This window comes from Macaca nemestrina, chromosome 10 (genome assembly GCF_043159975.1).
Source record: "Macaca nemestrina isolate mMacNem1 chromosome 10, mMacNem.hap1, whole genome shotgun sequence".
NCBI classification, from domain to species: Eukaryota; Metazoa; Chordata; class Mammalia; order Primates; family Cercopithecidae; genus Macaca; species Macaca nemestrina.
The window spans coordinates 85,711,657-85,831,290 of NC_092134.1; the positions used below are offsets into that span (position 1 = coordinate 85,711,657).

At 53.3% G+C, this 119,634-nt stretch overlaps 4 protein-coding genes across 19 annotated transcripts; 3 read left to right on the forward strand and 1 right to left on the reverse strand.

Annotated features, from left to right (window-relative positions):
• Nucleotides 1-5,179: 5,179 nt before the first annotated feature.
• On the forward strand, nt 5,180-44,099 carry LOC105470063 (histone deacetylase 7). 7 transcript variants are annotated; one of them, XM_011721795.3, is made up of 27 exons: nt 5,180-5,330; nt 23,130-23,180; nt 24,025-24,099; nt 26,439-26,626; nt 26,759-26,849; nt 27,187-27,298; nt 27,875-27,990; nt 28,239-28,364; nt 29,098-29,189; nt 29,380-29,490; nt 29,629-29,809; nt 30,016-30,212; nt 30,463-30,636; nt 31,820-32,039; nt 33,408-33,541; nt 33,706-33,826; nt 34,104-34,153; nt 35,480-35,587; nt 35,822-35,877; nt 36,052-36,139; nt 37,236-37,355; nt 37,592-37,689; nt 38,860-38,978; nt 39,739-39,872; nt 40,153-40,237; nt 41,373-41,511; nt 41,699-44,099. In XM_011721795.3, exons 1-27 carry the CDS (start codon nt 5,312-5,314, stop codon nt 41,742-41,744), a joined length of 3,051 nt encoding a protein of 1,016 aa, XP_011720097.1. In that variant the 5' UTR covers nt 5,180-5,311; the 3' UTR covers nt 41,745-44,099. The 7 variants fall into 7 exon arrangements, with proteins under 7 accessions (XP_011720097.1, XP_070927914.1, XP_070927915.1 ...); XM_071071813.1 differs by having other exon boundaries at nt 30,088-30,212; XM_071071814.1 differs by lacking the exon at nt 29,380-29,490 and having other exon boundaries at nt 5,181-5,330.
• LOC105470061 (solute carrier family 48 member 1) lies at nt 43,904-66,824 on the reverse strand. 4 transcript variants are annotated; one of them, XM_071071822.1, is made up of 4 exons: nt 66,716-66,824; nt 65,873-66,048; nt 46,352-46,519; nt 45,016-45,422 (listed from the first exon to the last, which is right to left on the reverse strand). In XM_071071822.1, exons 2-4 carry the CDS (start codon nt 65,961-65,963, stop codon nt 45,286-45,288), a joined length of 396 nt encoding a protein of 131 aa, XP_070927923.1. In that variant the 5' UTR covers nt 65,964-66,048; nt 66,716-66,824; the 3' UTR covers nt 45,016-45,285. The 4 variants fall into 4 exon arrangements, with proteins under 4 accessions (XP_024644982.1, XP_070927923.1, XP_011720094.1 ...); XM_011721792.3 differs by lacking the exon at nt 66,716-66,824 and adding an exon at nt 66,365-66,475; XM_024789214.2 differs by lacking the exons at nt 65,873-66,048; nt 66,716-66,824 and adding an exon at nt 52,029-52,551 and having other exon boundaries at nt 43,904-45,422.
• LOC105470060 (Rap guanine nucleotide exchange factor 3) lies at nt 58,926-89,419 on the forward strand. Of its 5 annotated transcripts, none has more exons than XM_071071818.1 (28): nt 58,926-58,968; nt 67,390-67,602; nt 73,504-73,557; nt 73,644-73,750; nt 73,953-74,074; nt 74,257-74,425; nt 75,044-75,128; nt 75,478-75,538; nt 75,651-75,727; nt 75,924-76,070; nt 76,530-76,642; nt 76,919-77,007; nt 77,309-77,387; nt 77,597-77,747; nt 77,833-77,915; nt 78,560-78,599; nt 81,398-81,479; nt 81,789-81,935; nt 83,869-83,966; nt 84,435-84,560; nt 84,652-84,833; nt 85,079-85,169; nt 85,284-85,334; nt 86,222-86,309; nt 87,932-87,996; nt 88,413-88,467; nt 88,568-88,639; nt 88,977-89,419. In XM_071071818.1, the coding sequence occupies exons 2-28, from the start codon at nt 67,510-67,512 to the stop codon at nt 89,093-89,095; spliced, it is 2,646 nt and encodes an 881-aa protein (XP_070927919.1). In that variant the 5' UTR covers nt 58,926-58,968; nt 67,390-67,509; the 3' UTR covers nt 89,096-89,419. The 5 variants fall into 5 exon arrangements, with proteins under 5 accessions (XP_070927919.1, XP_011720091.3, XP_070927920.1 ...); XM_011721789.3 differs by lacking the exon at nt 58,926-58,968 and adding an exon at nt 66,783-66,917; XM_071071819.1 differs by lacking the exons at nt 58,926-58,968; nt 67,390-67,602 and adding an exon at nt 69,689-69,890.
• A 1,856-nt stretch (nt 89,420-91,275) lies between these two features.
• On the forward strand, nt 91,276-116,445 carry LOC105470065 (endonuclease, poly(U) specific). 3 transcript variants are annotated; one of them, XM_011721806.3, is made up of 10 exons: nt 91,276-98,485; nt 106,299-106,421; nt 107,978-108,043; nt 108,518-108,655; nt 109,112-109,283; nt 109,670-109,869; nt 112,797-112,910; nt 113,561-113,667; nt 114,402-114,544; nt 115,259-116,445. In XM_011721806.3, exons 2-10 carry the CDS (start codon nt 106,304-106,306, stop codon nt 115,374-115,376), a joined length of 1,176 nt encoding a protein of 391 aa, XP_011720108.1. In that variant the 5' UTR covers nt 91,276-98,485; nt 106,299-106,303; the 3' UTR covers nt 115,377-116,445. The 3 variants fall into 3 exon arrangements, with proteins under 3 accessions (XP_011720108.1, XP_011720107.1, XP_011720110.1); XM_011721805.3 differs by lacking the exon at nt 91,276-98,485 and adding an exon at nt 100,400-101,823; XM_011721808.2 differs by lacking the exons at nt 91,276-98,485; nt 106,299-106,421 and adding an exon at nt 107,051-107,157.
• Nucleotides 116,446-119,634: the final 3,189 nt, after the last annotated feature.

Below are 119,634 nucleotides of genomic sequence, written 5' to 3' on the forward strand. Positions count from 1 at the left end.
TGTTTTTAATGTTCTTATCTCCACACTCTGGGTGTGTTGTGTATCCAGGAACTAAAGTAAGCAATTGTAATATTTGTTATGCCATCAGGACAATAATTCTAAAACTCACAGTGGTACAAATCTTTTTATGTATTATTCATCTGATTTCAGGCCAGCCCTGTGAGGTAAGTAGCCAAGATATTGCTATTTACAAAGCAGGAAACTGAGACTTAGAAAGGTGTGACCCAGGAAGTTAATGGCAGAACTGGGCCTAAAACTCAAGTTCCCTGACTACCAGCCCAGGCTCCTGATCTGCACAATGTCTCCTTTCTAGCTCTCTACTGATGCTCCTGGCTGGGGACCTGGCATAGTCAAAGGGGTGACCGTTGCCATCTTTTCATTCATGGTACCTTCTCTGTCTTGGGCTTGAGGAGACTGTCTGGCTTCCTGCCCCTCCCCATCCTGTCCCAGTGCTTTCTCCTTGTGTCCCCTGCCACATAGTTGGCACATAGACATATACGTGTATATTCAGAACTGCAGGTGTCTAGGGCAACAGACCACAGGGGAAACCACATCACCTCTGTTGACTCTGTAGGGAGATGGGGGTAAGGGGAAGGGACCAGCTTAGTTCTCTCCACCTGCCCCAGTCCCCGCAGTCATCTACCCTCCCAACCTGAGGCCCCGGTACTTATAGCCACACTGCAGCCTCTTCTTGATCTAGCCATCCAATTCTGGCCCAGAAGGATTTGGCACCTCTTCCCTCAGATCGTGAAATCCTGGATAGGGGACTGCCTGCCTGTACCCCAAAGCGACACCCCCAACCCTACCCAGAATACTTATACGGTTCCTCTGATTCTGCCTGTGCTGTGCAACAGGTAAAGGTGGGAAACAGGGATGAGACCACATGGTTGGGGTCAGAAACTTGGCATCTGGAATGAGATGTATAGGGACCTCAAGGAAGCAGGCTGAACTGGAACAGGAGACCCTGGCAATGGCTTCTTCATTGTTTTGACCTGCTATGAAATTGTACAGGCTCTGAATCAGACATACTTGGGATTAAGTAACTTACTGGCTCTGTGGCCTTGGGCAGATCATTTTGTCTTTCTGAGTTTTACTTTGCTCATGGAAACAATGGGGATAATAATGAGATTTAAGTGAAAGGGCTTTGAACAGCATGTGATATGTAGAACATGCTCAATAAATCCTAAATTATCTTTCTTTCCGTCTTTTTCTTCCAGGCCTTCCTTCCCTCTTTCCTTTCCTTTGCTATCCCTTCCTTCCTTTCTTTTTCCATTTCTTCTTTCCTTTCTTTTTTCCTTCCTCTACTTCTTATATCTCTTATGTCTGGTCCCATTAAACCCTTTATTTGGAGTTGGGGACCTAATCTCCCCTACTAATCTGCAAGTCCCAAACCCTATGAACTGGCATTTGATTCCAGATCCAGAAACTGAAATGCAAGATCCAAACTAACCCAACACAATGGGTGTCCACTGAGATCTCACTGAGGCCTTGGTGAAGGAGCACTTTCTGGTTGGCTTTGTGGAAAGTGTGTGAGGAGAAGTGCAGGCTAGGGGAGGAATTGTGGCTGTGGCCTGCACATCTAGAAGGTTGGGAACAGAGGGTATCAGAAAGTTTGGATAATTTTCTGGGGCTTTAAATCCTGGCACAAAGTAGGCACCCAATAATATTTGTTGAATGAATGAATGGCCCCGTCACTTACTAGTTGTGCAACTTTGCTCAGGTTTCTTAAACATAAAGGCCATGCTTACTCATGAGCATAACAAGAATTATTGTTCAGAATAAATGATCTAATGTTTGTCCAGGGGATAGCAAGGACTACTACGCAGTGAATGGTAAACAGTAGCTAACTAAGGAAAGAAGGAGAGGAAAAGGAGAAAGAGAAGGTCAAGTAGGCCCAGAGTCCCAGAGGGAAGCAGATAGGGGTGACTTCAGGCTTTGTGCTGGCCAAAGACTCTAGGGAAGGCTCAGGAAGCCAAGGCAGGTCCTCTGGGGCCAGTCTCTTCTGCTAGGTGTTCAGCTGAGCAAGCTATGAGAGGCCTGGACTCAAGAGCTTTTTAAAGAAAAGGCTCCCCATAGTAACCAGGCTACAGGAGACAGAGGTAGCTTGCATTTCTCTGTCTCATGTCTCTAAGGTTCTTGGAGGCTTTCTAATTTATCCTGGTAAGGGACATGTGACTTAGAAACTGGCTTAGGATTCTGCCATGAGGCGGGGTCTGGTAGGTAAATCTGGCAGGGGAAGGAGAGACACAGTCCAGCTTTCCCAGATGCAGGTTGCACATGCTGTCTTTTTCTCTGACTGTATGTTGGAGGCAGTGAGTCCTGGTATGTGTAGAAAGCCACATGTTGGGCAGTGTGTGGACAGACAGGCAGGGAGATAGCCTTTTTATTCAGATCACTCAAAACCCAGTGATGAGGTTAAAAAGAGAAAGAAGACTCACAAATAAATGCATGCACAATGCACATGGAAGAAATGAGCATAAAAGGGCCTGGCTTTAGTACAGAAATAGCTACATAAGAGCTACGGATATGTGTGTGTTGAGGGTTGGGAGCAATTGTGGAGCTAGACAAGGGAGATAGCAGGCATGTGGCTGGGGGTCTGCAGTAACCAAGTAGTTTTTCAGGAGTCTATGGACACCAAAGAGGCATTTGGAAGGAGGATGATCTGGCTTGGAATTGAGGGCTGGGGATGACATACCTAAGGTGGAACAGCATGTGTCTTGGAGAGTCAGCATGGGTAGTTATGGGGTGAAAGAGTGTACTGTAGCTGTCTCGCTCTGTCGCCCAGGCTGGAGTGCAGTAGCTGGATCTCAGCTCACTGCAAGCTCCGCCTCCTGGGTTTACGCCATTCTCCTGCCTCAGCCTCCCGAGTAGCTGGGACTACAGGCGCCTGCCACCTTGCCGGGCTAGTTTTTTGTATTTTTTAGTAGAGACGGGGTTTCACCGTGTTAGCCAGGATGGTCTCGATCTCCTGACCTCGTGATCTGCCCGTCTTGGCCTCCCAAAGTGCTGGGATTACAGGCTTGAGCCACCGCGCCCAGCCTGGAGAAGGTTCTTAAAAGTCATGAACATCTGTCCCAATTGGACAAATAACTCACATCAAGTTTGAATTCTGTGCAATTCTGAACACTGCAAGAAATGCACCCATGACTAAGGCAGTAGCTGGACTCATGGATATCCACTCTTGAATGCTCTTGGAAGGAAGGCAGTTGATACAAGTAGACTAGGTGGGTGAAGGTCAATGTATAAAGACCACACAGTTCAGGGAAGAATCCCTCTTGGCTATGGGAATCTGGGAAAGCCTCCTGGAGAAAGTGGTACAGTCACTTTCTTTTTCTTCCAGTCCTTCCTTCCTTCCCTCCCTTCCTCGCTCCCTCCCTCCCTCCCACTAGATAGGGAGTGGGTCTTGAGGATTGGAAAGATTTCAACAGAAGGAGAAAGGGGCTGGGGAGGACATTTATTTTGGAGGGAGCATGATGAGCGAAGGCAAGGGAGTGCGGAAGCTTGAGGACATGATGGGAAGCAGCTAGCAGCCCAGTCTGGTGGAAATAATGATAGTAATAATAGCGACTAACACTACTGAGCCCGAAGTACCAGGAGGCACTGGGCAGGGATGTGTATGGAGTCTGGTGCCATGTTGTAGTAGGGCTTGAATGCCAGGAAAGGCATTTGGGAGGATAAGTTAACAAGCGCAGAAGGGTTGGATCTGCCTGCCCACGGACAACTGGGACAAGGAAAGGGGATGAAGTAAGAAGTCCCATGCTGAATATGCTGGTAGCAACAGATAGTGAGTCCTGAGCTGTGCCTGAGGGAACAGAATAGAATCTACGGTTTGAAGTTCACGACCAGCATGGCCAAGCCCTCCTAGGCCACTGTGGGCTCCTGCTTCCGATCAGACCTGACTCCACCTCTGGGGCTGCCTCAATTTCTCCTTCTCTGGCTTCTTGGGGTTTCTTAGGATTGTGGGAGATAGGATGGGGTCAGGGGAAGCTGCTCCTTGGTTTGCAGTGGTGGCGCCTCATGCTGCAGAGAGCCCAGTGTTCCTGCGTGGTGGACCTCTCCTCTTCCTAGGAGCAGCTCCAGATTGCTGGAGGCAGACATGGTTGACCAGCTACCCCAGGAAGCACAATGGCGAGGTCCTTAACCCCGACCCCTGACCCCTGAATCTGACCTTCTCTCCAGCTAAAAGAGGAGGGAGAGGCAGGGAGGGCCACTGCCTAAAGCCGGCCCTGAGCTGAGTTTATTAGCTGAGGGAGGGCTGGAGGCGGCTGCATTCCGACTCACAGACTGGAACATTTCTGTGATCCGCTGTAATGCACTGGGGGACACTGGGCACATTGCTGAAGTTTGACTCATAGGGACTGGGAGGGGGAAAGAGGGGGGTTGTGGAGGGAGAGGAATGGGAGGAAGAGAGGAAGAGGAGAGGAGGGAAGGAAATCCCTTGAGAAATTTCTTTAAAAAAAGAAAACTTTCAAAATCTGCACCACCCCCACACCCTTTTTCTTTTAATAGGAACAGGCTGGACCCTTCCGTTCCCCTCAGCAGGCATGGTGTGTGTGTGGGGGGGTGCCAGTGGGGGAGGGCTGGGCAGTGATTCAAATCAGATCCTGGAACTTTCCTGAGGCAAGTCGTGCTTATGTGTGTGTGTGTGTGTGTGGTGGGGGGTGTTCGTCTGGGATTCCTTGTATGGGACGTGGGACTCCACGCGTGTCCCACTGTGCCCGCGTGCTTGTGGGCTGTACCGGTATGTAATGTGTGCACGGGGGTCCACCCCGAAGCCCCAGTGTGTGCTGTGTAAATGATTCTGCCCCTTGTAAACATGGATGCGTGCTCGTGTACGCTGTGTATGCGAGGGTGCGTGCGCCCAGGTAGCTGGGTTTCCGGGAATTGTGCACTGCACGGAGCGCCTCGCGGCGGCTCGGGCTCGGGGCCGCGGCCGGCGTTCCGGGTTCAGCGCTGCCTCTCTGGCCGTGCGCCGCACCCCGCCGCGATCCGGCCGCGCGTGGTGTCTGCGGCCCGCCTGTGCGCCGCCCGGTGCAGCGTCTGCCGGGGTGGTGTGTCCCAGGGCCGCGAGCGCCTGCCCCCTCCCTCCCCTCCCCCTTGGCCCGCTCTCAGACTCAGATAAAGCATTTCCTTCCATTGTCATCCTACCCGGCCGGCCGGGCTGCCAGGGCCCTCCCCCTCTCGGCCCCCTCCCTTCCTCTCGCCGTCTCACAGTCGCTCTGCAGCCTCCGGCGACTGGGGGGATGTGAGGCCGGTGCCCCAGCCCCCCGCCCCGCCATGAGCCCCCCGCTCTGAGGGCCCCGGCCCCTGGATGCACAGCCCCGGCGCTGGTGAGTACTGGGCGGCCGCCCCCCGCCCCGCCCTGCGCGCGGCACCCAGCGCCGCCCGCCCAGGCTCGGCCTCCGGCCCCGGCTCCGGCTCCGGCTCCGGCTCGGGCTCCGGCTGGCCCCGCGGGCCCAGCCCGGCGTGCACCCCCCGACCGCGCCCGTCCCGCCCGGCTCCGCGGGGCTCTGGCAGGCTCCGGGTCGCGGCTGGTTCCGGGGGCCAGAGGGCTCGGGCCTCCCGCGGGGCGCCCACATCCGCCCGCCCCGGGGCAGCAACAGGCCCGAGGGAGGGAGTTGGAGGCCCCGGCCGCCGGTGCGCGGGCCCCACGTCCCATCACCCCTGTTCCCGGGGAGGACGAACCGAGGAACCGGGGAGGGAGGGACGGCAGCGGTGGCCCAGCGAGGGGGCGGTGCTCCGGGGCGGAAGGTTTGGAAGCGCGAGGGCAAAGGGCAGGACCCACTGAGTTGGGGCTGGGCTTTGTGGGGCTGGACATCAGCGCCCCCATCCCGTGGAGCCGGGCAGGGCCCTACTCAGATCCTTCGGCGGGGAAAGAGGTCCCTTGGAGGAGTCTCTGAGTGGGAGGTTTCTCTGAGCATCGCCCCCCATCCTTGCTTACCCATCAGGGTGAAGAGACACCTGTGCCCTAGTGAGCTGTGGAGGTCAATACCGGCAGCGGCGCGGGAAGCGGGGTGCCACAGGCTGTGTGAGGGGTGGGGGACAGGATGTGCACCCCCCAGGCCTGGGGTCTGTTGGTGTTGGGGAGTGTGAGAGCAGGCGGCAAATCTGGCGGATGAGCTGGGTTCCCACCACCAGAGTTTCTAGGCCTGTGGGCTAGGAGAGAGCCCTTTGGGGCGCTCAGGCCACCTAGTGCCCCCACCCCCATTGCTTCCCGCTGTGGCTGCCTGTTTGGGTCTGACCTCCCCAGCCACGGCTGCTCCTCACTCCTCATCCCCTCTGGCTGAGGAGGCCACCCAAAGTCCTCCTGCACACCCAAAGGCCTCCCCCTGCATCTGGACAGTGGCTGTCTGGCTGCCAACACTCCCTGCCCACTCTCCTAGGCAACATCTGCCTGAGGCCCAGCTCTGCCTGCCGATTTCTAGGGTGAGAATGGGGCATCGGCCCTCAGCGGCCCTGCTGGGAGCTCAAGATCGACTTCTCAGCCTGTTCCCTGGACTTGCATCTGGACCTGTGGGACCTTCCTTAGGACCCCTATTCAGCCATAGGGCTGGAAGGAGACTGTGACTCAGGTCCCTGCCTTCTAATGAGGTGCTTTGGTGGCCTTTTCCTCCTCCATAGGCTGCTGCTACCTATGAGTTATTAAGTCATTTTCTTCTTCTCTGCAGCCATTTCTGAGGGAAACTAAGGCACAGAGTAGTCTCGCTGAGTGGTACCCAGCCCAGGGAGCCTAGACTGTAACCAGGTCTTGGACCTATTGGGACTAGTCCTCTGCCTTTAGTCCCCTGATGTCCTTCCTTGCCCAGCAGGGCCAGGCTCAGAGGCAAGCTCAGAGCTGCCTCCTGGTGTTGCACCTGGAATGGTCCTGGTGCAGTGTTCTCCTGAGGCCTCTGTGTCCCTTATTTGGTGGGTGTCTCTGTGGCCACCAGGTCTTACAGTGGGTTTTGGGGCAGGGAAGTTTGCATGTCTAAGCAGTTCACTCCACTTTGACACTGAAGTTCAGTTTCCCCTTCAGTAAAATGGGGAGAAAATTCCAAGCACACTTCTCAGAGCAGAGCAGGAGACGTTGACTATGGAGAGGAGAATCAAGGTTCAGTGCCATTATCCACCCCCTCCAGTTTGCTTAGGGATAATGGACCTCTGCTTTAGTCCTTGTTGGCCTCTGGGCATGGAAGCTGGAACTTTCTCAATTCTGATATAAAACCCTTGGGCAAGAGAGAAACTCATGTGTGATGGGGTAGGGAGTGGGGACCCTCTGGTAGCTGTGGGCATGCTTGCCCAAGGACTTGGAAGACAGAAGCCTGTGAAACCCCATCTCTCTTTGCCTTCTTTCTCCTGGCCTTTCGTTAAGGGCTGGTAATTTTGAAGTTGGCAGGGGCCTGAGACAAGGTGAGCTAATAATGCAAGACCCAGGGTCACTCAGTCAGGGAATGGCAGGCAGGGGGCGGCCAGAACCAGGCCTTCTCACTCTGCCAGTGCCCATTCTGCTGGCCCACCCTCCACAGCTTGACTCTTCCTGGCCTGCCCTCAGACTTGGGACTGGGGCCTCCAGTGTGGTGTGGGGTATTGCTGGAAGCAGGGCCTGAATAAGGCCTGGGGCCAGGGGGAGGGCATCTGTCCTCCCGGAGGCTCCCAGGACCGTGCGTTTGTGTGTGTTGGATTTGTTCACTAGATGGGGCACTTCCTCTGGGGCAGGAAGCTTTGATTTCCTGTGGTGATGGTGAGGAGGGGTTGGTAAGGATTAGGAGTTGGGGGCTCAGCTCTGGGCCATCCTCGATGCTGTTGTTTGGAACCACGGAGGGGCAGAGTTTCTGCTTAAGACTGCTTCTTCCAGCTCTTGGGAGGCAGGAAGGAGAGCCTTGGTAAGAAGGCCAAGGCAAGGCTGGAGAAGGAGGCTGTGAGAGCAGTGAGCTGGGGGTGGGCAACACAGCAGGAAGCCCGGTCAGCAGGTGACCCTGCCGGGTATTGTGTTTCCTTGTAATATTTTCCCCCTGTTTCTGTGGTAACCTTCCCTGGAGGCCCCAGGCCTTAGGGCTATAGGAAGGTGCCCCCAGACAGCCCTTTCCTTAGAGGCCTGAGTATTAGGAGGAGTCCCTAGATCTAGCCACCTCCCTAACCCTTTTGGCGCCCTAGGACCAGGGGCCTGGGAATCTAGGCAAGTGGCCTGAGTGAGCATGGACTCGGGGGCTGGGTGAAGGCCCTTTGGCATCTTCTGGGGGGAAGGGAGAGGGAAAGAGGGGAGCTGGACACCTGGAAGGGCTCTGAGCAGCTTGAGTCGCTGGCCTAGCCTCTGCCTCCTCCCAACCCATCCCCACTGCCCTCCTCGGTGGGTAGCATGCTGCCTGGGGCAAGGGGCAGGGTTGGGGGTGGCAGAGGCGGGAGGGATGTTTTCATCAGCAGAGCATAGCTCCTTTGGTCCTGGACCAGTTCCCAGAGGCAAAATAAATTCAGGACAGCGTCTGTTTAGTGTGGGTCTGCATGAGGTGTGTGAGAGCACACACTGGGTGTGTGGTGGGTATCTGTGTGTGTACCCCCCCCCCCCCAGCCGTGTATGCTGATGTGGTGGCTCCGGGCTATTTGTGATCTATGTGGTGGTTCTGTGTTGGGTGTTTTGGGAGTATGCACACATAAAAGACAGATGTGTATCATCTGTATGGTGCACACCTTTGCAGGTTATGGCCCTGTGTGGGGTATATGGAATACATGGACATGTTTTTTGGGGGTATATACCTGGGCAGGAGTGGCTTTTTAATACAAGTCCAGGTGTTGGCTTGTAAAACACCATCTCATTCGGGATTCTCAAATGTGAGTTCCTTGACCATTTGCTTCAGAGTCACCTGGGGAATGTGTTAAAGGTAAAGATCCTGGGCCGGGCGGGCGCATTGGCTTACACCTGTAATCCCAGCACTTTGGGAGGCCGAGGCAGGTGGATCACCTGAGGTCAGGAGTTCGAGACCAGCCTGGCCAACGTGGTGAAACCCCGTCTCTACTAAAAATACAAAAAATTAGCCAGGTGTGGTGTATGCGCCTGTAATCCCAGCTACTTGGGAGGCTGAGGCAGGAGAATTGCTTAAACCCGGGAGGCGGAGGTTGCAGTGAGCCAAGATCAAGCCATTGCACTCCAGCCTGGGCGACAGCAAGACTCTATTAAAAAAAAAAAAAAAATTCCTGGCTGGAAGCGGTGGCTTTGGGAGGCTGAAACAGGCAGATCGCTTGAAGGCAGGAGTTTGAGATGAGCCCGGCTAACAAGGCAAAACCCCATCTCTACTAAAAATACAAATTTAGCTGGGCACAGTGGCGCAGGCCTGTCGTCCCAGCTATTTGGGAGGCTGAGGCAGGAGAATCGCTTGAGCCCAGCAGGTGGAGGCTGCAGTGGGCCGAGATCGCGCCACCACACTCCAGCCTGGGCAATAGAGTGAGACTGTGTCTCAAAATTAAAAACATTAAGATCCTCAGGCCCATTCCAGATTGACTAGTCAGAATCTGAGGGGTGGGGCCTGGGAATCTGGATTTTAACAGGTGCTTCAGGTGATCCTGGGGCAAGGCTGTGTTTGAGGACCAGTGCCCTGGGTCAACCTCTTCATTTTTTCTTTTGAAGAAACAGACCCATAGAAGGTATGTAGTTTCTCTAAGGTGCTGGGCCATTAAGAGGAAGAACCAAGAGAAAACTCAAGGCTTCTAAGACCTGTCCAGGACTTTGTGCTCACCCATCTACCCGCTGTGTGTGTGTGTGCATGTGTGCTCATAACTACACTTTGTGATGACGTGAACCTGATTGGGCTGGTGCTAACTGGGGCTGATCTTTCCTCTGGGGTCTTGGCTTTCCTGTTTTCTGATCTTGTTCTTCCTGCTACATTCTGCTGCCTCCTTTTTGGAGAACTCCTGGAACTGTTGAGTGTCATCCCTAAAGGTCAGTGTTGGCAACCAGGGAATCATGTTGCTGAGCCAGTCATTCAGCAATTCATCCATTCACTGGATCCTAGCTGAGCCTTGCAATGTTCCAGGCACTGGGTACAGATATTCAGTGAACACATAGGCACAACATCTGACCTCAGGGAACTTCCACTCTCGTGGAGAAGACAAACAGAACAAGTAGGCAAGTAAAGGAATGAGTATGTGTGACTAGTTACACACTGTGATAAGCCTTAAGAAGGAAATGAACGAGGCATGGCAATAGAGAATAACAAGGTGGGACTTCCTTTGATAGGGTGGCCAGGGGAGGACTGCCTAAGAAGGTGACATTGATGCCGTCTCTCGCCTCCCCAGGCTGGAAGTGAGCTGTCAGAGCCTCTGGAGCCGTGCTTGGGAACTCCCTGGATCCAGGTGGAGGCCCTGGGTTGAGCAATGGCTGAGGGTTGGAGCTGAATTGCCAGCCTCTCACTTGGCATGGAAGATAGCAGTCTCCTCACCTCAAGCAGCCCCAAAGGCTAGCAGAGGGGAGAGCAGAAGGGGGAGCTGTACAAGGCCAAGATCAAGGCCACTTCCTTGCTTGGGGAGCACCCTTTTTCTTCCATGGGTCTGAGTCCAGGGCCCTGTGGCCATACTGAATGTTGAGAAGGAGGCCGCATCTCCCCAGGAGCTCTCCTGTTTCACCTTCCTCCCACCTCCTTCCTTTCTCCGCCATCTCCCCAGTTGGGGAACTGCTGTGTCAAGTCCCTCCCCTCTGGTCTAGCCTGCTGCCTCTGTGGCCACTGGGATTTATTTACTTGGCTCAGGAATCACCAAAGAGAGAGGGTCAAGGCCTAGAGAGGACCTGGGCCCTGGAAGAGAGGACAGAACCAGAAAGGAGGGCTGGGGTCGGGACGAGAGAGGACAGGGCTCAAGGGAGGGCGGAGGCTGGGACAGGAGAGGCACACGGGGAAGATCTGAGCCCAGATGGCCCTTTGGCTGGGCTCTCCAGAGTCTCTCCTGGGCCCTTGGAATCTGCTGCCCAAACTGGGGGAGACTCTGAGACCAGATGGCCAGATGGGGCTGATTCAAGCCGCTGGCTCTACATCAGCTGGGAGGAAATGCCCCCGTCTGGTCCACCTGCAGCTCTAGGGCTTCACCCCTCTCAGGAGGTTAACTTTCACATCAGCAACTGGGGCGTCAGTTTTCGGCTCTAGGCCAGCAGGCCTCACCCCCTCTCACCTCCAACCTCTTCTCCCAGGAAGGTTTTTCTGGGAACCCAGAGCTTCAGGCTGCAGGAAGGTGTTGCCTGGCCCTTTCCTTAGATTCTTGAGTGTCAAAGGAGCCCTGACGCCAGGCCTGCTTTCCCCCCTGCACACTGCCGAGGCTGTCTTCCACCCTGAGCCTCTCTGGAGGCTGCTCAGTGCTCTTCCCCACTCCCAGGCCTTCCCCACCCAAGCTCCACAGCCCCCACAGCAGGATGGGGAGGGGACTTCTCCTCCTGAGGAGGGCCCTGGGCTAAGCACACCATCCCCACCCTGTCTCCACACCACTTCCTTTTTCCTCCATGTTGCCTGCAGGGATTGTAAACCCCGGTGGTCAGAAGCTTTGGGCCTATAGGGTCAGCCTCTCACCCTGGGGATCCGTAGGGGAACTCCATTCCCCTTCAGTTCAGCTTCCTCCCTGCAGGGCCCGTTCCAAGGAGCCTAGCTTAGGCTCCTGAGGTGACCCCAGCCCAGAAGTCCCGTTCTCCTCTACCCCAGCCCCCAGAATGGCAGGAGGAGCAGGGCAGTCGGGGAGTGACAGGTTCGGAAAGAGTCTGGGGTGGGGGAATTCGGCGATTGGGCTGTAACCGTCTTGTTTTGCTTGCCCCACAAACCTGCACGTCCGGGGCGTCCGCTGCGCCCTCCCGGGCGCGTTCAGGTTATAGAACTGCTCTCAGAATGACAGGCTGGTGGCACCCGGCTGGGGCGGGGGGTGGGGAGGTGAAGGGGGGAGCCCCAGGCAAGGGGGAGCTGGAGGGTTAAAAATAGCAGCAGCCTTGTTTCGGTTAGCAAATGTGGAGGCGGGGAGCTGGAGGCGGGGCGGGCGGCGGACGATGTTTGCCCGCAGCGCAGGGCTGTGCTTCCCCTGGGTCCCGGGAGTGAGTCACGGCGGAGACGCTGAGGAGGTGCTGGCGCAGCACCCCACCCCCACGGGGCGAGGGGCTGAGCGCAGTCTTCGCCCCCCGGATTCCAGCGCTAAAGGAGGTGTGACTCTCCCTTCCAGGCAACCGGGGCCGCCTTGAGTGTGAGCCAGGGGCATCGTGTGATAATAGGGAGGAAGAAATGTGCCATTCTGACGCCAGAGACCTGACTTTGAATCCAAGTCGAAAGGTGTGGGATCTTGAGTAAGGATGCAGATGGCTCTGAGACTTGATTTCCTAGTTTCAAGTGGGGCTTTTCTCTAAGCATGTGTAAACACTTGGTGCTTAAAGCACTCTGCAGATGTTAATTATCGCCTTAGACCCTACTGTATATATGGCAACGCCTGGCAGGAGAGCATCCTGTAAGGATGCAGAGGGAGGAATGGGATGGCCTTGGCTGAGTCTTGGTTTCTCCGGCAAGTGTGATTATGCGCACATTTTGCTCTGTGCCTCCACTTCTTCATCTGTAATGTGAAAATAATTACAGTTTCAACTTTATGGAGTTGCTATGAAGATTAAAGGAGATAATGTAAATAAAGTTAGCTCCGTGCTGGTATGAAGTCAGTACTCACTGAATATTCATCATCATTATTAATGTTATTGTTCATATTTTTTGAAGGTCAGGGATAGGGAATGTTGCAGACACGAAGAACAGAAACTGGGCCTAGCCCCAGTTCACAGGAAAAACCAGGCCAAATCCCTGTTCCAGATTCCTCCACCCATCAGGGCCTGGAACAGCCAGAGCTGTAGCCAGAAGTCATAGGGTGGACCCCTGCTTCTCTTGTTCACTCCTCCCCCAGCCTCACCCAGTGAGGCAGGGCGAGGAGGGACCCCAAGGCCTTGAAGCCAGCTGGCCCTGGAGAGGGGCTGCCGTGCCAGCCTGGGGAGGGTCTGGGACGGGGCTGCCCTGATGGCCCTGATGTGGAGTACCTTGCCAGCATCTGCTGGGGGTGACCTTTATTTTAGCCCTTCCCTTGTTGCTCTTATGAAGAACAGAGGAGGGGTGGGCAGGTCAGTGATGTCAGCAGTGAGTATTCCCAGCACAGCGGCTCTGGAAGAGGCATGAGGCATTTCTTTCAGGAAATGATCATTATTCAGCCAGAAGGCATTCATTAAGTAAGTCCTGACTTGTGCCCAGCCCTGTGCTAGGCCCTTGGCGAGATTCAGGAGAGGCAGAGGATGCTAGGTTGTAGATAACACGGAACCTCAGAGGATGTATGGTCCAAGAAGACACGGGGGCGATGAAAGCCCTGTGGACTAATTCTCACGGGAGCCCGAGGTCACACTTTGACTTTGCTACCATGGGCTGTGTCTATGTACATATATATGCTGCTTGATTATTACAGAGGCAGTCCATGTGCATTGTGGATACTCAGACAGGACGAACCAGCAAAAGCTAAAAAATAAAAAATATCACAGACCCGTCAGTCAGAGATCACTGCACATCTTTCCATTTCCTTGTGTGTCTTTGTGTGTTGTAATTTTTATGAAAATGAGATTACTCTGCATATACTGTTTTTTCAATCAGTGATTTCCACCTTCCATTATGGTAAATGTTCATCTTACTGAATTCCCAGTTGGCCAGAAATTGTCCTTACAGCTGATTTGTCCAAATCAGTACCCAGGACCATGCATCTGTCTGTTGAGTGACCTGAAGGCTGTGTGAGCACCCTAGTTGTATTTGTGATCTGGAAAAACCCCTTCAACCAAGTCTCAAGGGCAGCCTGACTTCAAAAGGGAATCAGGTCACCTGGAGAATCTGCCCACTAGACTTCTGCCATCTTCCAAAATAATAGGCAAAAGGAGGGGGATTCTAGAGCACCACTGGGATGGGACCTCTAGGGTATTTACTGTCATTAATGTTAATGTGACATCCCTGTGAGTGTCAGGATTCACAGCTTGTGGTTATTCACATCCGAGATGCCTCAGTTTGGTTTGCCTGGTTCTTACTGAGTGCAGACCAGGGTCTCCATTGTGGCTTCTGCCTTCCTCTGCCCCAGATCCAGGGATGCTGATAGCCATGTGGCTGTGTTCCTAGTCCCCAGGAAGCAGCCCTGAAGGTAGGTGCTCCCTTTTGCACTTGTGGGTGCTTCCAGCCCTTCCACCTGCCCAAGGCCTGCACGTGAGAGGGGGAGGAGAGAGACAGAGAGAGAGAGAGAGAGAGAGAGAGACCTTGAGACCTTTTCCTCCCAAGGGAATTTACCCCCAAGTACCCACTCAGGGTGACTTGCTCTGGTTATGCAACACACATTTTGTAGAGGGCTTGACAGTTTCCAGAGAGCTCACGCAGTGTTTGATCCTCTGTGGCAACCCTGGGAGGTTTGCTTGTTTAGTTATACCCCGCTGGAGGCAACTAACAGGAAACACTGTAAAGTGTTTAAATGGTACACTTTAAAATGGTAAAATGTACATTTAAAAAGTAAGGGAAATAGATGATGAAAAAGGAAGGGAGGATGGCAGGGGTGGAACACAGCACACTTTGTGGGAACAGGCTGGCACTGGGAGCATACCCTAGGACCTCACTGTGTCTCGCATCCCCTTGTCCCCTTGGTGGTCTCATTTCACCCGCTACTAGGAGGCAGGCTGAGTAAGAAGTCCACGCCAGTGTACCGATGCTAAGCTTAGGTTCTGGAGTCCCAGCAGCTCCACATACCATCTGTATGACCTCAGCAAGTTTCTGAACCTCTCTTAGCCTCAGTTTCCTCATTTGCAAAATGAGAATAATAACAGTATATAGGCTGGGCACGGTGGTTCATGCCTGTAATCCCAGAACTTTAGGAGGGTAAGGTGGGTGGACTGAGTGAGTTCAGGAGTTTGAGACCAGCCTGGCCAACATAACGAAATCCCATCTCTACCAAAATACAAAAATTAGCTGGGCATGGTGGCTTGCATCTGTAATCCCAGCTATTTGGGAGGCTGAGGCAGGAGAATCACGAACCCGGGAGGCAGAGGTTGCAGTCAGCCGAGATCGTGCCACTGCACTCCAGTCTGGGTGACAGAGTGAAACTCTGTCTCAAAAACAAAACAAAACAAAACAAAACAAAACAAAACAAAACAAACAAACAAACAAAGTGGTATCTGCCTTACAGAGTTGTGAGGACTACTTGCAATAGTAACAATTAAAATGCTTAGTGGGCTGGGCGCGGTGGCTCAAGCCTGTAATTCCAGCACTTTGGGAGGCCGAGACAGGCAGATCACGAGGTCAGGAGATCGAGACCATCCTGGCTAACACGGTGAAACCCCGTCTCTACTAAAAAATACAAAAAACTAGCCGGGCGATGTGGCGGGCGCCTGTAGTCCCAGCTACTCCGGAGGCTGAGGCAGGAGAATGGCATAAACCTGGGAGGCGGAGCTTCCAGTGAGCTGAGATCAGGCCACTGCACTGCAGCCTGGGCGACAGAGCGAGACTCCGTCTCAAAAAAAAAAAAAAAAAAAAAAAAACTTAGTGTAGGCCTGGCGTGGTGGCTTATGCCTGTAATGCCAGCACTTTGGGAGGCTGAGGCGGGCGTATCACTTGAGGTTGGGAGTTCGAGACCAGCCTGATCAACAGGGTGAAACCCTATCTCTACTAAATATACAAAAATTAGCCGGGCATGTTGGCCCATGCCTGTAATCCCAGCTACTCAGGAGGCTGAGGCAGGAGAATCGCTTGAACCCGGGAGGCAGAGGTTGAAGTGAGCCGAGATCGTGCCACTGTACTCCAGCCTGGGCGACAGAGTGAGACTCAATCTCAAAAAAAAAAAAAATTAAAAAAAAATAATAAATAATGCTTAATGGGAGGAGGTTGCCCTCCCCCCGCCAAAAATGCCTGGGATAATAGCCAGCACACAGTAAGCATTAACACATGATTGATCATTATTAATATTATTAATTAATTAAAATAATATAATTATTGTTGATATTGTAACTTAAACATTTCCCTGGCAGTCTTGGGAATGGGCTGCGTGGCCTTGTGGGTGGCACAGGTGAGAAGAGTGAGGAACGCACATCTCCTCTCTCAGCCTGCAGCTGGGAGAGGCAGAACCAGTGGGCAAAGCAGGAGTAGGGTACATAGAGGGGCAGGGTCAGCCCGAGGAAGGCCCAGGAACTGGGGTGACAAGGAGAGCAAGGGAATGAGTGTGACATCTCAGAGGGGAGAAGGAGCCGCCCCTAGAGGCAGCCTGGGCCAGTGACTGTGCTTCCTGTTGGGGCAAACACTGGCCCTTGAGAAAGACTGGCTCCCACTGGCTGCTAAGAGGGAGCAGCTGGTCTAAGTGGGACACCAGAGGGGTAGGGGAGAAGGGAGAGATGAAGGCAGAAACTGGCCCACTTATCCCCATGTTACAGATAGGGCCTCAAATCTTGCCTGCTCAGGATGTTTTGCTCATGATAGGACAGATTGTGGTTAGACATCATGGTGAACTTCCTATCTCAGGGACTGGAGATACTGGAGCAGAGGAGTGAGGATGAGTGTGGAACTTATGTCTTTGAGGGCTTTTCAGAACTAAGAAATCCTAGAGTAGTGTGGACTAGGGGAGCCCACTGGCTCAGGAATTCCCTAAGTGGGCAGAGCAGTGCAGGGGCAGGCCAGGCTATAAGCCGAAGGCCATGGGTAATAGGAAGTAGATGCAGGCCCTCCAGGCCTGCCACCCCAGGAAGTAGCTATGCCCTCCCCTTCACAATGGACTTGCAAGGAGGCTGAGTGGTGGCCCGAGAGGTCCCGGGAGGTGGACAGGGCTGGGAGGACCCCTATTTTTCTCTGTCAGAGGTCAGTAAGGGTCCCCAGAGAGTGCCAGGCCCAGAAACCGACAGCCATACGCAACTCAGAATGGCCCAGCTCCCTGGCCTCAGGTTCTGCCAGGTCTCCATCCTTGAGAGGCCACAGGGTGGAGCTGGGGATCTGGGGTGGGGGACAAAGAACCAGGGAGGATGCTTTCCCACCCCCAGGGAGCTCAAGCCGCTGCTGCCATGGTTACATCTGCTTCCTGTTTGATTCATCTCAAACAGCAGAAGTGGAGGTGGGGTGGGGGGCGACGCTGGCTCCTTGCTCAGGCGGCCGCTGCGTGGGGCTGTTTACAACAGCCGCGTGTGGGATTCCCAGAAAGAGACTCCAAACCGGACATCCTGCGGCTGCAAAATACCCAGGTGTCAAGAGCTAAAAATAGCTGCCTCAGGGCCCCAGCTGCCCCGAGGTGGCAAGAAAGAGGCATGCTCACTGTGGAGGCAGGAGGCTGGCCTTGCCGCCCTTATATCCAGCCTCCTGCTTGGTGTGCAGGAGCTTCTCTGTCCCCTTGCCTCGGACTGACGGAGGCCTTCGTCTGGGTAGGCAGACATTCTGGCTGGCTCACCTGGCAGCTAAGCCTCTGCCCTGATGGGCAGCTGGCTCCTCTGCCAATACAGAGAAATGGTGGAGCTTGCTTTGGGACGCTAATGAGAGTGTCCTAGTGGGACTTGGGAGCTTCTAGAGAAGGGATATGGCAGGGCACTGAGAGCAGGGGAGTTGGAGCTGAGGGTCCTCTAAGACCCCAACCCATTGCCAGCCCCCTGTTCCCAGCATACAGTCCCAAATCATTGCTTGGTTTCTACAAAGTCAACAGTTGCTCCAAATGATTCTTTGGGATTGTCTTCATGGGCACCCAAAGATGACATAGCTTCTGCCCTCTCACCCGCACAGGGCTGGGGATTGCTGCTGGCATGGGTCTCTGTGGGGCTGTGTGATTTTTTTCATCTTTCTGCATGCCCATCTAGGTCCTGCATGTGTCCTGTGCTGGCTGGCCTGTGGCGAGTGGGAATGCTGGGGAGGAGGGGTGGAGTGTATTGGTTGAGAGTGTGGATTCTGAAGCCCAATTTCCTGGGCTCAAGTCCCAGCTGAACCTCTACCACTTGTCTGTGGCCTCAGACAAGTTATCTAATACTGCTGGGCCTCAGTGTACTCATTTACCTAATGGGGATAAAACAAAAAATACCTCATAGGTTTGTCATGAGGACTAGATCAGTTAGCAAATGTAAGGCACTTAGAACAATTCCTAGCACATAATAAGGTGTTCGCTTACAAAAGTTCAGGTGGAAGAGAAAGGGAAGAGTTGGGAGAGGCTGGTGATTAGAGATAGGGCAGGGGGCTGGGCACGGTGGCTCATACCTGTAATCCTAACACTTTGGGAAGCCGAGGTGGGCAAATCACCTGAGGACGGGGGTTGAGACCAGCCTGGCCAACATGGCAAAACACCGTCTCTACTAAAAATACAAAAATTAGCTGGGCTTGGTGGCTAATGCCTGTAGTCCCAGCTACTTGGGAGGCTGAGGGAGGAGAATTGCTTGAACCCAGGAGGCAGAGGTTGCAGTGAGCTGAGATTGTGCCACTGCACTCCAGCCTGGGTGACAGAGCAAGACTCCATCTCAAAAAAAAAAAAAAAGAGAGAGAGCGAGAGAGCGAGTGAGCGAGATGGGGCAGGGGCATGCATCCAGGAGAAAATGGTCTGTGGTAGAGGAGGGAGGAGAGTTGGGAGCAGACACTGAAATGCTAATGCCGGGAAGGAGGCTGCAGACAAGTGCAGCAGGCAAACTACCACTAAGGAAACCCCCCCCCCCCCCCCCGCCCCCGGCCCGCATGTGCTGGGTGCATCACAGACAGCATTGCTAATCTCAGGTGACCTCTTTGAAGTAGGTATTCTTTTGTTTTGTTGTTGTTGTTGTTGTTTTTGAGACAGAGTCTTGCTCTGTCGCCCAGGCTGGAGTGCAGTGGTGTAATCTCAGCTCACTGCAGCCTCCACCTCCTGGGTTCAAGCGATTCTTGTGCCTCAGCCTCCCAAGTAGCGGGGACTACATGCTCCCGCCACCATGCCTAATTTTTGTATTTTTATTAGAGATGGGATTTCACCATGTTGGCCAAGCTGGTCTCGAACTCCTGACCTCAAGTAATCTGCCCGTCTTGGCCTCCCAAAGTTCTGGGATTATAGGCGTGAGCCCCCACGCCCAGCCTGAAGTAGGTATTCTTATCTCCTGGTTACAGATGGGGCAGCCTAAGCAGGTTAAATTGTGTTTCTGGCTTGCCTTGCCAGTCACCGAGGGAGTCGGGGCTTAAACCCAGTCCCATCTGACCGCAAAGCAAATGTCCTGTGTGCTTCAGACCTTCGATTCCCTCACATTTTGTGGCCTGCCAGACCTCATGTGGCAGGGGCTTCCAGCCCACTCTCAGCTCCCTGCTGGGTTCTGGATAAATCTAAGCAAGAAGCATTCAGTGCCAATCAATGAGCAGTATAGAGAATTTCTGGAAGGAGACACAAGAAGCTGTTAGAAAGGGTGACTTCCAGGGAAGTTCTAGGGAGTCTGGGATGAATGAGAAACTTATCCTAACAACTTTTGGGCTCTCTGAATTTTTTTAGTATCTGCAAGTATTGTACTTGTTCAAATATGTTTAAGGCTGCAGGCTGTATTCTAAACTCCTTGAAAGTGAGAACCAGGTTTCACTCATATTTCCGTCTTTTCAACCCCTAGATCAGTGACTTCCCATGGAAGTAGTACCTGCATTTGGGGTCGACCTTTGGGTTTCCCCTGTACTGGTCTGGCCTGGCCTGGCTGGACCAGTGGCTGGCTGGGTGGCTGTGACCTCGCCCCGTCTTTCTCTTTCCTCCTCTGTCAAATGAGAGTGTTGGTCTGAATGATCTCTAAAGCCTGGAAGAGGAGCTGATCCTCTGTGCTCAGCCCCGACTCTGTGTCAGGGAGGCCTGGCAACCACAGTGTTCCTTCTCCTGTTTATTTATTCTTGGATCTTCCTGAAGCTATTTCACTACCAGCCTTCATCTTCTCTGCCAGCCCCATGGAGACTCAAGCTTTTTCCAGCCTATGTCAGGGAAAGAGAACCAGAGACCGCAACCTCGGGTGTGAAGGGAGTCAGCTCTGAGCCCAGGACTATGGCCTCCTGCCACTGCCTGCTTTCCTCTTGCTGCTGGGGCCTAGGTCTTCTTGCTGCTGCTTCCTTTTCAGCTAATCAAGAGTCCAGGGAGGTGGGAACAGTCTCAACAAAGACATTGAAGGTGAGCGAGGAGGATCGCTTAAGCCCAGGAGTTACAGACCAGCCTGGGCAACAGGGGAAGACTTTGTCTCTACAAAAAAACAAACCAAAACAAAAAAATTTAGCCAGGCATGGTGGTGCATACTGTTGTCCCAGCTACTCGGGAGGCTGAGGCAGGAGAATCGCCTGAACCCGGGAGGTCAACTCTGCAGTGAGCCTTGTTCACACCACTGCACTCCAGCCTGGGCATCAGAACAAGACCGTACCTCAAAAAAAAAAAAGACACTGGAGGCATTGGGAGAGGGCATTCTAGGTGGCAGTGCTCCTTTCTGTCCCACTGAAGACATGAAGCTCCTGGGAGAGCAGGTGGTCGGCAAGGCTCAGGTTTTCATCCACCTTGTGCAGATCTAGGAGGCAAAGTCATACCTGCTGGGCAGGGAGGACCAAGCTTGGAGCCTGAGGCAATAAGGTAGGAGCAGTAGGGAGGTCAGTTTGTTCCAGGTGCTTAGACTTGTGTTTGTATCTACTCTGGAGGTTGCTGAGGGCTGGGGTGCACCCATTGGAACAGGGGCTCCATAGGTTTTTGGGTAAAATCAGGTGTTCTGGTTTAAGAAGGTGACTTGCTGGCCCACGTGCCCCAGTGCCAAGTAAACTGTTTCTTAAGTCTGACTGCAGTTGCCTCCAAAGAAGATAGAAAAGGGTAGAGTAGCCAGGATTCCAAAAAGGAGAGCTCTCCAACCTGGCAGAGAGCCATGTGGAGAAGGTTCCAGTGCGAGACAGTATTCCTGGTACCTTGGGTCCATTTACTTCCCTCTTTTTTTTTTTCAGGCTGACCCCAAATTAGTAGTAACAGCCCTTGGAGAGAGGCAGTGATGGGAAAAGAGGTCCCCACACTCAAGCCAGAACTGGGATGCAGGATGTTCATGTTCTGGCTTCAGTTCAGCTACTAACGGGGTGCCATTAGATACCTTTCCTCTCTCTAGGACACAAAGAGAGCTGTTCCCAGGTCTCATCTCTGTTGCTCTGGGCTCTTCTGAACTTGATGGCCCTCAGCACGGGGCCAGGGAGCGGGGGAAAAGCAGAACTTTTTCCAGGAGTTGCTATTGGAAGCAGCCCCCATTGCCAACACACACGCACACACACACACAGCTTTTCTGGACAGACTTTATATTATGGATTATCACCACAAAACATCCCTTTGGGTCCTGGTAGCCAACACCACAGAGTTCAGGGTCATTAATTTTTCTCCTATCCAGAGAGTGCATGGTGTCCAGAATCTGTGGTTACCAGGGGAGCAAGGCGCAGAGAACCTGGCTCTGCTCCCAAGCCTGAATGCTTCTGACCAGCCCCTGGGCAGGGACTGGGGAGGTGGGACAGAATTCCCAGGAGGCAGGGGACTCAGCCTGACACCGTCTCTGGGAGTGCACCCTGGAGCCCAGTCCAGAAACCTCTGGGAGGACTAGGTCCTGCAGAAGAAAGAAGAGGTACTAAGAAAGCCTGGGATTGGGGGTTACCATGTCGTGGGGAGGGGAGTTTGCCTCTGAGGCCCACCACCTTGAGAACTATGCATGCTGTGTCTCAGGCAGGTTGTCAGGAGAGAGTCATTGTATTTGATTTGCCAGTTACTAACAGATCCTGCCATGTGCCCAGTGAGGTGTTTGGTGCAGATGGCCATGGCTTCCACAGGGCACCACAGAGATCATGATAAATGAAGTGTCAAGGTAGTAGACACAGAGCGAGTGCTGCAGAAAAGGAGGAGGGGAGAGGTCACGGGGAGCTTCCCAAGGAGATGGACTTGGGCTGGACATCAGAGGATGGGCAGAATTTAAATAGGTAGAGCAGCATTTTCTGACCGAACTTTGTCACCCAAAGCGTGGGATGTTTTGAGGGCAGTCGGTGGGAGTCTCCCTGTGCCCAGGCTGCCCCTCCCCCAGCAGCGCCTGCCTGCAGGAAGTTCTCATTTCTCAGCTCTGAAGAGGAACTGTGGCTGCCTCTGTGACACAGAACCACAGGAGCACCCTGGCGGTGTCTCAAAAAATACCCCTTTTGCCCCAAGTCTGGCCAGCAGAGGGCTTCTGTGTCCACCCATACCCTCTCCAGGCAGCCTCTGGGTCTCCTGGCCTCCTGTCCCCTTGACCCTGAACTGGACAGCAAGAGGGAAAGGTGTCTGTCTTGGACAGGTGGCCTCAGGACTCATCTCTGTCTTCTCCAACCCCAGCCGGCCTCCACATCCCCTGGGGGCCTTCTGCTGCTGACCAGAAAATCTGACCAGCTATAGGTTTTCTTGCTGGGCTTAGGAGCCTGAGAGAGGCACCCATTTCCAAAAGAAAAGATTTCTGTCTCAGATAATCTGCGAAAGAGGCTGAGTAGGTCCCTCCTCTGAGGAAACAGAGGCAGCAGGACATAGGATGGGGCAGTGTGAGGAAAAGGGTCTGCACTACGGGGTCCTTAGGCTGTGCACTCCTGCCCTTACCACTTCACAGTTCCCACCAGATCTGACTTGACCTCCGGGCCATGACCCAGTCCCTCCCCCACTCTGGAAACCTCTGTGTCCCCTCTTGCTCCATTCACTCCCACTTGGGAGGCTCTGAGCAGGCCAGGTTCCCTCTATCCAGGCCTGTTCCCCACAGCCGTCCCCCCAGCCGGGCTCTCCCACCTCTGGCCCCACCTCACCTCTCAGCCCTCTTCTTTCCCTCCAGGGTGGGGGATGGGAGCCTGGTTTGGCTGCCCAGGGAAGATCGTATCTGACCACAGGAGGGAGGGCTAAGGGCATTGCTGGGTGACTTGAGGCCTCCTTAGGTTCTTGTTCTGTCTGAGCTCAAATCATTTAGAGTGAGTGACTTGAGGAAGAGGGAGCTGGGAGCCCTTTTCACCAGCAGGGGGATTGGAGAAGTCGAATGGGGTGGGGTCTTCTCATTTTGATTAACTTCTGGTGGAGGTCCCAGGCTTTGGCGTGCTCAAGCTTGGAGTGGCAGGGAGCAGGCCTGGCTTGACTCTCTTTCCTTCCTGCTCCCTCTCCTCACCCCTCCCTGCAGCTCTTTCACTCTGTCTCTCTTCTCTCTACAGATGGGACCCAGGTGAGCCCGGGTGCCCACTATCGCAGCCCCACTGGCACAGGTAAGAGTCAAGCCCGGGGGAGCCCATGGTAGGGAGTGGAAGATGAGGGGTGGAAAGGCTGTAAGAAGGCGAGAAGCTGAGGGGTTAGAGAAGCAGGATTGCTGCCTGATCTGCCAGAGAGCCACGAGGTGGGACTCCAGGGAGGGGCGAGGAGCCGGGGTAAGAGAGGCAGCTCTGGATGCTGGCTGGGCACAGTGCTAGGAAACACAACAGGAAAAGGAAACACAGGATGCCCTTCTTGTTCTTGCTGGGAGCAGTGAAACAGGAAGGAAAGTAAGAAGCTAATATTTATACTGACATCCCTGCCCCATGTCAGGCACCAGGCAAGGTGTGTTCTTGTGTGTGGACTCATTCAGTTCTCACGCCGGCTCTGCAAGGTGGGCATGGCAGCCCTTGCAGAGCCCTTGCTCTGCTGGAGGGGAAGTGTTCTCTCACCGTCTGCACCTCCTCCCTCTGCTGGCCCGAGCCTCCTCTGCTGCTAGTCTGCCCTGGGGAAGGACTGGACTTCCTGCTGCTGCTTTGGTTTAGGACATGCCCATGGGGCCAGGTCTGGACTAGACGCAGTCTGCCCTTCCTTCAGCGCAGCCAATAGCAACTGAGGGCCTACTGAGTGCAAGATACACAGCCTGATGCCTAATAATTCCATATAACAGGGAGAAATGGAGTCCAGGTATCCTCCTTGCTTTAGTCCTGGCTGTTGAAAAGCTAACAGGCAGGTTAGGGAGGAAGCAAACACAAATACAAAGAGAAAAAAAAAATAGAATGCAATAATAATGAGAGGACACTGATTCATGAGTTTATCCATTTGTTCAAGAATCATTAATGAGCTCTGTCTCTGTGCCAGGGTACTTTCCTCGACATTTTAGGAGAGACACCGATTTATTCATTGATTCTATGTTTGTGGAGTGCCTGTCATGTGGTAGGTACTATTCTAGGTGCTGGGAATAATAAGCAATGCATGAAACCAAGTCCCCGCCCTATGGAGCTTAACTCAGACATGGTGCCTGCCCACAGATCACTGATCCTGGTATGGAACGGCCACATGATTGGAGTCCAGAAGAGGGAGGGATGCTAGACGCTGGCTGGGTCCAGGGATGAGGGAGGACTCCAGCTGAGCTTTGAGCAGAGAGTAGGATTTGGAAAAGTAGAATGTTGGGATGAGGACAGCACAGGCAGGGGGACATTGTGAACAAAAGGTCAGAGAACAGAAGAGACGTGGATTTGTGACAGGTGGAAGCTGATGGCCAAGGTGGAAGGTTCATGTTCAGATGCAGACCAAGTTGAGAGAAGCCAAGTTAGGACTACACTGTGGAGCCTCAGGAATGCTACAGCACCCCAAAAAGTATTTCCAGGGCTCCAGGCAGAGCCCATCCTGTATTCCCTTCTGCTGTGGAGGCAATGGCCATGCAGAGTGTGAGGGGGAGGGCCGATGCTGGGGGCTGCTCACAATCCGTGTGTGGCTGAAGCCACTGGTCTTCAGTCCAGGTGGCTGGCCTTGGTTCCCCCAGGCCCCTCTTGCATAATCAGGGGAGTCACCCCAGGAAACCAGGACACAGAACATGGAAGGACTGAAACCCTTCCTGGGGCAGGAGTGTTTTCGTATTCAAAACCCAGACTCAACCCAAATGAGAATCTGGATTTCTTGAGAGGCACCGTGAACAAGGGGTGGGGCATCAAAGCTGTGCATTTTCTACTGAGGGCGGCATCTGGGTGCATAGCCATCACCGTCCCTCTGGGCCTCTTGATATTCGGGGGCATGGCGGGCACCTCCTTGCTGGGGTCCTGTCTTGTGTTCATGTCACAGTCAGGGAATGTTAGAGTGAATGCCCTTTAATGACAGCCTACTGCAAACCCCTCTTCTTTGCTTAGTGAGAAAGCCCCTTGAGGGGAGGTGAATTACTGAAAGTTGGTGGAAAACTGGAGTACCTGCCTTGGTAGGACCAGAACCCATGCTAGCTCTGCCCCTAGCTGGGTGACTTTGGATAGGGCCCTTCACCTCCGAGACTCAGTTTCCTTATTTAGAATAACGAGATAGTAATACCTACCCCCCAGGGCCAGTGGGTTGATGAGGTGAGAGGGTTTTGTAGATGTTCACTCGCAAGTGCTGTAGATGTAAAGATTGTGGTTAGGAGTGGCCGGCTTGGGCCTGGAGGCTATGATTTCTGACTCCTGGACTGGTACTTTGCCACAGGCCTTTCCAGCCCTCCTCAGCCCCAATCCCTGAGGACAGTCTGTGGCTGCCCCACCGGGAGATACCCAGCTTTGGAATTGCTGAAGGAGACCTCTCCAGGAAGGCTTCTCCACTTGTGTGCCCCACCATGGGGCCGGCCTGCTCCCACCCCACCCACTTCCCCTTCTCCAGGATAAGCCCGATGCAACAGCTCCATCTCCCAGTGTCTCAGCCTCTCTGGCTGCTCAGCCCAGCCTGGTCCAGCTGGCTAGGCTGGCATGGACCCTAGTCTGGTGGCTAGTTATAAATAGCCCCTGCACCCACAGCCTTGGCAGGGTGCTCCTAGCATGGGTGCAGAGGATTCTTGAGAAGAGGCAGCCGTGCCTGCCATCCTGACGATGCCAGGCCCAGAGCCGCCGTGGAGGCACCCAGGAGCAGGCCCAAGGGCACATGGGCCCTGTGAGCTGAGGAAGCTGCCCTGGGCACAGGGTTTTGCAGGCCCAACGTGGCTGGTCAGGGCTGGCTGTAGGCTTGAGGCATCACTTTATCTCATGACTGGGGATAGAGCATGGGAGGGTGGCGACCCAGAGGGCCTGTGAGGCTTGGGGCTGGAGGCGGAACAAAGTGGGCCTGTTTGCCTGCCTGATTGCTTCCTTTGAGCCCAACTCATTAAAGGGCAGCTGGGCAAATCCTCTGATTCCAGGGAGGGATGAAGGGAGGGAGAAGGCAGGGCCAAGAATGTCCCACCATAGGACAATGTCCCATCATAGATCACCGTAGCCCTCAGCCCCAGGCCCAGGGAGGAGCATGTTTAGTGGAAGAGCACGGTGGTGAAGTCCGAAGGCTCCATTCCAGCACCACCAGTGATACAGTGTAACTGCGTTCAGTTCTGTGACTTTTTCTCACGAGTAAAATGGAATTGATAACACCTACCTTGCAGGACCATGACAGGATTAAGTGAGGAAACCCCATGAGAGTGTTTTGCCATTGTCAAGTGAGCCTGAGGGAGGCTGATGGAGGACCAGGCTGTAGTCATGCCCCCGAGGACAAACTTTCCAGCTTACCCTGCTCCCTCTCTCTGTCCCCAGGCTGCCCCAGGCCCTGTGCAGACACACCAGGCCCTCAGCCCCAGCCCATGGACCTGCGGGTGGGCCAGCGGCCCCCAGTGGAGCCCCCACCAGAGCCCACATTGCTGGCCCTGCAGCGTCCCCAGCGCCTGCACCACCACCTCTTCCTAGCAGGCCTGCAGCAGCAGCGCTCGGTGGAGCCCATGAGGGTAAAGATGGAGCTCCCTGCACGTGGGGCCACCTTGAGCTTGGTCCCCAGCCTCCCCGCCTTCAGCCTCCCTAGACCCCAGTCTCAGTCCTCAACTTCTTGTTCCTTTCTGGGCTGCCGGCCCTGCCCACAGCTCTCCATGGACACACCGATGCCCGAGTTGCAGGTGGGACCCCAGGAACAAGAGTTGCGGCAGCTTCTCCACAAGGACAAGAGCAAGCGAAGTAAGGAGGACACCGCCCCAGCCCAGCCCAGCCCCACCAGCCTGGTGCCTGTGGCTGCCTGTGTAGCTTGTGAGGGGTGAGGTGGGAGGGGCACAGCCAGCTGAGCCGAGGCTTTCCCCCTGCTTGCCTGGGCTCCGCCTGTGAATGTGTGTGGGATGTGGGGTCAGGTGGGGAGTGTCTGGAGGCTTCAGGGAGGGGTAGGGCCTCGGTCTTGGCTCTTGCGCGGGGAGTCCCTGGGACGCCTCCTACTGAGGATGGGGACAGGGCAGTGGCCAGGGAGTGCCATGAGGCTGCCTGTCCACCCACCTCCAGCCCCTTCGTGACTCTGCCCCTACAGGTGCTGTAGCCAGCAGCGTGGTCAAGCAGAAGCTGGCAGAGGTGATTCTGAAAAAACAGCAGGCAGCCCTAGAGAGAACAGTCCATTCCAACAGCCCCGGCATTCCCTACAGGTAACACCCTCCTCACCTGCCCTCCTGTCCCCACATGCAGCCTCCACCCCCACCCCCGTGTTAGCCATGAGCACACACACACGCCTCCTTCCTCCCCAGCTGCCACAACCAGTCCTTAACCTTCCTCTAAACATAATGCCCCCAAGCCCCTCTCTCAACTGATACGTGCCCTCTTCTCTCTTTAAATTCTCTCCCCACCCCCACCCCACCCGAGGCCCTTCACACACACATACACACACCCTACTGGCTTTTTTCTTGCACAGGAGCCCCTTCTCTCTTTATATTTTCCCTGAGCACAAAAATGTCCTGGTTCCCAGAGCAGGTTCCTAGTGCAGGTGACAGAGCTCCCAGTGGGCTCTTCACCTACGCACCAAGCACCTGGCTTCTATGCCTAGGTCAGAGCTCTGCACTGTAGCTGCTGGAGAGGACAGGTGGCCCACTGCTGCCACCTGGAGATGGTCCCCATTCCTACCAGCCCCACCTTGCCCAGCCCCACAGGTCCCAGGGCTGGTGCTCAGGGCGGTGCCCGTGCAGTGTCCCCACCCCTCTGAAGCAGCCTTGGCACTCATTCTGTAGAACCCTGGAGCCCCTGGAGACGGAAGGAGCCGCCCGCTCCATGCTCAGCAGCTTTTTGCCTCCTGTTCCCAGCCTGCCCAGTGACCCCCCAGAGCACTTCCCTCTGCGCAAGACAGGTGAGCTGGACAAACAGGTGGGACCTTTCAGGCAAAGGAAGGGGGAAGGGCCTTGGACATAGGGGAGGAGTGTGCAGGGGTGGGCGGGCTGGACTGGGCCAGGCCAGGGGATCGTCGGTAGGCTAGGATCTTCGTTCTGGTTCTGCCTTCTCTTTCCTTGACTGATAGAGATGACTGGGACTGAGGGACTAAAGGATGGAAAAAAAGAAGGGTTGGGGGGGCCTGAGTGACGCTGGTGCTCCCTGCAGTCTCTGAGCCCAACCTGAAGCTGCGCTATAAGCCCAAGAAGTCCCTGGAGCGGAGGAAGAATCCACTGCTCCGAAAGGAAAGTGCGCCCCCCAGCCTCCGGCGGCGGCCTGCAGAGACCCTCGGAGGTGAGGGCCGGCTGAGCGGGTGCAGTTGCCATCCTCAAACCTGGCTGGTCTTGTCCCTTTGGGTCAGGCCCTACCTAGACAGGGGTCCCCTCCTTAGGACTGCCATGCATGGTTGTATGGGGGGTGTCCCACATACTTGCCGAAGCACGGGAGTTGGGGCTGAAACCCAGTCCCTGCTCTGTTAGCTAAGGTGACATCTCCCAGAAAAGAGGACACCCTTCAAAAAATTGTGCAGAGGTTCTGTAGGCCAAAGGTGGCCTGCCTTCTTCCTGCTCTTATGGGAAGAAAGCAGGAGGCGAGGCGTGGTGGCTCACACCTATAATCCCAGCACTTTGGGAGGCCGAGGCAGGTTGATTACCTGAGGTTAGGAGTTTGAGACCAACCTGGCCAACATGGTGAAACCCTGTGTCTACTAAAAATACAAAAATTAGCCGGGCATGGTGGTGCATGCCTGTAGTCTCAGCTACTTGGGAGGCTGAGCCAGGAGAATCGCTTGAACCCAGGAGGTGGAGGTTGCAGTGAGCCGGGATCGTGCCATTGCACTCCAGCCTGGGAAACAGAGCAAGACTCCGTCTCAAAAAAAAAAAAAGAAAAAGAAAAAAAGGGAAAGCAGGAAGCAAAGGTGCCCGTTAAGGAAGGGGCTGCTCTTGGGTCTCCTGCACCAGGTGGCCTGGCTGTGCCCTCCTGCCCACCCTGGCCTCTGACTGCACTTCCCTCTCTCCCCAACCCTCAGACTCCTCCCCAAGTAGTAGCAGCACGCCTGCGTCAGGGTGCAGCTCCCCCAATGACAGCGAGCACGGCCCCAATCCCATCCTGGGCTCGGAGGTAAGGCCTTGCTGAGACTGGGCTCTCCTGGGGCAGTTCTGAGGCTCAGTCTTCTTCCAGCAAGCGGCCCTACCCGGGCTGAGGCTGCAGGGTCTGGGCAGCCCCTGCCAGAGCCTCCTGGGTGTTCTGGGGAAGGTGCGCTGGGGTAGAGGTCTGGGACCGGTGACCCTCGCCCTGCTCCCTATGGCAGGCGCTCTTGGGCCAGCGGCTGCGGCTGCAGGAGACTTCTCTGGCCCCGTTCGCCTTGCCGACAGTGTCCTTGCTGCCCGCAATCACGCTGGGGCTGCCCGCCCCTGCCAGGGTGAGTGGCTGGGGTGCCCACCCCCACTCCAAGCCCCCCCAGCTTCTTTCACTCCCTTTTCCTGCTGCCTCACCCCAACACCTTCATTGTTCTCTGCTGGAATCTTCTCCCCCATGACTTCTCCCGCCTCTCCCCCAGGCTGACAGTGACCGCAGGACCCATCCGACTCTGGGCCCTCGGGGGCCGATCCTGGGGAGCCCCCACACTCCCCTCTTCCTGCCCCATGGCCTGGAGCCCGAGGCTGGGGGCACTTTGCCCTCTCGCCTGCAGCCCATTCTCCTCCTGGACCCCTCAGGCTCTCATGCCCCGCTGCTGACTGGTGAGTCTGCTACTTCTCTAGGGAAGGGGCTGGGTCCCTGCATCCTGCTAAGGGCCAAGCTTGGGATGGTCCCATCCTTCCTCCCCATCTCTGTCCCCCTGTCCTGCGCATCACCCTGCTGCACCCTGGCTCCCCACCCTATACCCTCACTTCCTTCCATTGCTCCCTGTGGTTCCCTCCTTATTCCACCCCCCGATTCTTTCCAGTGCCCGGGCTTGGGCCCTTGCCCTTCCACTTTGCCCAGTCCTTAATGACCACCGAGCGGCTCTCCGGGTCAGGTCTCCACTGGCCACTGAGCCGGACTCGCTCAGAGCCCCTGCCCCCCAGTGCCACCGCTCCCCCACCGCCGGGCCCCATGCAGCCCCGCCTGGAGCAACTCAAAACTCACGTCCAGGTGATCAAGGTGAGAGGAATTGGGTAGTGGAGGTATTGAGGGGCTGCTTAACTGGGACCTTAGGGGCCGAAAGAAGAAGGGTGCTTAGAAAGGGCAGGGACCTGGAGGACAAAAGAAGGGGATGTGACTTCTGGGAGCCCAGAGCTGTGTGGCAGCTGGAGTCCTAGCAAGATGATTGCTGCCTGGCCCAGTGCACTACCTCCCACCCCATGCCCCTCGCTCCACCATGGCTTCTCAGCCAGGGGTCTCCCCTCCCCAGAGGTCAGCCAAACCGAGTGAGAAGCCCCGGCTGCGGCAGATACCTTCGGCTGAAGACCTGGAGACAGATGGTGGGGGACCGGGCCAGGTGGTAGACGATGGCCTGGAACACAGGGAGCTGAGCCATGGGCAGCCTGAGGCCAGAGGCCCTGCTCCTCTCCAGCAGCACCCCCAGGTATGGCAGTCCCCACCTGCCCCTCAGAAAGTGTCCTCAGAAGACTCTGGCGCCTGGCATAAGGTGGGGAAGGGAGAGAGATACGACATTAGTGCAAGAGGCAGCTCTAGGACCCATGGTTGCCCTATAAGATCCTGGGTGCTGGATCCACACCAAGGTGTAGGCACACACACACACACATGCACACTCACACACCCATATACACACATACACGCAACAGTTTGCCAGTCTCAGGTGAAGCAGGTCCCTTTTCCAGCAGGGAGTCTGGCCTTTCCTGGAGCCACACACACTCCTGCCCTGGCGTGTCTCCCTCTTTCCAGAAAGGTGGCTAAGGCCAGAGGTGGAATGGAGCCAGGCTCCAGCATGTCCAGCAGAATGCTCTCACTGTGGGAATCAAGACCCAGTGCATTAGCTTGCCAGAGCTGTTGGGATATGTGCTATAGGCTGGGTGCCTTAAACAGCAGGCATTTACCGTCTCACCGTTCTGGAGGCTGGAAGTCGAAATCGAGGTGTTGTTAGAGTTGGTTCCTTCTGGTGGCTGTGAGTGTGAGCGCAGGGGCTGTTCCAGGTCTCTCTCCTTGGCTTGTGGATGGTCATCTTCTTCCTGTGGCTTCACGTGGTTTCCCTCTGTGTGTGTGTGTCCAGATTTCCTCTTCCTATAAGGACAACAGTCATACTAGGTTAAGGCCCACCCTAACGACCTCGTTTTAATTTGATTACTTCTGTTTGTAAAGACCCTATCTCTGAATAAGGTCATGTTTAGAGGTACTGGGGGTTGGGACTTCAGCATATAAATTTGAGGGTGGGGAACATAATTCAATCCGTAACACATGATGACAGGCCACATACACGTTCTTGAGCAGTTACACAGTCCAGGAGACGAGGACATCCTGGTCAGCGCAAGATCCAGCGCCCCTCCCCTGGTTCCTGGCTTTGGAGTCCCAAGGGCCCGGGGAGCTCTGATGGAATGAGTGGTCAGTCTGGGGTGCAAGCCTTTCAGGGGGCTGCAGGGGTCAGGGGGCTTAGAGAGTCAAAGGCCAGAGCCCCACTGGACAGCAGGTCTAGGTTTATCGTGGAATCTCTCTAGGAAAGGGGCCTGCTTGGCAGTTCCCAAGACCTCAGGCAGAAGTAGAGGGAGCAGGACCCTGAGGCACTGGAGACCAAGGCCTCATCTTTCTCCTAGGTGTTGCTCTGGGAACAGCAGCGACTGGCTGGGCGGCTCCCCCGGGGCAGCACCGGGGACACTGTGCTGCTTCCTCTGGCTCAGGGTGGGCACCGGCCTCTGTCCCGGGCTCAGTCTTCCCCAGCCGCACCTGCCTCACTGTCAGCCCCAGAACCTGCCAGCCAGGCCCGAGTCCTCTCCAGCTCAGAGACCCCTGCCAGGACCCTGCCCTTCACCACAGGTGAGACCAGGAGGAGGGTGGCAGGTGGAGGGAGGGGCTCGGCTGCATGAGTCCATGTGGGTGTCGTGGTGTCACTTGGGACGTTTTTAGAGGCCACAGAGCGCTTAGCCTTGTTAGGCCCACGCAGTACCCATGGAGCACATGGAACAGCTGGTTATTGCATTTGGCCTTTGAGGACCAAGGCTCAGGAAATCTAAGGTGACAAAGCCTATGGTCAAATAGCAAGTAGTAGTCAAGCCAGGATAAGAATTCCAGTCTCCTGCCAATGCTCTCAGACCTTTTGAAAATGATATTTATGGCTGTTTGCTCTGCTTGTAAAAAGAGCTCAGAAGTATTTTAGACATTTTGAAGAGTACAGAAAAACCTAAGAAGAAAAGAAAAATCATCAACCAGTATCCCACCACCCAGAAGTAACGCCTCTGAAATTCTGCTGTATTTCAGTCCAGGCTTTGTTCTGGCCATATGTACATGTACAGATGCCATGAACACATGAACTACGTTTTGTATCCTACTTAGTTAACATATTATGAATGCTTCTTGGCATAATTAGTCTTTAAAACCGAGAGTCTCATAGTATTTCATCATTGTATTTCATTTTTACTGAGGGATTCCTTATCAGTTAGACATTTAGATTACAGTTTATTTGAATTTCCTCATGCATAAATCTTTCCTCATGCTTGGGATTATTTCCCAAGGTTCACTGTAAAGGAGTAGCGTTCCTGGGTCACATGGTGTGAGCATTATGAGAGTCGTTGGTGTCCTAGACGCACAGAAATTGACCCTCCCACCCACAATGCACAGGACCCTCCTCTGAAGACCTCCCACGGGTCAGACTGAAATAGTCACTTCTCCGAAGCTGGATTTGTCTTATCACACGGTCCAGTGTCATTGTGGGCTTCTTAGCTCCCGGTTTTGGGGTTTCCTAGGAATTCTTTCCCCTCCCAACACCCCTTGGTAACCTCTCTGGGTTCATGACACCCATGTGAGACGCTGTACGTTAGACCTCGACTTCATGCTTTGCTCTGAGCACTTGAGTGCCTGATGCTGGGCCCTCGAGTGCTGGGCCACCCAGCAGTCGTGTCCGCATGTGGGAAGGCCATGGCTCTGTGGCAGCCGTGTTGGCTGGAGCTGTGTTGGTGTGTTGGCTGCCGCCACCTGGGCAGGTGTCTGGGCATGTGTGGACAGGTGTGAGGGGCTGGGGCTGGGGCAGGGGGCAGGATGAAATGCAGACCTGTGTGGGTGTGAGGGGTGTGTGCCTGCCCGGCTCCGTGTAGGCGCCTGCTGTGGCGGTGCTGGCATTTTCTCTGCAGCCAAGGCCATGGGGCGTGAGGACTCCCTGGGTCCCCGCTCTGACCCTTGCTCCCGTAGGGCTGATCTATGACTCGGTCATGCTGAAGCACCAGTGCTCCTGTGGTGACAACAGCAGGCACCCAGAGCACGCCGGCCGCATCCAGAGCATCTGGTCCCGGCTGCAGGAGCGGGGTCTCCGGAGCCAGTGTGAGGTGAGGAGGTGCCGGTGGGGCCCGAGGAATGGGTGGAGGGAGGAGTCATGGGAGGAGAGGGGTGGGAGGCCCTGGGGCCCATGAGAGATGAGGGGCACATGGGCTGGTGGTGATGGGAGGGAAGGGGCGAGCATGGGCTCAGAGCTCTGTGGTCCCCTGTTCAGTGTCTCCGAGGCCGGAAGGCCTCCCTGGAGGAGCTGCAGTCGGTCCACTCTGAGCGGCACGTGCTCCTCTACGGCACCAACCCGCTCAGCCGCCTCAAACTGGACAACGGGAAGCTGGCAGGTAAGGGCCTAGTGGCCCTGTCTCCCCGTGCCCACTCACCTCACCCAGCTCCCATGCACTCCTGTCCTGGCTCTGCCCGCCTGGCCGGCCTCCTCCCACGCCCTGGACGTCCCTACTCCAGCTTGCTGCCGAGCCCCTCCGCAACCCACCTCCACCTCTCCCTTCCATATTTCTCTCCCCCAATACTCACCCAGCCCTGCTATCTGGGTTCCCTGCTCCCTATTGGGCCAAAGGCTGAGAGTATTCACGCTGACGTGGGCTGGGCCTCTCCTCGCAGGGCTCCTGGCACAGCGGATGTTTGTGATGCTGCCCTGTGGTGGGGTTGGGGTAAGTGTGCCCAAGGGTCTCAGGGGGCATTGCCAGGGCTCTCAGCTCTCCTCCCTGTGGTTCTCCCAGGCCCAGCCCCTGCAGAACTTCTGCTTGTTGTGGTTCTGCCAGACAGGGTGGGCCAGGGACTTCCTGAGGTGCCCTCTGCAGCAGGAAGCTCCTTTTGGACAGGCGTGTCTCGGACCCACAGTGTCCCCCGAATGCGGAGCCCAGCCTAAGCCTCGCCCCTAGAAGGTGTCTGGTAGAGGTTGAGTGAGGTTTCAGGAGCAGGGCCAAGGCTGGGGCTTAGGATCATCTCTCCCTTCAGAGACCCCCATGATTGGGCACTGGCCGCCAGGCTGCTCTGTCTGCTCTGAAGTGGGGTACCTCAGCCTGGTCCCCAGACCTTGGGCTGCCTGGCGTGACGTCATGGTGGTGCTTCCAGTGTCCTTGGCGATCCCAGCACTTCCCTACTCCGGGACACAGCCCCAAACTCACGAGCTTTGCTTCCTCAGTCCTCACCCCTTTGTGAAGGGAGCTTCCCGCCCCCTCTGGCTCAGCTCTCCTCGCCTAACACTATCTCTGCAGTATTTTCTCAAGCAAGGTGTGTAGAGGCAGGGGACAGAGGCCTCATTCTGGAGGGAAAGTGGGAGCTGTAGCTGGTGGGGGACTTTGGGAGGCAGTCAGTGCCCTATTCACAACTTCCCATTTCTTGCCACTTTCTGGTTTTTCCAACTGTTGTTGCTTCTGTTTTCTCCTCCCTCCTCTCCCTCTCTGTCTTTCCCTCTCTCTCTCTTTCTCCAGCCTCTTGCGACTCTCTCTGCCTTCCTCGCCTCTCTTGGTCTGCCTCGCCCTTCCCATCTCCCCATCATGCCCCCCGGCCCCTCCCTAGCCTTGAGGCCCAGGGACTGGGTTTGGGGGGCCTCCCAGCCTGGGCTAGGGGCCCTGAGTGGAAGACAGTGGTGCAGACGGCCCCTCCAGCTCCGACCGTCCCGCAGGGCCTGAGCAGAGTCAGCTGGGGCTTAAAACCCCCTCCCGGCCCAAACCCCAAGTCCCGCCCAGGTAACGCCATGCCCCCTCCCCTGACCGGGGAGGCAGGCGTGATGCTGCCAGCAGAGTGCTGGCCAGATAATGGGCTGGTGCTGGGACTTAAGCTGGGAAAAAGTCATGCTGGGATTGGGGGACACAGGAGGCCTTGCCTTTGGGCGGTGGGGCACTGGGGAGGCAGCGCTGTCTGCCCAGCTCCCTGCCCCTGGGGTCCTGGCCGTGGGGTGGGGACCGCCCCCTTGGGCCCTGGCTCCTGTGTGAAGCCTTGGATGATGCGGGCCTTGACTCTGGCTCCCGCAGGTGGACACTGACACCATCTGGAATGAGCTGCATTCCTCCAATGCAGCCCGCTGGGCCGCTGGCAGTGTCACTGACCTCGCCTTCAAAGTGGCTTCTCGTGAGCTGAAGGTAGGAGGTTTGGGTTGAAGGTGAACACACCACAAAGGAGGCAGCAGAGTGGGGTAGTGCGGAATCTAGGCCCAGAACCCCAGGCATTGCGTTCATCTTAGAAATTGCCACAGGGTTTTCGAGGGGAAATTGAGGGCTCTGGGGACCAGGTTGAGATTTAAACTGTTGGGGTACGTTCATGCAGCTGTGGGAGAGAGCTGTCTGTTGATTGACAAGCATTCTTCCTTTTTCCAGAATGGTTTCGCTGTGGTGCGGCCCCCAGGACACCATGCAGATCATTCAACAGCCATGTAAGGCTAGGGGAAGACCTGGGTGGGATGAGGTGGGGGGCAAGCCCCCAGGAACTTCCTTTAGGGACATTCTTTCTTATTCCCTGAGCTTGCTCAGGCTGGGCCAACCCAGGGGCCTGGGGAGGTGAGGGCATGTGGGGAGAATGGGCTGGCAGGAACTGTCTCTCCTTCCAGGGGCTTCTGCTTCTTCAACTCAGTGGCCATCGCCTGCCGGCAGCTGCAACAGCAGAGCAAGGCTAGCAAGATCCTCATTGTAGACTGGGTAGGTGCCTGTTCGTAGCACCCTCTGATTCGAGAGCCCTGGGGGAAAGGCCCTGAGCCTGAAGTTAAGAGATGTGGCTTCATGTCTTCGTTCTGCAGTAGCCTCTCTGAGCCTCAGTTTCCCCTTGTGTAAAACTTGAGTGAAGATAACACCCACATCACAGTTGGGAGGCCTAGAGGGGATGGTGTGTGGGAACGCATTCAGCCATCGCAAACCCCCGCAATGGGTAGGAGCTGTCATTTGAGTGTTGTCTTTTGACCTCTATTGGCTTCTTTTGGCAGATCTAGTAACTTCTGCATTTCCTGTACAGGTAGTGATGATAAGAATAATAGCAGATAACATCAGTACACCACTAATCACATGCAGACACTGATGGTTTTACACATGATAGATTTAATCCCGACTATAACCCACTTTACAGATGAAGGTGAGCACGGAGAGATTAAGTAACACACACAGTCATTCGTAAGTTGTGAGATGGATTTGAACCTAGCCCGGTTAGCTCTAGAGTGCTTGCATTTAACTGCTAAGCTATGTCCCTTCTGCACTGACAGCTGTGAAAGAGACATTTCTAAGCAGATGTTGAGAACGGTGGAGGACCTTTGCACAGTTGAGTCCCCGCATGGTCCTGTGAGTCAAGTGTAGGGCCCAGCTTTCCCTAAGAGGGATGGGGCTGGGCCTTGTGTACCTGCCACTCTGTAACCGAGCTTGGTTTCTGATCGCCTCATAACTTCATGACTTTATGCAAGACAGAGTGGTTCCTGATGTGTGTAACCCTGAACCTTTCCCTCTCCTTGCCACTAACCCCATGTCCACACAGTTACTCTCTCAGGTGGGCTGGCCTGAGATTGGGACACCTCCTCTCCTTCAGGATCTTATATTACAGCCAGCCCTGTCCAGCACAGAGAGGCCGAGGTTCAGAGCTGGGCAGTGGATTACGTGGGGCCACTCAACCATGTGGCTCTAGGAACCCCAGGTTCCTGATCCCCAGTCTGGGGTCCTGACCTCAGAATGGCCACTGACCTTGAAACCCTTCTAACCTGTCCTGGTCTCTGTCTCTCTGCCTTCCCTAATCACTGCCCATCTCCCTACACAGGACGTGCACCATGGCAACGGCACCCAGCAAACCTTCTACCAAGACCCCAGTGTGCTCTACATCTCCCTGCATCGCCATGACGATGGCAACTTCTTCCCGGGGAGTGGGGCTGTGGATGAGGTAACCGCATGTCAGGGCCACATCCTCCAGCCTCATTGACTCTCCTCCTGGCACTTACTCTGCCTCTGTCGTGATGAGCTGTGTGATCCTGGGTAGACTGCTGAGCCTCTCTGAGCCTCAACTTCCCTATCTGGAAATGAGGAGGCTGGATGAGCTGGGGTGGCAGCTCTAACAAGCTGGTGGTCCCCTTCTGGGACTCTGCTGTCCTCATGTCTCTCTTGCCTCCTGCTTTCCAGGTAGGGGCTGGCAGCGGTGAGGGCTTCAATGTCAATGTGGCCTGGACTGGAGGTCTGGATCCCCCCATGGGGGATCCTGAGTACCTGGCTGCTTTCAGGTATGTCCTCTGGGGGCCCAGAGGGGCAAGGCCACTCTCTCCTGTCCGTTCTCCCAAGAGCACCAGGGTGGAGGTGATCAGTTGGATTGTCAGCCTGTCCCCACCAGTTCCTAGACATTGTAGGTGAACACTAGTGAGAATAGGACACACAGAGAGAAGAACGCAAAAGTCAAAGCGTGCTTTGCAAAGGCATACATTACCAAGAGCCAATGTCAAACTGATTGCTGGCAGATGGGCAGTGGAGTGAGCAGAGCTGGCACATTTAGTCAGAGAAGGCTGCCTGCAGGAGGTGGGCTTTCAGCAGAAGAGCAGAAATTTAAATTGTGGAGAAAGAGAGAAAGCAGATAATGTCCATATTGGGGGAGTAACTTTAAAAAAAGTCATTCTGGAAGAGGGCCTTTGGGATTTGTTCAGGAGCCCTTATATATTTCACAGTGGGGTCCCTGCACTCCATTTGGGAAAAGAGAATTCTGGAAATGGATCTTCCAACACTTTTCTGGAGTTATCTCCATGACAGCTAATTCTATGAGAGCCCTGGGCTGGAGTTCTTGGAGTCTTCTCAGAGCCCAGGGCTATGAAGAACACCCAAGCAGACCCCAGAGTTGGATCAGGGTAGAGGCAGGCAGTTGTGGGGGAGGGCTGGAAGAGGGAGAGGATGGAGAGAATGTAGCCAGGTGGCCCAGGACCTCAGAGGACCTAGTTGTCCCCACTCACCTCTCAAGTAGTGAGTAGCTAGGTGTGGTCAACTCAGTCCAAAGGACTGAGCATTTCTAGTCCCTGAAGCTTCATGACCAGAGTCCATCTCCGCAAGGCCATGAGATTACCCTTTCCCTGTGGCTCAGGCCACTGCACCCCACAGATGCTTCCATGCACACACACGTGCACACACACATGGTCACACACACTCCTCTTTCATTCCCTCTGGTGCCCCATCCTTGGCTCTTTTCTGCCTCTTGCTAGTTAAGTCCCCTAGGGGGCTGAGTCCAGGGTGTGTGTGCCAGGGACATGGGTGGCCAGCCAAGATCAAGGAGGTCAGAGAAATCTGCCAGTTGTGCTGGGGCATTGGGAGCCTTGGAGGCCTAAGAACAGGGTGCCCCACTGCAACATTGGCAGAACCGCCCCTGGCAACCCTGCACAGTATGATGATCACCACTTCTTGTGATCTCACAGGACAGTCGTGATGCCCATTGCCCGAGAGTTCTCTCCAGACCTAGTCCTGGTGTCTGCTGGATTTGATGCTGCTGAGGGTCACCCGGCCCCACTGGGTGGCTACCATGTTTCTGCCAAATGTAAGGGAGCCTCAGCTGAGGGGGAGATATAGGGACTGAGAGCCAGGCGGTGCGGGCAGTGGGGAGGCGGTGCGGGGAGTGGGGAGGCGGTGCGGGCAGTCGGGAGGCGGGGCGGGGAGTGGGGAGGCACTCCCAAGTCAGAAAGGGAAGGTGGCAGTGGCCAGCCCAGTACTTTCAGCCTGAGGACTGGAGTATGGCAGCTGGCCCCCAGGATCTGAGCACAGCCCAGGCCCTTTCTCAGGACCAGGCTGGTTCACCATAGAGGGCTTGACCAGGTCATACTCATGGGGACTTAATTCCAGCAGGCAGGAAGCTCACCCATGGGACTCCCCACCCCAGCTGGGTTGATTCCAGGGGGGCTGGCAGCTCCTCCAGAGGAAGGAGAGAGAGGAGCAGCACTCTCAGACTAGAGGGCGCCCACTCAGCCCACTGGGCCACAGGGCCCACAGGACAGGAGGAGGAGAGGGTGCAGCTCAGTGAAAAAGACACAGGCTAGAGTCAATGACCCGAGTTCAAGTCCTACCTTGCTGCCACTTACTAGCTGTGGGGCTTTTCCCAGGCCCTTAACCTCCCTGAGCCTTGAGTGAAGCATACTAGTAGGTTTTGCACGACATTCAATGTGAAAGCACTTTGGAAATAGTGATTGATATATGTGAGTCATTCTTTATTAGGGAGGAAGCAAGCAGGGAAGCCACAGGGGTAGGGAACGGGGTCACCTCTCCACTCCCGCCCCTCCCATTTCTCCCCATCCAACCTCTAGGTTTTGGGTACATGACGCAGCAACTGATGAACCTGGCAGGAGGTGCAGTGGTGCTGGCCTTGGAGGGTGGCCATGACCTCACAGCCATCTGTGACGCCTCTGAGGCCTGTGTGGCTGCTCTTCTGGGTAACAAGGTGAGCCATCTCCCTCCCCTATCCGTGTTTCTGTCAGGCAGGTTAGCCTGGCTCTCCCAGGACTACCCAAAGAGCAGGCAGATGGGATGGCACAGGGTGGGAGTGGCCAGGCCTGAAACGAGGTAGGCGAAGCGGAAGCCTCTGTTCCAAGTTAGGTCCGGGCAGCGTCTCCTGGCCTAGGTAGAGTGTGCTTGTGGCTAGCAGGCCGGGGCCCCTGGGGTGGGAGTGAGCTGGGCCTGTGGGTCCCTGAGACTGGTGGCTGATGGACTGTTTTCTATAGGTGGATCCCCTTTCAGAAGAAGGCTGGAAACAGAAACCCAACCTCAATGCCATCCGCTCTCTGGAGGCCGTGATCCGGGTGCACAGTAAGTGTGGAGATGGGACACTCGCTGAGCTCAGACTGAGGGATCTTGGTGGTACCCTGCCCCCCGTGGCCAGAGTCCTAGGGCTCTCCAGTGCCAGCCAGGTGACCTGCTGTTGGTCTGGAGTAAGATTCCTGTGAATGACCCAGGCAGCAATGGTGAGCACCCCCGAGAGAGGGGGTGTCCTCTGAGCCCTCCCGATGGACCTAGCAGGGCCCAGTGGACAGTGGCCCCTCAAGGTAGGGACTGGCCTCCATCTCTAGCTACAGCCCTAGACCACGGCCAGGTGACAAAAGGCCTGGTTCCCATCCCTCCCCTCAGTCCTGGCCACGGGGGTCTCAGGAGCTCTGCTGGCTTGGGGGCTGGGTCTTAGGATAACCCCCACATTTGTAAAGTACTTCAAATTTTCAACTTCAACTCAATATCTATTGAGCATCTTATGTCAAGACCCATAATCTATAGTAGGGATAAAAATGAATAAAATAGATTCCCATATCAAGGGCTGGGTACAGGAGCCATGATGGTAAAGACATGGCTGATTCCTCTTACGGTGGGTACCCCCACACTGAGCCAGGTTCCAGGACATGGTTCCTCACAGCAGCAGGCAGGAGGAGCATTCTTCTGGCCTGGGCACCTATGCAGAGCGGCCGTGGTGATGGTCAGCTTTCCCACGTCGTGTTCGTCCCACCTCCCAGGCCCTGCTTTCCTGAGTGCTGGGCTGGGCACTGGTGGGGGCTGCATTTAAGTGGGAGGCCCGAGCTTGGGGCTCTGGGAGGTCACTGTGACACAGACCCTGTCTGCAGGCAAGCAGGCCCTCCTGATGCTCTCAGGAGCCCCGCACCTGTGGGGAATGAGTCAGAGGAGGTGGCCTTGCAGCCACAGGGGATGAGAGAAAGGCTGGGCACCTGCTAGGACCCCGTCACAGCCATGTTGAACCCACTCTGCTTACCCCGTCAGGCTGTGGGGGAGGGGGAGCGAAGTGAGGAGAGGGGCAGGTGGGAGAGCCAACCCCAAGTGGAGGACAGGCCTGCTACTCTGGGGCCCTGGGCCTGAGACACCAACCTCAGTATCCAGTCTAGGACATGGTGTGGGGGGGCTTGCTTTCTCTAACCCTTTCTGACCTGGCATCTTACGCCAGGTAAATACTGGGGCTGCATGCAGCGCCTGGCCTCCTGTCCAGACTCCTGGGTGCCTAGAGTGCCAGGGGCTGACAAAGAAGAAGTGGAGGCAGTGACCGCACTGGCATCCCTCTCTGTGGGCATCCTGGCTGAAGACAGGTAATGCCAGACCCCCCGCCCTGGGCCCACGGCCTCTCCACCGCTTCATTCCTCCCTGCTTGAAGAGCCCGGGTCCCCTATGCAGCCACCCCAACCCTCCCAGGCTTCCTGACCAGGGTTGAGAGGAAGCTCAGGCCCTTCCTGCAGCCCTGGCGCTCCAGCATCCCATCCTTGTCCCTCCTCACAGGCCCTCGGAGCAGCTGGTGGAGGAGGAAGAACCTATGAATCTCTAAGGCTCTGGAACCATCTGCCCGCCCACCATGCCCTTGGGACCTGGTTCTCTTCTAACCCCTGGCAGTAGCCCCCATTCCTGGGTCTTTAGAGATCCTGTGGGCAGGTAGTTGGGATGAGAGAACAGCCTGCCTGCCTTGACAGTCATCCCAGGGAGCCTGAGAAAATCCCTGGGTCTAGAATGGGGACTGGAGAGGACCCTGAGAGGAGGCGGGCTGGGCAGCGACCCCCACAGGGCTCTCGAGAACACATTCTCCCCTCTGGTGTGGGCCCTGGCTGTGGCCCCCATTCCTCAGGACTGCACAGAGGAGGACTGGCTCCGGCTCCGTCGGGCTCACCCTTAACCACTATTCCTGGCTCTGCAAACCCCAGACTTTGCACACAGCCCCGGGCTCCATACAGAAATGTGAACTTGGCCTCAGACAGGCTGGCCCTTCCTAGGCTCTAGGGGCTGGCGGGTAGTGGGAGCCAATAGGTCCCATATTCCTGAGTGCAGGGGGAGTCCCTCTTACCTGCTTCCTCAGATGACTCTGGAAGCTTCCCCTTACCACCGGGCACTGAGACGAAGCTCCCTGACAGCTGAGACTGGCAGCCCTCATCTGGTCTGTGCCCTCTGCGCCAGAGGCCCCCTACATCAACCTCCTGGCGATGCCCTGGTGGAACGGATGGGTGCTCTGGGAGTCCTGTGCTTCCTGATCCAATGGTGCCAAACCCTTCATCTCCCCCAGAAGCACAGCATACCCCTGGGACCCCTCGACCACTGCCCCCTCGGGGAGCCTTCTGTTTCTGGGGTCTCCCCCACCACAGCTGACTCCCACCCCACATAGGACTAGCCTGGCTGAGGGGGAAGGGGTGGGAGAGAAGATACAGACATGGAGGAGGGGAGGCTGCTCTGGCAAAGTCTTCAAGGCTTTTGGGGGTCCAGGCCTGGGGTCAAGAAGGAAAATGTGTGTGAGCATGTGCGTGAGTGAGGAGTGTGTGTGAGCGTGTGTGAGGGGTGTGTGTGTCTTTCCTAGGACCCACCATACCCTGTGTATGTATGCATGTTTTTGTAAAAAGGAACAAAATGGAAAAAAATCTGAACAATAAATGTTTTATTTGCTTTAAAAGTGCCTCTGAAAGGCCCCCCCGGAAGTGAGCAGTGTGCCGTCAAGTGGCTGTGCAGGGCACACAGGTGCACGGCACAGTGTGGGTCTGAGTCAGTGCCGGAGGAGGGACTAGGGTGGTCTGGGCTGCAGCCCCTCTAACTCTTTGCCCTTCGTGCCCTGCAGGAAGAACCCATTCTGAACACACCCTGGCTATCCCTGGCTGCCCCACTTTGGGGTGACAAAGAGGAGGCAGCCCTGGGCTGAGTCCACAGAGACCAGCCCTGATATGGTGGAAGTGGGGGTCGGGTGGGGGAGTGGGAATACAAGAGCTCAGCCCCAGCTCACCACGGCATCCCCAAACAGTTGTGACTCAGACACACCTGGGTTTAAGTCCCAGCTGGGAGCTCAGGTAAGTCAAATAGTCTTCTGGGGCCTCTGTTTATCAGTAGAAGGCTCCAGAAGTATACACTGTTGATGGTTCCTTCCTGCTCTGATGCACCATGCCTGATTAAGCATACATTGAGCCTAGAAGAGAGAAGGGGTGAGGCACAGGCCTGGACAAGCTCGCCCAGCCTAAGCAGAGAGGAAGGCGCCAGGCTGGCAGCACCTGCCTTTGTGGTTCTGAGTTGGCCCGGTTTTTCCAGCAGGAAGAGGAGCACCTCATTACCTTAGACCTGGCCCAAGCTCCCAGCAGCCTGGCAGGGTGTGAGGGAAGAGGTGTTAATCCGTTTCCCATCTGGCCTGGCCTCTCAGGTGTGGACACCAAATCCCACAGGGGTTGCTGCAGCTATGCCCGTGGGCATCCTTGCCCTGGCTGAGGTGTGCTAGAGAGAGGAGAGCTGGAGGAGGAGAGCTGAGCTGGTGGTTACCCCATGCCAGGAGGGCCAAGGCAAGAGGGCCTCCAGCCCCAGGAGAGACTGACCCTGTCCCCTGCCCTCCAGGGCACAACTGAACTAGGGGAATGGCTTAATCAGACAGCCCGAGAACTGCCACTACCACTCCCTCCCTGCCCACTCCTCCCAAAGTCCACCTGTCCCCACAAGATTCCCACCTCACAAGCAACCACCAGAGGCTGATACAAATGGCCGCTGTATTTTTGCTAAAGTGACAGTGACACAGATAAGGCAAAGAGCTGAGGGGCAGGACACATCAGGTGGGAAGGGGGAGACCGTGCAAAATGGCAGTCTAACATAAAATCATCCTTGTAACAACAGCCCCTTCCCTCCCAAGTTAGGTGAGCCCTTGGGCCAGTGTATGGGCAGGAAAGCAGATTTGTGTCCTTCAGAAGGGAAATGTAAAAAGGTGAAAGCTCTAGTTGAAGGGCAGTGAGGGGCTGGAGTGGGAGAGAAGGTCTCTCCTGGCCGGTGGTCTGGGTGCAGTAAGGGCACTCTGAGAAGGCAGAGTGGAAACGCAGGGCTAGAAGGGCATGGGAACAGGTTTGGGGGCTCCTTCCAGCCTCTGCCATGTTGCCCCCTTCCCCAAAGCCCTTCCAGGGGCGAGAGTACATTCCCCATGACCCTGAGTCTGGCCTCATTTGGAAGTCCTCTGGGATATATGGATGCCTGTGTGTGTGGGTGAGCTGGGTGAGGGGCCATGGCTATCTGGCTGTAGCACACTCATGGGAGACCAGCTCTGGGAACAACAGGATGGGGTGCTGGGATGGGGGCTTAAGAGGTCTCTGCTAGATATTCCTGAACTGACCTCCCCAGGTGCCCATCCTGGCCTTGGGAAGAGAGTGCCTAGGGCAGCAGGGATGAAAGCCCTTGCCTGCAGCATAGGTCCAGGCCTCATGGCCCTACCCCTTAACCTCTTGACTTTGTTGCCCTGGCCTTACAGACAAAGATTCCTCACTGCGTGCTAAGAAAACAGATCCAGGCCGGGCACAGTGGCTCGCGCCTGTAATACCAGCACTTTGGAAGGCTGAGACGGGTGAAATCACCTGAGGTCAGGAGTTCAAGACCAGCCTGGCTAACATGGCAAAACCCCGTCTCTACTAAAAACACAAAAATTTGCCAGGCATAGTGGCAGATGCCTGTAATCCCAGCTACTTGGGAGGCCGAGGCAGGAGAATTGCTTGAACCCGGGAGGTGGAGGTTGCAGTGAGCTGAGATTGTGCCACTACACTCCAGCCTGGGTGATAAGAGTAAGACTCCATCTCAAAAAAAAAAAAAAAAGAAGAAGAAGAAAAGAAAACAGATCCATTTGAAGAGGTCTAAAGCTGCCCTCTGGACAGGCTGATGAGGAGCAACATGGCAGGATCCCCTGTCTACCACACCCAGGTCTCCCCTAAAGGGGACGGGCGGGACAGCTTCCTGGGAGACCACACTCGTCCTGCTGTGTATTTTCTGCCACAGTTCTGGGGTTCCCAGGGGGTGGGAGTAGCCTCTCCCAACGTCTCAGAGGCTGAGTCCAGGTCCTAAGGACCCCCCCGGGGTACAGAGACCTCACCCCCGGGTCAGAAATCGCTGAGGATGCTGATGTCGGCAAAATCAGCCCGGTAGCGGTGGGCATAGAGGCTGAGCAGGAAGGCCCACTTGAAGGAAATGAAGCTCCAGACACTGGAGAGGTAGTAGCTGGTGGGGTCTGTGAGGCCTGCAGGGAGAGAAGAACCGACAGTGACTTGAGCACGCCCTGCCCTCAGCCTCTGCACTGGCCACAAGGCCAGGGCCACCCTCCCCACTCAACATCCCTGCAACCTCCCGGCAGCCGAACCAACCCTTCAGAAAGAGATTGTGATGGAGGTTTTAGAGCCATGGTCCCCAACCTTTTTGGCACCAGGGACTGGTTTTGTGGAAGACAATTATTCCACAAAAAAAACTGGGGGAAACGGTTTTGGGATGAAACTGTTCCACCTCAGATCGTCAGGCATTAGATCATCAGGGGCACGCAACCTAGATCCCTCGCATGCGCCTCACAACAGGGTTTGTGCTCCTAATGCCCACCCCTGACCTGACAGGAGGCGGAGCTCAGGCGGTAAGGCTTCCTTGCCCTTCACCTGCTATGCGGCCTGGTTCCTAACAGGCCACGGGCCACTACTGTTCCACGGCCTAGGGGCTGGGGACCGTTTTAGAACATTCCAGGGTTTTCAGGCAGGAGGCCGTGGGGATTAGGGAAGGGCAGGGCTGGCCAATCACAGGTCTGTATCATCCACTCTGCTTCCGTGACAAACCTGCTTTAGTTAGCATCAGACTCCAGGAAGAAGGGCCTCTGGTTACTTCCAGCCACAGCCACCAGAGGGCGCGCCCAATTCGGAGCTGGGCAGAGACTAATGGGTCCCAATATCATGGGTGCTTGTATGGGCTATGCACTGCTCAAGACTTCACATCAGTTTCACTGACTCCACCCAACTTGGGAGGTGGGGACTTGTTTTCTCCACTTGAACATAACAAAACCCGTGCCCAGGGAGGTTAAGTGATCCACCCAGTCTCTTTGGAGGTAACCTGTGGAACCAGGATGGGAACGCTGCTAAAATCCCCCCTGCTGTCCCTCCCATGCCCTCTTTCCCTGGGACCCGCCCTCACTCTGATGCCGGGTGATGGCCAGCACGAGGAAGGTGCAGAAGGCAGCGATGGAGACAGCCGAGAAGAGGACACCCACGAAGAAGAAGCCGCGCAGCCCCTTGAGCCAGGTCCTCCAGTAATCTTGCATGTACATAATGTGAGTCACCAGGACCCACAATGCCAGCACCCCTGCAGGAGAGACACATCAGGGCCCATCCCCAGGGTGCTCCAGGGCCCTGTAGATCCACTAGGCCATGCCTATTTGCATAAGAATACCAAGAATATGGTCTTGTCACTCACTCCCTCATAGAATGGAGTTTTCCTTTTCAGGGGCTGTGATATCAGAAGCAGGTAAGAGACTGAGCTGCCTGCTAGTAAGCCCAACATTAGAGAAACCTGCAGAAATACAAAACCCTGCCATTCTCTCTCATTTTTTTTTTTTTTGTTTGTTTTGGAAAACATGACTCTCTCTCACAAAAATGTTAATTCATGTTATTTTTAGTATTACTTTAAAATGCTAAAAAATGTTCCGTTTTAACTTCTAATATAGTATATATCAATAGATAAAACTCACATACATAAAATTTGCATGGAGTTTCACTACTTTTCAAGAGTATAAAAGGATCCTGAAAACCAGAAAATCTGCGCCTCAGCAGCCCAGCCTGCTTTCTGGGAACTTGTCACTGTCTACCTTGAGGGCCACAGAGCAGGGAAGCCATGCTCCTGCTCCATGCTCCTTCTCCACCCAGCCCTCAGAGGCCACCGTCTCAAAGTCACAGGGCCTGCAGGGCTCTTCCCAAACTGCCTGAGTTGGTTTTGCAGGATGAGGAGGTCCAGCCATGAAGACTCCAGGGTCACGCAGCCCCTGAGTGGCCTTATTGTTCTTAGCCAGACCTCATGCCACTCCCTCCATTTTGCGGCAAAGGGCAGGCCATCACCACCTGTACCCCCCACCCCGTCCCAGCTTTTCCTGGGCCTGGTCTCTGCGCCTGGGTGCACACTTCCCCTAGGATGCCAGCTGCCACCCAGCCAATACAATGCAATTCAAAACAAGCCTCTGTGCCAGGCAGTGACTGCTGGTGCAGCCCAAAGAGTGGAACACACATCAACTCCATTGGCAAGGGTCCGGGCAGGGCGGTGGATCCCGGCAAGGGACAAATGAGGAAAGAGGCAGAGCCAGCTGCAGGCTCTCAGCTGGTTGGACTGCAAGGTGTGGGCCACTCAGGCCACTGCATCCTAGGAGTCAGGAGGCCTTTCCAAAAGGCAGCTGCATACATGCCACTCAGAGTAGTTACCAAATGTGCACAGGAAGGATAAGCATCTGGTTGGGGAAAGTGGTTATCTCTGGCAATGGAGACAAGGAAGGGAAGTTGATGGGGCGGTTCGGGTGGGGAAGTGCTTTGAGGGAATCTATGCTATTTTATCTATGCTATTTTCTTAGGCTGGGTGATGAATAAAAGGGTGTTTGTTAAATTGTCTATCCTTTTTTATGTGCCTAAAATATTTCATAGTTTTTTTAAGGGGGAAAAAGGCAGGGGGAAGCTAGTCACCATGGAGCTATGCTCTGGTTACCAGCTCAGAGGCTGTCCCAGTTCGGCTGTCCCCAGGCAGTCCAGTGAAGAACAAAAATCCATGAGACTCCAAGCCAAGAAATCGGGAGCCTGGCACTGCTGTGTCCCAAAGCCTTGGTGTTTCCACATCTAAAAATGAGTGGGCCCAGGGATCCTGGCAGTTTGGGTAACTGGGCCCAGGGTTCTACCCTAGTGAGGGCGAAGGCCTACCAAGCCTACAGCTTCCCTTAGTCCCTGCCACTGTTTGACCCCTCGAACACTCTCCCAGCCCTGCCCCTGCCCACCTCCACTCTTCCTCAGGGGGTGGGGGCCTAGAATGTGGGTCCCCCTCCCACTGAGATCAGGGTGGGCCAGGACAAGCATCTGTTCCTCCCTACCTATTCTGGATGTTGGAGCGGGCCAGAGGTGGACAGGACAATCATCTCACAGCTTCCTCTTACCTCCTACAAGATCTGGATTATATACCAGCCACCTTTCCCAGAAGTCCCCCCCACTCCTCACATGTGTCCCATGTTTTCATTGGAGGGAGCTGTTTGGTTTCTTAAAGGGCTCTAGGCACAAGGCTTGTTGTCACTGAGCACACTCAAGGAACAGTCTGATGGGCACCTGTCTGGAACAGGTCCCCTCGCCTTCTGTCTCCTCATACCACAAGGGGTTGGGGAAGTTGAGCTCTAAGATCCTTTCCCACTCAAAGATTCTAGAAGCCAGCTTGGGAGAAAAATAAGGTCAGAACAATTCCTCTGTGACTCAGCAGTTTCTGGGTTAGGAAATGCTGAAATAGGGGCCCGTGAAGATGCCATCTCTTAGTCCACTGATCACGATCCAGTGGTTCCCCAAAACTCCCACCCCCACGTGCACGCATGTACCAAAGAGGGCTGACAGCAGGAGGGAGAGGAAGACGGCCATTTGCGGTGTTTCAGGGCCTGTTCTTTGTTAATAAGCAGGCATGGTTTAACCACCTCTCACCTTCCCTCAACCCTGCTCCAGGCCCTACACAGAGGTCTCCCCTCCAGATAAACACACACCAAGTTTGGAGGCAGGCCTGCTGCCCACGCCCTGGCTCCTACCACCCTCCTGGGAAGGGGGCTCTCCACCAGCCCTACCCGAGCGGGTCACTGAAGGAGGTGGAGCCCCTCACTGGTCCCCTCCCACGCATCAGGCAGGAGGCAATGTATCTCCCTAATACCCTTCCTTAGCACACTTGGGGACTCTAGGAAGCCTGGTTTGTAAAACTCGGGGTGGAACGGACAGGTTACCAACCCCAACTAGCTGCAAGCCCACACCAGACCACACCATTGCTCCATCCTACCTGTTTCAAGGAGCAGAGCCCCTGCTTGGCCTCTGGGCGCACAGGCAATAAGCTAAGGGCAAGGAAGGCATAGGGTAGGGCGGTGAAAGCATCCCCAGTGGCTGGGCTGGAGGTGAGGAGACAGGAGACACCTGGGGGATCCCACAGGGTAAACGCAGACAAGAAGGACACTGGGCCTAGGTCAGGCCCCTCTACTCCTTCCTAGGAGGAAGACAGTCCTGGAGCTCCAGGGCTCTTGCTCACAGCTCACGTGGGAAAAACCTAGAGCTGTTTAGACTCCAGGAGCACCTTTTCTTTTTCCTCTTTCCTTGGTCTACTAAACCCAGAGCAAGAGTCTGTGTTTTCCCCTAGGGCTCCCACAGCAAAGCCAGACCAGGTAGATCCAACCCACACCTGCCCGCCTCCCCAGGAAAAACAGCCTTGCTTCTGCCACTGCCTTTCTCCAAAGCCACTTCTTCGAAGGTGCCCATCAGGATGGGAGAGGGTGTCCCCACCCGTGAACACTCTGCCCACCAGATCCAGGAGCTCCGTGACTCTGCTCCAGAAACCGGCACACCCAATCAGTCCTTGCCTGATCCAACAGGGGAGAAGGAGCACACTGGGGCTGCCCTTGGGTGACTCAGCAGATTCTGAGCTATAAAATGCTGAGTCAGAAGTAGGGTGCTCACAAGTTAGTAAATCTGCTGACACTTTAACCCCAAAAGAGGAAGAAGGCTGACTGGCCACAGACCCTCTGAGAACCCACTTATGGTGGGGAAGGTCGGAGGCCCAGGCTTGGCAATCCCTCTCGCTGCCACCATCCACCACCACCACTACCAAGCAGTTTTGGCTCTTCCACCGCCACTGTCAAAGATCAGACCATCAGGGAGATGCCAGGACCCTACTCCAGCTGGCTGCTGCCCTGGCACCTCTCTCTGAAGGCAGCTCCACAGCTGGCCTGCCACATAGGCCAAGGGAAGCCTGTGGGGAGGGAGAGAGGGCAGCGTTGGGTTGGAAGAAAATCCCAGGCAACTCCCTAGAGTATAAGAAAGAAGGCCTTTTCCACAGCCCTCTAGGAGGCAGTTGGAGACTCAGGGAGTGGGCAGCACTGCAAGATTTCAGATCTGGAGAGAAGTCAGATGTCTTTCGGGGACATCTCCTCCCACTCCTAATAGATGAGGAAACTGTGGCCCAGGATGGGGTCAAACGGCCAGGTAGGGCTCACCTCCACTTGCACCAGGCCAGACTCAACACAACCCGCTGAGATCCCAGGCCGGCCCTCCCTCCTCATCCTTCTCTCGCCTTAGGTCTTAGCAATGCAATCACAGGGCTCTGACGCCGCCTTCCAGAGGGGAAAGCAATAGGCCCAATAGGAAACAAAAAAGTGGCAGGGAGAAGTGAACCTTGAAAAACATGGAGGGTGGCGGGGTGCAGAGGGGAAAGGAACTAGGGCTTCTGTAGATAATGCGCAGAGATGGGCCAGGTGTCCTCAGGAGCCCACAGGTGGTGAGGCAGCTGGGCAGGCAGAGAACACCCTAGCCACGGTACCCACGCCCCCTTCTTGGTGACCCAGTGCTTTGTTGGCATTGTGCAGGGTGGGGCCATGTATGCCCCTCTTCTAAGGCATTAACCCCACCTCATGCTGCGACTCTACCCAGGGATGGCACTCAGCATGCCCCGTGGCAGTGAGTAAATTAGTTATTTTTAGTTATTCCATTTAGGGTTCTTTTGGCAGAGGATTTTAGTAACGGAATATGATCAGCATATGTAAAAGTATTATCCTTATCCGTATTTTCTACCCAAAGTCCTTTCCCACACATATTATCTCATATAGCTGTGTAATCCCGAGTAAGCAATTTATTTAACTTCAGGCCTCAGTTTCCTTATCTGTAAAATGGACATCATAATAATGCCTACTTCTTGAGACTAATGTAAGGATTACGTGAAATAACGGAAGCAGGTTGCCTACATAGTGCCTGACACGTAGAAAGCATTTTTTTAAATATTAGGAAGTAGAGATAACATTTTTCATCTTCATATCAATTCTATGGCACAGAGAGGTTAAACTGCGATCCCAAATGTGCACAGCAAGGAGCACTGGTCAGCCCAGAGCCTCCATCAGCGCACCGATGCTTCCCCTTCCCTCCCAGAAGCACAAAAAGGGCGGCTGGGCTGCAGGATTTGGCAGACCTTGGCTGAGGAGCCACAGCAGACGGGTGGCAAAAAGGCACCAACATGGGTGGAAAGAGAATGTCCAGTTTCTATGAGATCCCTAACACGGTCCTCCCGGTGGGTCTCAGCAGAGGGCTCTGCGGAGGATGGGGTACACACTGGAAGGAGGCAGATGGGCTTCCCCAGCCACCCCTAGCCCTCTTCCTTTCCCACTTCTCTCTCTGCCCTCACCCAACACCCAGGGAAGGGGCGCCCGGGGGGCAGGGGATCCCTCAGAACAAGCGCGCGTGTGTGTGTGTTTGGAGATAGGAGAGGACCAGCGCCGCGGGCGCGCGGAGGGGACACTGTCGTGGGGCAACTGGGCGGAGGGCGACAGGCAGTGTGCCGGGACAGATAACCCAGGCGGCGCGGCAGGTCTGTGCAGCCGGCAGTGGCGGGCCGTCGGCACCCCCACGTGGCGCCCGGCCGGGCATCGGGTCCCGGAGGCACCCAGGAATGCCCAGGAGCCCGGGCCCGCGTGGGGCCTGCCGCCGTCAACCGCCGTTTTCCAGTAAACACTCCACCCGCTCCGCGGGGAAGCGCCGCCCGGGAGGAGCGTCCTGGAGAAGCTGACAGCGCCCGCCCCGCAGCCGCGCACCCGCCCCGCGCCGCCCAGCGTCCGGGGTACCTGCGAGCCCTCCCATGGCCGCGGTCCCCGGCTGTCGGTAGACCACCGTCCAGACGAGGAAGATGGAGAAGCCGGCCACGGAGCTGATGCCGGAGTAGGCGGCGCGGAGGCCGAGCTGCAGCCGGGACGGGGCCATGGGGCTGCGGCGCCAGGCGGGCCGAGGGCTAGCGCTGCCGAGAGTCACAGGTGCAGGGCCCGAAGCCGCCAGCCGGAGCCGCGGGAGCTGCCAGAGCAGCCGGAGCCCCGCGCTCCGCCCCCGGCCCGCCCCCAGAGCCGCCGGCACAGCGCCCTCCCCGGCCGGAGGCCGCCCGCGCCCGGAACCGCAGACGCCACCGCCGCTTTGCTAAGCCCCGGTGTCGTTTGGGGGATTCCTGCTAAAAAGGCGGATTCCTGGGCCCATCCCCAGACCCGCCGTGTCAGGAGAGTTGGACCTTGGAAGGGACCGGAAATATGCCTTTATACAAGCCAGCCGCGGGGATTAAAAATATTTACCTCTGAATAAGAGGCGTATTTTCGTTTAAAATTAAAATTAAAATTTCTTGTTAAAAATTAATATGTAAAATGTACGAAATATTAGAGTACGCTGTGAATAGAATTCCTTCTGCCCGTCCCTCTATCAACCAGGTTCCCCCCTACCATATCGCAGAAGATTCCTCCACACACTAAAGTCTGAGAACCCCTGTGACCAACACCTTCTGACTGCAAACACTCTATCCTCACGTACAGCTCCCCACAAATCCCTACTTAAAAAAAAAAACAAACAAAAAAAAAAACAAAAAAAAACAGAGTCTCACTCTGTTGCCCAAGCTGGAGCACAGTGGCGCCATCATAGCTCTGCATCCTTCAACACCTGGATTCAAGCAATGCTCTCACCTCAGCCTTCCAAGCAGCCAGGACTACAGGTGTGTGTCACCACGCCTGGTAATATTTTTTGTTATTTATTTTTTCTAGAGATGGGGTCTCGTTATGTTGCCCAGGCTGGTCCCCAACTCCTGGCCTCAAGCTATTTTCTCACCTCGGCCTCCCAAAGCGCTGGAATTACAGGCTTGAGCCACTGCATCCGACCTCACCTTTCCTTTTATCAGCACAAGCCTCATCCTCCTAAACGCCTCACCCTGACCCTCGGGATCATACTATTGTAAGGAAGAGACAGATCTGTAGCAGGAGTGCACTGAGCTCCCACGTGAGCCCAGCTTCGGCCAGGAGCTGGAGAGAAAATCCCAGCACAATAACAAGGGCTTTGACAGAGCACTTAGGATCCACATGGGGAGGCCCATCATATACCTGCACAAAACACAACCAAGACCCCTTGTATTATTATTATTATTATTATTGCTGCTGTAACAAATTATCACAAATTTACTGACTTAAAATAACACAAACTTATTATTTTACGGTTCTGTAGGTCAGGAGTCCAAATAATGGTCTCACTGGGCTAAAATCAAAGGGACATCAGGGCTACCTTGCTTCTGGAGGCTCTAGGGGAAAATCAGTTTCGTTGCCTTTTCCAGGTTCTTTTTTTTTTTTTTTGATACAGAGTCTTGCTCTGTCACCCAGGCTAGAGTGCAGTGGTGTGATCTCAGCTCACTGTAATCTCCGCCTCCTGGGTTCAGGTGATTCTCCTGCTTTAGCCTCCTGAGAAGTTGGGATTGCAGGCTTCCACCATCACACCCAGCTAACTTTTGTATTTTTAGTAAAGATGGGGTTTCACCATGTTGGCCAGACTGCTCTCGAACTCCTGACCTCAGATGATCCGCCCACCTCAGCCTCCCAAAGTGCTGGGATTATAGGCGTGAGCCCACTGTGCCTGGCTGCCTTTTCCAGCTTCTAGAGTGAGGCTACCCACATGCCTTAACTCCCACTTCCTCCTTCTTTTCCCTTCTAACGACCCCTGTGATTAAGGGGATAGTCCAGGATAATCTCCCCATCACAAGATCCTTAACTTCATTACATCAGCAAAATAAATCCCTTTGCTGTGGAAGGTGACATGTCCACAGGTTCTGGGATGAGGACGTGAACATCTTTGAGGGCCATTATCCCACCCACCACATCCCCTCTGGACCATAAACTTCATGAGCAGGGACAGTGCCAGTTTTGTTCACATCAACACCTAAAAGTGTGTCTGGCATATAATGACCCCTTAATAAATGTTTGTTGAATAGGTGAGTGTGAGTGAATGAAGGTAAGAATAAAATAAGAACAAAAGCAATTATACACAAGGAATCTAGACAGGGTGTGCTTAATTGCCAAACAAGGGATGTAAACCAGTGTTAAGCACATTTGCCTCACTCTAGAATAATCTGGGAGCTTATTTAAAAATAAAAAAATAAACCCAGCCCTACCCCTGCCTATTAAATTTTGAATCTTGGAGTGTGTATTTTAATGAGAAGTGATGTCAAGGCTGTGAGCTGAGCACCAGCCCTCCTTTAGGAGCCGCTGGTGGAGAGTAAGTGCTCGTCCTGTGGAGGAGGGAGCAAGCCCCGTGGTCCGGAGTGCACTGCCATGGATGGCTTCAGAGCTGGCCAGGATGGATGGTACTCCAGGCAGTAGGAACCACATGTGTGACGGCCCGGAGGGAAGAAATAACGTGGCCGCTTTGGGAAACTGTAAGTCATTTGTGGCTGGAATGTCAAGTTTGAAGGTGGAGTAGTGGGTTTGGAGATTAGAAAGGTTCTGAACATAAAGGACCTTGCATGCTCTGTTAAGAAGGCTGTCCCTCTCCCCTTGGGGCTGGGGGAGAAAACTTACAATTCTGTGTTTTAGAACTATGGCCAGAGTAATAGAGTGAAGGCGAACTGCCTGTGAAACACTAGAAGCAGAGAGATGAGTTGGACAAGTTTCACCCCACAGTGCTTTAATTACCATGTCTTTAAAATGGAGACTGCAGTAATACCTACTTCAAAGTGTTATGAAGAGGAGTGCTTGGAAGAGTGCCTAGCACATGGTAGATACTCAATAAATGTCAGGAAGTGGAATTAGTAGCAGCAGAAGGCTGCCATGGCAAGAGATGATGAGGGGCTTCAGAGTCGGTTCAGGCAGAAGCAGTGAGAATGGAAGAGAAGAAACTGCTTCAAGAGCTATTTCAGCTATCTGAACCTAAAGGTCAGGGGAGAATTCATTAGCTGAGCAGACAGAAGGAGGAGAGCAAAAATATTATGAGTGGACATATTGGGAGCATGAAAGAGCAGTGAGCAAGCTTGCTGTGCTGGAAAGTGAGACTGTGCAAGAAAAGAAAGAGAAATAATTATACATAAGTAGTACCAGACCAGGTTGTACAAGGCTAAGGCCAGGCTTAAACGTTTTTTAAATTGTGGAGGCAATAAAGAGCTATTGCAGAGCGTTAGGCTCAGGTGGGGTCAGAGGCCCAGCTTCACCATTTGCTGTGACCCTGGGCAAGTGCCCCTAACTCACAGATGTCCAATCCAATCGACTTTCTGCCTGGAAGAAAATATTCCGTATCTGCACCCTCCACAATGGTGGCCACTAATGACATGTGGCTATGGAATACTTGATATGTGACTAGTGTGATTGAAGAACTGAGTTTTTAATTGTATTTAATTTAAATTAATTTAAATTTAACGTATTTAATTTAAATTAATTTAAATTTAACGTATTTAATTTAAATCAATTTAATTTAATTTAATTAATTTAAGTAGCTGCACATGACTAGTGGCTACTGTGTTAGCACAGCAAGAACCTCTCAGGACTCCTGTCGCTCCATCTGTACACAGGGAATGATGATGTACATCATGGGCTTATTACAAAGATCGAGATATATTGAGATACTACATTCAAAGTGCTTCACACAGTAATTCAACAAATTATTGCTGCTGCTATTGAAATTGTTATTGTTATTATTGAACAGCGATTGCATGACATAGGCCAAGTCATAGGAAGATTAATTAGACTATAATATCCAGTTAGATTTGATGTGGGAAAATTGTAGAGGATAAAGCAGTCACAAGGTTATTTCAGTGATAAGGTGTGAGAGAATTAAGATCTTATCCAGTGGAAGACCTTGAGAAAGGGAAAGAATGGAATGATTGTTGAGCCGCAAAGCACATGGCTGTGCACCACTCATACACATCCTCTCAAATCAGCTTCCTTCCAAGGTATTCTCAGAGAGCACACTCCCAGCCCAGCCCAGGACAGACACCACTGTGACCCCTACAAGATGCACAGCCATTCTCCCTGCCTGCGCCAGAAACTAGTAGCGCTCCACAACACACACCAACATTTGTGTATCTCTTTCTGGGCACAGGACCTCCCAAATTTGAACTACACTTCCCAGCTTCCTTGCAGTCAAACAGATGCCAGGGGATCAAGTTCTGAACAATGGAATGAAGGCAGAAGCAATGTGTGCCATTTCTAGGCTGGACTCATTTGAAAATCTCCCATACAACCTGCATTCCCTCTTCCCATTCTGTGATGATTTTAGAGGCCATATGTAGCAATACCACAGAATGGAAAGAACCTAGCCTTGAATGAATGGATGGAGGAGAGCTACCCCTGTCCCCTAGACCCTCACTGGACTACAGAACGTGAGTGAGAAGTGTCAGTGGCTTTGTTATAGCTCAGTTGTTTGTTACAGCTAACCTTATTATCCTAATACATCATCCCTCAATCTACTGAAGGTCATCTAAACAGGTCCTATGTAGATTACCCATCTAAACCATCAATCCCTCTGAAGTCTCTTTTGAACTGGGTCCCACCAATACTAAGACAGATTTCTAACTCCCCATCTGTAGACATCCTGCCTGGTGACATTCCTTTCTCACTCGTCCCAAAAACACACATTCCAGACATATCTTCTCCCACAATGCTAGGTCAAGGATACACCTACCGAGCTATCTTCCAGATGATTGAGTTTATTGGACATGCCAGGGCTTCCTCCTCTCTTCTTAATCCCAATGCAGAGAGACCTCTGATGTCCCTGGGGCATGTCCTTGTTTACTGTGGCTCAGACCCAAACCTGGGTGTTATCTCTGAGTCTTCTCTTTCCTTTGCTCCTACATCAAATTCATTACAAAATACAGTTGGATTTGCCCTGTCCTCCTTCTCCATTCCCTCTGCCACCCTAATCCAGCCACCATCATCACCACCTGCCTACCTGCAGCAGCCTCCTAACTGGTCCTTCTCTGTTCATTCTTCCCCCTCTGATCCTCTCTCCACTCAGCAGCTGGACCAATCTTTTAAAAATAATAACCATGGCCAGGTGCAGTGGCTCATGGCTGTAATCCCAGCACTTTGGGAGGCTGAGGTGGGTGGATCAACTTGAGGTCAGGAGTTTGAGGTCAGCCTGGTCAACATGGCAAAACCCATCTCTACTAAAAATACAAAAATTAACCAGGCGTGGTGGCACGTGCCTGTAATACCAGCTACTTGGGAGGCTGAAGCAGGAGAATCACTTGAACCTGGAAGGTGGAGATTGCAGTGAGCCAAGATCGCACCACTGAACTCCAGCCTGGGCCACAGAGAGACTCTATCTCAATCAATCAATCAATCAATCAATCAATCAAACAACCAGAACATGGTACTCCCCTGCTTCAATCACTCTGATAGCTTCCACAGCTCTTAGAGTAAATTGATCGGGGTCTTGCTGGCTCCAACCAGCCTTACTCACCCTTGCTCATTTTACTTCAGACACATTGGCCCTCTTTCTGTTTCTCAAACGTGCCACACTTGTTCCTGTCCCAGCTTTTTTGTGCTTTGTGCCCGGAAAGCTCTTCTCTGAGTGTTTATAAGATTGATCTCTCCTCTCATTCAAGTCTCAGCTCAGAGGATTCCTCGCTCTGTTTTATTTCCTCCACAGCACTTACCACGACAAAAAATTGTATTTATACTTTCCACCCCTACTCCTGCTGTCCCTATTGGAACATAATCTCCAGGAAGGCAGGGTAACTGACTCGTCCTGACTCACCGGGGACTTTTCCAGTTTTACCACAAAAAGTTCCATGTCCCAAAAGACCCCTCAACATAGGGTCAACTATGATAGTTATTCACTTTACGCCTGCCTTGATCACTTCTGTATTCCCAGTCGCTAGTATAACGCCAGGCGCCTAGGTAGGAACTCAATAAATATTCATTCAATACATATGAAAAGAAGGGCTCAATGTCCTAAAGAATTCTTTGATCCTGGCTCTAGGGGGCAGCCTTCCCCAACCTTGTGCCTGAACAGACAGCTTTGCAGGTTGGGCTGGTAGCTTGTGTACATAGGTAGTTGAGTTCCACAGGATTCTCCCTAGACCTTATGTGGTCCCCTTGCCGTCCCACAACCCACCCCCCCAGCCCTTGTGGAGTTCACAGCTGAGGACCCTGGCTGTGGCAACCCTAGGCTGTGCCTGACACAGAGGTAAATTCCTTTCCTCTCCCCATTTTACCCCACCCAGGCCCCTGCAGCTTCACCTTCCTCCTGAGGTCAGGCTTGTAGACCACAGAGCAGAAACGGCTGTCCTAGACAGCAGCAGCGGTGGCTGGCTGCAAGGAGGACCTGGCCCTATCACCATGCATTCTAGGAGGTTGCAGGGAGGACTCAAATCTAAGGGTCACCTTGGACCCAGAATGCTGCTCCCCAGGGCTAGGGCTGCCTTCTGACCCTTTAGAAGGGGTTCTCCTCATTTCTCAGGGCTAGAGTGAAACTGCTCAGAGTCTGGTTTCTCGCTGAGACCCCATTTCCTCTGCCTGCCCCCTGACAGCCTAGAGGTCTATGCGGAGGGCAGGATGGCAAGTGAGAAGATGTTGAGTGGAAACAGCAGGTCTTTGAACTCAGGAGCTAAGAAAGCATCAGAGGCAGGTGGCCTGGGGTGTCAGGGGGAGGGGAGGGGGATCACAGGTGCAGCTGCCTGGGGAGAGCAGCGTGAAGGAGCTGGGGCCCAGGCTTGCCTCCCTATCCTGTGTTCTCTAGCAATCTCCATCTCTTGACCTGAACCCCCAATCACAGGTACCTAATCTGATTCTCTTTCCCCTTTTACGGAGGGAGCTGTTGCTGGATGGGGAGGGTGGGGTGGATAAAGCCTGCAGTTCACTTCCACAGGGACTTGGGCCTGGGGGCAAATGGGGCTGACTGACTTCCTTGACTCCTTGGAAGCTGCCAGGGGTTGGAGAAGGGCAGGTTGCAGCACTGTGAGGAGTGAGAGAATAATAAGGCTTGAGGGCAGGAGGGGAGAGAATTAGCTCTTCCCTGAGGGAAAAGCCTGGCAGAGGGGTTCATCAATATTTGCCCCTTAGATTTGAGTTTGAGAATTGGCTTTACTGAATGAGAAAGTCACCATGGAGCTTTCATCAGGGCACGTGGGTCCCCCTCTAGTCCAGCTGCATGGGCACTGGGTGAAGTAAAAGACTAGAGATAAGGCTCTCACCTGTGCTTAGTCCAGAGCAGGGGCCCCAAAAATGGCACCCTAGAGAGACTTGAGTGGCCACATCTCATGATACTTCTTGGAAGAGGAAGCGTTGGACAAGAGATGGAGTAGGACAGTGGGAGGAATGACAATTGGTCAAGAACTGGGTGGACAGGCCCCAGGAAGGAAAGACAAATCTTGGAAAGCTAAGAGGGAGGTGAGAAAGAGCCATGGCAGGAGGGGGAGAAACTTGTTTACTATTAATGCAAGAAACCTCTCCTGAGGGCCTTCTATGTACAAGGCACTGACCACACAAGGCACGCATTTTTGAGCACAGCAGAGCGGCTCTCACCCTCTGGCAGCTAACATTCTCCTGGAGGAGGCAGCATGCAATACTTATGCAACACTTTGATTTCAGTGTGGTGAGTGCCAGGCATGTGGCAGAGAAATGATGCCCTCCAGGGGGAAGCCTGACACAGACCAGGCCCTGAGGTGGGTGCAAAGCCAGACTCAGGGGCAGTGACAGGTCAGAGGCTGCCACTTTGCCTGGTCCCCAGGGCCTAGCAGGTACCCTCAGCTGAGGTCCCAGGAGGCTGGGCTTGGGAAGAACTGAAGCAGTTGGGGATATTAAGTCAGGATTCGGTCCGGCCCTGCAGTGTGGTTAGGTGGAGCTCACGAACCAGGCTCCCCACTTCCACCAGAGGCAAAGCAGGCAAAGAAGCTAGAGCAGGAGGGGCTGAGGCTGAGGGGTGGGAAGGCAGAGCAGTGGGGCTGCCTCTCTATCCCCCGCAAGGCCTGAGGGGGACCTGTGCCCTCTCTCAGGCAGAACTGCAGACTTTCCCTTACTTCTGTTTCCTTCTCTGGACCCCACTTTTCTGTTCCTCTCTCTGGATCCCACTTTTCTGTTTCTCTCTCCAGACCCTCATCTTTGTATCCTCCCCTAATTTCTTTCTTTCTTTTTTTTCTTTTTTTTTTTTTTTCCCGAGACAGAGTCTCGCTCTGTTGCCCAGACTGGAGTGCAGTGGTGCGATCTTGACTCACTGCAACCTCCGCCTCCTGGGTTCAAGTGATTCTCCTGCCTTAGCCTCCCAAGTAGCTTGGACTACAGGCACACACCACCGTGCCCAGCTATTTTTTGTGTTTTTAGTAGAAACGGGGTTTCACCATGTTGGCCAGGATGGTCTCGACCTCGTGATCTGCCTGCCTCAGCCTCCCAAAGTGCTGGGATTACCAGCATGAGCCACCGCACCTGGTCTAATTTCTTACCAAGTTCTCTCTGAAGGGAGGAAACAGGCAGTGGATCTGATGCCAGGAAAACTTTGGCCTATTTGGTTTCCTCTCTGACCCCAGCACTTCCAGAGTGGCATTTGGGGGTGGGATGGCTCTGCTCTGATGCTGGGAAGGGGACCTTGGCCCTAGCCTGCTTTCCTTGTTACCCACATCCTCCCCCCACCCCCAGTCAGTGCTCTGGATCCAGCCTGACTGACCAGGCCTGAGAGACAGAACTGGGCATCTCCTGAGCAGGGGCCAGGGCCCTGCTAGGACCCCTCTTTCAGGCTCCTACAGTTGCCCCTACCAAGACTCTGAAACAAAGGGACAAAGTGGGCACAGGGTTTGAGTCCTGAACAGAGTCCGTGAGCCCAGGATGAGTTGGAAGATGGGATCACTTAAGACAAAGGTTTTGGGAAGGCTGGGAAAGTTGCAAAGAGGGGAGTGGTGGGAGGCAGTGGGTGGTGTCGGTGTTCAGCCTCAGAACAGAATACAGGGGTGAGGAGAAAAGTGACTCTTAGGGAAAGTGGCCACAACTGGAATGGGGCAGCCATTGCAGAACACTGGTCACTCAAGGTCAGATGCAGTGTCTCGTAGGACCCAAACAAGATACACACACACACACACACTCTCTCTCTCTCTCTCTCTCTCTTTCTCTTTCTCTCTCTCCTCGAGAAGCATAAGTTGGGGGGAGAAAGCAGTTACTCGTTTCTGTACATTCCTACAACAGTAAACTTGCCGGGAGTCAGGCTGCTTCCCTCCCTTCTAGGGGCATCTCCAGCCCTGCCCGTCTTCACCTGCTCTTCTGGCTTCTGCCACCCTGTCCCTACCCTCCAGCCCAGCATCACCACCACAGGTCTGTTCGACGACTATTTCCTCATCTCCGCCATGCACGGCTAGCTTGAGCACCAGCCAGAGGAATGTGCCTCCGGGAGAGTGTGGGGTTCCTGCTTTTGCCTCTGCAATTTCCCTGCAACTCCCAGCCCTGACTGTGAGCCCCAGCTTGCCCACATTGGCCTCCTAGAGGAGGCAGGAGCCCATCCCTCCTGTCCCTCCTATCACTGTCATAAGTGGCTCATGAGTGACTGGTGACCTGTTAGCCCTAGGAAGGTTTGGCTTGGCGCCCAGCAAGGCTCCAGCTCCCTGCCCCTGCCGCTGACCCCAGGAATGGGCAGGGGAGGAGATGGAGGAACTGAACTGGAACAGCCCTTGGGGGATGGAGTCTGGGCAAGAGTCAGAGTGCCTTAAACCATGCAGAGCCAGGAGGTAGAGTCCAGAGGAGGATACCTAGATCTCTGCTCAATCTCTTCCCACTGTTGACCAACCATAGGCAAGGTCGACTCCTAGGGGTGTTGTGGGAGGCTCAGCCACAGGCCAAGGTCCTGGCACAGCCCTTATATCCCCTATGGCTTTATCTCCCAGTTGGCCTCCAAGCTGGTCATTTCCCACAGTCCCATGGGAGGCCTATTAGTGAAATTTTCCTCCAGCCTCCCTCTCTCCATCCCACCAATCACTCTCAAATGTCACAGCTGAGCCTTGTGAACAAAGTTGATAGCACAGGATAGAGGAGAAATGAGTAGGAGACAAGAAGGCAGCAAGGAGGGAGGGAGATGGCATGAAAGGCCTTGAAATTGAACTGGGAAACTAGCTCCTCTCCCTTCCATCCTGCTGAGGCTACAGGCCCATAGCAGGCACCAGCTGACTGCTCACTGTTCCTGTTCATTTCATTTCCACCCATAATCATTAAGCATCAACTTCACGCCAGACACTGTGCTGGGGAGGGAGAGCCAATCAGATTAGTGTGTTAGGGAGATAAAAGATAATTCCAATAGGATCTGGGGCCCTGAAGATTTGGGACAGTGTCTGCTGCTCAGTTTGAGCTCTCCAGTTTACAGCAAAGTTCCCGGCACTTAGAGTAAATGTTGTTGAATGAATTCAAGATTCCTTGAAGATTCTTGTGGCATTGCATAGTAAGGACTGAGCAAGGCAAGTTTGAGAGTAGCGATCGGGGCAGGAGGTAGCAGTGTACAATGGTGTTTAGGAATATGGACTCTGCAGTTAGACTGCCGGAGTCTGGCTGTATTACTTATTAACTGTGTGACCTTGGGAAAGTTACTTCGTCTCCCTGTGACTCAGTTTCCTCACTCACAAATAGGAATTGTTCTGAGGATAAAAAGATGTATATAAAGTGACAAACAGTATTCTGCACATAGTAAATACTGGAAGAGACCATTATTGGGCTAGAACAGTTGCAGTGGGGATGGGGCATAACAGAGAGATGCAAGAGATGCTTCATTGGTTGAATCAACCTGACTTGGTGTGGGAGGAGGAATGTAGAGTATCAGGCTCCTTGCTTAGGCAGTGGTGGAGTTTGGGAACAGGGAGCTGAGAGAGACAGAGCAGGAGGAGAGGCCTCCTGGGGCAGGAAGGAAATATGAGGTTCCTGTGAAGATCCAGGAAACTATGGGCTCACCTTGTGTAGAGCTCAGCAAAGAGGCCAAAGTGGGGAAAATCAAGCCCAGAGTCAAAGGCTGGTCTGAGAAGCCCCCTTCAACCTCCACCCTCCTTAGCTATCCATGGGAGCCTCTGCCACCTGCTTGAAGGGAATGGGGGAGGGTTCAAGGACGTCCATGCTCTGGCAGGAGCTCATTGTCCGAGTAGAGTGTATTAAGGGGTCCTGCTGATCAGTTTCCATCATCTGTACTAAGGTGTGGGCAAATGGCTGTGGATATGAGTTTTTCCCCCTTTATAGGAGCTGTCAGTATATTTCAGAGGCAGGACTGCAGAGTGGTAAAGCACACAGGGTAGAAACCACCTGGGCAGAGTCACTCACGGCTCCACCACTTCCTAGTGTGGGACCTTGGGCAAGTCATTTAACCTCTTTGTGTCTCAGGTCCCTCATCTGTAAAATGGGATAACAATAATAACAACCTCATCTCATAGGGTGGTTGTGACAATTCAATCAGTGGATATATATAAAGTGTCAAGAACAAGGCCTGGTACATGTTGACTATTGTTATTATTATTTATCTGTCTTAACACACCTGCCAGGCATTTAATGACAGTCAGTGGAGGGTGGAGGCGGTACCAGGACATGGCATGATTGTCCCCAAGATGATTCACCATCTTGCTTGGATGCGTTTCTCAGACACATTCCCAGTCCTCTGCCCCTTCTAGGCCTTCACCATGATCAAATATCTGCTGAGCAGTAATTCTACTGGCCGGTCCCCATCCAGGGATTCTGAGAGGGCAAAAACCTGCCCCGTCATCTGCTTTGATGGCAGGCTGGGGGCCTTGCCTGTTAGAGATAGGACAAGCTAGAAATGGGACACATAAAAGATCCACTCCCTATGATCTCCCCAGGCTAGGAGCCAATAGGTAATCGCCCCAGGCCCTCTTCTCAGTCTATCTAGAGAGGGGGAATGAAAAAGAGATGGAAAAAAGAAAGGCAAGAATAGTGTTGAAGGGGAACATAGATGGGAAGTGGGTTTAGGACACTTTCATTTTCACTGATTTGAAAGACTTTCTTCCGATCCTTGGCTCCCTGAGGTTCCCCCACATCTCAACACAAACATATTCGATTTTCCCTTTTTTTTTTTCTTTTTTTTTTTTGCGATGGAGTCTCGCTCTGTCGCCCAGGCTGGAGTGCAGTGGCGTGATCTCGGCTCACTGCAACCTTCGCCTCCCGGGTTCAAGCAATTCTCCCGCCTCAGCCTCCTGAGTAGCTGGGATTACAGGCGTGCACCACCACGCCTGGCTAATTTTTGTATTTTTAGTAGAGACAGGGTTTCACCATGTTGGTCAGGCTGGTCTTGAACTCCTGACCTCGTGATCCAACTCCCCTCAGCCTCCCAAGGTGTTGGGATCACAGGCGTGAGCCACTGTGCCCGGCCTCAATTTCCCTTTTTTGAGTAGACTCTCCTAGGCAGTCTAGTCTACATTAGAAGAGAAAATAGAATACATACAGAGTATACACAGTACACATTGGGGAGTACGGGGAGACAGACAACCTGGATTCATGCCCGAGCTCCACCATTTACTAGCTGTGTGACTTTGGCAATTTACTTAATATCCCTGAGCCTCAGTTTCCCCATCTGTAATGTGAGGATAACAGCAGTACCTACTTCACAGGATTGTGGCAGGGATTAAACACACGGAAAGCACTGCCCGCACATGATTAGCTTTTGTGGCTCTACTGAAATGTCTACAGATATACAAGTGTCCTGCCTCACTCCCCAGCATCTTTTCCACCTGCTCAGAGTAAGGGCAGCAAGAATAGGAAATAGGGAACCCCTTTGTGACCCTACTGCCAGTCTCAGGAAGCCTTCCTGCAAGAACTTCTAGGCCAGGGCACTGGCCCCAACAACCCAAAACTCATGACTCCATCCCCCTAACTCTTCCCCATGCATACCTGTGACTCCCAACTTGTCATCCTTTCCTACCAGTTTCCAAGTTGTTCTTCCTTCTTCCAAATTACCAGAACTTGGTTGAATGAATTTGGGTCTGAGGTCAGATTCATTCTTAGGCTTCCCTCCTTCCCCAGAGAGGCATTTAAAACTCTACCAGCGTTTCTTAACGTGTGGACACAGCGGATGACCTGGGGTGTTTGTTCAAAATACAGATTTTCCATTTCATGCCAATAGGATTGAATATGAATTGCTGGGGACGGAGCCTGCATTTTAGTAAGCTTCTGGGAAACATTTTTTATACACATATACATTAAAAATGAAATTTTAATCACAATTAAAATTCCTATCCCCACTTTCAAGAAAATAATCATTGGTGGAGGATGGGGGTTTGGCATTCCAAAATTGGGGGTCTAGGCTTTTTAGAGCTACTTCTTCCCAGTCCTCCCCCAACTTCAAGAAGATACTCATGGTGGAAGATGATGGGAGAACATCCCAAAGTTGGGGGTATAGGCTTTTTAGAGATACTTCTTCCCAGTCTGGGCTGGCTCAACAGCAAAGGGAAAAGGGAAGAGAAGAGGCAAAAAAAAAGTCCTAAAAAGCTGGTGGCGGGGAGTTCGCCTCCTTCCAAACCCTCATGATCGTCCTGAGCAATTACCGCACGAGTCGCTGTCTCCGGCCACTGTCTCTCCACCCTCTCAGGAGTGGGGCGAAGAGGCCTGCGCTGGGTCACTTGCACAGTGGTGGAAACTGAGGCCCAGGGAGGCGTGGGGCCTAGGTAGTAAGCCTGCTTAGCAGGGCGCTGGAATTCCTGGTCTCTGCCTCAACCTACCCGGCCACCAGGGAGCGCGCGGTAGGGGGCGTGGTCCTCGAACGCCTTCTGCTCCCCTGGAAGCTCTGCCACAACCCCAATCTCCTTTCATGGCCGCGACTCCGGTCCTATCCGTCCTGGCGAGCGGTCCTTCCTCTCCAGTCTCAGTTTTCTCATCTGCTCCCGGTGTGTGTGTGCTGGGGCAGGGGGCAGTGGGGCGTGGGTCTGGGTACCGAACTGCGGGAGGCAAGGCGGCGGGATTCCCCGCGGGAAAGCCGCCTAGTCCCTCCCCCGGCGGGCTGGAGACCCTGAACTGAAACAGAAGGCAGACGCCCCCGGCCGGGAAGCGGCCCCAGCCCGGATTTCCCTCCCGGGTGGGGCCGCAATGACTCACCCCTCCCCCCTTTCCCCGGTTTCCTTGTTTGCATTTCTCCTCCCGGCCACGTGGCGGCCAGTGCAGCCACTCACCGCCCGATCCCCGACACCCCGGCCGTTGCGGCCTCCTGCACACACCTCGGGGCGGCTCCTGCCCCCTGGGGATGCTCGGCTCAGGCGGATGTCCACTCTACGTACCCCCGGGTGCGGACTCCAAAGCCTGCCGGTGCCCGCCCCCTTCCCCTACGTTCTCCTCTACCGTAAGGCAGGGCGCCTCCTCCCCGCCCCCTCCGCCAGTCAAGGGGAGGGGAAGGGGGCGGGCAGCGCAGGGGGTGTGACAGCTCCCGCCCGGACCGGAGCCAGCGCAGCCTTGCTTCAGCGCCCGGTGCCAGCTGGCTTCTTCGTCTGGGACGAAGGCGGAGGCTTGGGGCTCCTTGTCGCCGGTGGCTGGGTGGCGTCCCCCCACCAAGCCCCCACCCCTCTACTCACCCAAGAGGAGCCTCTCCACCGAGCTCTGCATCCTGCTGCCCTGGCAGCCGGTCCAGCTAGGCACTGGCCCCGTTCGCTGTACCTGGACTTACCCACCGGCTCCCTCCCGATTCCCTTATCAAAGCTGATGGGGGTCGCTGGGGACCGCCCAGCCTTTTGTTAGAGCCTGCACTGCTGTGCGAGCTTGAAAAGAAACATGAAGGTGGGTAAGGTGGGGTCAGGGTTGAAGAGGAGCAGGAGAGGGCGGGAGAGGAAGCTGACACGGTGGGGAGTTTGGGTGGGAGAGAGAGGGTTGGTCAGGGCTGAGGAGGAGGGGAGAAGGGTTTGAGCAGAAGCTGCATTTCTGGGAGACCCAGTGAATCTACAGCCTCATACTGGGAGGTGGTGGAGATCCCTGCAGGGGCATGGGCAGTGAGATGGGACAGAATTCCAAAGAGGACTAAAAAGGGCCTGATCTTTTCCAAGAGCCAGCTGGAGACCCCTAAGTGCGCCAGACCGGCAGGCCCCAGTAAAGGTCTTCCTGTTCCTCCCCCCAGCTCCTGGCAGGGCTGCAGCACCTCCGCCTGACCAGTCCAGAGGACTCTAAGGAAGTAGTTCTGCCTGGGGCAGTTGAACTGTGGTCCAGCTGCTCCAGTCCCGTCCCATGGCTGTCCACTTTCCTCCCTGTGTCACAGGTGGGCTGGCCAGGTGAGAGCTGCTGGCAGGTGGGCCTGGCTGTGGAGGATAGCCCAGCTCTGGGAGCACCGCGGGTGGGACCCCTCCCTGACGTGGTGCCGGAGGGGACACTACTCAACATGGTGTTGAGGAAGATGCACCGGCCCCGAAGCTGCTCCTACCAGCTGCTGCTGGAGCACCAGCGTCCGAGCTGCATCCAGGGGCTGCGCTGGGTGAGTCCCTTTCACCTGCCCAGGTGCCAGGGTCAGTACCAGGGCTAGAGGGGGGCCTGGATCGTGGCTCGGCGCGCTGCTGGTGGTCCAGCTTGCTCTGGGGGTGTAGAGTGGTACAGCTGCCGTAGACAGTGGGTCAGGAAGCTTGTCTGCAGTATGCGTGGGTGGCTCACACAGCTGCAAAGTGTGTGTCTGTGTGTGCGTTCTGCCCAAATGTCTCTGGGCATAGGGGGAAGGGGAACGGGATTTGTTCTCTGTCACCTCTGTGAGCCAGGCATTGAGTGAGGTGCTTGTGTGTTCTCTCCAGGTGAAGGTGGGAGGTATAGGGGCCAGGTCAAGGGGTTGGAGTGAGGTAAGCTTGGTTACGGTTCTTGGGTACGTCACTGTGGCAGCATTCTCCTTTCGTGAGTTACTGAACTGTGCTAATTCTGTGTTTTGGGCTTGGGGTGAGGTGGTCATGTGGATGTTGCTTGGTACCTGCCTTTGGGGTCTCAGGGAAGGATTCTGAGACATTTGGAGAATCTGAGATGACCGAAGTGCCCTTTGCTAGTGAGAAACATTTCTGGACCTGAAAGAATGAAGGAGAGAGCAGGAAGGGGAAAGAATGGTGGGATTTGGGAGGCAAGATAATGGGTGTACTATCCAAATCGGCAGAGACTAAATAGAGTAGCTTAGCTTGAGATTCAGTTACATCTTTACTGCATGTGTCCACCCGGGTTTCGCTATGTTGCTCAGGCTGGTCTTGAACTCCCAGGCCCAAGCAATCCACCTGCCTTGGCCTCCCAAAGTGCTAGTATTACAGGCGTGACCCACCGCGCTTGGCCAGGAGAGTTCATTTCTTTTTTCTTTTTCCTTTCTTTTTTTTTTTTTTTTTAACTGGAGTCTTCCTCTGTCACCAGGCTGGAGTGCAGTGACGCCATCTCGGCTCACTGCAACCTCCGCCTCCCAGGTTCAAGCGATTCTCCTGCCTCAGCCTCCTGAGTAGCTGGGGCTACAGCTGTGCACCACCATGTCCAGCTAATTTTTGTATTTTTAGTAGAGATGGGGTTTCACCATATTGGCCAGGATGGTCTCGATCTCTTGACCTTGTGATCCGCCTGCCTCAGCCTCCCAAAGTGCTGGGATTACAGGCATGAGCCATTGCACCTGGCCGAGAGTTCATTTCTTATTGGCAAGTGCTTTCTAGTAGAATAACCACTACCTTCTCCCTCCTTCCCCCTACCTTGCCCAACTGCCATTTACGCTGAGGCTGAGTTGAAAAAACTGAGACCCACCAAGATGAGGGGCTCCTCTTTGCACTCAGAATTGAGAGGAGAGTCCAGGTGTCAGTACTGGTAGAGCTGTTCTCTACTAGGGTCTTCCTTATCATGAACCTGGGTCCTCCCCCGCTACCCCTCCAGCTCTCTTCTCTGGGTCATTGGCTGTACCTATTGCCTGGAGCCAGTGGGCTGGAACCCTCCCTCCCTCTTTCCCTCTTAGGCTATAATTATTTGTGCATTTCCTGTCCCCTTCCCAGCTTGTAGAGGCAAGGTAGGGGGTAGGGAGAAGGTCAGGTGCCAGGACAATGAGGTCACTGGAGGATCCCCTGGGACCTGAAGTCTGGGAGGGAGTGGAGGAGGCCACCAGACTGTTTCCTGACTCCCCTCAGCCCCCAGAAATGAAAGGCTGGTGTGCGTGGGGAGGCTGGAGAGGTGGGGGTGAAGGTTGCTGGAGTGTAAATGGGGTCAAAGGCACAGAAACAAGGCCCTTCCCTGCCAGGTGGGCGTTGGTGACTAGAGGGAACTTAGATTTTTAGTGTTTAGAGGCACTAAACACTAGGCGGCTGCTCCCTCTTCTGATGACCATCTTTGGGGACTGGGGTGGGGAGGTTTCATTCCATCATTCCTGTGTTTGAGAGGCTCTGGGTACCTGTGAAGCTGTACCTCTTACCTCTTGATGATGCCTTTAGCCCAGGGAAGGCTTCCATGAGGGAATGAATGAGTGCCAGCTGTGAGCACGCACACCCACGGTAAAGGGGTGGAGCCCGAGTCCCAGGAAGACAGCACTGCCAGTTATTGATGCCAGACCTCCCTCTTCGAAAGCCAAGGGGAAAACCCATTAACCTCCCAGAGAAGAAGTCTGAAGACAGCTCTTTCCGTTCCTACCTAGACCAGGACAAGAGAAAATGCAGGCGGGTTACAGTAGGAGAGCTTGCAGTTAGATACAGACTAAGATAAGACTTAACAGCTATGGCAAAGGTGACACTGGAATGGAATGGAAGAACATCTTTGGAAAACATGAGCGGGGAGGTGAGACCTTGTCTGATGTCTGGGGGCAGGGGCAAGATCAGTGACCTCTGGTGGGTTCTATTAGCTCAGGGAAGTCTGAGATGATTCTCTTTGTGCGACTGTTTTTGGGGAAGTGACCCTATTTTGTAACTCAGAGAACACACTTTCATCCAATCTGTCCAAATAATAGCAGCAGCTAATAGTTATACAGTACTTATGTGCCAGACATTATTGTTAAGAGGTTTACCTTTATCATATCAAATAATTCTCACAACAGCCCTGTGAGATAGGTATTAATGTCATCATCTCCATTTTATAGATGTGAAAATGAAGTCACAGAGAGGTTAAGTGACAGGTTCAGAGTTACACAGCTGCTAAGTGACAAAGCTGGGCTTTGGTCCTAGGCAATCTGGCTGCAGAGTCCAAGCTCATAACCACATAACCACCACGCTGCACTTCTCTCTTGCTACAAATAGTAACACTGACACCTTAAGGCATCACCTCACCCCATGCACCCTTCCCCTGTCCCACCACAAGCAGCTTTAGCCTAACATGTTAGCTATGGCCCAAGGGAACTGGTCTGACAGGTCCCCAGGCTGTCTGGCTCTGTGCCTGTCTCTCCAGCCCGGCTCTGACATTCAGTGACAGGGAGTGAGGGTGGGGCAGGCCACAGTGCTGGTGCCAGGGGAGTTAGCGCCTCCTCTTCCACCCTGAAACCTTTCTGTTCAGGAATGAAAGGAGGGAGTGGGTGAGGACCTTCACCTTGACCCATATCAGCTACTTCTTCCCAACTGAGAACCCTGAAACTGACATGGTATAGCTTTTTTTTTTTTTTTTTTTTTTTTTTTGCACTGTGTCCTGATAATAGGGCCCATCATGAAATAATAACATCTGATCAAGTCAACTAACATTTACTAAGTAGTTACTATGATCCAGGCACCATTCCAAGTACTTTATATTATTAACTTTTTGATCCTCATAACCCTTTGTGATAGGTACTATTCTTATCATCAACCCCAGTTTACAGACAAGGAAACTGAAGCACTGAGAACTTCAGTAATCAGCACGAGCTCGCATAACCAGATGGTAATGCAGAAGCTAGGATTTGAACCCAAGCATCTGGCTGTGGAGCCCATACACTTGACCACTGACCTTGAATAGCAGCCCTCTCTCGCCCCCATCCTAGAAGGTTGCCATGCACACAAACATCCTGGGGGCACAGAAAGGGTAGAGTAGCAAACCTATCTACCTTTGTCTAACCCAGTGGTTTCCAAACTTACTTGCCCACGGAACTTGCCTGAAGGCAGAATACCTCTACTGTCTCTGTCCATAGCACAAAGCTGAGGAAACATGGGGATAGGCATCATGGGAGACGGACGGTAGGGCGTAATGCTAAGAGCATGGCCTTTGGAATCAGACAGACACAGGTATGAATCCTGGTGCCCTTACTGACCAACAGTTAGGGCAGGTTGTAGAACCTTGGAGCTTTCTTTCCTCTAGCTGTGAAATAGGAAACAAATACCTACCTCTGGGGTCAGCACCAGTAGCAGAGTTACTCAGTAGAATCTTACCTTTCTAAATAGTTGTGTGATCTCTCTGGGCTTTTGCTTTCCTTGTCAAAATGAGAGGGATTCCTTAAGGTCCCTTCCTCCGTGCTCATGGGCTAGGGCCTATTCTCTGACCTGCATGCTCATCCCCTGGGGGAGGACAGGAAATGACCAGCCTGGCCATGTGACCCGGCACCTCCCCTCCTAATGTGCCCTCTTCCAGGTCAGAATAATACCAGGAAGGGGCTGGTGCTGGAGCCTGGGTTGTGGGCTCCAGTGGGAGTTGGGGCAGGGACTGGGGCCACCTGGGCATTTTGACATGAACAACAACAAGTCATTAGCACTCAGGCACTGTTTGTTCCTACACAGGGGGCTGGCTGGGTAGCATTCCTGCCCTTCCTCCCTTCCCTGGCTCCTCCTCCTCCTCATTTCCTGTCGTTAAGTCTCCAGGGCTCTGTGTCTGGCACTGGGCTCGGCCCCATGACCCGGGCAGGGATACCCTTGGGACACCTAGTGACTTCCGCCCAGCCCTGGGCCAGGCGCCTGCGCATGCCAGACCTCAGGCCTCTGCCTGGGCACGCAGTGCCAAGATGCCTGTGCTCAGGGCCCTGCCAGCACCAGGCCTGGTTGTACTGCAACTCCGCGGCAGGTCCTTTTCAGGGACCCGAGGGCAGATGGGAAGCTAGGAGAGAGTTGGCTGGTGAGGGGAGAGGAAAGGGGTAGGTGGGGTGGGTGTGGGGAGACTGAGAATGGGAGCACTTCTGGGTGGGAACTTGAACTTCTCCACAGCTGTCTGGCTGTCCCAAGTGTGCACGACTGAGTTACACAAGGTACCTCACCTCCAGGCTTTTATTTCCTCGTAAGTCACAGAGGACAGACAATGCCTGCTCTGCCTATTTTACGTCTGATCCTATTTTACATGAGATCCAGTGAAATCAAGGGGGTGGTTGTGCTTTGTAAACTGTAAAGTGCTTTGTAAACTGTACAGTGAGCTCTTTGAGACGGCTCATAGACGGTAGAGCATCTTGTCCAGAGATGCCCACAAACCCCAGTTCTCAGGTGGCAGGAAGAGAAGGGTTGTGAGGGGCTTTCTTGGCCATTATTCCAGGGTATACAGGCCCGGGAATTCCAAATGGCTTGATTGTTACCAAGGGCAGGGAATCCTTACTAAGCAGTGTTTCCGTGACAAAGTGCGTCTTCCTGAGCCAGTCCTGTGTGCCACCAAGGACTTATTCACTCTTGCAGGGCATGGGCTAGCAACATCTCAGAGAAGAAAGACGCTTTCCAGCAAGCAGCCCCACCCTAATGCCTCACAGATGAGTACTAGCTAACATGTGCATACAGCTCTATGCCAGGCAATGCTTTAAACATTCGACGTGTAGCAGCTCATTTAATTCTCCCAAAGCCTCATGAGTTGGTATCATTAGTACTTTATAGATTTTATTGTTAAGGAAACTCAGGTCGGGAGGGAGAGGTTAAATCACTTGTTTCAGGTCACATCTTCAATCAGTAGGGGAGCAGATTTGAATCCAGGAGCCTGGCTCCAGCATTTGTGTTTTTAACTACCAGGCTGATCCGAGGCCCAGAGATGGCAAGAGACCTGCTCACCGGCCTGTGGAAGGGCACAGAAGCTGGCTGGGGACCAGGCCTATGACCCCAGCCCAGGAGCAGTCGTTCCTAGGCTTCCTGAGCTGCTCACATCCTGGCTTCCGTCTCACGGGCCTTCTTATCTCATGTTCTCATGCTTCTTTCAGCTCCTTCACTTCTTTCCCCCAACAGTGGCAGTTCACCTGGGGGTGTGGGCACCCCTGGGCCCTGAGTAAGCAGAATGGGTGCCTTGGGGCTCTCATCTGTAAGGAGGCAGTCTTTGGGTTGGGTCTGGTGATCAGGATGGCAGGGTGGGAAGAGGCGATGCCCGAGGCACAGGGTGCTGAGTGAATATTTGTTTATTTGCTGAATAAATGGCCACATGGATGCATTTGGGGTTGGGGCCTAGGCAAGGGTGGAAGTGATGGGGGAGGGGAGGTATCCAAGAGCTGGGCTTGAAGGCCTCACACTGATGTGCACACTTTCCCTGCTGCCTCCAGACACCACTCACCAACAGCGAGGAGTCCCTGGATTTCAGCGAGAGCCTGGAGCAGGTAGAAGCCTGGGTGGGGTGGAGCTGGGACAGGCAGCACCATGAGGGGTTCAGAGCCTGAATCACTGTGCTCTTCCTCCCTCCAAGGCCTCCACAGAGCGGGTGCTCAGGGCTGGGAGGCAGCTGCATCGGCAACTGCTGGCCACCTGCCCAAACCTCATCCGAGACCGGAAGTACCACCTTAGGCTCTATCGGTGAGTGGAGGCCCTGCTGCGTCCCTGCCCAGCCTCCCTGCTTTCTCTCCGTTCCACTCTATTTCAGGCACCTGGGCCTCACCCTGCTTCTAGCAGAGGGACGAACCAGGCTTGGGCCTCAGAGGGTGCCTTTCTAATGCAGAGTTCCTCCCTCTCCCTGCCACCCTCCTTCCACTGGCCTGTCCCCTTCTACCTTCCATAGGCAGTGCTGCTCTGGCCGGGAGCTGGTGGATGGGATCTTGGCCCTGGGACTTGGGGTCCATTCCCGGAGCCAAGTTGTGGGAATCTGCCAGGTGCTGCTGGATGAAGGTGCCCTCTGCCATGGTGAGCCCAAGCCCAGGGTGGGGTGCCCCGGGCTGGGCTGGGCAGTGATGGGGACAGGACAGGGCAGTCCTGGGAAGCAGGCATTACTTGGGGAGTGCTGACGGGTGGCATTGCTGTGGGGTTTCATATCCACATGGCCTCAATTTCCTCTCCTTCCCCATGCCTGGGCCTCTGCCCCCCAGTGAAACACGACTGGGCCTTCCAGGACCGAGATGCCCAATTCTACCGGTTCCCCGGGCCCGAGCCCGAGCCCGTGGGAGCTCATGAGATGGAGGAGGAGTTGGCTGAAGCTGTGGCCCTGCTCTCCCAGCGGGGGCCTGACGCCCTGCTCACTGTGGCACTTCGAAAGCCGTGAGTCAGAATCCCTGCACCCCGTGACCCCAGACCCCACACAGCACTCAGATTCCATGGTTTCTCACACTGATCTCTGGGGACATCCCTCACCTGTTGTGGAGGGAAGGGAACCTGGCTGGCCCAGAAGCCCCTGGCCCTGACTGCCATGGACTCACTGTGTGACCCGGATCCCTCCACACTCCCAAACCGACCCCAAGTCAGTTTCTTCCTCTGTAAATGAGGGTGTTGGGCCAGGGGGATCTCTGAGGACCCTTCCCACTCAGAGACACAGTTGTGGCTGAAAGCAAGGGAGTTTTGGAAACTGCAGTCCGGTGGGTCCAGGTTCAAATTCCAGCTGGACCGGCTACTGGCTGGGTGACCTTGAGCCTCCCCATGCTAGTTCCTGTTCTGTCAAGTGAGGATAATTGAACTGCTCCTTAGGCTTGTTGTGAAACAATGCATGCAAAATGCTCATCACAGGCGCTGCCACATGTGCGCACTCAGTAAAGGTTAGCCGCTGCTGATAACCATCGCTGCTGAGGCACTGTCTGGGCTTCGGCTGGGTGGGTAGAGTGGCTCCCTGCGCCTGGCGGGCCCACAGTTCACGGTGTGCTCCCATCCCTCCTGTCCCTGCAGCCCAGGTCAGCGCACGGATGAAGAGCTGGACCTCATCTTTGAGGAGCTGCTGCACATCAAGGCTGTAGCCCACCTCTCCAACTCGGTCAGTCCCGCCCCTCCCAGCCCTGCCCTGTCCCAGGCATCTCCTCTTCCTGTGACTTCCCTGAAACTCAACTGCTGGGCCAGAGGGCATTTCTCCACTTCCATCTGTGGCTGGAAATTTTCAGTCTGATTTCTTGCCCCCAGCGCTACTCTGTCTGAAAATCCTTCTGCCTCTCTCAGCCCATTTTCTCCACTTGCTTTGTCTCCTGCCAAATCCTGGAAACACCTGACCTGGCCACATTTCTGTCCCTCAGCACTTGTGTCTTTGGACCTAACCACACCCCTAGCAAAAGCCTGGCTGCTCTGCACATGAACTTGTCACCACTGACTGTCCTATCTCCACCACACAGGTGAAGCGAGAATTAGCGGCTGTTCTGCTCTTTGAACCACACAGCAAGGCAGGGACCGTGTGTAAGTCCAGCAGGGCACAAGAAGCCAGGCACAGGGCCTGAACATGGGCAGAAGGATGTGTGAAGGAGTGGTAGGTGCCAGGAGGGCCTGGTCTGAGGTATGCCTCTGTCAGTGTTCAGCCAGGGGGACAAGGGCACTTCATGGTACATTATCTGGAAGGGATCTGTCAACGTGGTGACCCATGGCAAGGTGAGCCCTCCCTCCTCCCCGCCCCAGTGCCCTGGGTCCTAACTGCTCCCTGGTCCGTTCCTCATGGGTAGTGCCTTTGTTAGTCTACTGCTGCTGACCCTCTGTGTCTCCTGTCTGGGTTGTTTTCCTGCTGTGGGTCTGTCCTGGCAAGGGCTGGGGCTGGCAGGGGTGGGCTGAGACTGAGGCCTGGCTGCAGGGGCTGGTGACCACCCTGCATGAGGGAGATGACTTTGGACAGCTGGCTCTGGTGAATGATGCACCCCGGGCAGCCACCATCATCCTGCGAGAAGACAACTGTCATTTCCTGCGTGTGGACAAGCAGGACTTCAACCGTATCATCAAGGTGCTGCTGCTGGGGTCGGGGAGGGCAGGGGCCGTTCATCCAGAGAAGTGATGTGGGGCGAGGAGTAGGGACCAGAGCAGAGGGCCTGTAAGAAGCAGGGCAGGTAGGAGACGCTGGGCTATGACGGCTGGCAGTGGGGACCATGGCCCTGGGTATGTGTGAGAAGGTGAAGCCCATAGGGCACAGCAGGGGTTTAGCGAGACCAGTGACCTCAGGCGCAGTGTGGGAGACCAGGGGAAGGATGGGTGTGCACGGGGCAGGGGACTAGGCTGTGGGGCAGGAAGGATGTATGGAAGGAAGGGAAGGCTGAGGAGGTGGAGCCAAAGTCAGAGGTGGGAGAAGGGCTGTGGGTCCCTGTGGGACCCTCATGGGGCTCAGGGGCTGGAATGAAGGAGGTAGATGAGAGGGTCTAAAGCTGGAACATCATGTGTTGAGCATGGGGTGTGGCCTTTTCTCCAGGATGTGGAGGCAAAGACCATGCGGCTGGAAGAACATGGCAAAGTGGTGCTGGTGCTGGAGAGAGCCTCTCAGGGCGCCGGCCCATCTCGACCCCCAACCCCAGGCAGGAACCGGTAACATACCTGCCATGCTCCCTCTCCACACTGTCTCTCCTTTCATTTCCCAGTCTTTGCTCCCTTCCCCTGTGTCATATCCCTGCCCTCTGGCCACCCGTGGATGGAGAGGTATTGAGGGACCAGGATGCACCCGCTGAGTCAGTCTCTTCCCTGCCCTAAGGTGGGACAGGGCTGGCTAATCGAGAAAAATGATGTAATTGGTTATTGATGACTGCCCAGGTGTGGGAGTGGGGAGTGGTGGCACCAGTGCCATAGATTGGCTGTTTCTGCTAGGTATACAGTGATGTCTGGTACCCCAGAGAAGATCCTAGAGCTCCTGTTGGAGGCCATGGGACCAGATTCCAGTGCTCATGACCCAACAGGTAAGGGCAAGAGACAGCCTGCCTGCTTTCTGACTCATTGGGTGGTCCATGCAGCCTGGGAGAGAGCCAGGTACCCTGCATCTGACCTCACCGAATGCTGGATCGGTCTGTACGGTGGTTGGCAATAAGTCCTCTTACCTGTGCTCTTGGCTTAGTGGGGAGCACTATCACAGGGGCTGGACACTGCTGGTACCTTGCAGGTGGTGGGATGTGGGGAAGGGTCCTTCCATCTGTCCATACACCTGTGCTCAGCAGACTTGGCCTCTGAAGCCTCCTCCCATCCCCCTACCCTGTCCTACAGAGACATTCCTCAGCGACTTCCTCCTGACCCACAGGGTCTTCATGCCCAGCGCCCAACTCTGTGCCGCCCTTCTGCACCAATATCCTTCCAGCCCCACGGGGATGGTGTGTGTAGGGGATAGGATGGTGCATAGGGTTGAGAGAATCTTACCAGTGTGGCTGTGCTGAGTCCTCTAAATGCCAGCCTGGTGCCAGGCCCAGCTTGCCTGGGGCCTGGGCATCCTGCCCGTCCTTTGCCTCAGGTGGGTGGCCCTGGTTGGATATTGTGGTTCCCTTGACTGGTGCCCACCTTCCATGCGGAGCCTGCGGGTGGCAGTGAGCAGGAGCGCAGCACCTACATCTGCAACAAGAGGCAGCAGATCCTGCGGCTGGTCAGCCAGTGGGTGGCCCTGTATGGCTCCATGCTCCACACTGACCCTGTGGCTACCAGCTTCCTCCAGGTACCTGGGAGTGAGGCACAGCAGGGCTGGGCTGCCCGGGGTGGACACAGCTACAGCCATCTCAATGCATCTTGGCTCTTCTTAGAAACTCTCGGACCTGGTGGGCAGGGACGCCCGACTCAGCAACCTGCTGAGGGAGCAGTGGCCAGAGAGGCGGCGACACCACAGGTGATGCTTTGATTCCGTTAATTTGTCATTTCCATAACTGGCAGTGCCACAGGGACCAAGAGCATATGCTCTGGAGTCAAGCACTTGGCTTCAGATCCAGGCTGAACCACTTACTTCAATTCCTTGTTCTTATCAGTCCCCTTGCTGTTCACCCTCACGCCACACGTCCATCCATTCTCATGCGTCATGCACTCATTCATTTATTCATTCTCATATCCTGAGTGTACCTGCTGTTCTCACTTCCTCCATTGGGCATGCATTTATTACCAAATACCCTCAGTGCCAGTTTCTGCCAGCCCCGCCCAGTACATTTCCTAGACTTTACCTTCACCCTTGCAGGTGTTCCCACGGGAGCAGCTGAGATTCAGGGGGATCGGGAGCTCATCTGAAACAGCACTTGATCTGAAACCCTGGGTCTCCATCTGCCTTTAACTTTTTCCTTCCCCTCCTGGCCTTGGAAAATCACAAAGTCCAGGGGCCTGGTTTCAAGAACGTGTTTGCCCCTCTTTATGTGATACTTACCTGGTCGTGCTTACCTCTGAACCACTGGTGAGGGCCGGGGGGAATCCAGAGCCCCAGGGGCCTCCCTGCTGCTGGCCCAGGAATACCCGGGCTTGCTCACCTCCCTTCTCTCTTGTCTGCAGGTTGGAGAACGGCTGTGGGAATGCATCTCCTCAGATGAAGGTGTCTGCCTGGCCCCAGCTTCTTTCCTCTGCTCCTCCTGGACTGCAGGCCCCTCCTTCACCCCCTGACCCTGAGGGGCTCTGTGTGTGTGGGAAGCTCTCCTCCCACAGACACACCCTTGGGTCTGTGACAGGTGTTCACAGGGCCCTTGCTGCATGTGGTGCCCTGGGCCAGGCCGTGCCCGGAGGCGCAGAGGCCTAAGGCGGTCTCCCTCCTCCCCCACTCCCTGACTCCATGGGCCTTTTATTCCTTTTGGGAGGTAATTCATGCCCACAGGTAGAGCCTGGGAGATAAGGAATGGTGGCTGGAGTTGGCCTCTGAAGCCCACAGGGCTCCTGGTGGCCAGTGCTATGGGAGCTCAGAGGAAGGCGAGGCCCCTCCCTGGAAAGTCAGAGGTGGCCCCAGGCCATTCTCAGCTGGGGCTTAAAGGGAAGCAAAGAGGGGACGAGAAGATGTGACTGCAGCCAGGATTTGAGAAGATGTGACTGCAGCCAGGATTTGGTTGAGGAATGGTGGTAGAAAGAACTGGAAAGGTAGATTGGGTTGGTGGTGGGGAGGGCTGCACTGGGAATAAAATCCAGGGGCCTCACCGGCCAGCAGGCTCCCCGTGCTCCCAGCCTACTGTGCGTCCCAGCCTCTGCCTGCTGGAGGCTCTCACTGGCTTCTTCTCCTCCGAAGGCTAAGCCTGTTATCCCCTCAGGACCTTTGTACTTATCCCTTAGCCTGGAAGCGTCTTTCTCTGGCTCTGCCTGACAGGATCCTTCTTGTTCTCATCTCAGCCAAATGCTGGGTTCCCAGACAGGCCCCCTCCCATCTCCCTATCTGGAGCACCCTCCCCTTTCTCCCCACCAGGCTCTGCCGTGGTGTCCTCTGTGATTTTCTTCAAAGCACTCTTGCCAGGTGGAGTTGTTTTCTTTGCCTACTTGCTTTCTGTCCTTTGGTCTCTCTCCCATCCCACTGGAGGATTGACTTCCCTCCTGCGGGCCCCCACCTCCGCTTCTCCTTGCTCACATGCTGCCTGGCTCTTGGCTGACGCTCAGAAACTGATGTGGGCTCGCCCTCGCGGGCTGGGCACTGTGCTAGGTGCTGATGCTGCACTTCAGCCCTGGCCTGTGGGGCTGCAGTCAGGCAAGGGGCAGAGCAGTTAAACAACCCGTGATGTGCAGTGGCACGGGACACTTTCCGTGAATCTGCACTGGAGTCGGCTCCTGAAAATGGGAGGGGAAGGGCCGACTCCAGTGCAGATTCAGGGAAAGTGTCCCATGTAAGCGACTACTGGAGCTGAGAGCTGCAGGGGGCGAGGGTGGAGGAAGAAGAGGATACCTGGCGGGCAAACCCAGGAGGAAAGGAAACCCAGGAGGAGGATCCCTGGAGGAGCGAGAGTGAGAGCAGGACCCCAGAGCAGGCAGGAAGTGGGCAGGGCCCCATGGGCCAGGGCCAGGGGGTCTGATCTTTGTCCTAAGAGCAGTGCAGACCACTGAAGGGGTTTGAGCCAAGGTTGGCAAAGTCTGATTTGTGTTTTGAATAGGTCAGCTAAAGAGCCTGGGCTTTCTCCAGCAAACAGTGGCCGCCATTGAAGCCGAGGGCGGGAGCTTCACGGGGCTCTGGTCAGGCAGACTGGAGGAGGAGGGTTGGAGGCACCTGGGAGGGAGGAGGAGGAGCATAGGTGGGCCATTGGAGTAGATAAGGAGTGAGGCCTCGTGGGCAGGTGGAACTGAAATTAGCCTGGGCAGGGGAGGAGGGGGCATGGGAGACCCATTTCAAAGAAGAATCCTCAAAGCAAGATGACAAGCTACAGGAAGTGTGGAGGAGTCTGGAGCCTGGAGCCTGGGAGAATGGCTGGGGAGCAGAGTGGTCTGGGAGGCAGGATGCAAGGATCCGATGGGTATATGGAGTGTGAGGTAATGGATCACTCATGTGGAAGGATCCAGGGGGTGTTTGAGACCAGGGTTTGGAAGAGAGTTCAGCACGGCTGGTAGTTTTGGGAATCACCCATGTACAGGCGACATATGAGGCAGTGAGGAACTCTGCAGGGGGCCCCGAGATTTGAAAATGTAGGGAAGAGCAATGGATTGAGGTCTGAACCTGGAGGATCTGCCATACGCAGAGCTGGGAGGAGGGACAGAGTCAGTACCAGAGTCGGAAAAAAGCAGGGTGGGAAGGGGAACCTGCATCAGGAGCCTTGCCTGGCAGGTGCTGCCCCACCAGCAGAGGCTTGGCAGTGGTTTCCACGCACTGCATCTCTGCTGTGGACTGGGACAGGGCCACTGGCACAGTGTTGGAGCACAGAGAGGGAAAGGAGCAGCAGGGATTCCAACTCTGCCAGTTAGCAGCTGTGTGGCTTTGGGCATGTTACTTAACCTCTCTGAGCCTCATTTATTTCATCCATAAATGGAAATAATAATGCTTTTGTCAAAGGTGCATTGTGAATACTTAGATCCTCAGAATAATGCCTGGCTTGTAGCAAATGGTAGCTGGAGGGAAAGGAAGAAAAAAATCCAAGTCAACAGCTGAAGAGTTTTCATATCAGAACTGCTCTGGACCTATCCGGCAGAGGCAGAAGCACACACACGCAGGGGCATGGATTTGCCCCGCCCTTAGACACGTTGTGTCTTCTCCTGGAGCCTTGGTCCCAGGTGCCTTACCTGGGCTCAGGTGAATGTGGCAGGCAGAGCCCTCTGGTGGTGTGAATGCTGTGTGGCGCCCATGCTCCTGGTGACACAGGGCCTTCACAATCCCTCCCTCCATGCTCTCCTCTCGTCCTCCCAGTCTTATTTTCTCGTTCCTCTTCCTCCCAGGCCCGGAACTTGCCTGTTTGGCTCCCCAACCAGGACGAGCCCCTTCCTGGCAGCAGCTGTGCCATCCGAGTTGGGGATAAAGGTTGGTGGTCTGAGCCAGTTGGGCACACCTGACATCTGCACCCTGCTGTCTCTGCCTCTCTTGTCCTGCTGTCGTCGCTTTTGACCTGGGAGTGCCTGGGCCAAGGTGGCATGCTGTACTCCTCAGGGTCTGTGTTCCAGGCTGCTGGCCACATCTGCCTCCTGTACCCCTTTTTTTTGCTCAGGGCCTCCCCACCTGCAGCTCAGCCTCTTGGGGATTCCTCCCACCCTTACTGCAATAACTGCCCTCTCCCTCCTGGGGTAGAGATCAGGCGGCCCTTCCCACAGTTCAGTCTGGTCTCCTCTTTAGTCCCCTATGACATCTGCCTGCCAGACCACTCAGTGTTGACCCTGCAGCTGCCTGTGACAGCATCTGTGAGAGAGGTGATGGCGGCGTTGGCTCAGGAGGATGGCTGGACCAAGGAGCAGGTGCTGGTGAAGGTCAATTCTGCAGGTGGTGAGTTATGCCCCTGGATAGACCCCAAGGGAGGGTGGCCCCTCAGATCTGCACCCAGGTCCCCCAGTCAAGATCATTGTCATCATTGTCATCTTTCTCGTCTTCCTCAGTGTGAATGATGGCTAGCATTCATGGGAGGTGGAGTGCATCTATTCGAAGTGCATTTCATGCAGTGTGTAAGAGCATGAGCTCTGGAGCCTGCTTCTTGCATTTGGCACCAGCCCTTTAGCTCCTTATCTGTGTGTCCTCCGGCAGGGTACTTCATCTCTCTGTGCTCAGTTTTATCATCCGTAAAATGGGAATAGTAGGAGTACTTGCCCCCTGGAGGAACTGTGAGGATCAAATGAGTTCATCTATGAAAGCATTTAGAATGGCGCCTGGCACATAGTGATACTTAACTATTAGCTGCTATTACTATCATCATTTGTGCTTAGTCATTTAATATGAAATAATAGCAATCTCATGAGGTGCAGGTACTTTTATCCTATTTTCAGACAAGAACACTGAAGCTCAAAGGGTGTGAGCTATTCCTCAAGCTCACACAGTGAGAGTAGCTGGTCTTGGAACTTAGGTAGTCTTCATTTGTTTAGTCACTCAGCAAACATTTTTGAGGATCAGCTATGAGCCAGCAATATGTTAGGAGCTGGAGATACCACAGCAGGTAAAACAGGTCAGCTTGATGGTTAAGAGCATAGACTGTGGACTCCCAGACGTGTGAAGGCATCTTAGGCTCACCATTTACTAGCTGTGTGATGCTGGGGAAGTTGCTTAACCTCTCTGAGCCTGCATTTCCTCACCTGTTAGATGAGGACTGTAATTGTATCTACCAAAGGGTTGTAATGGCTACTAAGTGAGCTAATGTGTGTAAAGCAGCACAGGGCCTGCCACAAAGTCAGTGCTGAGAACATGGTGGACTCAGGATTATTAAGATGGGCCTCCAGAGAACCTGGAACATTCAAAACCACCATTCTCTGTGGAGGGCACGGGCCTGACAGCTGGAACCCAGGACAGACAAGAATTAGGGGCGTTCAAGAAGTGGGGATGAGAAAAGAAAAGCCTTCTCCTTTCAGTAAGTGGGGAGAGTTGAAGGCCTCCTGTGTGCCCTGCCCTGGGAAGCACTGCCCTCTGCTGGCCATCTGGTGAGTTGCAGTTGCCCAAAGGGCATGTGTATTGAGACCCTACTATGTGCCAGGCACTGTTTAGAGCACTGATCGCCAAAGCACTTGGATTGACACCCATGTCAGTAACCAATATTTAATTAAAACCCTCACCCCACGGTGTGAATATTTGTTTGTAAGTAATACACATATATTACTACATTAATATCATAATAAAGATAGATAAAATAGAAATTGATGGAGTAGAAATGCAAAGCAGGTAGAAAAAATAAATGTAAGTAGAAGAGCTCATATTTTCCCCGGGCACGTGAATGATCTGATGTGCCTAACTTTGGAGGCCACTGCTCTAGGGACTGGGAACTCAAGCACAGTCCCAGTCCATGAGGAGCTGATGAAAATCAACACCAAGGCTTATGTAAGACACTTCCCAGTTTTCAAAGAGCTTTTATACATAGCATATACTTATAGCTACTATTTATATACATTATTTTATTTGACTTATGAAATAGTCAGGGCAAGTCTTATTGTCTCCATTTTACCAGGGAGGAAAGTGAGGCTGAGGGAGGATCAGACCCTGCCCAGGTTCTTCCTGACTCACTGAGGATCTTTTCTCATTCTCTTGGATGTGCTTTCCTGGGCAGCGTGGCTGTGTGGGCACATGTACCTGTGTATTCTGAGCACCCGCCCAGGACTTCAACCCCGCTACGAGGAGAAACCACCTCCCAGCCTCCCAAACATCTCTTCCACCCTGTCCTCCAGCTGGTCCCTGGCCTCCCTCCCTTCCCCCACCCAGGCCGCCACTGCTGTCTTTGCAGATGCCATTGGCCTGCAGCCAGATGCCCGTGGTGTGGCCACATCTCTGGGGCTCAATGAGCGGCTCTTTGTTGTCAACCCACAGGAAGTGCATGAGCTGGTAGGGACCAGGCAGGGTGCCAGGGCCCAGGGAGGAGATCTATTTTGAGCCTGGAAGGGGTGGATTCTGGGGAGGGTCCCAGGGAGAAGAGGGAGGAAGGGTCTGGCTCTGGCTGCTGCTGGGTCCTCAGCACACAGAGGAAGGAGTGGGCTGCAGCTGATGGGGAAATTCCCAAGATTGTGCAGGGCAGGGGCTGGTAGCACTGGTTGGGAGCTCCCAAGGAGAAAGAGGAGGACCTGCCCTAGTTAGGGGTTCCCCAGGAGACAGGAGCCTAAAAGGAGGGGTCTCAGCACTGGAGAGCCCTATCCTCCAGCTGCTACAGCCCCTAGACACCCTCTACTCGCCGCTCCTGCCCTCCTAACCCTCCTGCTAACATGAGCATAGAGTCCTTGCCCCAACCCTCTCCCCCTACCCTGTGCCTTTCCCTGGATTCCTCAGGCAGCCCCCTGAGCACTCTCCCACCCGCAGACCCCACACCCTGACCAGCTGGGGCCCACTGTGGGCTCTGCTGAGGGGCTGGATCTGGTGAGTGCCAAGGACCTGGCAGGCCAGCTGACGGACCACGACTGGAGCCTCTTCAACGGCATCCACCAGGTGTGGGAGGCAGAGCTGGGGGAGGAAAGCAGGCGGCGGGAGGCCCGGCTCGGCTCGGCATTCACTGACCTCGCCTGCTGCCCCTGCCCAGGTGGAGCTAATTTACTATGTGCTGGGCCCCCAGCATCTGCGGGATGTCACCACCGCCAACCTGGAGCGCTTCATGCGCCGCTTCAACGAGCTGCAGTACTGGGTGGCCACCGAGCTGTGTCTCTGCCCGGTGCCCGGCCCCCGGGCCCAGCTGCTCAGGAAGTTCATTAAGCTGGCGGCCCAGTGAGTCCCTGTCCAGCGGGTGGGGCGTGGCCAGAGTCCCTGGGCTACCTTTTCCTAAACCCCGCTCTTTGCTTAGTATGTTGCCAAATCTGCCACCCTATTTGTTCCCTGGGTCTCCTGGAGCCTCTGCCTTCCCACCGCATCCAGCTTGGGTCTCTGCAGAGGCTGGCCTGGCCGTTGTCTGGGGACACTGTGGGGGTGGCTGCTTCCCTTACCCTGAGGGTCTCTGGGTCTTCTGCTCACAGCCTCAAGGAGCAGAAGAATCTCAATTCCTTCTTTGCCGTCATGTTTGGCCTCAGCAACTCAGCCATCAGCCGCCTAGCCCACACCTGGGAGGTAGGTGTGGTTTGGAGGGCCCCCCTCCTGAGGTCAGGCCTCAGGCCCTCCTGGGAGTGCTGGATGGGGTTGGGCCTCCCCCACAGCAGCGGCTCATCTGCCTCCCTTTCACAGCGGCTGCCGCACAAAGTCCGGAAGCTGTACTCTGCCCTCGAGAGGCTGCTGGTGAGTGCTCAGCCCCGCCTGGCCTGGCTCTGCTAGGATCAGCTTGGCTCAGCCCTGCCCTCCAGACATCCTCACTCTTGGCTTCCCCACAGCCCCTATACCTGTCCTTTGTCACTTTCAGGGTTCCCAACCTCGGCCCGGGGCCTAGCTCCGGCCTGAGAGTTTGGGGAGCTGGCTGAGGAGGGGTGTTCAGCACTAGGATAGGGGTTGCATGGTGCACTCTGGCCCTCAGTGTGTGTCTGCATGGGGGCAGGAGATCCTGTGTGAAGACTGGGCTGGAGCATGTGGGTCTGGGGTCTGAGGTACCAGGGCAGCGTCAGGGGCTCCAGAGCCCAAGGGCCTGGCACGGAGCGCCCATGGTGCACCAGGGCCTGTCTGCCCCCCAGGAGCTCCGAGGGGCTTGTAGAACAGGCGAGGAAAGACTTGGGGGTGGAACCTCCCACCTCCAGGAACTTTTGAGGATTTGACTGTTCTGGAGAGAAGCAGAGAAGAGGTACTTCATCAGCATAGCCTGGGAGCTCTTGAGAGAAAATCCACCTCGTGGGGCTCAAGGGGTTCAAAGGAGTTTACTCTCCAGAGGGTGAAAGGGAGAGAGAGGGAGGGACAGAGAGAGACAGGGACAGAAAGGGACAGAGAGATGACAGAGACAGACTTTTCCAAGAAACTTGGGGCCCCTCTAAGTGCTGTGAATTTTCTCAGTGCTAATGGGAGGCTGGAAGCCCCGTGCTCGCCTGTGACAGAGCCTGGGTGAAACCTGGGGCTGAGGAGAGGCTGAGTTGGGGCCTCTGCACCTGCTGTGGGATGGGCATGTGGCCCCTCCTTGGTTGGGTGGGGTCTGTGGTGGCTTATGCTGTGTGCAACCCCCTCAGTGTGGCTTCTTCCCCTAGGATCCCTCATGGAACCACCGGGTGTACCGACTGGCCCTCGCCAAGCTCTCCCCTCCTGTCATCCCCTTCATGCCCCTTCTTCTCAAAGGTAACAGGGCTTCCTGCCTCCGTTCCCCCATTCCCACGTTCCTGCCTCTGTCCCCCCATTCCCACCTTCCTGCCTCCATCCCCCATCCCCTTCCTGCCTCCATCCCCACATTCCCCTCTTCCTGCCTCTGCTCCCCCATTCCCCCTTCCTGCCTGTCCCCCCATCCCTCCTTCCTGCCTCCGTCCCCCCATTCCCCCTTCCTGCCTCCGTCCCCCATTGCCCCCTTCCTACCTCCGTCCCCCATTCCCCTCTTCCTGCTTCCGTTCCCCCATTGCCCCCTTCCTAACTCCATCCCTCATTCCCCTCTTCCTGCTTCCGTTCCCCCATTCCCCCTTCCTACCTCCATCCCCCATTCCCCTCTTCCTGCTTCCGTTCCCCCATCCCCCCCTTCCTGTCTCCGTCCCCCCATTCCCCCCTTCCTGCCTCCGTTCCCCCATTCCCCCTTCCTGCCTCCGTCCCCCATCCCCCCTTCCTGCCTCCGTCCCCCATCGCCCCCTTCCTACCTCCGTCCCCCATTCCCCTCTTCCTGCTTCCGTTCCCCCATTCCCCCTTCCTGCCTCCGTCCCCCATCCCCCCTTCCTGCCTCCGTCCCCCATCGCCCCCTTCCTACCTCCGTCCCCCATTCCCCTCTTCCTGCTTCCGTTCCCCCATCCCCCCCTTGCTGTCTCCGTCCCCCCATTCCCCCCTTCCTGCCTCCGTTCCCCCATTCCCCCTTCCTGCCTCCGTCCCCCATCCCCCCTTCCTGCCTCCGTCCCCCATCGCCCCCTTCCTACCTCCGTCCCCCATTCCCCTCTTCCTGCTTCCGTTCCCCCATTCCCCCTTCCTGCCTCTGTCCCCACCTTCTCCCCTTCCTGCCTCCGTCCCCCCATTCCCCCTTCCTACCTCCATCCCCCATTCCCCTCTTCCTGCTTCCGTTCCCCCATTCCCCCCTTCCTGTCTCCATCCCCCCATTCCCCCCTTCCTGCCTCCGTTCCCCCATTCCCCCTTCCTGCCTCCGTCCCCCATCCCCCCTTCCTGCCTCCGTCCCCCATCCCCCCTTCCTGCCTCCGTCCCCCATCGCCCCCTTCCTACCTCCATCCCCCACCCCCCTTCCTGCCTGTCCCCCCATTCCCACCTTCCTGCATCCGTCCCCCCATTCCCCCTTCCTGCCTCTGTCCCTCCCTTCTCCCCTTCCTGCCTCTGTCCCCCCATTCCTCCTTCCTGCCTCCATGCCCCCATTACCCCTTCTTGCCTCCATCCCCCATTCCCTGCTTTCTGCCTCCATCCCCTGCTTCCTACCACCATCCCTCCATTCCCCCCTTCTTGCCTCCGTCCCCCATCCCATAGTTATCTGTGTGTGCACTCACACTGTTGGAGAGATTACACCTCAAGTGCTGATGCCTCGGGGAGCGCAGAGATGAATTAGGAGTTCTTAGGCTGGAAGAATTAAGACATCCAGACAAATACGGGCTGCCTTTCAGGGCCTGAGAGATACAAGGAAATGCTGCTGGGGCCTGGAGCGGGCAGAGGCAGGGGCTCTATGGGGTGAGGTAGGCCCAAGGGAGCCGTTATGCCCTTCACCTTTTCTGGGCTACAGAGGGCAGAAGTTTGGGGACCTATGAACAAAACCTGTCTCTTTGCAGACATGACCTTCATTCATGAGGGAAACCACACACTAGTGGAGAACCTCATCAACTTTGAGAAGATGGTGAGTTCAGGGAGCAGGTGTTGACTACTAACATAGGTTGGGGGACATGACTGTGGCCTGGGAAGGGGCAGGGCTTGGAGGCGGCTTAAACTTGTTATGAATAATATGAGGACGAATACTTACTGTGTAATAGCCCCTGCCTTATTCCACTGCAACTGGAAGGTCTGCCAGGGTGCCAGCCTCAGAGATCTCATGATTCAACAAGAGCCCTTCCAGCCCTCTTCTCTCTAAGCCTTTCTCACCTGGCCTCTGCCTCCTGTCCTCTGCCTGGTCCCCTCTGGGGCGAAGTACACATGACCCCAGCTCTTACAGCCCCTTATCCTTGGTTCAGAGGGAGCTTGGCCTCCCTGCTGCTGCACAGGGCAGGACGGGGTTTCTCCCTCAGGCAAGAGCTCACGTCCCGGTGTTGTCCACAGAGAATGATGGCCAGAGCCGCGCGGATGCTGCACCACTGCCGAAGCCACAACCCTGGTGAGAGGGCGGGTCCCCGGGGCGGGCGGTCCCCCACCCTACATCCTCTGTGAAGCTCCAGGGTGGCCCTGACTCCGTGACCCCTCCCCACCCCCCGCAGTGCCTCTCTCACCACTCAGAAGCCGAGTTTCCCATCTCCACGAGGACAGCCAGGTGGCGAGGATTTCCACATGTAAGTGGCTGGCGGTGGGGGGTGGGCGGGGAGGGAGTCCTCATGGTAGTTACTCATGGCTGGCACATCCTGGGCACTTGCCATGTGCCAGACACAGAGCCCGGCCCTTTCATACATGATGCTGATAATGTTCAGACTCTGTGCTCTGAGCCACAGGACTCTTCTGTCCCCTCACCTGTGGGGTGGGCAGGGACAGCAATCTTTAGGAATTGGTGATGGGAAGTGGTTGGTGGGTGGTGGAGAGCAAGAAGGCAGATGTGATATGGCTCCTTGGAGGGGGAAACGTTGAGTTCCACAAAGGGACGTCGGTGCCTCCCTGACCGCTCTCCTCCACCAGGCTCGGAGCAGTCCCTGAGCACCCGGAGTCCAGCCAGCACCTGGGCTTATGTCCAGCAGCTGAAGGTCATCGACAACCAGCGGGAACTCTCCCGCCTCTCCCGAGAGCTGGAGCCATGAGGAGGGGCTGGGACTAGAGCTGGAGCAGGCACTTGTGGTCTGGAAAGCCAGGGCGTGCCGGGCCAAGATACCCACAGGCTGGCCACAGCTGAGCAGGGCTCTCTGTGGAGTGGACTCGAGTCCCTGGAGCAGGCAGCGTGGAGGCAGCCGTCCCCTGTGATGACTGGCGGCTAAGGAGGACCTCGGAGTGGACCCAAGCCGGGAATAAGGAATGACCCAAGGCCAAGGAAAGGGGGACAGAGAGGCCCCAGGAGTGGGTGGAGAGTGGAGTGCGCTGGGATGTTGTGTGCAATAGAGAGCTCTCCACACCAGGTGTTTTCCAGATTCTGTGCCTCTGGCTTTGTTGTCCAGCCTAGCCTGCAGTTTGTTTTCACAGTGGACACAGAGAGAGAGAGGCTGCATGTGTGTACCGTGTGTGGCAAGGGCAGGGCCTTGGCCTGGGGCAGGGGCCCCCTGCTTTCTTTCTACAGCATCTGAGATAAACATCGGGCGGTGGGGCTTGGGGCTGCGAGCCTGTGCAGTGGTCCCTGAGAAGCTTTTTTTTTTTTTTTTTTTTTTGAGACGGAGTCTCGCTGTGTCACCCAGGCTGGAGTGCAGTGGCGCGATCTCGGCTCACTGCAAGCTCCGCCTCCCGGGTTTACGCCATTCTCCCGCCTCAGCCTCCGAGTAGCTGGGACTACAGGCGCCCGCCACCACGTCCGGCTAATTTTTTGTATTTTTAGTAGAGACGGGGTTTCACCATATTAGCCAGGATGGTCTCGATCTCCTGACCTCGTGATCCACCCGCCTCGGCCTCCCAAAGTGCTGGGATTACAGGCTTGAGCCACCGCGCCCGGCCGAGAAGCTTTATTGTTACTATCAACATAGTAGTGTGCTTCAGGCCAGCCTGGAGGGGGCGTGGCAGGGAGGCTGAGGCCCCGCCCTCTGGGAAGGAGCTATGGAGGAGAAGCGGCCCCATGCTGGGCACGGGCCAGGCCGGGTCCAAGATCCTGATGCCACTCAGATGGGCCCCCGGGGCTCTGACCACAGGGCGGGCTGGAGCCTGGAGCCCCTGTCAGCAGCCAGCCAGGGTGACCATAAGCTCCCCATGGTGATCCAATATGACTTTACAGTCCAGATGTAACTGGCAGCTTCCTCCCTACTACAATCCCTGCTGCTCCACACTTGAGCTCATCCTGGCCTGTTGGGTGGTGTTCAGGCTTCTGGGGTCTTCTGGGGGTGGCTTGTGATAGAAACAATGCTGAAGCTTCCATGGAGAGCCCATTGCTTGTTGAGGCCTGACAGACTTCCAGGAAATCAGGGTTTATCATCAGTGTTGAGAATGGTCCCAGCAAGCTCTGGTCACATGAATTCCTCTCTTCCCTTCCCCTTCAGCACTTCCCCTAGGAACCAGCTACTGTGGGACCCCTCCTGCAAGACAGAGCTCACCCAGGAAGCTCCAGGGACTCCACCCTTTTGCCTCACTATTGCCCTGAGTCCTGGCAGCAGGAGGCACTTGTCTGGCCAGAGAGAGACCTCATGGCCCCTGGCATGACCCCTGGCATGACCCCTGAGTAGGTATTGAGGCCGCAGGGTCTTGGGCGTCTGGAGGCAGCTGGTTTGGCCCCTCTGCACTTCAGCTCCATGGCTGTGGATAGACAGGCCCCCTGCTTCCAGAAAGGGTCAGAGCCTTTAGCAGGGAGGCAGCACAGCTGGGCTTAGACCTCAGGTCACTAAGTGAATCTGAGCAAGTCATTGAACAGTTTTCTGCCTTCTCCACCTGTAAGCCAGATATGATAAACGCCATCCCGCACTTAGTGACAAACACATGAAACAGTAGCTCCTGCCTCTGTAGCAGAGGTGACAGCCAAGGGCAGTCCTGTGCTATCTAGGTCTGGTAGCGGGGCAGCCTTGCCTCAGGTGAGGGCTGAGGGAGAGACTGAGGTGGAGCAGATGGCAGTGGTAACCAAACCAGTTCCCTTGCCTTGGGTGGGGACAGAGGAGAAGCACGGAAGCATCCGGAACTAAGCAATCAGGACAGGAGGCTCAAGCCTGGGTGAGTCAGGAGTCCAGGGGCTTTCTTCTCTTCCAACCCACTGTCTGCTGGTGTCTCGGCAAAAGCCAGCCACGGCCCTGCGCCATCCTTCAGACTCCAGGGTGAGCCCAGCCCAGCGACACAACAGAAACCAAGCGCCATGGGGGCTGGTGTCCTCCACCAGCATTTCTCCTCTGGTCACATCTGTGTCCTGATGGGACTTCTCCCTCCACTTTGGACCATCAGCTTTACAGTCCAGACCACCCTGCAGCCACCCTGTGGCCTCCTAGCTGCCCCAGTCTCTTGGGCAGGATGCCTTTTGAGCCTGTTGGGAGAGGCCTTGCCAAGAGAACAGTGCCCGGGGCAGGCAAGAGGACACAGTCTTTGGGAGCCAGAAGAGCAGGGAAAGGCTCCGTGTTACGGTGGCCCCATGCTCGGAGGCTGTGCTGCCTTCTCTCTCCCTGCCTGCCCAGGCATGGGGTGGCGTGGAGCAGGAGGCATCCTCTGGTGTTCCCTAGTAGCCCAGGCTGTGTGCAGGGGCTCCCATTTTGTGTCTCAGTTGCAGGAAGGCCATGAAAGGAGGAGGGGCTCATGGGACTGCTGAGAGGAAGGTGTGAAGAAAGAGAGTGTGGCCCTACATCAGTCCTTTAAAAAGCCTCTGTTACCTGAAAGGAGATCAAGCAGAGAGGAATGGTTGTGTATGTGTCCTACCAGGCAGGACAGGACAGAGGGAGGTCATTGTTACACACACATCTCCCCCTCCTTTCCTCCTTCCCCTCCACTTCCCTGTGAAGGCCTGGGGCAGGCTGTGGCCAGGCTCAGGCCCCGACTGTGGGGTACACACCAGGGAGGGCCACACCTCCCCACAGAAGGGGTGGAGTGGTCAGTGGAGCCTGCACTCTCTGCTGCTTCAACATCTCCGCCTGGAGCCAGCTGTCCCCTCTCTCCCAGGCTCCATCCGAACAAAAGGAAGGCACAGCCTGAGATCCGGCTCCCCATACCCCTCCATTCAGCACTCAGTTAGAGCTGGGTGGGGGCATGCCTGCCTTCACACGCTGCCTTATGGCTTTTGTGTCCCCAACAGCCCTCAGCCTCTGGCTGCTCTCCTTCCCAATAGTCACAAGATTTACCATGATAATAATAGGTTAAGACTTGAATAGTGTTTTCATCCTCTTTCATCTTCACTCTGTCTCACGTTATCTTATTTTTATCCTGATTACAGAAGAGGTACTACAGGTATTTTTACCCTGGTTTTACAGTCAAAGAAACTGAGGCACAGGCAGGTTTGCCCAAGGTCACATAACTGCTTAATAGGGTAGACAGGTGAAGTAACTGGATGTGTATCAGCCATGCCCTTTCCCCATGCCCCCGGCACTCCCCATGACAGCTCCCTGAATCCCAGCATTTTATTCTTTTGTAGGATTAGACCGAAGCATATAAATTCCTTTTTCCCTCTCTCCATTCCCACATCCTTTTATTTTCACATACTTACTATAGGCCTTGTAGGGACTCTGTGAACCAGACAAAGGCCAGGTACAGTGGCTCATGCCTATAATCCCAATGCTTTGGGAGGCTAGGCGTTTTGAGACCAACCTGGGCAACAAAGCAAGACCCGGTCTCTATAAAAAATAAAAATGACCCGGGTATGCTGGTGTGCACCTGTAGTCCTAGCTACTTGGGAGGTTGAAGTAGGGGGAATCACTTGAGCCCAGGAGTTCGAGGTTACAGTGAGCTGTAACTGCACTCGTCCTTTCTTTGGTTGACAGAGAAAGACTCTGTCTCTAGAAAAGAAAAAACTAAGACTGGTAGTTCTGGCCCTCATGGGGTCAATCATCCAGCTAGGCAGCCAAGTCCATCAGTAAGAGAAGATGCTGAGGGATGAAGTCCAGAGCAGCAGAATCCCAGGGCCACGGCATCTCAGTGCTTACCCTAAGCATTGAGGCCCAGAGCTGCTCCCGTCGGAGCATAGGTTCATAGCCCCAGCTCCTCTGAGCCCTGCATAGCTCTGTCCCCTGAGATGGGGGTGCTCTCCCCTTACCACTGGCACAAGCCACCTGAGTAGCAGGCAGGTATGGTGGCTGGTGGCTGCAGCAAATTCCGACCTGGCAGTTGTCCTCAGCCCCTTTCTCCCTTCCACAGACCTATAGGCCAGAAAGTACATGTCTTTCCAAAATGTGTCCTAGTACCCCAACCCACACTCAGTATTGAGCTCCTCCTACATCGGCCAGGCCATGGATCTATACTAAGTAAGTGTCTACCCAGGCCTGTCCAGTTGCTGCAGCCAATTTAGGCACCCTCCTCTCAGATTCTGGACTCTTCAAGACCTGAGCCGTAGCCTTCTTGCAGCACAGTCTGCTGGCATCTGAGGGTGAAGGGGCTTGCAGGCCAGGACACAGGTGACTGCCGTCCCTCCCAGTGATGATAAAACTGGATCATCCTGAGAAGCCGAGTCTGACTCAGCTGCACTTAGAAAGAGTCTTCTCTCCCATGCCTGGGGGCCTTCCTAGAGCAGGTGCCTCGATGGGGTCAGGGGAGGATGCTGCTGGTGGTAGTTGGTAGAACACAGAGGAGCCTGGTGACTCCCAGAAGACAGAAGGTTAAGCTCACAGCTTGGACCCACTTTTTGTGCTAGGAGGTGTGGGATTCTGGTTGTGCGTGTGTATGTAGACTCTGACCAGTGTGCACCCTGGACCAGCGAGCTGGATGCTTCAGGCTTCACCCTGACTCTGCCTGCCTTGCTCTTGGCCCTTGGAGAGCACTCGGGTCTTGGTTTTCTCACTGGAGTGAGTTGTAGGCAGCTAGAGCTGTTTTGGACTGCTGAATGGAGGGCTGTACTGGCTTTCCTGGCACTTAGGTGATCCTAGCCAGCAGAGAGGTAGAGACAGGGTGCCTTTTTCGGGGGCCAGGACAACAGGATATTTTAAACTTACTTGACCACCCAGAAAAGTGTCCTGTCCACCAGAGTATAAGGCAGCATAGGGGATCCCATAGGTGGGCAGTATGCTGGGGCAGGGGGGCCTCTGTCTCTCAGTAGCCCTGGGCAAGGCAAGTGCCTTCCTCTCCCTGGGCCTCACTTTCCCCATTTAGAAACAGGAATTTGGATGAGAAATGTTTGAGGATCTATGAATTTGGCAACTCAGGGTGTCAAAAGGGCCCCTTTAAGCATCTTCCCAGTGGTGGCTTCCAGCCATGACTGCTCATGGGAGGGATAGTGAGCTGCAAGCACTGTTTCATTGGAAGGGTTCTCAGAGCTCCCTACCCCTGAGTGTTGCTCCCTGCTACCTGCCTGAGTGCATGACTGCTTGCCTTTTACTCTTTGAGTTCTAGTTGTCAGTAGAAAGCCCCTGTTATGTAGATACATAAGTTGGGAAGATTCTAATGGCCCAATTGTAGATTCTAATTAATATTTCTAATGGTCACTCTTAAAAGAATGGAAAAAGAAGAGCCTCAAGGCAATGGCATTAGGGGAATTTTAATGGCATGATCAGTGGCAAGGTCCAGAGATGATTACTTGGGTGGGAGAGTGTTACAGGGGTCCTGGGAAACAGGGCATCCAGGGTGGGAATCAGAGGGAGAGGTAGGTGGCCAGTTTCACCCTCTCAGCCTTGCTGGGGCTGAGTCCTGCAGGAGCAACCTGTGTCCTGGAGGGAGAGCCTGCACATGCAGGCTGGACTCTGATGGCCCAGGGAGAAGGTCAGCAATCTTTGTTTCTCTTCTCTGGTTCTTGACTCCATGCCAGGCAGCTGTGGATAATCTCATCAAATAGAGCACAAGGCTCAGGAGGCTGAACCATGGAGTTGCTGCTCTTAGCTTAGCCCCATTGAAGCTTTTAGCTTCTCCCAGAGTAAAGCACTCTTCCTCAGGCTGCAGGACACAGCCCCAGAAAACGGGTGGTTCCTTTTGGCACCAAACCAGGTGAGTTAGACGGTGCGACTCATCAAAGGGCCATCCCCAAGACTTGAAAATACTGAGGGTGCACATGTTTTAAATGAAAATATATCTTTGGAATTATAAAATAAATATTACATCATAGAGACTGTAGATTAGAGAAACTGCCACCTTCTCACTATTGTCATTTTCAGAACTTTTTTTTTTTTTTTTTGAGATGGAGTCTCGCTCTGTAGCCCAGGCTGGAGCGCAGTGGTACAATCTCGGCTCACTGCAAGCTCCACCTCCTGGGTTCACGCCATTCTCCTGCCTCAGCCTCCCGAGTAGCTGGGACTACAGGTACCTGCCACCACGCCCGGCTAGTTTTTTGTATTTTTAGTAGATGGGGTTTCACCATGTTAGCCAGGATGGTCTCAACCTCCTGACCTTGTGATCTGCCTGCCTTGGCCTCCCAAAGTGCTAAGATTATGGGTGTGAGCCACCGCCCCTGGCCCAGAACATTTTTATTTGTATTTTTAATTTTTATTTCTTTGAGACAGAGTCCTGTTCTGTTGCCCAGGCTGGAGTGCAGTGGTGAGATCTTGGCTGACTGCAGCCTCTACCTCCCAGGTTCCAGCAATTCTCCTGTCTCAGCCTCCTGAGTAGCTGGGATTACAGATGTGCATCATCACGCCCGGCTATTTTTGTATTTTTAGTAGAGACGGGTTTTTACCATGTTGGCCTGGCAGGTCTCGAAGTCCTGACCTCAGGTGATCTGCCGGCCTCAGCCTCCCAAAGTGCTGGGATTACAGGTGTGAGCCACTGTGCCCAGGCACAAAACATTGTTAATATTCATTTTTCAGGCCTTTCCTAACCATCCTATCTAAATTACACCCTTTGTGGCCCCCCCTTTTTTTTTTTAAACAAACATCTGGTCTTATGTATTAGGCACTGTTCTAAAACCTTTGCAAGTATTAACTTATTCTATCCTCACCATTGCCCTCTAAGGTACTCTTACTTGTTCTATTTTAGATCTACCGGGGAAATTGAGGCACAGAGGGGTGAGGGAACTTGCCCAGGGTTGTACAGCTGGTGAGTGTCAGAATTGGGATTCAAACCCAGGCAGCTTGGCTTTAGAATCAACAGTCTGAGCTTCGTGTCCTGCTGCCCAGATCTGGCTGTAGATGCTCTTTATGTCTTTCTTTCCCTCCAGCTGCTGAGCTGCTCACTCTTTATCCACTTTGCTTATCACAGTGTCTGGCACAGAGTCGCACTCAAGTGCTATTTGTCAGGTGAATGAAGGAATGATGAGAAAGGGGGAATTTCCCATAACCCAACTACCTTAGCACAATAATTATGGTAATTTTGATAGATTGTAGATTTCAAATCATGGGTCAGGAACTGCTCCTGCCAGTCCTGTTGTCCCGTCATCGTCTTTCAGGCCAGAACAGCCCAGCTGCGCCAACATACCTGGGGCGAGAGGCAGCCCATGTTCCTCATGCCAGCGGCCAGCTGTGGGTTGGCCTCGGGCCTGTGTCTCCTTTGATCTTGCCCTTACTCACTCCCTCGCTGTCTCTCTGAGCCTCCTTATCGCTGTCTGCCTGTCTTGTCCACCTCTCTTTGTTCTCATTGTGCCTCTACATGCTCTTTAAAGCCACTGGAGTTTGAGGACATGCAATAGTAATTTTCTAATCGTTACTGGGCAGTGTAAAACAAACATTAGCACAGCTGGCAAAGAGTGTAGGCAGGTGGTTCCTTTGGGATCCTAAAAAAGCAGGATACAGCTGAGAACTCTGTGACATCGTGGATTCAGAAACTGCTGGAACTATCCAATCCCTGTGGTGGCTGCCCCTTGTAGGGGTGGTGCCAAGGGTGGCTTGGGGGTTTAGGGCCTCCTAAATTTCCATTAGGCCCCAACAAATATACAATATAGCTAAAAAACAAAAAAAACAAAAAAACCCCCCAGTGTATTTGTTACGAAAACGCAACTTCGAGATGAGTCTCTAGACCCCACAGTCCCCCTTTGGATAAACTCTGGAGCTTTACAGCTTCCAGAGATCCATTTGCTGTCCTCTGCTTTGCTAACCATCTTCACTGAGTCTTTAATAACAAGTGGGGCTGGAAGGCTGACCAGTGCCCTGATTCATTTTCATATTGAGTCATTGCAGGTCCCAGGCACAGGTTGATAATTATCTAACTGTTAGATTCTAACACACATTGGATGGCAATATAAAGGATCCATGAGGCAGGGTCCCCTTCTCAAAGAACTTCAGAGGAAAAGTTAAATGGCAGTGCAGGGGTTAACTGACACCATTGGCAGCAACTGATGGTCAGAGATGACTGTGCTGTGTCAAAGGCACACAGAACAAATATGCACAACCGAGTTCATAGGCAGGAGAGATCCTGTGGGCTGGAGAGAGGAGGTCAGGCTTTGTGGAAGAGTGAATTTGCCCTGGGGCTGGAGGATGAGTAGGAGCTGAAAGCTGAGCAGGGAGGGTGGAGGAGGGTGTTCCAGGCTGAGGACCAGCATGGGGTGTGGCTGGCAGAACTAGAAGCGCAGCATGGGACTATGTGATGAGTGGGCCTAGCTGGGAGGTCTGACGGATATGCCCAGCCCAGGCAGTGAGTGTGATGCTGATGTCAGGGCTGCCCACACACTTAAACAAAAGCCTGGGAACACAAACGTGGTATGCACCATGCTAACCAATGTGGGAAAGAAATCACACACGGAGCTGCTTCTAAGACACATTCAGTAAGATCAGACATGGGTGACCATCCTGCGCTTCTATCCTGTGGGCCAGGGCAGCACTCCCAGGGAGAACCGGCATCTTCAGGTGCCAGGGTCCCTTTGGGAGGTGAGTCTGGGCCTCGCCTGTGATGGGCCAGCTGCAGGGTCCTTCTGCACTCAGGTCCTCTGCTGAAATGATGTGACCTTGGTTTTGCAGGAGGGCAAGGATGGTAGAATAGGCTGGCCTGGGCAGGTGTCCCTTTTAGTTGTCCTCTGGGTAGTCTCTCTCATGGCCTGTTGATCCTGATAGACCCCAGAATACCTGTGGTAGCCCAGAGATGAATGAGGCCTACTTCAAACAATGGCCTAATGCTGGGGCTTATCTGGCCTTTGTCCCACCAGAAACCAATCAGTTCCAGGAAGAGTTTTTCAGCCTGGCCTGAACCCTGCCAGTCCAATAACAGCATAGCCCCTGGCATGTGGTGAGCACTCGATAAATATTTAGCTGATGGAATTCCCACTCTCTACATCTCTGACAGCTGAGTGCCTCCCAAATCCTTGCCCAAGCAGCCTCACCCTCTTCCTCACTCTCCAAGCCTTCACAGAGGCCACAACTGCACCATCTCTGTTGCTATTCTCATCATCGAGACACCATCTACCATGCTTCTCCCTCCACTCTGTCCCTACCCCAGCTCTCCAGGACCCAGCCTACTGCGATTCCCAACTTGCTGGCTGGTCCCACTGTGGCTTCTTGGGAAGTCTGCAAGGATGGAAAGCCCATGTGAGTACCTAATGGCATGGGGTACTAAGAAAGAGGAGCAGCAGAGTTCTTGGTCCAGAACAGGCTAGCAGGGAAGAGAAAGCTGTCTGAAATCTATCTTAATGTATCTCTCTGTGTGTGTGTATATATACATATATGGACATCTAAGTTTATGAGGCATCTTTGCATGAATATGTATGGATATATTTTCATTTATTGACTTAATGGATTTTTTCTGCCTTCGTCAGCATGTCTTTGGTTATAAAATCTGGGGTTTGGGAATCTGATCTGCGAAGAGGGAGCATGAGCAGCCGTGAGAAGGCATATCCCAATTCCCCACCCCTCAACCCTCAGCACCAGAGGCATTGAAGGAGAGGCAAGACAAGCACTTAGGGTTGTTTAGGGAGTTGCAACATCCTATGAGAAGTGGAACTAGATGACAATTGAGGTCCCTTTAATTCCAGTGAATTTAAATCTAGACTGCTTTGTACAGTAACCACACATGATTAAGTGGTGGTTGAAAGTGTGATGTTGTGGGGCAATGGAGCAACAGTGCTTATGAGAATGGCCCCTGGTCAGATGGATCTGGGTTGAGGCACAGCTGCATAACTTAATGATTGTATGCTTCTGGGCACGTCTCCTAGCCTTTCTGTGCCTCAGTTTCTTCATCTGTAAAATGAGGACAGCAATAATACCTATTAAGGTTGTAGTGAGAATCAATGAGATAACACATATGATAACACACGTGGTAGGTGCTCAGTGAATGTTGCTGGTGGTTGTTAAGGCTGTTATTCTTGTTGAAGGATGCAGTTTTTTTTTTTTTTTTTTTTGAGACGGAGTCTCACGCTGTTGCCCAGGCTGGAGTGCAGTGGTGCGATCTCGGCTCACTGCAAGCTCCGCCTCCTGGGTTCACGCCATTCTCCTGCCTCAGCCTCCTGAGTAGCTAGGACTACAGGCGCCTGCCACCGCGCCCGGCTAATTTTTTGTATTTTTAGTAGAGACGGGGTTTCACTGTGGTCTCGATCTCCTGACCTTGTGATCCGCCCGCCTCGGCCTCCCAAAGTGCTGGGATTACAGGCTTGAGCCACCGCGCCCGGCCGAAGGATGCAGTTTTAAACACTTCGGTCCTCAGATGAACCATCTGGCTCTATGGAGTCAGCCTTAACTGTCTTCCCAGCTCCCATCCTTGCTCCTGACCTAAAATTCCACTAATGGGGGAAAGAGCTCCTGCCCTCAAAACACCATCCCATAGCCAGTTCAGCTGGACACCAGGAGAACCTAGCCAGGCTGCACTCCACTCTGACAGCTTTGGCTTCAGTTAGGGTCCACCTAGCTGGACACTTGGAAGGGACAGACCATTCAATCCCAAATTCTGAGGCATCATCCCTTCCCAGACCAGCCAGTGACACACTCCTTTGTCCCCTAAACAACAGGAGTCAGAGATATGTTTATGTGGTGCCTATCCAGGGAGGATGAGGATTCTGATGGGCAGTGACTCTGCAGCCTGCTTTTAGGTTGTGTAAATGAAACTTATGCAAATGAAGCAGCCATTTCTGCTCTTACTCCCTATAACCAGCTTCCTTCTGGGAGAGAAGGGCCAGGCTCACTCTTTAGTTGTGCTTCCGGGCCGGATGCAGTGGCTCACACCTGTAATCCCAGCACTTTGGGAGGCCAAGGTGGGTGGATCACCTGAGGTCAAGAGTTCGAGATCAGGCTGGCCAACACAGTCTCTACTAAAAATACAAAAGTTAGCCAGGTGTGGTGGTGCATGCCTATAATCCCAGCTACTTGGGAGGCTGAGGCATGAGAATTGCTTGAGCCCAGGAGATGGAGGTTGCAGTGAGCTGAGATCACACTGCTGCACTCCAGCCTGGGCGACAGATTCCATCTCAAAAAAAAAAAAAAAATATATATATATATATATATATATATATATAGCACTTACGGTGTGAGCCCTTGCAAAGGTTGCTTGCCCTAGGCTTGTCCTTCTCTCTACCCCTGAGTCCCTATGTTTGGACTCCTCTCTACACAGCAACAGGTTGGGGGATTCTCTTAAACCCACCAGCAACTGTTCAACCTGGCGCGTGGGCAGGAAACCTCGAGATTAAAATCTGATAACCTGGAAGGGATTGTCAGATCCAACCCCATCATTTCAGATGAGAAAGCTGAAGACCAGCGAGAGGAAGAAAATTCTCCTGTTAAAGCACACTGGATGAAGACGTGCTCCACTCCCAACCTCCAGAAAAAAATCACTGATAGAGTGGCCTCCACTGTTCACCAGTTTTGCCTTTGTGTATGATATTTTCTTTTCTGAGAGGGTTGAGAATCCCCATGCAGTGCTCTTTCTGGCAAGGGCATCATACTTTGCAGATTTTACCTTTATTATCGTGGAAAACTTGACAGTCACGGGGAGCTGTTCCTCTTCTTTTGGACTTGGAAACAAAAGAACCTCACTGGGGAGGAGTTCTAGAGGAGAGGAGTGTAAGTGGGGGTGAAGGGAGCGAAACCCTGGGCTCCCAGGGGAAGAAGAGTGGGCCTTCAGTTGCCTTTAAGAGGCCTCTTGCCCCTCCCCTGCCTCATAAGGACTCTGAAACATTTAAACCCCAGAGGCTGACTCAGTAAGAGTCATTTGCATAATATTTTAGGGTGATTTAGCCATGCGCAGCTACATGTGGCTGATTTAGCTATGCTGGGCTTGGTGGTAATAAGAATAGCCCTGGTTCTGACAGACACATCCTATATGTCTCTGTCCAATGACCCCAACCCTTGCTTGGGCACTTAAACTGCTTGTCAAACTTGGACCAATCACCTTACTGTGTGCCAGTGTCATGCTAAGCATCAGGAATTTGAAGATGAATCCAACCTGTGGCCCCTTGAAAAGTCAGGTCTGAGACTTGGAAGTAGGTGTCTGTTTGGTGGGGATCACCCAGAGATCAGCCCATGGGTGTCCCTAATTTGGACAAAGAACCCCCCCAACTGGAGCCATCTTGGTGTGCCTGCCTGCATGACCTATTTTTAAAGCTGCAAACAGCTAGCATTACCTGTTCTCAACATCTGGCATTACCTACCTGCTTAGTCACCTTCCCTCAGGCTTCAAACAGCTGTAGGGCCCCACCTCCTATCCATCTAGGGTCCCTCCCTTCCATTTTTCTTCCTGAAAGGATCTGGAGACACCAGCTCTACAAGTCCTGGTGTCTTTAAAAGGATCAGCTTGAGGAATAAGGCTCATTTGAGAGCTGTGACATTCATCTGACTCTAGTGAAAGTACAACAGCCACTCCCTTTTTGGCCTCCAGCTGGGCACCATGAGGGCCTGCATCCCCCTGGTATTGGCCGTGCTGTGCAGCCTGGCCTGGGCTGGTAAGTCACTATCTGGCGGGCATGGGATTGCTGGCAGGGCGGGATCTTGCCTAAAGAAGCAGAGAATTGGGGAACTGGTAGAGGGCAGGGCTATGGGACAAGGGAGGGTAAGCTCTGTTCTAAATCCACAGAACTCTTTTGGGTTGTCCTTGTCTGAGGGTGCAGGTGTTGTTCCTGGAATGGATTGGACTATGTGGAGAGAGTTGTAGGGCTGATGGTCTGATTTCATGGAAGTCCCTTCTTGACACCTTGGAGGATCAGCCCCAAACATCCCTTAGTCCAGCCTGACTTTTGATCTCCCCAAGATTTTGTTGTCTGGGGCCACTGTATGGTATAAAGCTAGGGATGGGTTCCATGGGGTCTAGTGGCCTGGCTGCCCTTGGTCACTCCTTCCACTGCCCGGTGGCAGGTGAGGTTGTCTAGGGTGTGATCTTACTTTGTGTAGTGCCTTAGGAGGTGGGCAGGCTTAGGAGGAAACTGGAAGGATCCTTAACCAGGAGGTGGGCCACGTCCTATCTGGGGCTGTACAGGGGTCAGAGGAATGGATCTCTGTTGCAGTGTTAGGGGAATTAAAGAATAGAGAAGGGACCTGGCCCACAGTTATAAGAGGTTCAGGGGATGGGACTGGCAGAGGAACAGGACCATGTTCTTGTTTAGTAACTGTGCAAAATGCTGGTGCTGATGTGTTAATTGGTAGCTAGTGGGTGGGTGGGAAGGACTGCCAAGGGAGGGGCTGAGCTGAAGAGTGTAGGGAGAATCCTCCTCTGCACACAGGAGAAAGAATCTTTCCACTGGGTTACTCCTGTATGGGACTGTGGAAAGGATTAAATGAGATAATGTATGAGAAGCACCTGGTGCAAAGTGAGATCTCAGTGAATTGGAAATTCGCTATGATTATGACTATAAATATTCTTGGGACAAATTCCACTTGGGGTCATTTCCAATGGGGTTGTGGAAAGGAGACCCCTAATGGGATTTTTAAATGGAAAACCCTTGGAAGAAGAAGTTGTGCCTCTCAACTGTGGATGAGATAGTGTGCCTTACCAGGAACCAGCTCTGCCTGGGCCCTACTGGTGGAGAGGGAGTGGGAGAGCATGAGGGTGGGCCTGGGAGCCACCGGCCTCAGCCCTGTTGGTGGGAAGGAAGGTGGAACCTGGGGGGGCTTAATGTGGAGGGGTGGCCAGCAGTCTTGGCATATCCCAGCCTTAGGAAAGGAGAGCAACTCTGGACATTTGGTCCCTGGGAGGACATCCCTGAGGGCAGAAGTGCAGGTGGAGCTCTTGCTGCTGGGTCAGAGGGCAGTATCTGCTTCGTCTGTGGGATGGATGGGAAGTGAGGTCAAGTGTGTGAGGCCTCCTATGGTGGCAGAGAAGAGGCTCTGCACTTGTTGATACTATCCCAACATCTCAGAACTGAGAGGCAAGAATATGAATCACACAGGGAATCATTGACAGCCTCAGGTCCTCCTTTATGAGCTGGATGTCTGTGGAGAACCTTGGTTGATTTTTTTGGTTGTGAATGGAGGCAGGAAGCTAGTCCAAGGGGTGAGGCTTCTTGGTTGACTAGGTCTCCATGGAAACAGCATCTGGGGCCTTCTGAGAGGTACAGACATGTAGAATGTCCCAGTCATCAGAGGGGCTGAGCGCCAGTGTACAGGGACACTGTGTCCACCCAGGCTTGGGACCAAGCTTTCTTGATGGCCTATGGATAGGGAGTGGCTGTTCTGGCATATTGAAGTCTTAGAAAGTACAGAGAAATTGAGCATTTCATAAGGAATGGAGGAAGAATCTGAACCCAAGAGAGGAAAGACTCAAATGAAGAAAGGCAGAGAGTCAGAGAGGTGAGGCAGAGGAACAAGAGGCACAGGTTACTAGAGCAGTGATTCAGGCACCTGGCTTGGGGAGCAAGGCTTACTCAAGAGTATTGGTGTCAATGGCACAGTGTGGGGGTGCTGGAGTGAGTTAGGGTGACTAGTTACTCATCAGAGTGTCCCCAGAACGTCACGGCAAAGTGCCTGTGAGGAAAAGTTCCTCCCACCCCTGCCCTCCACTGTCAAATCCCAAGGTCACCTTGGAGCAGACCAAGTGCACAGAGAAATGTGAGAAAGTGCTGGCATGGGGCTCTTGCTGGAGACAAAGTTTTTGAGCAGAGATGAAAAAGCCCACTCAGCTTGGGCCGGCGGGGGTGCTCTCCTGCACGTCCAGCTGACTGCTCGCTTGCAACCCTTCTCAACTGGTGCCAGCTGCTGGAATGAAGTGAATTCTTTCCCTGGACTCTGCTGATTTGGCCCATTAAAAACATTGCCCTGATTTGCCTGAATTCTCTCCCTTTGGATTCTGGGTGTACTGCCAGGCTGACTGAGTAGGGAGCTGATGGGCTGAAAATTTCTCCTTAAGATCTTTGCATTCAGGCTCCAAGGGAGCATCATTTAACATTCAAGAGGAGTTCCTGTGGGCCTGAAGGAACAAGTGGCCTTGGGCCTGGTCTCTTTTAGGAACTGGAAACCTGCCTTCCTGGCCACCTTGGAGGCCTGACAATGCGAAGTTGTCTGAAGACCTGGGTTAACCTTGACCCGATGCCTCTCTGATATAAAGAATACAGACCTGTAGTGATGAAGTCAGCCAGGAAACCAGCAACACAGATGTGCTGACAACCCAGCCCAAGGGATGGCCCTGTTGAAACCCTGGGAGAGTGTCAGCTAGATTAAGTGTGTCAATAGGGCCACCACACAGGGAAGACTTCTCCACCCAGTCTGAACACTTGTCACTTGGAAGATGGGCATGAAATATTGCCACCATTTATTCACCTGACAAATACTTCTATAGTACTACTATGTGTCACTTGCTGTCCTAAGTGCTTTACACATATTAACTCATTTAATTCTTATAAATATTCTATGAGATAGGCTCCATTATCATCCCACTCTTACAGATAAGAAAACCAAGGCACAGAAGTTTAAATAACTTGCCCAAGATCACATAGCTAGAAAGCAGTGGAACCAGAATTCCAGTCTCAAGCAGTTTGGCGCCAGAGTCTAGGTTCTTAACCTCTCTGCTATGCCGTCCCTCATTAGACACAGTATCAACCCTAATCCCAGAATCCAATACTAGGGACTGGTAACTAAACCCAACCTCTAATATTTGAGCTCTAACCACTCCAGGCTTAAATTAAAATACTATACCTGTGTTGAATCATAACCAGAACCAAGCCCCCAAACAAAACAGGGATTATTCATCTTTTCTCATCCTGACACATTCCTCAACCCCGAATGTCATCTTAAGTCTATTCCTGTTCCTTACCCAAATATCAATACAAAATTGTTAATTTATCAACTAATTTAACTCAAGCCCAAATCCTAACTGTAGTTCTTAACCTAACTAACCCCAACACTCGTCCAAATTAGGTTTCAGTTTCCTCACTGATACAAATTCTGATGCCGATGGTAACTCTGACTCTGATCTTGACATTCTCTGTAACCCACAGTATGACCTCTGAAGCCAGCGTTCGTGAAATCCAAACCTCAGGAACCTCAAATCGAACAAAGACTCTTATCACCCTTAAAGCCCAGAGTGGATAGTGGGTTTCCACTGTTCCTTCAAAATGTCTTGTCTTACGTCCCTTGCGACCAAAACCTTGCTTCTGCAAACCATTTGGCTGCAGTGGGGGATGTGGTCTGTGGTTACACAATAGAATGCTAGGCCAGAGCCCAATTCTCACCCGTACCCACCTCATTCCCCACCCTGAGCATAAATTAATCTGAATGTACTCCAAAGATGGGAAAGAACAGAAAGATGTGACACAGGGGGAAAGAGGGTACAGAGAAGACAGATGAAGGGGAGAGAAGAGCAAAGAAGCAAAGAACATAACAGGGATGGGATAAGAGCCCGGGGAAGGTCAGAGGGCAGGGGACATCCCTGGGACAGCATCTACATGATAGGTGAAGGGGGCCTGTGGGCCACACCCAGTTCACAGACCTATTTCTTTGGTGTGCTTAAAGTTTTACATGGTTGGAAAATTTCACATCAAAATGAAGATTTATCTTGAAAAAAAAAATGGGAGCTCTGGCAACACTGAGCCCACATCCCAACATGGCAACAATCAGCTGGAGCTGAGCATCAGCTGCGAATTTCAGATGGAGCATTGCTCTCAAGCTTGTCACGGTCTCCATTTCTTCCTACTGCCTCAGACCCTGCTTCTTTACTTGTTTATGTTCTGGGCCTAACCCAAATGCCTATTTGGGTTTGTAATCCTGGTCTCTTTGATGAGCCTTGAAATATTTGGTGGGTGTTGGGCGGTGGGGAGGAGGCTTATGTTGTGCACGGGAGGCTGTGGATGTACTTCTCCCTTGCAGAGAGTAATGCCCTTCCCTGCCAGGTACACTCCTGTCCTGATCTGTGAACCCTCCTGTAGGAGGCACCTTGGGGAGGAGAACAGGGTCTCCATAGAGCTGAGTTTGTGACCTTTACTGACTGTAGGAAAAATGGAATCCTGTGCATCTCGATGTAATGAGAAATTTAACCGGGACGCTGCCTGCCAGTGTGACCGCCGGTGTCTCCGGCATGGGAACTGCTGCGAAGACTACGAACATCTGTGTACTGGTGAGCCTCCTTGTGAGACGAAGGCACGTCCAGCCTGTCTAAGGGGCCATTGGCCTGGGTGTCCAGCAGGCCAGAGCAGCGTTCAGAGCTGACAGGGGCTGTAAGGATCTGGACAGAAAGCACCGAGAGACAGAGGCAGGGTCAGGACTTTGGCCACCACTTTTCTCAGGTTTTCTAGGATGCCCCCAACTTAAAATACAGTAGATGTCATTTACCTAGAATTCTGTCTGAACTACCAGTATTAACAATATCTTGAAAGTTTAAGTACCAAATTCTAAAAAAGGGTAAAATGATAAAAATAATATTTTAGTATGTATGACATTACTAATTGTCATTCAACACTTTAAATCACAAAAATGTAAAAATGGTAGCAAACTCTCACAACTCGTGTACCGCCAGGAAGACTGCATGGTGTCATCACAGTGACGGACACGATTCATACCACTCTTCCTCTAGTGAAGGGACCACATGGCACAACATCTCCATACCGTCATTTCCAGCCCACCAATTAGAACAGGACATGCGCCACCTTTAACTGCATAGTTTTAAATGAATACTTGAAAAAATAATGTATGAATAATCAAATTGTTTAGGTGCTTCCAATGTTGTCAACTCCCAGATTAATGATCTTCTGCTTTGTGACATCATTACCTAACGTGGCTCCAGTGAGCATGTTTTCACAACTGGGAGTCAGAGTGCATGGATTGCCAGCACTTAGAACACAGCCTGACACATAGTAAGTGATCAGAAGATGTTTGCTGACTGAATAACAACTTGACTGGTAGTTCTGATGGTAATAACTTTTCAGTAAACTCACTAGTAGATTCCGAATCACTTTGTCACAGTATTGTTTGTCGGGTGTATGGAGGGGATTGGGGGGGTATTATTCCACTGTGTGATGAGAGAGGAACTCAGAGTCCCCAGGAACATTTCTCCCTGCCACACCACCACCAACCTCAAATCCACCCTTCTCTGCCCAGAGCTGAGCTACAATCACTCAGCTTGCAGGTGAAGGGAGTGGGGCAGCAATAGGAATGTGCTTTTCTGAACATGCCCTTTCCCTAGACACAGTCTTTGTGGCCATTTCCAAGTGGGGCGAAGAAAGAAGGGAAGTTGGAATCTCAGGAAACAGCTCTTATTCCTTGAGGCCCTGAGAATTTACCCTGAACTCTGATGAGAAGTTTTTCTAGGTACAGGATGTTCCTAAGTGAGGGCCTTGTCATTAGGACAGCATCAAGGCTCTATCCATCTGTCAACTTTTGTTAAATCAGAGTTTTCATCACCAAAATCAGAGTTTTCAATCCAGATGTGTCACCTGGGGAAATTATTTTCCTTTTTTATAAGTTTTCTATAATGTGTCTTCCATTGGAAACATCTTCCATTTTCTGTTTTCATCCTCATTATTTGGTGCCCGTCCTTTGGACCCCAGCCCCTGGTTGGGATTTGCACCCAGTGCCCTTGCTTGTCCCCTGAGGCTGGGGGAGCAGAGAACTAGAAACCAAGCAGCAGGGGAATTCTCAGGTTATTGGTGACTTTATTTTTCTATTTACCTGCAGAGGACCACAAAGAGTCAGAGCCATTGCCACAGCCGGAGGAAGAGACAGAAGAGGCCCTTGCCAGCAGTGAGCCTACCTCCCCAAAGGGGGGCCCTCAAGATAAAGCAGGAGGGACATGAGGGTGACAAGGAGGGGCGGCCATGGCAGTGGCACCAGGCACAGGCCTCAGCCAGATGAGAGAGGCTTGCTGGACTCTGGGAACCTGGGCAGGAAGAAGCCTGGTGGGGCTCAGCCAGCCTGGGGGGGCTATGGGGGCAGGGTAGCTAGGAAAGAAAGCCTGAGGCCTGGAGAGGGAAGTGGAAGAGATTTTATTTTTAGAATGGGAAGATTAGAAAAACAGCATGCCAGAAAGTAAAGATCGGCATCAGAAAGGACTTCCTGACTGTGAAGGGTGTGCACGAATTAGGCTTGTTTGTTTTCCTTCCCTGGAGATCTTTGCTGGGCAGAGTCAAGAGAGCCAGGCTAGGGAGGGACGGCCTGCGGGGTGTTCAGAGCGACCTCTAGAGGTCAGCCCGGGACACACCTCCCCTGTCTTCTCAGACTTGTACTCGGCACCCACCTCCTGCCAGGGCCGCTGCTACGAAGCCTTCGACAAGCACCACCAATGTCACTGCAATGCCCGCTGCCAAGAGTTTGGGAACTGCTGCAAGGATTTTGAGAGCCTGTGTAGTGACCACGGTTAGTCTTCTGCTCCCTTAGCTAAGCTGCAGAGACAGAAGGACTCTAGAGCAGGTTCTCAATGTGTGGTCCCTGGACCAGCAGCAACAGCAATGTCTGAGAACTTGTTAGAAATGCAGACTCTGGGGCTTCACTCTGGGCCTACTTAATCAGAAACTCTGGAGGTGGGACTCACTTTCCTGGTCTACCAGGGCCTCCAGGTGATTCTGATGCATGCCCAAATGTGAGACTCCTCCTAGGGGGAAGGGACCGGGGACATTCTGTGGGCAATGCCTGTGCTGATTTTACAGGTCCTTTAGGCTCTGGGCCCCTGTCTACCACTAGGGTGTCCAACTGTGGCTCCCCTCTGTCCATGCTGGCTTCTTGAAGGTGCCCAGGAGGGGATGCACACAGACAATTTCCTGGCCCCCCCCTTCCCTCTGGCTCTGAGGCCACCCCTCTCCTAATTCCTCCCAGAGGGCTTCTCCCACAGCAGTGATGCCATAACCAAAGAGGAGATTCAGAGCATCTCTGAGAAGATCTACAGGGCAGACACCAACAAAGCCCAGAAGGAAGATATCATTCTCAATAGCCAAAACTGCATCTCCCCGTCAGAGACCAGAGACCAAAGGGATCGCTGCCCAAAGCCGTGAGTTCCCGCAGTTCCTCTTCCTACCCCCCAAATCTCGCCCCCATCCTTGCTTCTTTTGATGCCTTAGGTCTTTTATCCTCAAGTCAGGCAGGATCAAAGGGAGAGCAGAAAAAAAAATAGGTCTCTAGAGACAAAGCCATCTTGAGTGACTGTGGATATCCAGTTGGGAGGGTTTCTGTGATTAGCCAGGTTGAGGATAGAACAGCTCTTCCAAAACATGAGGTACAAGAAAAGTGACCTGTGGCTTTCAAGAGTACCCAAAGTGCCCCCTCGGCTCCTGAAGCCAGCCCTCGCCTGCCTGCCCCTGGCCTGTCTAGAAGTCTCTGGAGGGGCTGCTGCCCCGTGTTTGGGGCTCTCAGTGGGTTTCCCACTGCCTCCCCCAGACTCTTCACTTACGTCAATGAGAAGCTGTTCTCCAAGCCCACCTATGCAGCCTTCATCAACCTCCTCAACAACTACCAGCGGGCGACAGGTCATGGGGAGCACTTCAGTGCCCAGGAGCTGGCCGAACAGGACGCCTTCCTCAGAGAGATCATGAAGACGGCAGTCATGAAGGAGCTCTACAGCTTCCTCCATCACCAGAGTGAGTGAGCACCCCCAGGCCTCAGGGTGCACGAGTCTGTCTGAAGGGAGCCAGGCGGGTGGGGGAGGGGAAGGTTAGGAGGGCAGGTGAGGAGGCGGTGGGGACTCTGTGGAGGTCAGTGTATATCTGGGAGGGATGAGGGATGAGGCCAGGGGGAAGCCAAGGAGAGGTTAGGAACCCAACCAGGAGCTGACACATCCTCTGGCTGGCTGGCTTGGAAATCACCCCACCTTTGACTTCATGTTAACTGCCTTATGCATGCCCACCCTTTGCTACAGTCTCAGGGTTCTCTGCTGGGCATGAGCCTCCCCTCACATCCCAACCCCACCCAGGGCACGTCTCAGTCACCTCTGCGATCCAGGAGTTAGCGCCATGTTTCAGACAGGTAGAGTCACTGACTCTACTCCCTCCTCCTGCACTAAAGTCCAGGAATCGGGTTGGCTGAGTCCACCTTTTGGCTGGGGAAACAGCATCAGAAAATCAACAAAGGTTCAGAGAGGGAAGTCCTATCGGGAAGAGTTGTGGTTGGAAAGCCTCCAGATAGAGATACATTAGAGTCAGACCAAAAAAGATTTTGGCCGCAGGACTTCTTGGCATGGGGTTGTGTTTGTTAGTGTTCTGCAGATTCCTTTCCCAAACTCCAGGCAGCTAGGCTTTGTCTGAGGGGTGGCTCTGTCTGGGTCTTCCCTCGTTGTCCCTGAGAGTGCCTTGGCTCAGAGCTGCTGCCTCCCTTAAGAGTTGGTGACACTGTTTTTAGGTAAAGTGGCAGTGACACAGAGTGACTCTATGAAGAAGTTGTAATCCTGTGCTGCCCCCTGGCGTTCTCTTTGTAGTAAATACACAAGAGAATCTTGGAGGTCTAGACTGAGCAAGGGCTTTTCAAATGAGAGAAATGGAGGCCAGACAGGCTAGACTTATCTGAGGCCACAAATGAGTTGGAAGCAGAGCTGGGGCTGGAACTCAGGGTTCCGATGCCAAGGCCAGGCTGTCCCGTTACTCACTCTCTCCTCGCCTCTCTCCTTGTCCAAATCCCACTTATCCTTACAGTTCTATAATAGTTCATATCCCACCACATTTGTGAAGGCTGCACCTGCCCCAGCTCACTCTGGCTTTCGGCACCTCTGCAGAGTTTGGAGTGTGGTCCACAATAGCCTTGGGTCAGAGAGATTTGGTTTAAATCTTGGCTCTGCCACTTGCTAGTGACTTGACCCTGGGCAATTTATTTGATCTCTCTGGGGCTTCCCTTTGAAATGGGGTTTTTGAGGATGACTGCTTATAAAGCACCCAGTAGAAAGCCTGGCACTCAGTCCGCGCTCAGTAAGGGTAGCTATTCAGTGTGTGAAGCCATTCTCTGTTATTTTTTGTATATTTAGTCTTGTTTTCCAAATGTGTTTCAAGTCCTTGAAAGGAAGGAATATGTCTGGTATTTCTTTTGTATTCACCGTACAAAATTGTGGGCAGTGAACAGTCAATCTTTGATGGTTCCCTCATTGAAATCTCCAGCCCTGAACTTTCCCAAGGGCCTTTTCAACAACTCCACTTAGCTATCTAACTGATATTCACACAGAACTTAGTGTAGAAAGAATTTTTGGTTCCCCTCTCTTCCTCCTTACCTGCTCCTCTCTGGGTCTTCCCCATTTCATAAATGGCAACATAACCCATCCGGTTGCTCAGGCCAAAAGCCTAGTAGTTAGATTTAATTGTTCTCTTTACCTCAAAGTTCCCTACTCCCATCTCCTCCATCAGTAATGTCCATCACTCCCACTTCAAAATATGTCCTGGGCCTACTGCTTCTCTCTCCTCCTCCGGAGTTAATACCACTATCTAAGCCCCATCAACTTCTTACATGGACAAAGCATGAGCCTCAAAACTAATCTCTCTCTGCTTCCACTCATACCACCCCATTGCCTTTTTAACATACACAGCCAGGGTGATCTTTGAAATGCTCCTATCATACAATTCCCCTGCTTAAAATCCTTCAGTGGCTCTGCACTACCAAGAAGTTATAGAGTTGTTAAAGAGATTGGTCTCTGGAGCTAGACTGAGTGGACTCAAGCACTGTCTCCACCTTTCATTAACTGTGATCTTGCATGAGTTTCATACTTTGTCTATCTCAGTTTCTTCATTTCTAAGTTGGGGATAATTAGTATCAACCTTATGTGAAGATTCAATGTGAGGATTCAGTGTTACATTGAAAGCACTTAAAATGGCACTAAATGGACAGAAAACCATTAGTAAATCTAAAATATTTTTTGTTTTATTTCTATTTGCCTGAGATCTGACCTTCTTGCCATGGCTTGAAGGATCTGACTCCTGGCTGCTTCTCAAACCTCCTCCCCTACCACCCTCCTCTCCTGCTCCAGCCTCACTGACTTCTTTTGGTCCTTTGAACAGCAAACTCAAGTCTGTCTAGAGCCTTTGCTCTTGCAGTTCCCTCTACACAGAATAATCTTCCCCCCAGTTCTTCTTCTTTGTGTAGCCAGTTCCTTATCCTTCAGCTCTCTGATAAGTACTACCTTCTCACAGAGGCCTTTCTGTTCTTCCCTTCTAGAAGACTCCCCCCTGCCTCCTGTCCCCAATGTGCCAGCCCTTTCCCATCATTACGGGCTACTCTGCTTCACAGCACCGATTTGAAATCATATTTCTTATTGTTTACTTGTTTATTATTTGACTCCTCCACTGGAATGTAATATAGATAGAGACTATGTCCTCGCTATTCCCAGCTGAATCCTCAGCCTTTAGATCTGGACCTGGCACAAAATAGGCATCCCATAGATAATCATTGAATAAACAGCTGAACACATTTGTTGATTGAACCCCCATGTTTCTTGACGTGTGGAACAAGTAGCTCTTTAGGTCTCTGTTTAGCGCTCCCAGGACCTGGCCCTGCCTCCCCTCTCCAAAACCCTCTGTGTTCCTCTCTGTAGATCGCTATGGCTCAGAACAAGAGTTCATCAATGACTTGAAGAACATGTGGTTTGGGCTCTATTCAAGAGGCAATGAAGAGGGGGACTCGAGTGGCTTTGAACATGTCTTCTCAGGTGGGAGCACTTTTCTTGGAAAGAAAGAGTTGGAGGGATGAAGAGGAATGGTTTTGCTCAGGAGCAGGGCAGCCCTGGGTATGGATTAATCAGCAGTCCAGCCAGCTAGCATGGAGGGACCCATGCATTCTCCCCCACCCAGATGGCCGGGGGAGGGGGGTGTCTGAGGAGCCATTCTGAGAAACAGTCTTTTCTGGAGTACCTAAGGGGGAAAGAAGACCAGATGCTGGGGCTCCCCAGGGGGCACATCTAGGACCAGACACGTGTCTGGGAGCAAGTTTGCCTACCTCTGAACAGTCCTTTGCTTCCAGAGCCTGGCCAGCTGCTTTCCAAGAGGGCCATGGTCTGTTCCCCCCTGTTCTACCCCATAAAACTCCCACCAAGCCTGGCTTGCTGCTGGAGTAATGGCTGAGAGAGGTCATCAGGATCGCCAGAAGGAAGGATTCTCCCAAGGGCTTGAGCCAGAAGGGGTGCCTTCCTGAGGTGAGAGATAGGACTGTGAGAGACTCTGGGGGCTCAGAGCAAGGGGCCAAGCAGCTAGAAGTCAGAGACTGGAGAAGGGGGAAGCCTTGGCATGGGGTGGAGAAAGGGGATTGGAGGAGAGGGTGGGGAAGGAGCCCAGATTATCCATCTTGGACTCTTTATTATAGGTGAGGTCAAAAAAGGCAAGGTCACTGGCTTCCATAACTGGATCCGCTTCTACCTGGAGGAGAAGGAGGGTCTGGTTGACTATTACAGTCACATCTACGATGGGCCTGTGAGTACACGACCTGGAAAAGCCTTGTCAGCGCCCAGATGTCCTGCTCTCACTCTGCATTCCAGTCAGACTTGTCTCTCAGCCTGACTCTCATGGGGCAACCCCAGGCAATTGTGACTATGATGTCCTCACCTGCTGGACAGCCAGTTTAGCCAGCCAGGACACTGGAATTCCTTTCCAAACAGTGAAGGCTTAACTGCAAGGGACAGGAGGCAGGAGGCACAATATTTGGGTGGGAGCCTGGAGCCTGGGGAGGATTCTCAGAGGGAAGAACAAAGATATGCAATTACTCCCTGCCTCAGCTTCCTTAGAATGTGGCTGAAAATTTCAGCCTGGCTAGTCTGAGCTAAACTTCATACACTTTGTAAGACAGAAACCTTTGCTGCCCGGTACCAGGAAATAATTTGGGGGTAGTAAACTATCCTTCTCTTCCATGTGTGAGGGCCATTGGGAATAGTGATGTCCTTGATACCCAGAGATGGATCCTATGGATAGTGATTTTGGCCTTCCTGGTAGATGTGCACTAGCAGCTCCAGGCAGAGGGTCTGGGTGGGCTCAGACACCTTAGCAAGGCAGACTGGCTCCTCTATTTAAAGAATCCAGTCTCCCTGGAAGGTTCACACAGGCCCCTAATGGACCCTCAACAAATACTGTCTGACTGTTGCCATTGGGCATCTGTTCTACTCCACTCTGTGGCACTCACCAGACCCCCTTTTCTGCCCTTCCCTCCACAGTGGGATTCTTACCCCGACGTACTGGCAATGCAGTTCAACTGGGACGGCTACTATAAGGAAGTGGGCTCCGCTTTCATCGGCAGCAGCCCTGAGTTTGAGTTTGCACTCTACTCCCTGTGCTTCATCGCCAGGCCAGGCAAAGTGTAAGGACGGGGCCAGCCAGGCCTGGGGAGCAGGCTGGGGCTGCAGGCTGTCCTCAGCCAGCACAGAGTCAAGAGACTTGGACTCTGCCACAAAGAGGCTGAGAGGGTTTGGACAAATCTGTGCTTTGGGCCTCAGTTCTCTTGCTTGAACAATTAAGTTTCTGGATTGGTTTGGTGGCTGCCAAACTTCATCTTAGCAGCAAAACTATCTCCCCTCATCCCCTCAAAGTGAAATCTTATATAGGACCTTAATATATGAAATAGAAATGGAGTTGTCCTGGGGCTCTCAGCCTCTTTATTTGTGCCCTGAGGCTACTTAGGGGAACCTAGAGCCCCAGAAAGTACCACTAGGAACCACGGGGCCTCATGTTCTCTAACATTCGGACACATTAAGTTTTCCCACTTCTGAAACCCTAAGCAAACATTTAATTTCTGAGGATTTCACCTCTAGAATCTGGGATTTTGGAATACTGCTCTGGGAAAGATGAGGAACAGCATTCTTTAAGAAGACAAGAAATAAGGCAAAGATTTTGAAATGGCTCCTTGCACATGGGGAGCTGGAGGCAGCTGCTGAAGAAAGCAGTGCCAGCTCTGTCTTTCAGGCTGTTTAAGCAGAACGGAGCCCTTCTGCTTAGGTTGGGCTTGATCCTTCCAGTCCAGGGAGAGGCAGGGTGAAGTGGGGAGCCCCTCTGATTTCAGGATCTTTCCCCACAGGTGCCAGTTAAGCCTGGGAGGATATCCCTTAGCCGTCCGGACATATACCTGGGACAAGTCCACCTACGGGAATGGCAAGAAGCACATCGCCACAGCCTACATAGTGTCTTCCGCCTAATAGAACTTTGAGCCAGAAAGGGGTATGAGGGCTCTTGCAAGACTGAAGTGCTATCTTCTCCGGACTAGAGAGAAGAGGGAGACGACTGGGAGGGATCACCAAATCTCAAAGCAATGAGAAGCATTCCTAAATCCCAAAGTGCCCACATGGGAAAGAGATAAAATGTACAAATTAGAAAAATTGGATAAACAGTCAAACCTTTATCCTCTAGAATTTTGGCAATGTAGACTAAGAAACAGAGTCCAGGCAGAGAAGGTAGGAGCCCTCCATAGCTCTCTGCCCTGATGTGTGGGGGAACTAGGAAGAAGTCCTTTGACCTCCCCAGGCCTCATGCTTCCCTTTAATGTAAAGGGAAGGGGTTTCCCCACTTTCCTCTTTTCGGGGTTGGTGAAAGGGCAAACCCTGATATTTTTACTGTGATAGTGTTTTCAATTGTTCTTAGGAAGAACAGCTGATAGAAATTCAAGATTACTATAATGGCTGTTATTATACACAGCTCTGTAAACTACAACTCAGCCCTGTGTTGCAATCCTCAAAGAAGTAAGGCCACAGTAATCAAGCAAGGGCCTTTGGTTTTTTCCAGCGTTAGATCCTCTCAGAACAGAGTCGGGGAGAACTCCAATGCTGAATGGAGAAGGGTAATAGGTTGGTGCAGTGAATGGGCTGAGGGTGGGGTGGCCTTCTCCAGGCCTGAGTGTTTTTGTGTCCAGCTCAGTATCTGCATCAAGATGTTTCCCACTTGTGGATATTTAGTGCAGCCACAGACTTGTATTTTGATCCCCAATGTTTTTTTTGAAAGAGTTCTCCTCATAGGAGGAAGATTCAGCATCAGAAAAAGAAGGAACCCACAGCTTGGTGTCATTAACATAATTATTTTAAGGCTTATCCAGCAGGCATAATTTGAGTAACTCTAGGAGACCAGAGAGACTGTGGTTCCCTATTTTAACCTCAATTATGCATTTGTCCCCCAACCCCACTGAGAACTAAATGCTGTACCACAGAGCCGGGTGTGAACTACAGTTTAGAAGGTTCAAGTTTCCAATTAAAGTCATGGAAGAAAACTTGAAATGAGTGTCTTCTTTGTATATGGTCTCCCTCCACTGTCTGTCTCCCTGCCTTTTCCCTGGAGCAGGGCTGGGAATGATACTTTTACTCTAGCGTTTTTTCAGAATGGCTTGAAGAATGCGGTATCTGGGTGAAGTCCCTGTTGACTCACTAAGTCTCTCTAGCCAAGAGGGGAAGAGAATTCTGTAATATGAAGAGTGGAAGGAGCATTGCATACAGATAGTGAGGCAGGGGGTAAATGGAGATTGGTGGTCCCCATCCCCAATAACCAGTTCCCTTGATCACATACACAGGAGTATAAGGACATTTCTGGATGTAGCTTCTGTGGTTGCAGAGGTTGACTACACTGGGGGAAGAGGAGATGCTAAAGAGATACAGAAAAAGACTTCTTATCTGTAAACAGATTGCTCAAGCCACAATGCTAGAAAATAGTCAGATATGAAGGGATACCTCTGGCAAGTTTATAGACTGCAGATGGATGAAACAGGGCTGTGTCCTGCCCTTTCCCAGGGATGTTCACAGTCAACGGGCAAGACAGTGAGTCAGCAGAGCACAGGGGTAACAGGTACAGGCTCTGAAGTCATGTTGCCCAGGTACCTAGCCAGGCTCTGTTGCTTACTGGCCATATGAGCAAATTTCTTACTTATTCAGATTGTTTCCTCACCAGTCAAATGGGGATAATATTACCATTGTTGTGAGATAAGGAATGTGAAATAACATGCTAGTCTTTCTTATAGTAATAATTGTCTCACTTATGATACAGATTTAATTTTATACTGGGAGAGGCAATTTACTATCCCTACTATCAGCCTTAACCTTCACCTACTGGTGCCCAGTACTTGTGCTCTTCATAGGCCTCTTCAGGTCTTCCAGGTAGTCCAGTAGGAGACAGAAAGACAGAAATGTAGGAGACAGTACTGTATTCCAGGGTCTGGGCCTTAGCTTTGCAGGAGAGAAGGGTAAGAACTAACATTTGTTAAGCTGTTACCATGTCCCAAGCTGTGCTAAGTAGTCCTTTTATATTCATTTTCTCAATCTGGTGGGTATTTTTATCTTCACCACTTTAATTTTACCTAGACAACTGAGGCTCAGATTAAGTCACATTCTTAGTCAGTAGCAGAATCAGGATTGCAAATTCAACCCTTTTCCTTATGTTGTAGTGAGCCTGGATTTCTAGTAGTATCTACTCACTTATTCATTCATTATTTTAAAAATAATATTTATTAAGACCCCTTACAGAGGCTGCTGGTTACCCCTCAGTGTCTGCTCTCCTCTTCTTCCTTATTCATTGAACTCTTAGTTTTTAGGTACACAAATGACTGTCAAGAGTACAGACTCTTGACCTCCCTTGCAACTGGAAGTAGGCGTGTGTCTATGTCCTTACCAATGGCATGCAAAAGGAAGTATTCTTAATGGGCAGGGGGTACCGTTATTCCCACTCTTGCCCTTTGCTGCTGATGGGATTTCAGACAAGATCATGGGAGCTTGAGCGGCCAGCTTGAACCATGAATGAAAGCCATGTGCTGAAGATCACAGAGCAGCCGGGAAGGAGCCTGGGTCTCACACTGGAACTGTCACACTAGTCCTGGATTGCTTATATTCAGTCTTATATGAAAGAGAAATAATCTTTCATGTTTAAGCCACTCTTATTTTGGGCTTTCTGACACATGCAACCAAACTTAACATAGTATCTCCATAACAGGAAGTTCCAAGGTTCATTTTCTTCCTAAAGTTACTTAGCTAATACTTCCTTTCTTAAGATTTACATTAACTGTCAGACTCTTTAACTATTTGAAAGATCCCAATAATTGTTTTGGATATTAAAATTAATAGCATTTACAATCATTAATTGCAGCATTTTAATGTTGCAATAATAAACACTCCTGTTTATTTCCACTGACCATTACAATTTCAACATATAAAACACATAAAGAGGTTTGTCTCTTTGAAAATAACTATTCAGGTATTAATGGTAACTTCAACTGAGATGACTGGAGTAGATGAATAAAAGAGACATAAAAGAAAGGCATGATTTATACATTTTGTTGAAATCCATTTGAAGATAACTGCCAATAGAAGTGGGGAGGTCTGCATGGAATCTAGGAAAGAACTTAAGGTGGCCTAGGTCTGAGCTCACAGCAGAGAAGGCTGCCATTGCAGGCACAGGTTTTGTGGGACAGCAAGAGCCTCAGAATTAGGTGATGATGACCATCAAAACCATTTGATTAACTTTTCTCACTTTGACTCTATATTCATTAAGCTACCTCTGATTATTATGTGGTTTGAGCGAGAAAAAGAGAGAGAGAAAAGAGGGGTCACCTAAGGGTCTATGAGGTTTTACCAGAGTAGCCAGCTAGCTCCCTTATCTCTCATCTCAATCAACTCTGCCAGAATTAATAAACCAAATGTGGTTGCTTTTGTTAAAAACACCAATCAATCAATATTTGTTTTTAAATACTTAACAAAAAAATTCTTAAAGTTCTCTATCTCCCTAATACAACCAAATAATAATTTCATTAGTAAATATTTTGATGTACACTTAATGATTTGACTACCATGATTTTAAAATACAAAGATACCAATAATTAAACAATGGGAAGGATGTGCTAATGATATGACCTTGTAAGAAAGGACCCCAGCCTAGTTCTTCATTGATTAGCACCTGGGTTAGTGGCTTCCAGCTTCAAATGCACAGCTGTATCCTATGCTTTAAAAAATTCTGATTGGCTTCACTCAAGACTAGTTACATCAGAATCTCTGGGATAGGACCAGGAATCAGTATATATATATACACACACACACACACTCAGATGTATATATATATACACTCCCTAAGTGATTCCAAAGTTCAGTCAAGACTGAGAACCACCGATCTGGATTTTGAGAATAATATTTGAGGTTACAGTCCTGTTTTAAATGAAAAGTTTCATTAGTTTGTGTTTGCTTTTGTGGACTTCTGCAGTTATTTTTGTTTTGCTTTCGTTTAAGAGTTGTCATTGCAAGGATGACTCCCTCACACGGGAAGCAGAAGCAAAAAGTGTTAAAAGTTTCGTTCTTTTTTCTCTGATAAGTCAGGGCATATCTAAAGACAGAGTGTAACACTGGCACATGTCAAAGACTCAGAGATAGATTCACTCAGAAAAGGAGTTTACTTGCAAAAGATGCAAGGGAGTTAGACGGAAGGACTAGTTTG

Excerpts from the sequence above, each read along its gene's own strand:
- LOC105470065 (XM_011721805.3), top strand. The coding sequence starts at position 101,769 with ATGAGGGCCTGCATCCCCCTGGTATTGGCCGTGCTGTGCAGCCTGGCC. Across the intron at positions 112,911-113,560 it reads CTTTGAACATGTCTTCTCAG|GTGAGGTCAAAAAAGGCAAG; the intron begins GTGGGAGCACTT and ends TCTTTATTATAG. Across the intron at positions 113,668-114,401 it reads GTCACATCTACGATGGGCCT|TGGGATTCTTACCCCGACGT; the intron begins GTGAGTACACGA and ends TTCCCTCCACAG.
- LOC105470060 (XM_011721789.3), top strand. Across the intron at positions 81,936-83,868 it reads GAAGGTCAATTCTGCAGGTG|ATGCCATTGGCCTGCAGCCA; the intron begins GTGAGTTATGCC and ends CTGTCTTTGCAG. Across the intron at positions 85,335-86,221 it reads CTGCCCTCGAGAGGCTGCTG|GATCCCTCATGGAACCACCG; the intron begins GTGAGTGCTCAG and ends TTCTTCCCCTAG.
- LOC105470061 (XM_024789214.2), bottom strand. The coding sequence starts at position 52,164 with ATGGCCCCGTCCCGGCTGCAGCTCGGCCTCCGCGCCGCCTACTCCGGC. Across the intron at positions 46,520-52,028 it reads GGCCATGGGAGGGCTCGCAG|GGGTGCTGGCATTGTGGGTC; the intron begins GTACCCCGGACG and ends TCTCTCCTGCAG. Across the intron at positions 45,423-46,351 it reads GGCCATCACCCGGCATCAGA|GCCTCACAGACCCCACCAGC; the intron begins GTGAGGGCGGGT and ends CTCTCCCTGCAG.
- LOC105470063 (XM_011721795.3), top strand. Across the intron at positions 30,213-30,462 it reads CTCACGTCCAGGTGATCAAG|AGGTCAGCCAAACCGAGTGA; the intron begins GTGAGAGGAATT and ends TCCCCTCCCCAG. Across the intron at positions 33,542-33,705 it reads GTCTCCGGAGCCAGTGTGAG|TGTCTCCGAGGCCGGAAGGC; the intron begins GTGAGGAGGTGC and ends TCCCCTGTTCAG.